Source organism: Cnephaeus nilssonii (assembly GCF_951640355.1).
Source record: "Cnephaeus nilssonii genome assembly, chromosome: 15".
Classification (NCBI taxonomy): Eukaryota; Metazoa; Chordata; class Mammalia; order Chiroptera; family Vespertilionidae; genus Cnephaeus; species Cnephaeus nilssonii.
In genome coordinates, this window is record NC_137086.1 from 7,625,727 (window position 1) to 7,769,905 (window position 144,179).

The 144,179-nt window shown below is 44.3% G+C and overlaps 1 protein-coding gene across 1 annotated transcript; it reads right to left on the reverse strand.

The window, feature by feature from the left end:
* Window positions 1-4,763: 4,763 nt before the first annotated feature.
* LDAH (lipid droplet associated hydrolase) lies at window positions 4,764-86,258 on the reverse strand. Its single transcript, XM_079792492.1, has 7 exons — window positions 86,191-86,258; window positions 78,601-78,756; window positions 68,783-68,926; window positions 63,186-63,355; window positions 26,329-26,563; window positions 16,658-16,740; window positions 4,764-6,617 (listed from the first exon to the last, which is right to left on the reverse strand). Exons 2-7 carry the CDS (start codon window positions 78,752-78,754, stop codon window positions 6,414-6,416), a joined length of 990 nt encoding a protein of 329 aa, XP_079648618.1. The 5' UTR covers window positions 78,755-78,756; window positions 86,191-86,258; the 3' UTR covers window positions 4,764-6,413.
* Between the last annotated feature and the right edge of the window lie 57,921 nt (window positions 86,259-144,179).

Here is a 144,179-nt window from a genome sequence, read left to right on the forward strand (position 1 = left end):
CTCAGTGGTTGAGCGTCAACCTATGAACCAGGAGGTCAAGGTTAAATTCCCGGTCAGGGCACATGCCCTGGTTGTGGGCTTGAATCCCAGTGTGGGGCGTGCAGGAGGCAGCAGATCATTGATTCCCTCTCATCATTGATGTTTCTCTCTCTCTCGCCCTCTTCCTTCCTCTCTGAAATCAGTAAAAATATATTTTTAAAAAAGTGTAGTCCGTGTCATGCTTTGCTTGTAACAATCCTCGCCCAGCTCTTCGTGTTCTCATTTTCCAGTCTCTACTTGACCCAGCTGCCATTCTGTGGTTAGAGGGTTACTCTTTCATCAGTCACAGGGAGGAAGGAAAGTTGGGTGGGGGGCACTGACAACATTACCCTCCTTCCCAAACACGGAGAGAGCACGTCTGAGAGGCCCTGCGATGCCCAATGTGGAGGTCGGCTTCTCGCCCCCTCCCCTTTGCCTGATGCCTGGTCCCTGTGCAGGAGGTGGAGGCAGCGATGAGCACCGCTGAGGACAGGGTTGCCGGCCCGGGTCATGGATGCGCCTGCTCCTGTGTCCGGGGACGCTCCACACTCTCTGCTCAGGAGGCACAGTGATGGGGAGAAACCCGTCCATGGCGACGTGTCCCCAGCGCGGAGCCACCGGGAGCCCGTGGGCGACTGCCGAGCCCTAATGACATGCAGGCGCGGCCGGCAGCGGTGGCCGCAGGAGAGGCCCAGCTGTTCGGGGCCGGCGGAGCGGGGAGGTTTGCAGAGGCGGGATCCCAGTCCCCCCATGAGGGAGGGAGCCCTGCAGGTGCACCCGCACCCCTGGCTGCGACGGACGCCCAGTCACAGGGTCGCATTCCCCTTCCCGGGAAGAGGAATTTTCCCAGGGACTTACCCGGCCAGGAAGGCTGTCCGGGCGTGGGGAGGTCACGCAGGCCCCTCGGCCACAATGTCTGAGGAATGCACCAGAAAATGAAAACACGGGCTGTCCCAGAGCGGCCTCCTGGATTGCGGCTGTAATTCACACTCGGGGGGCTGCATGGGGTTAGTGCTCAACAAACAAGAACCACATATTGGGTCGCTGCTAATCCCCGAACGCCACAGGTTTTCTAATCTTCCATGGGAGAATGGGAGCAACAGTTGCAGCCGGAGGGGACAAGAATGGGCCATGAGGTATAGCGGCCTTACTTTCCTGTCGTCCTCCCTCCCCCCCCCCCCCCCCCCCCCGCCGTCTCCCCGTGTCCTCGAATCTGTGACTATACCCTCGTGTGCTCCATCTGCAGGCACACCTTCTCCGAACGCACTGCCGAGGCGTTTCCCTCACCCTGAAAACGGGTCTGTTACACCTTTCCTTCTAAAACTACTCACATCCCACCACCTGCTCTTCGCTTCCCTGCCAACCCTGCTCTCTCCTGCCCCTCCCGACTCCCTTCCTAGCCCTCCACGCCTGCCAGGCTGCCCACGGTTGCCTCCAGGAGGCAGCATGAGGCCGTGGAAAGAAGGCCGGGAAGGCTGGCTCTGGAGGCCTGCATTGAATCCCAGCTGTCAATCTTGAGCAAGTCACTTACCTTCGCACCTTTGTGGTCACCTGTGACGTGAGTATAACCATAACCTCGAAGGGCTGCGAGGCCTAAAGGGGACACCCTGAAAGTGGGGGGCCTCGCGCTTCCTTCCCCAAACCCAGCCAAGTTCACCCTGTCCCGGCACCGGAAGCAGCCTCCTCCCAACCCTCCGGGGGCTGGCTCTTAGAACCCTGGCAGGCAACCCACAGCCTCCTGTGCCCTCACCTGCCCTGCTCTGGACGCCTCGCATCTGTGGAAGAGGACATACTCATGTCGGCCCCCCTCACCGGGACCCAGGAGACCCCTCACCAATCTGTGGGGCACAGGCAGGAATCTGTGCCCTGGGAAGTGGACAGCTCGTGTCCTTGGACGCCTGCAGGAGGGCTTCGGCCTTAAGGCCTCAGAGACGGGTTTGTTCACAGAGCACACTTGGTTTCACGCAGTTCCAGCCACAGGTCGCTCCCGAAACCCCACCCCCACAGGAAGGAGGAGCCAAGTACAAGGGAAGGCCAGGAGCAAAGGTGGTGTCTGCTGTTACTTAAGAAATGCTTGGCTTCCGGCACCTCTTCTAAATGGACTGTAAGCCCCCTGAGGTGATGCTGGAGCATCCTGGGCTGTGCGCGCTGGAGTCCTGCATGGCCGGGGGCCAGAAAGCTGAGCCAGGTGAGCAAGCATCGCCCCTCACCCCGCACGATGAACCAGAGAGGCTAAGACTGCAAGAATCCAGTTTCAGGCTGCGTGACACCGCAGAAACCGAGCTATCGCGGGGTCCTCCCCTGCACCAGAGAGAAGAGAGAGGGAAAGAAAAACAAGTTCGCCATCACTTCCCTTTAGGGACCGTTTCATAGAGTGTCGACCCTAAGCCAGACGGGGTGCTCAATGCCACATGCACAACCTCCTCTGCCCACATTTAAAACGAACAAAACCCTCCCCAAATCCAGAATCCTAAAACCGAAGCAAGCACTTTCACAGACGAAGAGACGGGTGGGGGCGGAGGTGGGGGGGACTGGGGGAGCGGTTCAGGGAGGCTAAGCCGATGTCACATCGCAGACCTATTAAAGGGCAGAAGCAGGGTTTGAAGGCCGGTCTCCATTTACTGCTTAGATAAGAAATTCACTTTCTGGAACAGAATGAGACAGACACAAAAGGAGAGAGCCTGCTTTTATTTAAATAATTTCTTTTACAAATTTCAAAATCACCTGGAATGTACACAAAGGTTGCTAGTAAAATGCAGGGAACGCTTTCCCTCTGAGCCATGAGCGAGCTGCCCAGCGCATCTCAGCGCATACGGGGCCTTCTCCCGCTTTTCCACGTCCCTTCCTTGCACGTCCCCTCCTCCCAGCTCGCCTTTAGACCCCATTCGAGTTGTGCAAATCGTCCCAACAATGGTTCTGTAATAAAAACATCGGATCCAGAATCAGGTGTTGCTGTATATTGTCATGTCTCCTTAGTGTCCTTTAATCTGGAATTACATTTTTTCTTTTTAATCCTCACCCCCAAGGGAAGGAAGAGCCAAATCCAAGAGAAGGCCAGGAGCAAAGATATTTTTTTCCATTGCTTTTCAGAGAGGGTGGGAGGGAGGGAGGGGGAAGGGGGGAGTGAGAGACAGAAACATCGATGTGAGAAGGACACATCCACGGGTTGCCTCCCACAACCGCCTTGACCAGGGGGCGGGAAGCGAACCCACAACCCAGGTATGTGCCCTTGACCGGGAATTGAACCGGTGACCCTTCAATGCGCAGGCCGACCCTCTAACCACTGAGCAACACCAGCCAGGGCTGGAAATAAATTTAATTTTGATACAATGTAGGATAAAGAAGAATCAAGCCTTTGGAGGTCACTGGCTGTCCAGGGGTTGAGTGGGGGAGCAGCTGGCGAGGGCCCTGGCCACCTTGGGCATCAGACCACGAGAGCCACAGGGGCTGGCTGCCTCTGGAGAGCCTCTCCCACGGCCCAGAGCAGACCGAGAACCAAGGGCACTAGGTAACCTGAAGGAAGTTCAATCTTTGACAAGGACCACCCATGTGGCTGACTGGGACATATACACAGAAATGCTTCTGGAAAAATAGACTTTATCCATCACATCAATATTAGTCTTTTATTTTTACTATCATGACAGTTAATACTTATTATTATTATTATTACCACCAATCTTTATCTAGGTACTCTTGGTCAGGCATTGTGCTAAGGGCTTTAATGTTGTCATCTTTAATTCTTCCAACAACCTGAGGCATGCATGATTACTAACCCCATCTTACAAATGAGGACAGTGAGGCCCGGAGAAACCAGATGAAGTTGCCTGAAAATCACACGGAAGGTCAGGCCTCAGAGTTCTCTACCTTATCACCTCCCACATATGCATGCAGACATGTAGCCTTTTGTTTAATTCCTAATGAGATAAAATGAACTTCCATCTCCTGACATCCGATCCTTCCTTCTCGAAGGCAAACACTGAGAAGAGAGGCTTTTCAGTTTCACAGGGAGACTCTGACCAGAGTCTGCCTCGGAGAACTGTGCAGCTGGTACCCCTCCTCCCCCGGCACACGGCCACCAGGCCAGGCAAGCTCATGAGCGCTGGTAAAGCATTTATGTCAAAAATTTATTTGGTGCTTAGACGATAAACAGGAAATAAGAGCCAGTAATACCTTACTTTGTCATTTCACTTTTAACCAGTTTTTAAGTTCTGAAGAACAAAATGAGACACAATTTCATCCATGTGGGCTTTGGAACGTGGAGGCATGTGGTATAGTGACCCTGAAAGAGAAGCTGGGATGTTAGTCTTCGTTTCAGTGGGTACGATTCTCCCGGGACTTGCTTAAGTGCTCAAGTTAGTACCACTGGGCGTCTCCTGTCGGCCAGGCAGGTTGGAGCAACAAGTCCCAGCTGCTAACACCAGAATCTAGAACAAGCACGTCAAACTCAAAGGCTAACACGGGCCAAATAAACGAGGCATGCGGCCCACGGGCCGCGAGTTTGACATGCTTGGTCTGAAGCCTCCCCACGCAGATGCCCTGAGGAGTTAGTGTGCAGCCTGAGCTGGTGGCCTGTGTGTGCCCAGCTCCTCTCTGGACCAAGAGCACTCCCTGCCTGGAACTTGGGCCTTCCCGTCTGAAAAGTCACTTGCTCTGATGCAGAGGCCCTGCCTGCTAGTAGCTTGTCCAACACTCACCACGGGGTTGGCAGCAGATCAGGGCTGACTCCGCCATCAGGGGGCTTCCGGTTCTGAGAGGAAGGCCAATGCCGCATTGTCCGTAGCCCGGGGGATTCCTCCCGGAGAAAACCAAATGCTGCTGATGCAAGACTCGGTGCGATTTGTTGGCTCCTGAGGCCCCAGGATGAGTTGATTTGGGGAAGGCAGCAATGCTGTGAGCCAGCCTGGGCCAGAGAACAAGCTTCTTCTCTCCTGGACCTCCAGGTGTCCGGAGAAGGCAAATTTACATAATTGAATGGCTAATTTTGGTCCATTAGTAAAACAATTTCTTCCCAACTAATATGCTAATGCGGAAACGGAACCATCATTGATAGTTATGTTCTATTCAGCCATTTAAGGATGCCCTTGTGGAAATTACTTTCTAGGAGGTTGTCAGAAGAATGGTAATATAGCTAAGGCTCTATCCTCAATGCCTAGCACAGTACTCGGCTCACTGCTTTGTCCTCAGTGGAGTTCCAGTGGAAAAAATCACAGAAGGGGCAACTGTGTATGGTAGGTTCGGGCTGATGAGAGGCAGTCGGGCCTCCCCAACCTGGCTCTGGAGGAGAGGAGCCTGCAAGGAGCTCACCACCCGGCAGGCCCAGGCTCGGCACGGAGCTGGCTGGCTGTGGTGTGGCGGGAGGCATAGCCAGGATCCGTCCACAACTCTTAGCCGGTTAGCTGAGCAGAGGGGTGCCTGGCAAACTTTACTCCGGCTGATGCAGATGGACCAGGAATCCCACTCCTCAGGGAAGCTGCCCAGAGACGGACACAGGCAGTGCCTGCCCGATGTTGGCTCTGCGTGGGCCCGCGCCCCCGGTGGCCAGGCAAAGGGCTGCCGTGGCGGTCTGTGATGTAGGTCTGCGGGCTGTCCTGGTACCCAGCCTGATAGTGATGGTCTCAGCAAGGTTAGTTCGGGCTGCTCTTCGGCTTCTGTCCTGAGGGAGACTCGGGTCCCCTGGCAAGATGCACTGTTGACCACGGCCTGCCGCTGGAACGTGAGTGTCCTTCTCGTGAGCGTACACACTTCACTCCTGACGACACACCGGACGCTCCCTGACCTCTCGCATTTCCTAACCTCCCCTAGCAGAGCCTTCTCTACAATGTAAGTCAATTAGAATCACTGCAGTTAGCCTTCCTCTGGTCTGCAAGGGCCCTGCCTACCAAGACAAGCTGCATGGCGCGCTTGGGCAAACATCAGAGGCCTGTTTAGGGCAGTGGTCGGCAAACTCATTAGTCAACAGAGCCGAATATCAACAGTACAACGATTGAAATTGCTTTTGAGAGACAATTTTTTAAAACTTAAACTTCTTCTAATGCCACTTCTTCAAAATAGACTCGCCCAGGCCTTGGTATTTTGTGGAAGATCCACACTCAAGGGGTCAAAGAGCCACATGTGGCTCGCGAGCCGCAGTTTGCCGACCACGGGTTTAGGGCACTGTGTTCCCGAGCCTCGGAAAATGTGTGACTGAACCTATGGCCTATTTCGGCACCAGTGTTTACTGCAGCCAGGAGCGTGGGACGTTGGGAGCGGGTAGTTTTTAAGCCAAGAGGGTCTCACGTTTTTCTCTCTTCCATAATCAAACACTGAAATCAAGCATTTACCTACGGAGTCTACTAGTTACTACTGAGAGTCAGTGCACCACGGCCCCGATGCACCAGCTGTCAGTCCTCGCTTCCTTATGTGGCGATGTCCACCTTGGACAGGTCATCCTTCAGCCAGCCCGCGACCATGTCAGCCATTTCCTGGTACGAACGGAGGATGAAAGCGTGAGCTATTTTCTTCTCACAGAGCCGAATATCTCCTTCTGGGAAATCTTTCTTTATGTCTTCATAGTACTCTGTTGGACACCAAGCATCTATAGTTCCATAGTAAAACGTAAGCTAAAAGACAAGACAAAAACACGGGTTAGAAAACACTTTCCCCTCCCAGCACAGATACGACACCAGCAACTGGCAAGCGACCTGCTTTACCAGCCCCCATGCCTGGCCCTGGGAGCCGGTCCCAAGGCTCCCTCCGGAGCAGCTCTCTCAAGGCTGTGGGCCTTCACGGTTTGTGGGAGTGAATTAAAAGGCCTCGGATGGGAAGAAACCCATGTAGGGAGAGCCTTGTGTGACAGACCACCCACGATTCACGGAAAGGACTCGCCGGCAAAGCAGTGAAGGTGGAGGCTGGGCTGGTCACTGGAGAGATGGCAGAGAGAACGGGAAGAGTTACTGAGACGAAATCACCGCCGAGTGACTAGTGACCATTCATCACACACTTAATAGTTTCCATACAGCCACGTGGTAGGCACGTGGGACATGTTTGCTGGATGCACGCAAAGATGAATCAGACAGACTCGGGCTTCTCCGTGAGGCAGGTGAAATGTGACCGGAAGCCCGAGCGTGTCTGCGACATTTCCACAAACAGGCTCGTACGGAAGGAGTGTATGCTGACTGGGGGGGAGGTGTTACAATCATACTTTGGTGACAGCGAGCAGGCTGGATGGAGACAGAACCTCCTGTGAGGCATAACTAAGATTGATCTACATCTGCCCACGACACACACACACACACACACACACACACACACACACACACACATATACATTTGTACACACATATATAAATATGTATATTTATGCACACATACACTTATAGTAAATACATACATATGTGTCTAGCTTTAGGCTGTTCTTCACTAAAAACTATGTTCTAGTTCTTCTGCATTTCTAAAACAAAAAGGCAACAAAAGTGAAATCTTATTCAGAATGGCACATAGTGGACACTTTTAGCAAAAAAAGAACTAAGTTTTAAGGACCCTATGCATCTGTTATCACTGAAAAACAAACAAACAAACAAACAAACAAAAAACCAGTATGCCTGGCTCCAGCCCTTAAGTGGCCAGTCACACCCACTTGTAGTTTCCATAATACATCAAATTCACTCGCTCCCTCCCTCACTCAAACCCTTATTCATTAATCTGTTCAGCAAACACTTAATGAGCATCTGCGCTGTATTAGGAACCTGGAAAACAGATAATAAGACGCAGTTGCTGGTGGGGGAAGCTTAGAGGCACCATGTACACAAGACAACGTCAGAGCCCGGATGAGGGATGCTGGCAGGAAGCAGTGGCCAGGAAAAGGTTCCCCAGAGAGCTGATGCCCGAGTTGAATCTTCAAGTTGGGGGAGCACGCAAGCAAAGCAAAGAGTCTGAAGGAGCATGGCGTGCTTGGGAATGGGAAGCTATTACATATGGCTGGAATGTAGGATGGTGGAGATAAGACCAGCAAGGGAGAGAGAGAGAGAGAGACCGGGTCATGAACTTCTGTTTTATGCTAAGGAATTTATTGGGGTGACATTGGTTAATAAAATTATATAGGTTTCAGGGGTACAATTCTATAATACACCATCTGTATATTGTATTACGTGTTTACCATCCCAAGTCAAGTCTCCTTCCATCACCATTTATCCCCACTTACCCTCTCCTACCTCCCTCCACTTCCTGTCCCTCTGGTAATCACCATATTCTTGTCTGCCTATGAGGTCCCCCCCCCCTTAATCCCTTCACCTTTTTCACCCAGCCCCCGACACCCACTCCCCTCTGACAGTGGTCAGTCTGTTCTCTGTATCTATTTCTATTGTTTGTTAGTTTATTTTGTTCATTAGAGTCCACAGATGAGTAAAATCACATGGTACTTGTCTTTTTCTGATGGCCTAACTACTCCTTGAAACATCTCCAATGAGAGGTCTAGTTGGGTGAGCCTCAGCATTGGGGAGATGCCACCCCTTCCCCGTGTGTGAAGGTGTCAGCCAGGTGAGCACGAGGAATACATGGATTACTGTGTGGGATACCTTCCGGGATCAAGAGACCAGTCATGTCCAAGTAGTTATGGGGTGCACATGGCCTCCGGCAGGCACAAGGAACCTCAGTACAGAGTTGATGCCAAGTTGATGGAGGAGTCTAGATTCCCATGTGTGCATCTGATTTTCTCTCTCGATCCTCCTTGACCAGTAACCATGGAGAGTGTATTTGGTTAAATCTCTAAGTCCGGTGGGGTAATGTCTTTCTGTTTTTCAAATTCTTCTTCGGGCCACAGTCACGGAAGGGCTCTCTATGAAAATCTTGGCTTCCAAATAGCAACTCATATCTAATGTCTTTACATACACTGGCTCAAGATACTTCCCGTTCCCTATAGATTATTAGTCACAGATCTGAACAGTGGACTCTGCATCTGTAATCCTAAACAGGAAACTAAAAAAGTATGGGGTGTATGGAGGTAGTAGGGGAAGGGAGGACAGGTGAAGGAGAAAGAGAACTGGACACCAAGGCACGGTGGTTAAAAGCGTCCACTATTAGGATGTCAACGTGTAAAAACGCGTCACAACAGATAATAATGAACTGATGGAAACTGAGAGGAACGTGCCAGGCCCTGTGCTCAGCTCTGCACTCACTGAGTCCTTACAATAATATCTGGGGAAGGTATTTTACGTAAAAGGAAACCGAGGCTTAGAGAGACTAACGTGCTTACACTGAAACCATCAGTGAGTTGTAAAGCTGGGCTACCTAAATCCAGAGACAGCACTCCTAATCAGCACCGTTCACTACTGCTTACAATCAACAATGAGCTGATCAATGTCATTAAAACACAAAACCTGCAGACCACGAGGTCTGACACCAGATGTGAAAACTGACAAGCGACGGTGGCACACACACGACTGCCTTTACTTAACGCCTCTGCAGGTCTGTGTAGTTCTGGGCGCTGCATGCCACGGGGCGAAGACCGCTGTGAAATACTGGAAATGTTAACCAAGAATCTCAGGCTATCAGCAGAATATCTACATTCAAAGGCTGATAAGAAAAGAAGTGATTTCCCATAGGTTATTTCTCCCTGGCACTTGCTTTGATATGCATGGGAATTGATAAAAAGCACACATTATTGAGATGGAAATTACCCTGTGCTCCCAAATTGCTGTCATATTAAGCAATCCATTTTTCTATTAAACACAGTTTAATTTTCTCAGTCCTAGATTGTGATTCCCAGGAGGTGGTTTGCTTTCCTCGTGTGCTTTCGGCAAGAGGTGGGATTAGGGCTACTCTGGTCTCCGTGCTCACCACGTGATTTTCCTTCCACTCCCCAGGATGCCCCTGTGGAGACATGTCCCTGCTAAACGGCCCTGCAAACTGCTGCAGCCGCCGCCACACAAAACCCACATTTGCCGCTCCTCATGTGCTATTTTTTTTTTCTTTTCACTTTTTGCTCCTGAAACTGACAGTCACCGACTACTCTAGACTTATCTCCATCTAGTGGTGGCTAAGTGGTTGACATTCAGAAGTCAGACAGTCTTGCCCTGCGAAGCTCCGGGTTTAGGTAAAACATAGGCGTGTACAAACCGGCCCTTAAACACAGCAGGCAGAGAGGGGTCTGAACAAAGCGCAGGGGCCCAAAGCAGGGGAACCTACATTCTGCCCTGAGAGAGTCAGCAAAGCGTTACTATACAATTTGAGTTGCTGGTTTTTATGCATCAACAATAGAGAATTTATTGCAGGAACAACAGAAATATTAGAAACCATCTTGTGACCCAAGTTTATAAATTTGATTTTGCTAATAGCTAACAACAAAAATGACTTTTAATGATATACCAACATCTTAAAATTTTAAATGTGAAAAAGCCATACACACAACTCTCTATTAGTGATATATATATTATTCAGCCATAAAAGGAGAAGGACATGCTGCCATTTGCAGCAACATGGATGGAACTTGAGGGCATTATACAAGTGAAATAAGTCGGTCAGAAGACAAATACTCTGTGCTCTCACATATATGTGGAATCTAAAAACCAGTGAACTCATCGTAACAGAGAACAGATTTGTGGTTGCCAGAGGCAGGGGGTGGGAGTGGGGGGACTGGATGAAGGGCATCAAAAGGTACACACTTCCACTTTTAAGTCATAGTTAACAGTATGCATTACATATCTGCAAGTTGTGAAGAGAGTAGGCCTTAAAAGTTTTCATCACAAGAAAAAACATGTGCAATTATGTGAGGTGATGGATGTTAACTAGACTTCTTGTAGCGATCATTTCAGAGTATACACATACACCAAATCATCGTGTTGTACACCTTAAACTAATACAATGCTACATGTCAATTATCTCAATAAAACTAGTAAAAAACCTCTTATCTGAATTACTGCTCTCTATTCAACAGTCCAGTAGGACCGTTGGCACTATAGGAGTTGCGGGTCTAATAAAAGAAAGTTTTCCATTGTCTTAGACTTCCATTTATTTACTTTTTCTAGGCAGTCCTGGGTCTCTTGCCTACATAGTCACTATCCTCAAAACCCTTCAATACAGAATGAAAATATCTGGGCAGGGATGTGTGGGGGCAGGAAAAGTGAGCCCGATAATCTTTTTAAAGTACTCAGGGGCACATCCGGGCTATCATGAGTAATAATCTCTTAATGAATGCTTAGTACATGCCACATACTCTTGCACCATATTTATATGAGTGATGGCATATTTTTGGAATAGCTGTATGAGAACAGATACATTAAACCATTTCACTGGTGAAAAAAGGAGGCACAGTAACTTTCCCAAGGTCATCTAAATAGCAAGAGGCAGAGATGGAGCCTAAAGCTCAGGCTGTGGCTCTCAGGACTCTGTTCCCCAGTATACAGCACCCCCCTGCCCCCCACCCCCATCATGCTCCACTAGAGAACTCCTGGGCAGTAACATAAGTGCCACGACGAAGCGCTCAAGGTCAAAGTGACTCAGATATTTCCAGGATGATTCTGACATTTGGAACAGGCTTCGCATTAAACAGGCAGAACTAACACAATCGGTTTCAGAGCGAGGCCTGGCGGCAAGGCAGTCCTGGTGAGCTGGTCCTGGGCGCGCTCCTTACGCTCCGCTGAGCAGGACCTGCGCATGTCTGAAGGATTTGCATGCTCAGATCTGCAAACACTGCAGAGGTTTGTTCCCAAGAAAACATGCACCTCTGGGCTCAGGTGGGCTGAGCAGGGTTGGGAGAGAGCCACGGCAGAGGCATTCCTGTTCCTGGGGATGCTCTGCTCTGCCCCTTTCCCACACCATGCTATCGCCCTGGCCTGGCCCTCTGGGGGCCAGGGCAGCGCCACTCTGCAGGCAACCCCGCCGGCGCTGCCCACCTTCATCAGGAAGCTGTGTCCTGTGACCTGGCTGGGAGCAGCTCCAGGGCCCTGTGGACCGACAGCGATGCTCAGGTTCAGCCTGGCGGTAGCGCACACAGCTGTTTCCATAGGCCTAGGCCAAACGTGGTCACGCAGTGTAGAATTTCCCTCCTAAGTGAGTTTTAAATGAAAACTTCAAGTTTCTAAATCAAACACAAACTCACTTCCCTCGGAATGAGACACATCCCTTACAGCTCAGAACAATGACAGAGCCCGGAACGCTGACCTCCCACTTGCCTCAGACACGCCAGGTGCCTCATAAAGCGGAGCATACCCCAGGGGCTCCCAGAGGAATCGGGACCGGGTGGCGAAAATGTACAGGTGACTCTCTTACTCTGGTTTATTCCATCCTGGTTCTCATTCCCGGCCCTCCCCCACCACTTCCGTCTTATTCGAGAGCTCTTCTCCCTCCTCCCACCCTTCAAGCTCTGTTCCCCCAGGTCAGGCTGGAGACTATTCTCTGCCTGTACTTCCGACTTCCTTAGGTCACCATGGCCCATGCTCAGGCTCCCGATACATCCTCATCACCCCAAGTCAGACCCAGCCCAGGCCACTCTTCCAAGCTACCCACATGCCCAGCTACCTGCCAGAATGTCCACGTGGATATCCCACGGGTGTCTCCAACAGAAGTGCCCAAATGACCACTTTATCAACCATCTCCCACAACTTGCTTCTCCTCCCATATTCCCTATCTTGTCACCAGATCTAATACAGAGAAATAACCATAGACTCCTCCGTCGCCATTCTCATATCCCATTAATACTAAGTGCCTTTGATTCTACAGGTCTTTACGTCCATGCCGGTCAAAGGCTGGAAGTAGTAGCGGTGTGTGTGTGTGTGTGTGTGTGTGTGTGTGTGTGCGCGCGCGCACCCGCGCGCCTGCACATGCAATGTAAACTTGAATGGAAAAAAGATTACATCTTTATTTTTGCTAACCTCTAACTATAATTTAGTATTTCCTTCAATTATGAATACAGCAACAAACCACAGTAGTATTAGTAATACCTATATTTTGTCACCTATAATATTATGAAAAATTTCAAATGACAATAAACTCATTGTAGATAACAGAAAATAACTTATGCTCATCAGTACAAATTTACAATAGTAATTTTGACTGCTACTGTATCTCGTTATTTAATGTGTTAATAAAGATGTACATGTGATATATATCACAAATTTGTTTTAAGCTATTTTGATAACTACAAGGTAATTTTTTTTGTAATCTCACACATTTATTTTATGCACTCAAGCATATTATTCAGAGAAGGGGACCATATACAAGAGCCAGAGAGACCCATGGCACAGTAAAGGCTTGGAAGCTAAGCTCTCGGGGCTTCCCCGTCCACCCGCTAGGGTAGATGTATTGACTGCTCACCAGGCATCACCCACTGTGCCAGGCCCTAGGGATACTGAGATGAGTAAACACCGCTCCTTCCCTCAAGGTGGGCGAGAGGGGAAGGCAGGCCACATAAATACTGTGTGATGGATGCAACAACAGAACGTGAAAGAGGGAGCCATGGGAACCAAGGGAGGGACATCTAACCAGAACCAGAGCCTGGGAAGGCCTCTTGGCGATGACAATGGAGCCAAGTCTTAAAGGACAGGTAGGGTTTAGTCAGGTGAAGAAGGAACACACCCACCATGCCACAGGCCACAAGTAACTCTTCTGGAAACAACTGTGGGTCTGCAATACTTGCTCCAGGAAAGGGAAGTAACTTAATGTAATCTTGAAGCACTACAAGTAGGAGGTTTGATACTGTATACCAAGTCTCAAGACCCAGACAGGAAGGAAGGAAAGAGTGAAGGAAGGTAGGGAGGAAGGGAGGGAGAGAGAGGGAGGAAGGGAGGGAGGGAAGGAGGGAGGGAGGGAGGAAGGAAGACAACCAGCCCAGTAGAGTTAAAAGGCCAATTTTTCTCAAGACGACAGAAAGTTCTCTTCATGTGGACAAGGAAAGCCCAGAGGCGGGAATCTGAACTCAGAACCAAAGCCTACTGATGGTCTGATAGCTTTGTGGTGGGGCTGCAGGGACTCAAAAGCCATCCGCACGATGCAATAGAGAGACTATTTTTAGGCGAACTTTCCTGGCACTTCCTGACTGAATGGCACAAAGATGTGTTTCAGAATTATTTCAAACACAGAATAACTGAGATATAGTGAATGATTTCTGCAACAGAATGTATGGCTCAGAACCTCCCCACTGGGCAGTCCTAGGTAGGTGTGAGGTTTCCGAACGGCCACGTTTGGGCTGCGGTGGGACAGGGCACCCTGACGGGAACACCTAGACTAGGGATCTGTCCAGTCCTGGGAAGTGGTTCTCAGTGTGACTCACGGTCAAGGTGGTTGGGAAGGCGGAGTCAATGCCCACTATCTTCCTAGAACTACACGCCCTTTTGCGTTTCCTTGTTTTCTCAAGCAGATGGGGACATGAGCCCACTCCACTTCGCCCAGGATTCAATTACAGCATGCTTCCTCTCTTTTTCATCACAGAAACAAAAAGTTCCCGTTTCTGTGCCTTGTTTCACTTAGGAATTGGAACTTCGCTGTTACAAAGGCTAATCAATGAGTTGTGAGGTAGTTTTGCCCCATTAAACAAACCAATGCCCTGCTTTCCCAAATTCCACCAGTACATTTAACGCTATCTTACAACCAAAATAAAGCCAGTCCCGTAGCTGGGAAAGTTTATTTCGTGACCGACTGTTAATATTGACCTTGAAACGCCTGCCATCTAGCATTCTATCCCCATGTTTCTCCCATGCAAGTTTCAGTAAACTCACAGCCCTGACACGCAGTTACCACGAGCAGACCTCTATCTGGGAGTGATTACGCCGGCATATGGATTTAACTTAGGGCAGGAATAAGTTAGCACCTTCCTCTGACCTCTTTCTGAGCACAGCATACAAAGGGAATCCAGGAATGATGAGTATTTTACAGCAGCTGGCTCCCACAGGTGGCAGGATGGGCTTGGACACACGAGGGTCGAGTCAGTCAGCAAGTGTGAGATTTGGAAGCGAGCATCTGCCAGTCTTATTATTAACTGGGAGGTGAGTTGTTTTTATGAACTTCCAGCCTTGAGAACTTAAATGCATTTCTGAAACAAATTCATTTATAATGTAACGGAAAAACAAAATGCTGTTTTTCTTGTATTTTCCCATCCTTCAACGGCTGAAAACAAGTTGAAAGCCTGGAGACAGGTCCTTCTGAGGCCCCAACCTCCCCGGTCAGCTTGTGGGGGTTTCCTTGTGGATCCAAAATTTCAATCTCTACGCAACTGCTATTCGAGAAATATGATGACCACCATGGCCAAAGACAAACACAAACTGGCATTTCAAAAAGTCCTCTCTGGGTGATGCTACTACAGATCAATATTGTGAAAAAAACCTTTTTTTAAATGTTTTTATTGATTTCAGAGAGAGGAAGGCAGAGAGAGAGAGACAGAAACAGCAATGATGAGAGAGAATCATTGATTGGCTGCCTCTTGCACACCCCACTGGGGATCAAGCTTGCAATGTGGGCATGTGCCCTGACCAGGAATTGAACCGTGACCTCCCAGTTCATAGGTCGACACTCAACCACTGAGCCACACTGGCTGGGAGTGAAACTATTTTTTAAAGAACATACACTTCTTGCTTTAAGATAACTGTATTGGGAAGTAATAGAAATGTGAATTAACACTGTAGGCCAGTTTAAGTCAAATGTCTCAAAGTTTATGAAGGGACTGTAAACCCAGTAGGTTTCCCTTGCGGACTGTAGGCTCCTGGGCCTGTAAGAGCCGGCCACTCGGCAGCTGTCCCAGCTCAGCACTAACCCCCAAGCTCCAAGTTAGCGAGCCCAACACAAAGATAAAGGCATACGTAGAACAAACATTTATAGTAGCTACATTAAGAAAAAGTATAAAGGAATGGATAAAATTATTTTTAGTAATATGTTTTACTTCACCCAAAAGATCGTAAGATACCATTTCAACATGTAATCAATATAAAAATATTGATGAAATATTTTACTTTTTTTTGGTACTAAGTTTCTGAAATCCAAGGTGAATTTTACACGCTCAGTGCATCTCAATTCAGACTAGTCACAATAACCACGCGTGGATGGACAGTGCAGCTCTGTCCTATTCAGGATGGACAGACAGACAAATGATGCCATGGGAGTACCAGAGCCACCTACAGGCTGGGGTGCTTAGAGCTCACAGATTCAGAGGCTGGTGCTTCCAAATGTCTGTGTAAGCTTCTATTATTTGCCACAGAAACTCACAAATGCTAAATGTTTCAATCTTTGCCTTTCTGCACCTGCTTGTATAGGAAACCGGTCTTGGTGTCAGCAGGACACTCGTACTCTAATGCACCGGAGAGTAAGAAAGACAGGCTCACTGAGTCACTGGGTTGTAGTAATGTTGGTTGTCTTCCAATGTCTTACTGACATTTTAACATAACTCATTTATTCTGTAAGTATTACTGAGAATCTTCTCAGTACAAGGCCCTAGAGAGGAGTATGGATTCTAAAAATAAACCCAACAAAAATAGGTGGCAAAATATATTTAATTATGCAATCAGCTTCACTTACTTTCTATGCAACATTCAAGGAGAGCATTAATTTTAACTAGATGTAGAACTCTATCTGAATCTAACCCTTGAGGCCTTACAGAGATCTGAACCAATTTCAGTCTCTCGTCTTCAGTAAGTATTCTGCCCAATGACGTACTTCCTTGCAGTACTAAAGTGATTACCTTAGATAAGTGTTCCTTTATGGTTTCGTTGTCTCTCTTCACCACCTCCATCATTTCCTGGCCCCCAAGGTAGGCAATATTAGCTACATTAAAAAAAAAAAAAAAGCCAAACACTTAGAACAGACTGTACAAAACAACTGTCAAATTAATTTCAGTAAGTTCCCATCCCCCCTCTTCTTTTGGCAAGTGCTCCCTGATGGGAGAAGGGAGGCCCAGACAGGCGTGTGAGGCAGGCAAGGTGCGTGTCTCTGGAAACAACAGCACGTCTCACAAAAGCACCTGTGCTCCCTCGCCTGGCTCGCTCATCAGCTGGCGTTAGCAGGAGATGGCCTAATGTCAGGCACCACAGCAGGTAACGTGCGTAACTGTACCCGATGGATGTTTTATGATGTCAGGGTTACAAGCACAATTTTTTACAGATAAATCATTAGAAGCACACATCTTTGCAGATTTTTGACAAAGGTAGCATTTCAGAAGATAGGTGGTCTGTGGTAGGCACAATTCTATGACACAAATATTCCTCGCCCTTCTGTAATCCCCTTTTGAGTGTGGGTAGAACCTGTGAATATGATGACATTACTCCCAGACCAAGTTACGTTTTATAGAGCAGATGACTTTAAGGAACATTATCCCGGTCGCCCTAACCTCATCACACGAGGCCTCCAACATCCGCGTTTCCTCTGGCTGGTGCGGGAGGGAAGCCAGGATTCACAGCACTGATCGGGTAAGTGCACCACAGCTGGTTTGAAGAAGCTCGTGTGGGAAGGGCCTGACAGTGACCTCTAGGAGCTGAGAGGGACCCCTGACTGACAGCCAGCAAAAAAAGGGGGACCTCAGTCATAAAGCCACGACCTGGGTTTTGCCCACAACCTGACTGAGCTCGGAAGTGGATTTTTGGATACGCAGGGGCTTCAGGGAGGCTTCCGAGAGCCAGGCGATGGTGATTGCTGAGCTGGGTGAGAGTTACATGGGAGGCTTGCTTTATGCTCCTTCGTGGAGGTAAGCATTTACGTTGTGAGCACTTTCCTGTAGTATCATTGTTGAATCAGAAAAAGTTAAAAAATTCAAATAACTTGTAAGAAATCACATTTTTAAGAGTAAAATTTCCATCAAGGAATGTATCTCACCCCACCTTTATTCCTACTCTATTTTTCCCCCCTGATAATTTCTCACCTAAGTAGACTTTTTAAAAAGAAAAGACAGTAAAATACCAGTTGGCCTTTCCAGTGATTGCCTCAAAGAAGTCATCTTTTTCATTCCTCAGAAATGCTCACAACACAACACAGTGATCAGAAACAATACCAAATAGAAGTGTAATTTCCTAAGGGGAAAACACATTTCTCTTGGCAAAGACTCTCAACAGCATTCCTGGAAACCAGCAGAATTCAGAGTCTCAAGCACCACAGTGAAGGAAATATCTAGAAGCAAGAGTAATGGAACCAAAAACACGAGAGACAGAGAATGATTTAGAAGAATCTTATTGCTTAATTTTGTTTCATTACAAATCTAAATACAGGTGCTAAAAAAACTCACCGAGGAGTCTAATATTCTTTTGTATTCCCTATATCATCTTCTGCAATATGTGTAATGTTCGAATATTACTGTAGGACTTAAACTCATGGTAGAGTGGCTCACAGTTTAAAATAGCTGAGTGAGGGCTGAAGTTGGAGATCAACAGGACACTCTTCTCACAGGTCAAATGCCATCACTGAGTTCTCCAATCACACATAATCCACAAAAGACGGCTGCCTTCCACTTAACCCAACTGCCCATCTTATGCCATTTTGTCTGTCTGAAAAAACCCCCACTCATCTTTACGTCCAATTTCATTTATCTTCTCCTCCCTTACTTAGCTCGGCAGGACTAACCTCTGCTTTCTTGGTACCACTCACGCCCTGTGTCTGTGTTCATGACAGCCCTTCCTGTCACACAGTGACATTCTCCACCCTTCTCGCCCTCCTCTGTGGGAAGTTAAGTTAAGGGCAAGGGCTCTTTCATCTGGTCTTCTCTCCAGTGCGCATCTAGGTGCTGGGTCCACGGCAGGTATCAGTAAAGGTTGTAAAATAGGAAGAGACTGAGGAGGAGGTAGCTGGGCTGGTTGCTGATTTTTTTTTTGGTGTGTTTTTCTTGTGTGTGTGTGTGTGTGTGGGGAGGGCAGAGGGGTCTGGAGGAAAAGCCCGCTTCCTTCTTTGAACTGATCACAATGGAGGCCAGAAATGGAGGCCGAAGCACCTGACTTTGGTAACCAAGCTGGCAGGGACGGGTGTAAAATGGGGACAAATCATCGCAGGCAAGAGGGAGAGCCTAGGAGCTGCTGGTAAGACTGACCAAACGTAAGCACATAACCCACTGGTCAGTGCAGCAGAGAAGAGGCAGAGGGTAGCAAATCCACATGAATGATAAAACAGGGGGTTTTGGGGAGAGGTATGAATACTTCCTGAAGCGGAACTTTGGGCAGGAAACCAAGTTTCCTGCTGTTTGGTGGTAGGTAGATTCCCTAGTGGAATGCCCCAATTTGTTTGGTTTGGCCATTATATCGGGGAGACAGGGCTATTGGTGCTGCCAAGGGAATTACTGGAGATGGGCAGTTTAACGGGTGAAGTCTGCAGGCAGGAAATGGGCCACATGAAGTCTAGAGGGGCAGAAGTCATCGTGTGAACCTGAGATGACAACATGGAAATAAAGGTCTATGTGCAAAAGACAAAAGAGTGAAAATCTAGAAAGAACCCACATCCCCGATGGCCCCATTCAGATGTTAGTTACCTCCAGACCCGTGGCTGGAAAACTGCGGCTCGTGAGCCACATGCGGCTCTTTGACCCCTTGAGTGTGGCTCTTCCACAAAATACCACAGCCTGGGTGAGTCTATTTTGAAGAAGTGGCATTAGAAGAAGTTTAAGTTTCAAAAATTTGGCTCTCAAAAGAAATTTCAATCGTTGTACTGTTGATATTTGGCTCTGTTGACTAATGGGTTTGCCGACCACTGCTCTAGACTATCTACCTCTAGATTTCCTGGTGCCTGAGAAAGATAGGTTCCTGTTTAGGCCACTGGAATATAGCTTTCTGTTATCCATAGCTAAACCCAATCCTAGCCGAGCATAGCAAGGAAAGAGGGGGCCTTTGACTTTACTGGGTAGTTCTGGTCATAGCACAGGGGCAGCTGCTGTCCTTAACCTCCTGTGAGATTCTGGCACTTGACTTGGGGAGAAGGGTGGTATCATGCCTTGTCTACAGTCGGACTTCCCTGCGAGGAGGCAGAGGGAGGATCTGACTGAAAACGAGCCTTTCCCGGGGCGGCCCCTCCCAGCACATGTGACTGGTCACGGGGCTGGCAGATGTTGCTGAGTGCAGGGGAGTTAGGGAGGTGCAAGCCCAGCAGGACCGTGTGGTAGCAGAGGGACTGAGGACAGACTGGGGAACGGGACGGCCCTGAGACACGCGTGTCCCTCACTCCAGCAGAGCTCCATCCAGACAGGTGCTCGGGCGGAGTGTGGCCCTCGGAGAGCACACCCCGGAGAGCTGGGCCGAAGGTTCAGCAGGACCAGAGGTGCCCAGAAACCCAGGGCAAGTCTTCTTCCGAGGGGAGCTCTTCGGTGTTCTTTATTTTTTTTCCAGATTGCTTTCCAAATGTGGCTTTTAGCAATGTGAGAACCAGACTTAAAAATGTAATCCTCCCATTCCAAATTTCTGCAGAACTTAGAGGAATGTTTGTTATCCACACAGTGTATTATATGTTTCTCCATAAGCCAAGAATTTGGCTATTATAACCATCCATTTAATCTGTAAACAGATAATCTTATCTATGTGACAATGAGTTTGCCAAAGTGAAACACACAACTCAAAGTGTATGATTTAAAAAAAAATAATATAATTTTTAAATATATAAAATTTTCTTTAGAAAAAAATTAGTAAAACCTCGTCATTTAATTCTAAAACAGGTGATATTCTAGTACCATCTCTAATCATCTTTTGCTCTTAATCCTAATACAGTCCACATACACACACAAAAATCTTTTCCTTCATTGCTGAATTGTAGGCTAAACTTCCATGAAGTATTAAAGTTGCAGCTGGCTTTCATAAATGGATTCTCCTAACCTACATACATCATGAGAAAAGAGGAAACATGGAGTCTATTATTTAATAATGTTTATTAAAAACATTATTCTGGCCCTAGCCTGTTTGGCTCAGTGGATAGAGCGTCGGCCTGGGGACTGAAGGGTCCTGGGTTCGATTCTGGTCAAGGGCACAAGCCTGAATTGCGGGCTCAATCCCCAGCAGGGGGCGTGCAGGAGGCAGCCAATCAATGATTCTCTTTCATCATTGGTGTTTCTCTCTCTCTCTCCCTCTTCCTTCCTCTCTCTGAAATCAATAAAAATATATTATAAAATAAAACACATTATTCTGGGATTGAGTTAGATGTATTCTGAGGACTTTGTGATTCTTTAGTGCAGCTTATGTGTCAGCTCACTGAATGGTTCAGTTCCTTCCATATCACTGTATGTGTTTTCAAAAGTTATTTCCATATTGACTAAGGAAAGGAAAGTTTCTTTTACAAGAATGTCTACAGGAGGATAATGTAACCTGCCAGGAATACCTCTGTCTCTGCACTGTTTTTCTAGTTAGGTAACTGAAAGGAATTAAAACACCAATTTGGCCTAACTAAGGAAAAGACCCTAGAATATTTTTTAAAGTTAATTATCTTGACCTGCGATACTGCTAAGCTAAAATGTATTTGCTTTTAGCTTTGATCAGAAAATCCAATTTAGCTGTCTTAGTGAAAAGTCTATTTCTCATGAAACAGAAGAACATCTATTCTAAGAAAAATATGTAGTAGCAAACATTCCAGCATGAAAATGAAAGAAAACCCCCATGTATTTTCTTTAAAAAGAACACTGAAAACAACCTAGTGACACAAGTGAACGGACTGGACACTGGTAAAGTTTCCAACACATGCTAACCGAATGCGGCTGCTCTGCTCTGAAGGCTGGGTGGGAAATGGGGCTTCAGGACTCAGCCCAGGGAAGAAGGTCGAGGCCCATAATCTTAGTTTGGAGGAAGGGACATGCCATCTTTGCCAACAGGCAACAGCATTTGAAAGACTTGAATATGTTGGTTCCTTGAATTTTTCAGACCTTACAACAACAATAACAACAACAACAACAACAAAATGTGTGCACAAACCGAAGGCTACAGAAAATCAGTTTCCATCTCGACAGGCAGGATTTATTATCCACTACTTGGACTGGCAAACTTCCTCCGTTTGTTTCCGTAAGATTTCTCCCGAAGCACAGACATTACATAATGTGCAAACACCGCAAGGCCTCAAAGTCAAGCTGGCATGTTGAAGGTCATTGTCTGGATGCAGGCCACAGAGAAACAGGTCTGCAGGGGGACGTCCAGAGGGCACAGTGAGAAGGGCCCCTGAGAAGGACCTTGGACCTGGTCTTCCTTTCTCTTGATAACCCCTCTCTTGGTGTAACCTGAAAACCAGGCCACCGACTCAAGTGGCCGATTACCTTCACCATTCATGGGATACAAGCTTGGGAAGAGTCCACGAATCACCTGCAAGGGCCAGTGTCGTATAAGTATTGTTTCCTCTCAGCAGGGACCTTCTTCTACTTGTAATAAGCAAGGTAACAGGAATCACTTAAGGGACGGCCAGGGCAAGCCTGGGCAAAGGTGGCTTCTGCTGTAGTTGTTTGCAAGAGGAGGCAAGGGTGACATGGGACTCAAAGGGGATGCTGGGAATAGCTGGCTAGGAGGATTGAGATGCTTGGTTAAGGAGCACCTGAGAGTCCCTACTAGGAGACTGAACCAAGAACCCTAAGAAGAAAGAAGACAGGTATTCTAGCCCCTTTATCTTTACCCAAGGTTATACAGACTGAGTGGTCAATGGGGGAAAATACTCAGAGACCACTGCAGTACTGGTTACCTGAACATCAGAAGGCCAGGTCTAGAATGAAGAGGAAAAAAAAAAAATCAGAGGAGGAAGGGTTGTCAAAAACAGGAGGGCTGTGCTTCACATGTTTGTTCACAGGTTGGTTGTTTGGAACAGAGATGAAGCAATGTGGCTGAGCGGTGGGTTTGGTTTACACTTACAGGGTCTACTTTGCATATAGTATACCTACTATGGACGTATGGGAAAGGGATCCCAGGGTTCTCCAAGCAACAATGCATAGAGCTGGAAGGCTCTAGCTGCCGAGTCACGGAGAGGAATGTGTCCTGTGTCCAAACTGTCTCGCTCCTTGATGCCTGCACATGGGGCTGCTGGAAGATGCAGCAGGCCAAGTCACTGCAGCTTACAAAGACTACTTCTCTCAAGCTGCACTTTCACAACACATTGTTAACCTGTTTTCACTAACCAGAAGAAATTCAGAGGATTTTCACATAAAAACAAAACAAAAAAACATCACCACACTGATGTTGGTCTTTCGTAAAAGTGAGGTGGCATAACGCGCACTTTTGGGAAGTCTGAGTCTACTATCTGATACAGGCCTCCCCTGCTCTCTGGAAGTAGAGCATTCCTTTCTCTCAAGGGCAGCTTATGAAGACCACTTCTTTACAAGGGTGTTTATAATTCTGGTATAAAAAAAAACTGGAAAACATCTTTAATAATTACCTGTTTTGATTAAAAACATGAAACACTTGATTATTTGTTATAGGTAACATACTACAATCAACCCTCTGTATCCATGGGCCACACATCTGCGAATTCAGTCTCAGGTAGAAAATATATTTTTAAAAAGCACAGAAAGTTCCAAAATGAAAAACTTGAATTTTCTATGTGCTGAACAGTATTCTAAATGCACTCAAATGAAGTGAGGTGTAGGCATACCCTGCAGTAATCTATATGCAGATATAGGTTATATGCAAATATTACACCATTTTATACAAGGGACTTGAGCATCTTGAATTTTGGTATCTACGGTGGGTCCTGGATCCAATCCCCCATGGATACTGCAGGACAACTGTATATAGGTCATTAAATACACATAGAGAAACAAGTAAAACTTTCTTATATCCTATGTCCTGATTTTGGTTTAGAAAATATTTCCAAGGAGACATAAGGGAAGTACAGGTTGTTGCCAATCTAATGCCTATAAAAAATCCTGATGTTTTGGGTGGAGTGTTCTATAAATGTCTATTAAATCCTGTTGGTGGATACTATTATTGAATTACCCTATATCCTTGTTAATTTTCTGCCTTGTTCTATTAATTGTTGAGAGAGGGGTGTTTCAGTATCCATATATGTTTGTAGATTTGTCTATTACTCCTTTCGGTTATGTCAGCTTTTGCTTCTTATATTTTGTAGTAATCTTATTTGGTGCATACACATTTAGGACTCCTATATCTTCTAGATAGATTGCCCCCTTTGTTACTATTATGTAATGTCCCTTTGTCTCTGATAATTTTCTTTGCTCTGAAGTCTGATACAGGTCTCCCCTGCTATAGGTCTCCCCTGCTATCCGAAAGTAGAACATTCCTATGAAACCTTTCCTAAGCCAAATGGCACAAAGTGAAGAGTATCTCCTGCTTTCAAAAGTTCCCGTTGTGCAAAAGTCCAACATTAGTGTGGTAATGTTTTTTGTTTTGTTTTTAAGTGAAAATCCTCTGAATTTCTTCTAGTTAGTGAAAACAGGTTAACAATGTAAGTATTTTGTGAAAGTGGTGCAATTTGAACTTTGGAAAGTGGGGGATACCTGTATTAACACAGTCATTCCTGGTTCCTTTTGACCAACATTTGCATGATATGTATCTTCCCATTCTTTTACTTTCAATCTACATAAATCATTTTATTTGAACTGAGTTTTCTGAAGACAGTATATAGTTATGTTTTTTTTTATTTCACTCTGCCCATCCTTGTCTTTTAACTGATGTATTTAGGCCATTTACATTTAATGTAATTATTGGTATGTTAGAGCTTGTGTCATTTTATTATTTTTTTCTATTTTTTTGTTTCTCTATGTTCTTTATTTTGTCTTTCTATGTATTACTGAATTTCTTTTTGTTTTGTATTGTTTATCCTCACTCAAAGATATTTTTTCCATTGATTTTTAGAGAGAGTGGAAGGGAGGATAGAGACAGCGAGAGAAACATCCATGTGAGAGAGACACTTCGGTTGGGTGCCTCATACATGCACCCCAGCTGGGCCGGGGATTGAGCCTGCAACTGAGGTATGTGCCCTTGACTAGAATCAAACCCGAGACCCTTCAGTCTATGGACGGATGCTCTAACACTGAGCAAAACCAGCTAGGGCTACTGAATGTGTTTTAAAATTCAATTTTTATTTACTTGTGGTGTTTTTGAGTATCTCTTTGTATAGATTTTAAAGTGGTTACTCTAGGTATTGCAATATATATGGTCTATTGGTATTGATGTCTCACCAGTTTAAGTGAAATGGAGAAATCTTACTTCCTTTTTTGTTCCTTTACCCTCCCCTACTTATAATTGTCTTAAATGCTTCTTCTGTATATATTTAGAACCATATGAGTGTTATAATCTTTGCTTCAACTGTTAAACATAATTTAGAAATCTTGAGAAGAAAAATATAATTTCTCACTTTTTTTCCTGCTGTTTTTTCCTTTCCTATTGTTTCAAGATTCCTTCTTTTATCACTTAATGTTTAGAGAACTTCTTACAGAGATTCTTTTATGCTACATCTTATAGTTACAGATTCCTTTGGTTTTCCTTCATCTGAAAATGTCTTAATTTCCTATTTTTCCCCTGAAGGGTATTTTCACTGAATATATAATTCTGTATTGATAGTTCTTTTCTTTTTGCACTTGAAATATGTGTCATTTCTTTTGGCCTCTAAAAATTCTGATGAGAAACCAGCTGTCATTCAGATTTTTCTCCATAATTAATGTATCATTTCTCTCTAGGTGCTTTCAAGACATTTTCTTTGTTTTAGCATTTAAAAGTTTGGTTATGATGTATTATGGTGTGGTTTTCTTAGGGTTATTCCATTTAGAATTCATCTAGCTTCTTGAATCTATAGGTTTATGTCTTTTGCCAAATTTGGGAAATTTCTATTTATACTGTTCTAACCTCGTGTCTACCAATTCTTTCTTCTGTCCCTTCTACTTTCCTGGTGAGCCTTTACATTTTTAATTTTTAAAATTAGTAATTTTTAAATCTTAGTTATTGTATTTTTCAGTTCTAAAATTTCCATTCAGGTTTTCTTTAAATCTCTTTCTTGACACTTTCTATTTTTTTCATTAGTTTCAAACATGTTCACTAATTGCTCATTGAAGCATTTTATAATGGCTGCATTAAAATCTTTGCCAAATAATTCTCTGCCATTTTGGTGTTGGCATCTATTGTCTTTTTTGATTCAAGTTGAAATTTTCTGGGTTTGATTCCCAGTCAGGGCATATACCTAGGTTGCTGGTTTGATCCCCAAGTATACTTTGTACAGAAAAATTCTTTCTCACCTTTCTGCAGCAAGAGTGGAGAAATAGCAGGATAAGGTTTTAAAATTAAAACTTGAAGAGTCTTTTCTATCTATCAAACAGAACTCCCCTCTCTATTCTCATTTTATTTCTAGTTTTAAACTTTTGGAAGAAAAAAATCCAACACAGAATTCCTTGGTTGATATTCATCCATTGTCTGAGATTATTTTCTTAATGCTTTCTGATTGAAGAATAAACCCATATATTTTAAATGTGCTTACCAAGGCAGAATGGCTCCAACACACTCAGGACCGAAAATTCACTTTGCATGTTCATCCTTTGAAGGGCCATTCTGATCAGCCAGGACTTGACTGTCTCCGGACATGGTTTAAGTAGTAAGTAGCTAGAAACATAGAGAGCATATCGAAGCCAGCACAAAAATGGAGTGGCAATCCTGCCGTTGGGTGACTCGGACATTCGCTCAATTGTTGGAAAGAGCAGAAAGGATCGAATTATCTACAAGAGAAAGCATATGTTGATGAAAAGTTTCTTAAGGGATAAATAACCTAATGATTTATTGTTTCTTCTATGTAGTATCGACAAATGACTGGGTTTTGGAATATGACTAAAGATGTGTTCAGACTAAGAATCACCACCCACTGCCATCTTAGCCCACAGCCAAGCTGGCTAGGATTATTAGGATGTCCCTTGAATTGGTGGGGTTAATTTTCAGGGTGAGGAGGAAATCAGATTCCTAGGTAACTTCTTGACTGTGATAGCAATTCAGAATCCCTTTGAAGGGTTGATGCAAGTAGACATATACTATTTTAGTAGTTATAACAACTTGATTCAATGATATCAGAAGAAAGTAGAGCCACATAAAAACTATCTAGTCAGCATTTCTTTTATTGATTATATTTGGGGATAGTCCACTTTTGAAAACCTCCTCTATTTCTTAATCTTACCAGCCAAAGAGAATCTTTAATAGGACCAAATATATTTCTAACAACGGATTCAACCTTAATAAAGTGCAGGCGAGGGACAAGTGAAGCTGGAAATCTCTATCTACATGGGAAAATGTTTAAGGACAAAAATATATTTTCAACTGAATTCCTTATAATATCAGGAAATATATTTTAAAAATATCCCAGAAGAAAAAAGAGCATCACTAAACATCTTAAATTTACCATCCTACCTAATAATAGACAAATATGCAAATTGACCGTACCTTCGCTATGCCCGCGATTGGCCAGGAGGCACGGGGGGGGGGCAGGACTCGGGGTGGCCGATTGGGCCGGCGGGACGCTGAGCTCGCGTCGCCAGCGGCAGCTCAAGCTCAGCGTCTGCGCCATGGCTGTGCTGCGGCACAGAAGGAGGCTCTGGGGCAGCGAGCTCACGTCCCACCGCGGACCATCAAAAGCGGGGGAGCTGGGTGCCTGTCCGCTCAGGCACCAGGCCTTTCAGAAGCCTTCGCCGCGCCGGAGGCTTCTAAAAGGCCTGGTGCACCAGCGGACAGATACCCAGCTCCCCTGAGATCGAAAGCAAAAGCGTGGGAGCTGGGTGCCTGTCCGCTCAGGCACCAGGCCTTTCAGAAGCCACCGCCACGCTGGAGGCTTCTGAAAGGCCTGGTGCACCAGCAGACAGGCACCCAGCTCCCCCGTGATCGAAAGCGAAAGCGTGTAGGGGACCCTACACGTGAATGATTCAATCATGCACTGGGCCTCTAGTTATTAATATTTAAAAATTAATATATAAAAACAATTTTTATGAGGAATCGGAAGTCAAAACAGTAAAGCACAATCCCCTATCAAAAATAAAGTAACAAAATGGAATAGAGCATCAATGTTAACAGATTGTAGAACAGAAAATGAGAATGAACACAATGGTTTTGCTTTTTAAAAAGAAACCCTTTTATATTGTATGGTATAACACATACTGAAAAGTATACAAAATTTAAATGTGACATTTAACAATAATTTATAAGATGAATGGTTATGTGGGTCAAGAAACAAAACCCAGCCACGATGGCATTTTGTAATCACAACTCCTTTTCTGCTCATACCTTAGATAACCTCTATCCTGACTTCCTGACTTTGCTTTATATGAATACTCATCATCCCTTAATATTGTAATCACTTCCTTGTTTTGCTTTTCATTATTACTTTTCATCCTGCCACAGAATGAACTGTTTTGTCCCAAATGTATATGTTGAAGCCCTAACTTCCAATGGGACTGTATCTAGAGATAGGTAATTAAGGTTAATGAGGTCATAGGGTGGGGCTGATAGGATTACTTATCCTTATAAGGAGAGACCCCAGGGAGCTGCTCTCTTCCTCACCACACACAAAGAGGAGGTCTGGTGGCCTGGTGAACACACACAGGGAGCAGGTGGCCATCTGCAACCCAGGAAGAAGACCCACCAGAAACCATGCTGGCATGTGGCTCTTGGACTTCCAGCCTCCAGAGAAAATAAATGTCAGCTGCTTAAGCCACAGTCTACGGTATTTTGTTATGGCAGTTCCAGCAGACGAATACATATATCCCTTAATACTATAGTTAAATTCTGTCTGTTAATGAACTTTATATAAATGCAATCATACACTAATACACTACATTTTTAAGGTTTTATTTCCTTGACTCAACATTGCCTATAAGATTCACCCATGTTGATATATGTAGCAATAGATTATCTTTGCTATATAGTTTTCCATTATATGAACATACCTCAACTTATTTAATTTACTGATAGATATTTGGGTTGTTTTCAATACAGAGGAACTATAAATATGCTGCCATGAACTATATATTTTTATACATGTCTCTTGGTGCATGTGTGCATGTATTTCTGTTGACTATATCAGCTCGAAGTAGAAAGAGTGGGTCATATGGTGTCCATATGTTCAGCTTTAGTAGATAATTCCAAATAGTTTTCCAAGGTAGTTGTACCAATTTACTCCCCTAACAACAGACATGAGAGTTTACATTATTTCCTATCTTCACCATATTTGGTACTGGCAAACTTTGTACTTTTGACTCACCTGGTGTATAGCGGTATTTCATTATGGTTTTGATTTGTGTTTCTGATGAATAATAAGGTTGGATAGCTTTTAAATGTTTACTGGACATTTTCTACATCATCTGAAGTACTTATTCAAGTCTCTTGCATATTTTTCTATTAGGCTTCCTGTCTTTTTTTTGTATTGATTTGTAGGAGCTGTTTTTTATTCTACATACCAGTCCATTTTCTTGTGTTAGTCCTTGGCTTGCCTGTTCAACTCGTATTATCCTTAAGTTTGATGCAGTTGAGTTTAACAGTTTTTTCTTTTCTAGTTATTGTTCTTTGTGCCTGGTTCAAGAAATTCTTCTCTAACCTCAAATCATGAAGATATATTTTCATTAAAAATGTTTTAGGAATTAGATAATACTACCTCTTATCTGTTCTACAGTGTGGGTTTAAGCCTTCATTGTGTTTAGCTTCAGTGTGAGTCTGTTCCTGTGATTTCAGGTATCAGTCACTTGCCATTTCCCTTACGTATTACATTCCTCCCTCTGGATGGGCTGAGTGCACTTTTCCCGTCAGAATCTTAGAGTAAAGGTGGGTTTTGGTGGACTTGGTCTCTTGTCGTTTTTCATAGTAACCTGTTTGAGGGCATTGCCCAAACATTAAACTTGATCAGGTAGCACCTGTAATTCTGCCTTCATGTCTCTCCTATTAATAGAGAAAAGGGATTTGAGGGTGAAAACTGTGGAGGACTCTTTTCTTTCTAGCCATATCCTCTTGTTTTCCCTTGGTCATATCTGTCAGCTAACTGCTCAGCCATTTCCTGTAGACTTTTCCTTTGCTCCCAACAATGACAGATCATTTTTGGTCACAACAACTCGACCTCTACTAGATTTCCTCCTCTGTTACGTAAGTAAGAATGTACTGTTCCCTGAACACCAACATGGCCTTGATGGAGAATAAAAGACATTCTTTGGGAGGAGGGAATCACAGCCTTTTCAGGTGATTTTTAAAATCCTGGATTGGCAACAACAGATTGCAAAATACTCGTAACACACTTTTCAAATGGATTCGGGGTTTCAGCCAGAATACAGGAGTTTCTCCCACCTTGGCATCTGCTCAAGCACCAAGTAGAGATGCTGCATGGACTGTGCTTAATAAAGGCCTTCTGAGGCATCCGCGGAAATTATAATGATATCAGTGTCCACTCCAGAATGTCAGGGATGATCCAGAATCCTCCCATCAGAGCCGGTTGCCGGAAGTGCAATGGGTTTATACCAGTGGTTCTCAACCTTTCTAATGCCGCGACCCTTTAAGACAGTTCCTCATGTTGTGTTGACCCCCAAGCATAAAATTATTTTCGTTGCTTCTTCATAACTGTAATTTTGCTACTGTTATGAATCGTAATGTAAATATCTGTGTTTTCCGATGGTCTTAGGCTCTACAGCAGCGGCTCTCAACCTGTGGGGCTTGTCACAAATCGCGACCCACAGGTCACTGCAGTGGGTGTCTGGAGCTCACACAGAAAGTGACTTTTCATCACACTGTCTGTTAGCAGTTCAGTCCAGGGAGCTGGCATCCCACTTGGACACCAAGCAGCATGCTTTACAAATCTGAGAGGTAGAAATGATGGCAAGTTTTCCAGCATCTGGAGTGCTGCCACAATTAAGCATGGATGCCACCCCTTCACCTTCAGAATTCTTCCACCATCTTTTGGGTAGTTCTAATAACACGAGTCCTTTTATTCCTGCAAATGATATTGGACTAAACAAAACTTAAGAGATTTCAACAGGGGTGGATTCATAAAAATCCATCTGTGGTGTTTAGAGAGGTAGCGTTTCCCATTACCCTGCCAGGCCTCCCAGCCGAGGGGCTGAGAGAAGCCACCTTCCCTACCCTGGGAAGAATTCTCCGTCAAGGCTGAGAGCAGGCTTCTTGATAGCAGCTGCAGCGGCAGCAAAGGAGATGATGAAGAAACAGACTTCTCAGCCTCGGCCAAGCACAGTCCCACCTGGCTCTATAAGCTATGGTAAAGAAGCCAGGTCGGTCAAGTTCAGTCACTGCAGGCTCCTTGGCAGCCAGTATTCTTCAATAATACCTCTAAAAGCTCTATGGCCTAGTCTTTCACATTGAGGTTTATAATCGACCTGACACGAGTTTTTGTGTGTGGTATGAAATATGGGTCTAATTTAATTCTTTTCCATATGGAAACCCAATTGGCCCAGCACTAAGTGCAAAGGCTGCCCTTGCCTGCTTTTCTGCAGTGACTCCTCTGTCGTAAATCCCGTGTATATGCAAACAGGTCCTTTTCAGGGCTCTCCAATCTGTTCTACCAGCCTGCTTGTCCAACTCAGCGCCGAGGGCACGATGCCTTATTTACTAAAGCTCATAATACACTTGGATATTGGGTAGAGTAGGCTAAACCCCATCTTGCTCTTCAAAAATGTCTTGGGTAGTTTTGGCTCTCTGCATGTCCATAAACATTTTGGAATTGGCTATTCAAGTTCCACAAACATCTTTTTGAGATTCTGATTGGAACTATACTAAATTTATAAATTAATTTGAGAAGAAGTAATATCTTTACAATATTGAGTTTCCCAACCCATGAACATGCGTAGTTCTCCTTTTATTATAAATCTTTAGTGACTCTAAAATGTTTTATACATTTTACAGGTAGCTGTCATGTACAACTTTTGTCACATAAGTAGGTATTTATTATTTTTATGCTTTTGTAAATAGGATATTTTAAAAACATCATTTTCTGAGGGCTGTTGCTTATATAACATAGAAGATATTTGCTTGTTGATTCTGTGTCCAGCAAGTTATTAAAGTCCCTTACTAGTTCTAATAACTTGTCTGTAGATGTTTTTGGATTTTCTAAATACAAACTCATACCATCCACAAACAAACAGTGCTGTTTCTTCATTTCAAATAGCTATCTCTTTTATTTATTTTTCTTACTTTATTGAGTTAGCCAAAATCTTAATACTCAGTAGAAATAATTCTGGCTCCGACCCAAAAAATATCTTCAATATAATCACCATAAAGCATGATGTTTGCTGAAGGTTTTCTATAGATACACTTTGTCAGATTGAAAAAATTTCATCCATTTGTAGTTTGCTAACTGTGTTTGAAAATCATAAATGGTTGCTGAATTTACCAAATATCTTTTCTGTACCCATTGAGATGATTGTGTGATTTTTCTCCTTTTATTTATTAATCTGGTAAACAACTGATTTTCTAATGTGGTTGGGATTGCGGATAAAAGTGAGTTAGCAAGCTTCAAATGAGACATTCTAAACCACGGGGCTCTTATATTCTTTGGGCTTTTTAATTTTGAAAGTACAAAGGTAATTTTGCTTATTTTCAGGTTCCTCAACTAAGTCCTATAAATGATACCTGGAAAATCAGGTGTCACTGAATAATGCAATTTCCCCTAACTGGAATTTAATCAACTCTCAATCTCATTTTCTTCTCCAGGTCGCTTTGAACCATATTAGTAAATAACCAACCAACTACTCTCAGGGATCTGGTTAAAAATGAATTCCAAGGAATAATATGAGGTCAGTATATTTAATCCTAATCCTTTTAAATAATCTGCATTTATAACAGCACTGCAGATTATAAGAGAAATTATTCAGACTAGGACTCTCAGGTGCTACAAATTCTTCATTGGGAAAATAAAACTAAATTATTGTACTCTGTTTATGAAAGCAGACAAAGATGCTAAAACACAGTACAAATATTTTAAATGGGAGAGTTAGAAATAAATGTTTTTGTGACACCCCCCGCCCCCCACCTCTGAACAATCAACTAAGGAAAAAAGATCTGTTTCCCCAAAAGCCTGGTAATTTAGTCTTTTATGATAACTCATTGCTCAATTTAGTTTCAAGTTTATTCACTTCAAAATAAGGATTCCTTGTGTTTATTGCAACATCTTCAAAGATTTAGAGAACATAAATGGTTAATACAGTTACTGTCACACTAATAAATGCACCATACGGATTCCATACTAGTTATGTAACCCACATACATAAGGAACTTCAGACTGATCCAATCAGCTGGCAGAAAGAGGAAGCAATCCATTACTTCAGATAAATGATCCATTACTGTGACCCATGTTAAACAAAACTGCATGCAAGGGGAACTCTAAAAATACATGAGCAACTACAGGGTTGCATTTGGTTGATCCATATCAATAACAAATTGAAAATTAAAGTGTACTCTGAAATCATGGGAATGCACCGAAGCAATGAGGAAGTTCTAATATGTGCTCTGAATGCATCATTGCCTCTCAAAAACATAAGAAGACCAAATACTGTTCATCACAACTAATATTTAGTTGGTGAGACTAGGTTTTCCTCTTTTGTCTTTGGAGAACAACAGTTATTACCTGTTGGGTGAAACTTATACTTTTCCTAGATATCATAATAATAATTTCAATGAAATTTATAGTCCACATTTGATAGGATAAGTCATAGTAATAAAAACTTCTTTTATTCATATAGCAATCTATTGGCCAAAAAATCACCGAGGTCAAGGAAGTATACCCAATTTTATAAAACAGCTGTGCAGAGAAGGTTTCCAAATCTGTGTACATGACAAAACATTTTCTTATGTTACTGTCTCATTAAAGAAAGAACTTCTAGGCTGGCCAACTCATTCTACTCTAAGGAAACATTTTCTTATATTTCACATTCTCATCTGAAATCTACCAGAGTCAACTTTTGATAATGAAGCACAGCCATGCTCTCTTGAATAGTACAGGAAAGTAAATACACACAACGGGACTTTCTATAGAGTGTGCTTTCTTGGGGACTTGAGATAGTACTTTGATGTTAATTTTTTCCTGAATTTATTATTATTAATCAATTTTCAGAAAGGAAGCTAGGAAATGACTTAAAGGTAAATAGTGTGATGTTCACAGGTGGTTTCTGTGTATTCTGTTCATTAAATAGAGGCATTAAAAAAAACACAAAGAGTAAAATCTAAAAAACCCTCAATAAACCTTACTATTCAGATAATTTACACATATGCATCCATTTTTTTCCCCCTGGGGTAAAGCAATGATGCCCATGTTATGAAGCCATGATAAATGCTACTTCCACATCTTCAAAAGAACAGCATTACTGCTACTTTCCCTATCTGCTGATTAGCTGAGTCCACCTGCTGCAGTAATGGCTAGGTGCTTCCCCACTGCACAAGTTGGAAACAAGCAAACAAGGCACACAGTTTTTCCTTTTATATGATTCCTTTTATACATTAGAGAACATCCTATCTAATAAAAGAGAAACATGCAAATTGACCATACCTCTGCTACGCCTACAAGCCACGCCCACCAGCCAATCAGGAGCGAGTATGCAAATTAACCCAACAAATATGGCGGTGGCCACAGAGCTGGAACCAGCAGAGGCTTGGGTTGCCCCTGGCGATGGAGGAAGCCAAGCTTCCCGCCCACCCTGGCCTGCCCTGGCCTCCGCTCAAGGCTACAAAGTTTCAATTATAGAAGATAAATAAATCCCAGATACCAGGGCCTCTGCTTGGGTCGCTGGGGGGCGTGGCCGGCCTGCAAACCACCACAGGCCCCTCGCCCAGGCTGCCCCACGTCCCTAGGGAGCCCCCACCCTGATCCGGGACACCCTTCAGGGCAAACCAGCTGGCCCCCACCCCTGTACCAGGCCTCTATCCTATATAATAAAAGAGTAATATGAAAATTGACCGTCACTCCAACACACAAGATGGCTGCTCCCATGTGGTCAAAGATGGCTGCCCCATGTGGACACAAGATGGCTGCCACAAAATGGCCAGCAGGGGAGGGCAGTTGGGAGGGACCAGGCCTGCAGGGGAGGGCAGTTAGGGGTGACCCGGCCTGCAGGGGAGGGCAGTTAGGGGTGACCAGGCCTTCAGGGGAGGGCAGTTAAGGGTGACCAGGCCTGCAGGGGAGGGCAGTTAGGGGCAATCAAGCTGGCAGGGGAGCAGTTAGGCATCAATCAGGCTGGCAGGGGAGTGGTTAGAGGGTGATCAGGCTGGCAGGCAGAAGTGGTTAGGGGCAATCAGGAAGGCAGGCAGGTGAGCAGTTGGGAGCCAGCAGTCCTGGATTGTGAGATGGCAGTCGGACATCCCTTGAGGGGTCCCATATTGTAGAGGGTGCAGACTGGGCTGAGGGACACCCCCTCCCCCCATGCACGAATTTTGTGCACCGGGCCTCTAGTGCAATATAAATCAGAGAGCCCTCAAAGATTTAGTGGCTAGTAGTCAAAGCATAGACCTAGAAGTAATTTCAGTTTAGTTGATCTCTTCTCCCCATAAGGCCATGTTTTCCTCTTGTTAGGGTAAGACTATTCATCTTATTTAATCACCTGTATAAACTGCAAATACAGTTCTATTTGAATGGTCAAGAGCTTGCTTTCTGAGATCATATATTCTGTCTTAACAATTTCATCCATCAACAAGACAGGAAATGCCCCACCGTAGGGAATTGCTTAGAATAACAACAGTAGTGATAGCTCACTATCTACTACACTAATACACTTTATATATATTATCGCTTTCAACACACACAACCATACCAAGTAACTGTCTTCATTCCATAGATGAGAAAACCAAGGTTTAGCTACAAAGTAACTAAGATGAGGTATTTTAGAGCCCATGCCATTAACCATTACGAACACTACATACTTGCATACAAAAGAATTTCTGACTAATACTTATCATTTGGTGACATAATTCCCAAGGGCTAAGCCAATCAGTACCATTATTGTTAGAGACAGGCCAATACTTACAAGTGTTTCGAAACATTCAGCTTCAGAAACAATTAACTCCATACCATACGAAGTAAAGCATGAGATGCGTTAACTATTGATAACTGTTAAAAAATTATGCCATTTAGGACTGCCTGACCTGGCGCCTGCCCAGCTCCAAGGACAGCACAGTTGGTGCTGGCCAGGGACACTTGACTCGGTGCCCACCCAGCCCCAAGGACAGCACTGATGGTGTCGGCCAGGGACACTTGGCCCAGCACCCACTCTGACCCAAGGACAGCACAGATGGTGCTGGCCAGGGACCCCTGCTTGGTGCCCTGTGGAGCCCCCAAGACCAGGCTGATGGGGCAAACCAGAAGAAACTAGGGCACACCCATGTCCTGGATGCCGGGGCCCTTCAGTGAATTGTATGCCAGAGGGCTCTGCGGCCTCACAGGGCATTGCACACCAGAGGATCTGTGCACCTGTCCCCAGCTGACCCTGAGCACCTGCAGCAGACAACTGAGGGACCAGAACCGTGGAGGAAGGGAATACAACTAAGAGCAAGACATTAAGGACATAAGACTCAAGGAAGTCCCAGCCTCTGGGCTAAGGAATCCTGGACAATTGGACAACTAGGTGCTTCAATTTCTCAGACCTCAAGCAGGTCACCCAGGTACTGAAATTGTCAACAACACACGTTACATGAAACAAATACAAAGAGACAGCCAAAATGGGGAGACAAAGAAACAATCCCTAGAGGAAAGAAAAGGAGGAATTGCCAGAAAGGGTAATAAATGAAATAGAGGCAAACAATATGTCAGAGAAAGAATTCAGAGTAATGGTAATATGGATGCTAAACCATTTGAATGAGAATTTTACCAACATCTGTAATCAAGAGGAAATGAAGAATGACATAGATGCAATAAAAAATACAATGGAAAGTTTTATCAGTAGACTAGAAGAAGTGGAGGACTGAATCAGCAAGTTAGAAGACAGGGTAGCAAAACACCCAATCCGAATAGCAAATGGAAAAAAATATTAAAAAGCAGGAGGAGAGTTTAACCCTTTGCACTAGCTTGCTTTTTTCTCGATTCCTTTATTTTAATGCTAACCGTGTCGAGTCACACTCGACAGCCGAGTGCAAAAGGTTAAGGGAACTTAGGGACAACATGAAATGAAGCAACATCCACATAATAGGGGTGCCAGAAGGAGTTGAAGCTGAGAAAGGAATAGAAAACCTATTTGAAGAAATAATGACAGATTTAGGTGCTCCATAAATAAATACCCTTTCCAAATTAAAAAAAAAAAAAAAAAGAATGACAGAAAACTTCCCTGATTTGGGAGGAAAAAAATGTTTCACAAGCACAGAGAGTCCCAAACAAGAGGAACCCAAAAAGACCCACACCAAGACATGTCGTAATTACAATGGCAAACGTTAACGACAAAGAAAGAATCTTAAGAACTGCAAGAGAGACAGAAACTTACCTATACAGGATCTCCCATTAGGCTATCAAATGATTTCTCAACAGAAACAAATCAGGCCAGGAGGGAATGGAATGAAATATACAAAGTAATGAAAGGCAAGGGACTGAACCCAAGAATACTCTACCCAGTAAGGCTATCATTCAAAATTAAAGGGGAAATCAAAAGCTTAACAGACAAAAAAAAAAAAAAAAGGCTAAGGGAGTTTATTACCACCAAGCCAATAATGCAAGAAATGTTAAAGGGACTGCTGTAAAAAGAAGAAATAGAAAGGGAAGAAGGAACACAGGAATAAAGAATAAATATGACAACACACAAGTACCTATCAATAACAACTTTAACCATAAGTGGATTAAATGCTCCAATCAAAAGACATAAGGTAACTGAATGGATAAGAAAACATGACCCATATATATGCTATCTACAAGAGACCCACTTCAGAACAAAGAACTCACACAGACTGAAAGTGAGGGGATGAAAAAAATTTTTCAGGCATATAGAAATGAAAAAAAAAAAAAAAAAAGCTGGGGTAGCAATACTTATATCTGACAAAACTGACCTCAAAGTGAAGGCCATAACAAGAGACAAGGAAGGCCACTTCCTAATACTAAAGGGATTGATACAAGAGGATATAACTCTGGTAAACATATATGTATCCAATGCAGGAGCACCAAATACATAAGAAAACTTCTGGAAGATATCAAGGGAGAGATAGACAGTAATACAATAATAGTAGGGGACTTTAACCTTTTGCACTCAGATGTCAAGTGTGACTCGACATGGTTAGCATTAGAATAAAGGAATCGAGAAAAAAGCAAGCGAGTGCAAAGGATTAATACCCCATTGACATCACTAGATAAATCTTCTAGACAAAAAAACCAACAAAGAAACTGCAATCCTAAATAACACACTAGATCGGATGGAACTAATTGACATCTTCGGAACATTTCACCCCAAAGCCACGAAATATACATTCTTCTCAAACGCACATTGAATATTTTCAAAGAGAGATCACATATTGGGACACAGGCTAAGTCTCTACAAATTCAAGAAGACTGAAATCATATCAGATCACAATGGCATAAAATTAGAAATCAATTACAATAAAAACAATCAAACACTTGGAGGCTAAATAGCATGCTATTAAACAATGACTGGGTTACAATAGAGATAAAAAAAGAAATAAAAAAATCCTGGAAACAAATGACAATGAAAACACAACAATCCAAAACCTAAGGAACACAGTGAAAGCAATCCTGAGAGGGAAGTTCATAGCATTACAGGCATACCTCAAAAAACAAGAAAAAGTGGTAATAAGTTATCTAAACCTACAACTTAAAGAATTAGAAAGAGAGCAACAAGAAAAGCCCAGAGTAAGTAGAAGGAAGGAAACAATAAAGATCAGAGCAGAAATAAATGACATAAAGAATAAATAAATAAATACAAAAAATCAATAGAACCAAGAGCTAGTTCTTTGAAAGGATAAACAAGATCGATGAACCTCTAGCCAGGCTCACCAAGAAGCAAAGAGAAAGGACCTAAATAAACAAAATTAGAAATGAAAGAGGTGAAGTAACAATGGACCCCACAGAAATACAAATGATTGTAAAATACTACGAACAATTCTATTCCAACAAACTGGACAACCCAGATGAAATGGACATATTCCTAGAAAAATTCAACCTTCTAAAACTCAATCAGGAAGAATAGAAAAACCTGAATAGGCTGATAACAACTGATGAAATCTAAGCAGTAATTAAAAAAACTTCCAGTAAACAAAAACCCTGGTCCAGACAGCTTCACAGGGGAGTTTTACCAAACATTCAAAGATGAACTAAAACCTACCCTCCTCAGATTATTCAAAAAAAATTCCAGAGGAAGGAACACTTCCAAGCTCTTTCTTTGAAGCCAACATTACCCAAATCCCAAAACCAGATAAAGACATTACAAAGAAAGAGAATTACAGCCAATATTCCTGATGAACATAGATGCCAAAATCCTCAACAAAATATTAGCAAATCGTATCCAGCAATACATTAAAAAGATCATACACCATGACCAACTGGGATTTATTCTGGGGATGCAAAGGTGGTATACTATACACAAATCAATATACGTGATACATCACATAAATTGAAAGACAAAAATCACATCATCATATCTATTGATGCAGAAAAAGCACACAACAACATACAACACCCATTTTTGATAAAAACTCTTAGCAAAGTGGGAATAGAGGGATCATACCTCAAAATAATAAATGCCTTACATGAGAAATCTACAGCCAACATCATACTCAATGGGCAAATACTAAAATCATTCCCCCTAAGAACAGGAACAAGACAGGGATGCCCACTTTCACCACTCCTGTTCGACACAGTATTAGAAGTGCTAGCCATAGCAATCAGACAAGAAAACAGGAAGGCATCCAAACTGTAAAAGAAGTAAAACTGTCATTATCTGCAGATGACATGATATTGTACATAGGAAACCCTAAAGACATCATCAAAAAGACTACTAGATTTAATAAAGGAATTCAGCAACGTGGCAGGATACAAAATTTATACCCAGAAATCTATGGCATTTTTATAAACCAATAATGAACTCACAGAAAGAGAAACTAAAAAAATAATCCCATTTACTATTGCAACAACAAAAAATTAAGATACCTAGTTCTTGGAAAACTAGAAAACTACAGGACATTGAAAAAAGAGATAGAGGAAGATATAAAGAAGTAGAACATACCATGTTCATGGATTGGTAGAATCAACACCATTAAAATGTCCATACTACCCAAAGCAATCTATAGATTCAATGCAATCCCCATTAAAACACCAATGGCATATTTCACAGACCTAGAACAAACTCCAAAAATTTATATGGAATAAAAAAGACTCCGAATAGCTGCCGCTATTCGGCAAAAGAAGAACAAAGTTGGAGGGATCAAAATACCAGATATCAAGTTATATTACAAAGCCACTGTTCTCAAACAGCCTGGTACTGGCACAAGAACAGACATATAGACCAATGGAACAGAACAGAGAACCCAGAATTCGATCCAAGCCATTATGCTCAATTAATATTTGGCAAAGGAGGCAAAAGTATACAATGGTGTCAAGACAGTCTCTTCAATAAATGGTGTTGGGAAAACTGGACAGATACATGCAAAAAAAATGAAACTAGACCACCTACTTACACCATATACAAAAATAAAATCAAAATGGATAAAAGACTTAAATGTAAGATGGATAACTATAAAAATCTTAGAAGAATCCATAGGCAGCAAAATATCAGACATATCCCGGAGTAATATGTTTACTAATACATCTCCTAGGACAGTGGAAACTAAGAAGAAAATAAACAAATGGGACTGCATCAAAATAAAAAGCTTCTGAACAGCAAAAGAAACCATCAACAAAACAACAAGAGAGCCCACTGCATGGGAGAACATATCTGCCAATGTTTCATCGATAAGGGTTTAATCTCCACAATTTATAGGGTACTCATACAACTTAACAAAAGGAAGATAAATAATTCAATCAAAAAGTGGGCAAAGGACCTAAATAGACACTTCTCAAAAGCCAACATAAAGAAAGCCAAGAGGCATATGAAAACGTGTTCAAAGTCACTAGTCATCCTAGAGATGCAAATCAAAACAACAATGAGGTACCACCTCACACTTGTCAGAATGGCTGTCATCAACAAATCAACAAACAACAAGTGCTGGCAAGGATGTGGAGAAAAGGGAACCCTCATACATTGCTGGTGGGAATGCAGACTGGTACAGCCTCTGTGGAAAACAGTATGGATTTTTCTCAAAAAATTAAAACTGGAACTCCCATTTGACCCAGTAATCCCACTTCTAGGAATATATCCCAAGAAATCAGAAACACCAATCAGAAAGGATATATGCACCCCTATGTTCATAGCCCTATGTTCATAGCAGCGCAATTTACAATAGCTAAGATTTGGAAACAGCCTAAGTGCCCATCAATGGATGACTGGATTAAAAGACTGTGGTACATCTACACAATGGAATACTATGCTGCCGTAAAAAAGAAAGACCTCTTACCATTTGCAATAGCATGGATGGACCTCGAGAGCATTATGCTAAGCGAAATAAGCCAGTCAGAGAAAGATAAGTATCACATGATCTCACTCATTTGTGGAATATAATAAACAACATAATCGGATGAACAAAAATAGAACCAGAGTCATAGAAGCATCAGATTGTCAAACCTCAGAGGGAAGGCAGGGGAGGATGAGTGTGTGTGTGGGGGGGAGGGATGAGTAAGAGATCAACCAAAGAACTTGTATGCATATAAGCATAATCAATGAACACAGACAGTGGGGGCGGGGGGCTGGGTTGGGGAGCAGGGGTGGGCCGGGAGAGGACAATGGGGGATAAGGGGGACATATGTAATACTTTCAACAATAAGATTTTTTTTAAAAAAAGTACAAATGAGCAGGTACGAAATAGTCCTAGGGATGTAAAGTACAGCATAGGAAATATAGATAACATTATAATAACTATGTATGGGTGCTAGATGGTAATAGATTTATTGGGACGATCACTCTGTAACTTATATAAATGTCCAATCACTGCGCTGTGCACCTGAAACGATACTGTACTTCAACTCTAATTAAAAAAATGAAATTAAATTAAAAAATTATGCCATTTCAATAAGCTTTGCTTAAGATAAATGGCATTCTTGAAATTGACCATTTTTTACCACTTTCCATTCATGCGAATTACTCTCAGACCTCCTGGGGCAGAGATTTTTCTATACTTTAATTACCTTAATATAAAAAAACAAGCCATTTCATGCATTTAATCTACATGTCAGGGTTGCTAATTACATAGAATGCTTGCATATTTATAGAGATATTTATATAACTTATAATTGCACTTAATGGAAACATAGTTTCAAAATTTCCCTACAGACTATTCTTCTCAAGCTTTTGCCATTGCATTTACTTTTAATGCAAAATGCTCTTCTGCTCAGCCTACAATTTCCTGAAATGCACTCTGAGTCTTTCGGAATCTCTAAGAACTCAAACAGAAAGAAGGGTGCCCACAGGCCCGCTGCCGATCACTCTTCACAGCTGCTCTGTGGTCCCACGAGCTACGACAGAGCACCTGTCATTCCGAACTGAACGGTGTTCCCCAGACAGCCTCAGAATTCAGTGATTGGAGACAACACCAAACCCACCCTCATGCCCACAGCTACAAAACTCCCACATGATACTAGCGTCTTGGGCAATATCAGCTTTTTCTTGGTTTCCAAAGGCAAAGCTACACAGAATCTGAAAGGACGACTTTGCTACTAAAAAACTGCTCTTTGGCAATTCCCTAAACTTGGAGCTGGAGTACTCTATGTGTTCCGGAAGCAAAACACTGCATTGTTTGACAACGGGTCACTGATTTATCCATTAAAAAATGCTCCATGGTATCTGAAAATGCTGTATGAGGGAAATGGCAATCAGGTACTCCGTTTCCAGTTCAAATATTAGTGAGCAACTACAAAGTCCATTCACCTCAAAAGGGGTAAAGGACTCTGATATATTCAACTTACGCTCAAATGGTTCAGAGAGAAACACACACACACACACACACACACACACACACACACACACACACCAAATGGTTCTGAGAGAAATACACACACACACACACACACACACACACACACTTTTGTCCCTTGGTATCCGTAGGGAATTGGTTCCAGGAACCTCCAAATGAAAAAATTCATTAGATGCTTAAATCGCTTACATAAAATAGGGTTGTTGCATATAACCTATGTACGTGCTCCCATATACTTTAAATTATCTCTAGATTACTTATACCTAATGCAATGTAAATGCCATGTAAATAGTTGCTATACTGTATTATTTCGGGATCAACTCTCTGGAATACTTTTATTCTAAATATTTTTGATCTGCTATTGGTTGAATCCACAGATGCGGAACCCGCAGATGAGGACCAACTGCATATACACTTGCTCTCCCTTCCCCTGTCGTGTGTGTGTGTGTGTGTGTGTGTGTGTGTGTGTGTGTGTGTATGAGGGGGAGAGAGAGAGAGACAGATGGAGACAGATGGGGTGGGAGAGAGGCAGAGCAAATGAGGTTAAATATTAACAGTAGTAAACCTGGGTTCAGTGTAGATGGTGTTCTATGTACTATTCTTATTCTTGTAACTCTTCTGTGAGTTTGAAGTTATTTCCAAATAAAATGTCAAAAAATAAAGGACAGTCCACCACTGCCCTCTATCCCCCAGCCACGGCACTTCCAACCCCCTTTATCTGGCTTCCCCTCTTTTTATCAAGGGAGAGTCACCTTTGGGCATACTGATTCATGCATATCTGTATGTTTGTTACCATCTCCCCTTAGCAGGCCGAACTCCGGGAGGACTGAGCTTCCTTTGTGCTCTAAGTCTGGAGCAGGTGCAGTGGTAGTGCACGGCGCATGGCAGCATGAATGGGTTTGGTGAGGGGCACTCAGTCCCGCAGGATGACTGCCCCGTCCAGTACCTCCAAGCGAGTCCTCCTCCCCATGCCAGCTCAGGCCTAGAGGGTTCTGTATAAAACTGAAGGAGAGAGCTTCCTGACCTGGGTACACCGGGCAGAGACAGGGGGCAGAAAAGGCCACCATGAAGAGGGATTAAGTGGAAGTCCAAACACTAAGTGCTGACGCTCGCACCTAAAAACCCAGCCTCTTCAGCCTCTTGTGCTGTTTCGCTTCAAGGATGCTGCCCTCAGGCAGGAGATCTGATTTTTTTTTTGTCTTTTGAGAAACTGAATGGCTCCCGAGAAAAACATACAGGTGACAACATTGGGGAGCAGCCCCCAACATGTCAGGACACCTGTCCAACACCCTGCAGTGATGCTGACTAGCTGACCAGACTCACTTCCACACAAAACCTGCCAGGATTTTCAGTGCTTCTTTCTTAAATATAAGCAGAGAACGAAGGAATGTCAGGATTTCAGGAAAGCTTCAATGACAGTAGTCAGATTAACACAAACAAAACACGAACAAAGGGATTCAGATGAATAGAGACAACGCAGGAGTACAGCAAAACTCCCAAAATTTGTCGTCCTCAGAGAGTGTGAGTGAGCCATGAAATAGTAGAAAGGATAACACAAAACGGGAACAAAAAATAAGAAATTATCTCAGAAAATATTTGCATGAAGGCTGAAATCCAAAGTTCAATGAGATGAATTCCAAGATATAATTGGGAAAATAACCCATATTTTTCATGTATACAACCAAAAATTAAAAAAAAACACACCAAAAAAACAGAGATGGACAATGGAAACTAAAATAAATCAAGAGAAACATTTCTGGAGAAAACAAAGAGAAAAAAAATACTAGAGAAGTTTTCAGTATGTTAGCATAACCAGTTTCCAGATGAGAAAGGATAAACAATCCAAAAAATATCATCGTAAAACATAATAATGGGGATGAAGATTCTAAAACTGTCCAGAGGAAAAACAGGTCCCAAAAAGAATACAAAACTCGAACTGGCACACTTCTCAGTGGCAAAGCCTGAAGAGCTTGAAGCGAGGCAACAGCAGCTGGTAACAGTGGAGGCGGGGGTGGGGGTGGCAGAGCAGCTACTGCAGAGCAATCTTCCTGCCAAGAACATTAGGAAAGCTGGAAAAAGTATTTATTTAAAGTGCCTTTGAAAGCATCAAAGGCAGAGGTGATCCGAAAGGCCAAAATTCTAGAGAACAATGAAACTCAGAGAGGTGTGCTGAAATAGCTCTTCTTCGTTATTTACCCATCTGCGAGCAGCAGCTAAAAGAGCAAGAAGCTGAACGGGGGTTTCTAGAAGTTTCCTTTGGCTCAAGTGTCAAAACGTGGGTGTTGGGTGCCCACTGAAGAGAAAGCGCCCTGGGCTCTCAGTGGGACCTAGCAGGGGGCCACCCCCTAGACACAGTGATGAACAGGAAGCAGTCCCCATCCTCACGGAGGGAGCTCTGGTTTCGGCCAGTCCCGAAGGCATTCAAGTCACCGGCCCTTACTAAACTGCTGGTCAACAGCAAAAGCAAATCCTCCCTGGAGGGAAACAGGAGCCTCCTATTGTCTTTACAACTTTTCATATAGAACGATGGGTATTCAATTAAAAACAACAACAACCCTCACCAAGCCGTGATGGGTCATTTTCTGTGTCCATCTGACAGGCCATGAGTGGCCAGATATGTGGTCAAACACCATTCTGAGTGTGTCTGTGAGGGTGTTTTGGATGAGACTAACATCCGAGCTGAGAGGCCAAGCAGAGCAGATTGCCCTCCCAGTGCTGGTGGGCCGCATCCAATCAGTGGAAGGCCCGAATGCACAGAAAGGCACCATGAGAGAGAACGCCCTCTGCAGCTGCCCCTGACCCGGAACACTGCCTTTTCTTCTGCCTTTGGACCCAAAGGGAAACATCAGCTCTTCCTGGATCTCGGGCTTGGCTGCCTTCGGACTGAGCGTACACCACCAGCTCTCCTGGGTCCCCAGGTTACTGACTACAGATCTTGGCACTTGTCAGCTGCCGTAATGGTGTGAGCCACTTCCTTCTGGTTAATTTCTTTCTGTAGATATACACGCATCCCATTGGTTCAGTTTCTCTGGAGAACCCCAACTAGTACAAAACTTACTGGGGGACAAAGCAACAAGACCAAAAACAAGGAAGAAAAAAGCAGGAAAGAAATGCAACTACACGAGACTTAGATAATAGAATGATGATCAGAAACAATCTTTATTTTTATTCCAAATATATCATCTCTTAGTTTTTATATTTTAAGAATAAAAAGTAATTATACTTTAAAAATTATTGACAGTACAAAGGAGAATAAAGTCAGAAAGAAATTTTAAAATAACTGTGATTAATATAATCAAGTTAAGTGACAAGATGTAGAATTTCAGGAACTGGTAACTATAAAAACAACAAAATGGAAATTCTATAAGCAAAAAAATGAATAACTGAAATTGAGAATGCCATAGATGGGTTTAAAAGCAGTTCATACAGAGTTAAAGTGAGGATAAGAAAATGTCTAGATTGAAGCAGGGAGAGAAAAAAGTTACTGTAAGTTATACCTCAATTTAAAAAAGAAAGCCTCGAAAATCTAATAGGGAAGATCAAATAAATATGCAATGCCTACCATACAAGGTAGAATATATAAGAATTATGAGAAAAAGGGTTACAAAGAAAGGATGGTAGAAATAATGGGAAGAATTGGGAAAGAGTTCTTGTAGGAGTTGATTTCATTTGAGATGACTGATTTTAACAGATGGACAGAGGCACCAGTTAGGTGGTAGGTAGAAAAAAGCAGAAATAAAGTGGACAACAAGAAATAATAATAGTTAGGAGGCAGCACGAGGCATGCTTAGGGCAGGGACAGGGACTGTGACAGAAGGAGACACGGTGAGGCCACCTCCCTCAGAGGACCTTGAGAAGAATTCCCCTGGCACCCAGATAATTGGGATCTGTCCCTAAGTTTTTATGAAATAATCATTCATACGACATTACTGAAGCCCTCAGAGCCTGTCTCCTCTGCCCCAGGGCACCAGGAGCTCCCAGCATGTTTCTGAGGGTGGTAGGTTACGGAAGAGGAAAGGCTGGGTCTCTAACACTCGGTTTGGCTTACTGCAGAGGCTCCCATAACTACACTGGTGAGGAGACAAATTAAAATTGTTGAGATGGAGCTTCTGAACTTGTTGACAGGCTTCATTGATGTGTACTCCCTCTGGATCTGTAGGGCTGACACTGGAAAATGATTTACTGTCTGGTTTCCTAGGGACAAGTTGCCAGAAATGATGCTGGTTTCAGTCTCTATCCATTCATCAATATACCTCTCAGAGACCTGATAATCTGGCATTTCCCCAACCAAACACAATCAGTCTGACCTGGCCTGGAATGCAAGGTCTCAAAGCAACCGTGTTTTATTCTTGGGAAGCATCTTTCACTTGGTGCCTGCTAGGCTTTTTCCACTTCGGGGAATTTTTGTGTGGCCTACGATGCATATTGTTCACAGATTTTCCACCCGAGCAAGAAGGGAGGGTAAAACAGCCTCATGCACACTGGGTAACCATATTAGAGAGCCCTTTCCTTCTTTAAAGATCACATTCATAGTTTTCATCTCTACAAGCTGATAGATCTAAAAAGAATCTTCTCGCTGAGATAAACAATAGCCACCAAAATAATTTCTCAGAATTTTGCTCATCTGTTTCCACTCTCTTCCACGTTTATCTCTTTTCTGTTATGCTCTGTCCACTGACACTCTATGAATTTGCTCTTCTGTGAACACCCACTTAATTAGCATAACAAGATCTAAATGTAGCAAGGTGCCAGCTATGTCTTCCAGACCTGTATCCATCCAACTGCAAGGGTATTCAAAAAGACAACACCTGCCCTAGCTGGTTTGGCTCAGTGGATAGAGTGTCAGCCTATGGACTGAAGGGTCCCAGGTTCGATTCCGGTCAAGGGCACATGCCCGGGTTGTGAGCTCAATCCCTGGGAGGGGGCGTGCAGGAGGCAGCCAATCAATGATTCTCTCTCATCACTGATGTTTCTATCTCTCTCTCCCTCTCCCTTCTGCTCTGAAATATATATTTATAAAAGACAACACCTCTGCCTTAGCATGGGCCATCTACTCATATCCCAGAGCCTTTAAAGTCTTTACCTCTATGAACCTCATGGTCTGATGAAATGTGAACATGCCTGTATTTAAAAATACGTTTTTATTTATTCTAGTGAGAGAGGAGAGGTAGAGAAAGATCGATGAGAAAGAGAAACGTCGATTGGCTGCCTCCCACAAGCCCACCAGCAGAGATGAGCCTGCAACCTGGGCATGGGTCCCAAATGGGAAACAAACCAACAAATCTCAGTGCATGGGACAAAGCTCAACCAACTGAGCCATACCAGCCAGGGCTGTGTTCTTTGAATAAGGTCTGCTTCTGTCTAGTGGTAGGATGAATGATGATGCCAATCCCAACCTCCGATTTTATCACGTTCAAGTAACAATCATGAGGCAGGTCATCAAAAGGCATGCCTGTTCTACAAATTGAGTACAACAGGAAGATTAGGTAAGATAGGGGAAGAGGCTAGGATGGCTGCTACTGGCAAAAATGCTGCTTCTGACTTAGTGCCACTCCTGGTCTTTACAGTGGGTTTTACTGCAGGGATACCATGAAGTTCACCTGACCAATTAATTTCCCTTGTATTTGTTATCTACCATGGTGTAACAGATGATCAAAACTTTCTCCTGAACCAGCTTTCTGCTATGAAGTCATACATCAAATTGTTTTTATTAAACAAAGAAAATGCATAATCATTAAATAACTATAATAGTGAAGAAATATCTATAATAACAAAAGCGTAATGTGCTAATTAGACTGGATAGCCAAACTACCTTCCGGATGAAGCCGCAGCAGGGGGCGCTGAGGCAGAGGCGGTTAGGGGTGATCAGGCAGGCAGGAGAGCAGTTAGGGGCATCAGGCAGGCAGGCAGAATGGTTAGGGGCAATTAGGCAGGCAGGCAGAATGGTTAGGGGCAATCAGGCAGACAGGCAGGCAGAGGAGTTAGGGGTGATCAGTCAGACAGGCAGTGGTTAGGAGCCAGCGGGGGCCTCTAGTATATATATATATAATAGAGAATTAAAGGAAATTTAAAAATTAAATTAAAAAAATCACCCCAAAATTCACCACCCAAACACAGCTACTATATTCATTTTGGTAATTTTACTTTCAAACTTTTTCATGTATGCTTTCTTTTGATGTATATTCTCTATGTAGCTTCACATCTCTGTTAATATTCTATAATTAACTTTTATGTATTACAAGGCCTTTTGAAAATATCCTATGTAATAAGAGCTAATATGCTAATTAGCAGCAGAATGACCTTCCGGACGAAGCTGGGGTTGCGAGGGCCGGCCGGGGCTGCAAGGGCTGAGCCCCTTGCATGAATTTCGTGCATCAGGCCTCTAGTAATGTTAATAATTCACATTCCATACTCTACTTAACCTTCCCTTTAGAGTCAGACTTTAGGATGCATTCAATTTTTTTGTTACAACAAATAATATTTTTGTACCTGAGTGTTTTCTATCATTGAGATTTTCTTAATATAGATCCCAAAGAAAATAATTAGTAGGTTCAAGGGGTATGAACACATTTTATAGGAGTTATTTTTTTCTGATAGCACATGATCCTAACTAATTAAAAGAGTAATATGCAAATTGACCATCACTCCAACACACAAGATGGCCACCCCCATGTGGTCAAAGATGGATGCCCCCATGTGGACACAAGATGGCCTGTAGGGGAGGGCAGTTGGAGGTCATTGGGCCTGCAGGGGAGTGCAGGGGAGGGCATTTAGGCGCAAATGGGCCGGCAGGGGGAGCAGTTAGGCATCAATCAGGCTGGCAGGGGAGTGGTTAGCGGGTGATCAGGCTGGCAGGCAGAAGCGGTTAGGGGCAATCAGGAAGGCAGGCAGGCGAGCAGTTGGGAGCCAGCACTCCTGGATTGTGAGAGGGATGTCCGACTGCCTGTTTAGGCTCGATTGGGCCTAAACGGGCAGTCAGGCATCCCTCAAAGGGTCCCAGATTGGAGAGGGTGCAAGCTGGACTGAGGGACACACACACCCCATGCACTAATTTCGTGCACTGGGCCTCTAGTCATTGTATAAAGTAGAACCAATGTAGAGGTCTACCTCCAATACACCCTTACCTCTAACTCCAGAGATCACTGTTATATGCCCCCTGGTGTTTACCTGTTCAGACTTTCTACAGAAGTATACACACACAACACTGAACTTTTCTTTTAAATATTGCAATAGTAGCAGCTCATTTTGATAACTATTGAGGGACACTCTATTACATATTAGTAAGTACTACTATCCTATCTAATAAAAGAGAAACATGCAAATTGACCATACCTCTGCTATGCCAAGCCACACCCACCAGCCAATCAGAAGCAAGTATGCAAATTAACCTAACAAATATGGTGGCGGCCACAGAGCTGGAGAGAGCAGGAGGCTTGGGTTGCTCTGGCGATGGAGGAAGCCAAGCTTTCCGCCCGCCCTGGCCTACCTTGGCCTCCGCTCAAGGTTACAGAGTTTTAATTATAGAAGATAAATAAATCCCAGATACCAGGGCCTCCCCTTGGGTCGCCAGGGGGCGTGGCCGGCCTGCAAACCACCACAGGCCCCTCGCCCAGGCCGCCCCATGCCCCAAGGGAACCCCCACCCTGATCCGGGACACCCTTTAGGGCAAACCAGCCGGCCCCCACCCGTGCACCAGGCCTCTATACTATCTAATAAAAGAGTAATATGCAAATTGACCATCACTCAAACACACAAGATGGCTGCCCCCATGTGGTCAAAGATGGCTTCCCCCATGTGGACACAAGATGGCCGCCACAAGATGGCCAGCAGGGGAGGGCAGTTGGGAGGGACCAGGCCTGCAAGGGAGGGCAGTTGTGGGTGGTCAGGCCAGCAGGGGAGGGCAGTTGGGGGCGATCAAGCCTGCAGGGGAGGGCAGTTAGGGGTGACCAGGCCGGCAGAGGAGGGAAGTTGGGGGCGACCGGGCCTGCAGGGAAGGGAAGTTGGGGGGGACCCAGGCCTGTAGGGGAGAGCAGTTGGGGGGGAGCAGGCCTGCAGGGGAGGGCAGTTGGGGGGGACCAGGCCTGCAGGGGAGGGCAGTTAGGGGTGACCATGCCTGCAGGGGAGGGCAGTTAGGGGTGACCAGGCCTTCAGGGGAGGGCAGTTAGGGGTGACCAAGCCAGCAGGGGAGGGCAGTTAGGGGCAATCAGGCTGGCAGGGGAGCAGTTAGGCATCAATCAGGCTGGCAGGGGAGTGGTTAGCAGGTGATCAGGCTGGCAGGCAGAAGCGGTTAGGGGCAATCAGGAAGGCAGGTGAGCAGTTGGGAGCCAGCAGTCCTGGATTGTGAGAGGGATGTCCGACTGCCCATTTAGGCCCTTTCCTATTGGGATCGGGCCTAAATGGGCAGTCGGACATCCCTTGAGGGGTCCCAGATTGGAGAGGGTGCAGGCTGGGCTGAGTGACATCTAGTATTTAATAAGCAGACTACCATATGCTAATTTATTAAGTACTATGTCACACACGGTGCTACCTACGGAGTATTTGATAGATTTTTTATTAGCTAGTTCTTCAGTGAGTTATCTGTTCATGTTCTTTGTACCTTTATCAAAGAAGCTGTTATAATAAGTTAATGTTTGAGCCTAGTGGCTAGGAACATGGACTTTGGAGTCAAACACACAGGGGTTCAAATCCTAGCAGATGCTTACTTAGCTGTTTAACCTTGAGCAAGTTACTTTTGTCCTTTTTAAGTCAGTTTCCTAATGGACACTATGGGAATAGTAATAGCCCTCCCAGTGTTGTTAAAAGGATTAAGTAAGATCCATAAATTATAACCATAGTAATATAATAATAACCATAGTAAAACAGCTAATAATTCAATCTTTAATTACTTTAAATATCTACAAGAGAATTCAGTATCTTAAATAAATTTTTACATCTTGATAAATAATAGTGCAAAACCAGCAAGTTATCCTTTTTGTTCTTATCTTTATTATCTTCTCTGATCTAAGCACGGACACTCAGGGATAGGTTTTAAAATGACCCATATAAAATTACAAACTCTTACACCGGATTTTTCTATAACAAATACCTTATTTTAAACAATTTCACATTCTGCTTTAAGAAGCTAGTTATTGAGTTATAAAGGCAATCTGTGGTACAGTTAGTATGTTAAGTACTCTCCATACTACCCTAATCTTCAAAGGCATATTTATTTTTACTTACTTTCCCACTTTCCTGAAATTTACAAATATATTAACTTCTATAACTGGAAAGAAAAACCTTTAATTTAAAGAAAGATCTTGAAAACAAACTGTAAAAAGACATTTTAGGGACAAAAAAAATCTGATCTGGGCTGTATCGGCTGATATCAAAGCACTGCCATTAACTTTATCAGGTGTGATAATGACATGACAGTTATACTAGTATAAGAAAAGGTCCTTTTAAAAGATGCACACTGAATTATTTAGGGTGAAATATTATGAGGGCTATATTTACTTATTTATTTATTGGTTAATCCTCACTGGAGGATATATTTCCATTGATCTTTTTAAAAAAATTTCTTTATTGATTAAGGTATTACATATGTGTCCTTATCCCCCATTGATCTTTTAGAGAGAGTGGAAGAGAAACATTGATGTGAGAGAAACATGAACCCCAACCAGGGCCCAGACCAGGGAGGAGCCTGCAACCAAGGTACGTGCCCTTAACCAGAACCGAACCCGGGACCCTTTGGTCAGCAGGCCGATGCTCTATCTACAGAGCCAAACCAGCTAGGCCTATGAGGGCTATAATTTACCAGAAACTATTTAAGAAAAAAAATGAGGTAAAAGTAATAAAATATTAGTAGCTATATTAATCTGGATAATGGGTAGCTGAAGATTCATTACACACTTATTTTTATTTTTGGGCTTAAAATTTTTCATAATAAAAGTTTTAAATGATCCATTAAAAAAGGAGTCTCTTTCCTTTCCATCTAGAGTAGCTTAGATAGCTATATTTATGCTTCAATAAGGTGGGCTACAACTGAATATACCTTTAAACTCCTTACACACCTCTCCTTGGCCATGCCTGAGTTCCCCATCCTTACAACACACTAGGGCACCAGTGATTAACTAAAGTCTATCCCGAGAAGAATATTCTGAAAATCTGTTACACTGCCACATATACAGCTACCTCAGGGCCCGAAGACAATAACATAGACATAAGAGCTTGCTGGAATGCAGGAGGCCACTGCAAAACACAAGATTGAGAACTTGTACACAAAAGCTCAGGGTTTAAACCAACTTCTGCTGACACACCTCTGTTACCTTTGCTGTTTAAATCTTGGAACTTAAGACTTCAAAGAAATGAAACTGAAACCTATGGTCCCATCCAGGTTGGACCTTGGTAAATCAAAGAAATGAGAAAATACATCTTGGTAGTGCTGTTTTCCCTGAACAAGCGGATGTCAGCTCCTTTGCTCTAGGGGTCGCTGTGCTTGGAGAGAAGGTCATAGGTGGAAAGAGCCAGAATACATGAACTATGGAAAAACCCTCCTTTAGAGGACTTGATTGGCATCCTCCTCCTTCCAAGGGATGATCAAAGCCAGAACTGACATGTTCTGGAAGGATCAGGACAGATTTAACTGTCCACTGATCTCAATACATCCCATGTTCCAAGCCTTTGGAGAGCCCAGCCTTGGTGGTCCTCAAACTTGAGCATCCATCGGAATCCCTGGCAGCACTAGTCAAAGACACCGATTGGTGTTCTCAGCCCTAAAGTTTTCGATGCAGTAGGTCGGGGTGGGGCCCAATAACCTGCATTTCTACCAAGTTCCCGAGTGATGCTGACGCCACCTTGAGAACTTCTGGCTTAGCCAGCTGCACGAGTGCCTGTTGTCACCCATTCCAGCCTATTCACCACTACCCACAGCTGCTCCTGGGCCAGGGAGAGGTGGTGAGAGTGTTCAGGCAGTAAATGCAAGGTTTCTCTGGCTAGCAGCCCCTTCACTTCATTCGCCCTACCTGTCCCTTTAAACACATCTCACGAACTCCCAGTGTCCTGGACCTGTGAGAGGATGAGGGGAATTTTCCACATCTGACAGTATCACGGATACACAAATACTCAAGTGATTCAATATTTAAATCTGAAGAGTGTTCAGAAATTCTCAGATGAAATGCATTAGATAAAGCACTAAGTATTAACATGCATGAAGAATGTTCTATTATAAACCCCTGTTTTCACTTTCTTGCAGCCTTCCAAAAAATTAGCCCTTTGTGGTGAAATTTTCCATGCTTGGTTTCAGCCCAAAGGTGATTTTTTTCTCAAACTTTGAGAAAAATATATTAAATCGTTCTCTGAGTTATGAAAAGATGAAAAAAGCCCACACAATTTTTCCACTTTGAAAGCAATTTCAGGATTTTAAAAAACACGCAGATAACTAAAAATGGCTGAAGTTGAAAAGTTGAAACTTTCCATGTGTCTAGTTTTCAGCAAGGCAGTCTCCTGGGTGGTTCAGAAAAGATAATGTGTGTGCACACTCATAAACATAACTATATCTTGAAATAAATCCATAAGTGATTGAACAGCATTTTATCATACTCAATACAAACTTTCCTCAGCGTAGGGGATTTATTGTTTTCTGAAACTGAGAGCCTTTCACAAACCAGAGTGCATAGTTAGTTGTTGATTACCCGATACCTGTGGTTTCCACACGCCAGGGGTCAATAATGTGCCAGGTGGACACAACTGTGGAACTACTATGCACTGTTTCGCAGAATACACCAGTTCCCTTCACACTCCCCTTCTGCCCCAGCTCAATTCTAGGATTCTGAGCACTGTCTTCTGAGTTCAATCTCTGCCCTTGGCCCATGCCTCAATACCAACTCCCTTTATCTTCTCTGCTCCAGATCGCTCTCACATGTTCATATTTCTCCCTGAAAGCATCCCCTACTTCCCACTGAATTCCTCCCCCACCCCCACTCCTTGTATTTGAAGAACTCAAATATTAAAGAACAACAATAGAAATCTTATGTTTAGGTCAAATAGATTTTGGTGGTTTGTCAGGGTAACTTATTGTAGCCATCTGTAATCATAACCCTCCTAACTAATACTCCACTTACAAGCAGATAATGGAGGGTTAGGAAACAGAATGCAGAGTCTTAGTTCTGCCATTTACACATAACTCCATGGAGCTTGTCTCCTCATCTGTGAAGTGGGAAAATCAGGTTATTAAATGACCTTGTTACATGGGAACATGTTTTGTAAGTTTCAAATGAATGTTGGTTATAATTGTTAGTAATGGCATCGCATCAAATTTAAAAACTGTTTTAGGTTTCTAGATTCAAATGAAGAACCAAGTATAAGGTGAAAAAACACTTTTGCAAGGATGCAGTCAAAGATTAAGAAAAATTCAATTTTCCTAGTTTTCAAGTGTGCTTAAAAGACAAACAGAAGGAAATCCGCTCCAACAAATGTTCCAACATCTCTCTCTGCATTGGCTCCTTGCCTCGGCATATGTTAAATTATCTCCCACTTAAGGACAAACATATTCTCTTGACCGGCTTCTTCCCTGTCATTTTGTCTTCTCTTCATTGCTGGCCAATTCCTGGATAACTGCCTATTTATCACCTGCGACTTGCTCTCATTAGTTCACTAAAAATGCTCTCTGTGAAGTCATCATCAGTGACCTTCCAATGACTAATACCTGAAGCCTCAAGTTCCCTTTCTCTTTAACCTTCGTTACACTCAACTGCGAAACCTTGTTTCGGTAACCTATTGCTACGTAACATGCCATCCCCCAACTTACGGTTTAAAACCACTGATGATTATTCTTCCTGACTTTGTGGGGTCCACAGTTCAAACAGGGCTCAGCTGGACTTCTGCCCCCCATGGCTCACTCCCTGGGCTGCACTAGTAGCAGATGGACAGGCTGGAAGGCCCAAGGTTTCGCTCATGAGAGCGCCTCCTGATCCGCTGGACGTCTTACGTGGCAGCTGGCTTCCAAGAGGGAGGACACAGAAGCTCCCCAGACCCTCCAGGCGTGGAAGTACCAGAACATCACTTCCACTGTATCCCATTAGTGAAGCCTAGTCACATGGCCGGCCCAAGTTCAAAGGGGAAGGATAAGAGACTTCCCCTCTGGAGAGAGGAATGGCAAAGAATCTGTGGCCATCTTTAATCTACCACATATCCACAACTCTCTTGACATGTTCTTTCTCTTCTCTTAGCTTTTGTGGTATATTCTAATCTATCCTTTTTTTTCCCCCCTTTTTTTACACTGACCCGCAGAAAGATATACATTCTACATTTGTAATCTAGGACATCAACACACACTCCTAAGAAGTGAAACAAAAGTTTTGCAATACCTATCTTCATTATAATCCAACACACTCTAACGTTTGCTATTCTTAGTTACTCTGTTTTATTATATGTGTATATTCAAATGCTGTTTTGTTTGCAAACATATGCTTCTCTCCTCTGAAGAGGAGAAGACTCTGCAGCCTCATTGGGGCAGACTTGGTCATGTAACTTGCTCCATCCAATGCAGTGTGAGGAGTGACACAGTCACTTCCAAGCCTAAGTTTTAAAACACAGTGTGTGGGTCACTATTTCCTTTTTTATCCTCTGCCATGAGACTGGAATATTCCAGAGAAGTTGCTCCATCAGTGTGGATTCTGGAATAAGAGCGCATGGAGAGAGGGGGCAGCCTACCCTCAAAAGGCTTGTATCATGAGCAATAAATGAATCTTTGTTGTTAAAAGCTACTGAGTCACTACAGTGTAGTCCTCCCTGTCTTGATTGACCGCTGGTTGCAACCCTCTGAGGTGATTTCAGGACCCACCAATGGACTGCAGCCAATCGTCTGGAAAATTATGATACCTTTTGCCTTTTCCTCTTCTTCAGACTCCTTGCCACCAAACAGTCATTCCCCTACTAGGCATCTATGACCTGTTTCTTTTGTCTCTTAACAACTTCCCTTGGCAAATCGCACATGCTGTCTTATTTCTCATCTGGACTAGAAAACTCGCCTATCACTTGGTTGTTCACTTTTTATTCTACACTCTCTTCCCATTTCATTCTTCTTTGCAGTAGCGATTACTTTCCCGGATGCAGGACTATCATCATCACTGGTCCTTCAGTGGCTCCTCGCTGTCCAGAAAGTAGAGTCCAAAGCCTGTAGCCTAACCGCTCTGGTCCCTGCACTTCTATGGGCCTAGGGTGTCACCCCCCCCCCCCCCCCCCCCGCCGCACCCGTTGTGTACACTATGCTGCATCCCCATCAGACCACTCACTGCTCTCTTCATGTGCCCAGTGATAAAAACCATTTCTCCCTTTTCATACTGTTTCCACTTCTTACAATGCATAGCAACTCCCTATCACCAAAATATCAAATTCTCTCCTTCTACTCTGACCCGTCCTTCTCCAGCTCAAGCACCAGCTCTTTCATCACACGTTGTCTGATATTCCCAGTTGGCAGCCACCTCTCTCTTTAAAACACTCACAGCCTATGGTACTTCCTCATTTACCTCCCATTTCTTTCCTTTAAAAAAAATTATATATATATATATATATATATATATATATATATATATATATATATGTTTTTATTGATATTTAGAGAGAGGAAAGGAGAGGGATAGAGAGAAACATTGATGAGAAACATTGATTGGCTGCCTCCTGCACACCCCCTACTGGGGATCCAGCCCACAACCCGGGCATGTGCCCTGACGGGGAATGGAACCAGTGACCTCTTGGTTCATGGGTTGACGCTCAACCACTGAGCCACACTAGCCGGGCTGCCTTCCATTTCTTATCACTTAATATAGGGACAGGACTCTGACAACAGTATTTTGACAAGTGAATTACTTCTTACTGTCCCCCTCCCTCCAGAACACAGCTTAGTGAAGCTATCTGGATGTTCTCAGGAGCATCTCTAACTTTGTAGACGTGAAGGTCCATCGGAACAGTGAAGCGCACATTCTCAATAATCTCATTATTTGCAGAATATCTGAACTTACAATTTTTCCCTTATGTAGATGATATGTACTCTTGAATCAGCACCTACGTAATCTAACATGCTATTCTAACCCTTTCAGTACAGTTTTCCAAGCTTCTCAGCTGTGCTTGCTGTGTACTTTGAGTCTCTATACTTGTGAGTATCTAAGAACAAGAATGGGGGTTCCCCAAAGAAACAAAAGACAAAGAAGTTCTGAACAATAACAAATCCATGTACTTAATTTTGTCAATTTTACACATTTATCTTCATTTAAGACCTGTTCATTCTTACTTGAGACAAAATTCTGTTATCTATTTCCTTTACCCACAGCAAATTAGTAGCAACAAATTCTAAGTAGGAAACAGAAGTGGCACTTAATAATACTAAGGGAGGAGACAGAAAAACTGTAAAATAAACAGACACGAGAAATATATATTTTTAAAAAGCACTTTCAGAGAAAAAATTTTAGGACATAGGCAAAATCCCTGCAGTTGTATTTTACTGTGTAGTATAATCACACTATCAAAATGATGTCCTTGAATCACGAATTCCTCCATAATTAATATGCATTGTTGAAGAAGGCAGATCAGTAAATAATATATTTTAGAGGAATTTTTATCTAATTTGACAAAACAGTACAGTGGTTAAAGGAGTGAGTTTAAGTAATATGGAAATTTCATTTAGAGAGCAGATATTTTTGTCAACTGGACAAAGGAAGCTCTATGTTATTGTGCTTCCTTCCCCTCAAAGGAAGGCCAAATAATATTAAAAAATTAAGTTTTGAAGGATCTGATACCTCTGGAAGGAGAGGAAGTAGGATCATTAAATATTATATACATTCTTAAGAGGAAAATAAAAGTGAAATTACTGAAGTTCACTTCACGACTCAGTGCAGAGCCCAGCTCAGAATCAAGGGCTTTCAACTCCCAACCTTGAACTTTATACAAACAATTTATTGGCAAAATCAGATGGTCCATTTTAAACATATGAAGGATTGATGTTGAGAGACAGAAGAGTCTAGATACAGGGATAGGACTCCTACTTCTTTGTTTCCAATTGCTAGAGCAATCTTCATGGGGTCTCTCATTCCTGGAGCTGAAATGTGATGAGTCACATGAGCATACTCTGGGAATAGCTGTAGGCTCTGCTAGTATCCCAAGGTTGAAAGAGCTATCAAACGACTTCCTAGACTCTCCGTATACCCACAGCTAATATAATATGCCCCACCCTGGAGTCAGACAGAGCCACGGCTGAGTCCTGGCAAGGCACTTTCCCATCTATAAAATGAAAGATGGGACTAGACTGTCTCTAAAGCCCATCTCCGTGCTAAGATCCTATGAGTCTAAAATCGTGTTTATTATTGTAAGTCACGACTGCTACTATTTAACAGCCCTCTAATTACCTAGTTTCTCATGCTCTTTTAAAATTCTTTATTCTGGACTTTACTGTCAAAGCATATGAAGAATTTCTATAATTCTATGTACCAAATTTGCTTAAAGAAAAAAATATTTTAATTCCAGATTTTAAAAAAGAGCTATTTTTTTTTAGTATTTTAAAATATAGGTCAGACTATGTTAAAAATGTGCAATAAATCTCTAATAATGATTTTAAGACCAAAGTTTCCTATAATTAGTTACAAAAATATGGTAAAGAAGTGAACCAAAATAAAACCAAGTAAACCAGCTACTAAACTACACATATGTCCTTAAAATCTTATGGGAGTCAAATATTCCAGTAAAAATAACAGAAGAGATGGAAACACAAGTTTCTTATTATCACACTTCATATGTTATAAAACATAACAGTTAACTTATTTTTGGCAAAATGATTAGGGATTGCAACACTCTGGCTTACACAAACTTATTTGATTGTCAAATGCATCTTAAATGGAGCGTGTCATGCTAACTTCAGGCATGCAGGCACTGTGCCGTCTTAGAGTAGCCTAGAGACACTGACATTTCAACACTTCAGCAGGGATCATACCACCAAAATTAACTGGGCCAGGTGTCTAAAGAGGGGTGGGGGGACTTCAACAATGTAGCTAATTGAAACCAGATAAAGCTTTTGAATAACAACAAAAAAATCATACAGATGGTCACCCTCCACCCCGGGTGACCTTTATGGACAATTTATTGCACGAGTTATTTTCTAAAATGCACCCTTCTTAAGAAAACACAGTTTCACATGCCTCTCTGAAAACTCTATAATCACAGCGTGAGTTATGTGTCCACAAACAGACTTGAAGGTTAAGCTCATGTTTTCTCTTCCTTTTCCCTTTTCCCTACTATTCCTACAAGGGCAGGAGCACCTGAAGGTGGAACAAGAGTCAGAAAGTCCTAAAGCTGAAGAAGCCCTAGGAAGCTACACTGACCTTAAGGTGCCTTGTACTTCTTTCCCGACAGACACTGTGAATGAGAGTCAAAAAGGGAGGTGGACTCAGAACAAATGGGTAGAACAACTCTTCTCACAGATGCATGAGAGAAATGATGCACTACATGCAGAACGGGTGTGGAGCAAACAGACAAAAACCTCAAGAACAGATCTGTGATTAAGTTAATAAACGGAAGGACACAGAAGTGAATATTTTCTTCCTGGTGTCTATACAATAGTGTACTACTCATCAAGGTTCTCCAGAGAAGTGGAAGCAATAGGAGATACGTGGAGATGTATTATATTATATGGAGATTTAGTGGAGGAACTGGCTCATGCAATTAGCCAATCTGCCATCTGCGAGCTGAGAAGCACGAAAGCCAGGGGTGTAATCAGGCTTCAGAACTGGGGGTGCCACTGGTGTGAGCCCTGGAGTCTGAAGGCTTGAGAACCCATAGACCCAATGACCTAAGGCAGGAGAAGGTGGATGTCCCAGCTCAGGAAGTGAGAGAGAAGGAATTCACCCTTCCTCAGAGTTTTTGCTCTCTTTTGGCCCTCAAAGGATTGCATGATGCTCGGTCTTCTGTTCTCAGTCTACTGCTGCAAACAGTAACCTCTCCTGGAAACATCCCACAAACTCAGAAGTATGTTTTACCAGCTGTCAGGGTGTCCTTACCCCAGTCAGTTAACACATAAAATTAGCCATCACAAACAGTAATGCTATTATTATTCCAAATGTGCAAGTACTCTTTTAAACATGTTTTTAAAGCTTTAAAAACACCCAGAACAACTAATAACGAAAATTATATTTCATATCAGTTTGCTACATTTTATTTGACAGGACCAAGTCACTTCCTAGACTGGGAAATAAGTTATGTGTGTGTTTCTACATGCTTGGTTGTACACCACACTAGTGAAATCCTAACTGTAGGAGTGGTGGGACACGGCCCCCGGGGATCCTTTCCTTCTCATGTTCATGCTCTAGTGTAATCCGCTCCTCTTCGGTGAGGGCTGGACCTAGTGGTTTGCTTCTAACAAACAGAATACCATACAAGTAATGGGACTACCATTTCTGTAATTAGGTTACAGTTGTGACTTCCATCTTGCCAGCAGACGCCTTCTCTGGCTCTTCTCCCACACTTGCTCTTCCCACGGGTTAAGGAACTGACGGTGGCATCCAGCCAGCCATCAGGGATGAACCAAGACCCTCAGTGTAACAACCTTCGAGGAACAGAGTCCTGCCAACAACCAGGCAAATGAGCTTGTAAGCAGCTCCCTCTCAACTCGATTTTTCAGATGAGACCTTTTGATTAAAGTCTTATGAAAGGCCCTCGAGCAGAGGTCCCAGCTAAATCATGGCCAGGTCCTGGACGCACAGAAACTGTGAGAAAATAAACGTGTATTGTTTTACATGGTTAAGTGTTGGAGCAGTTTGTTACACAGCAGTAGATAACTAACACAGCAGTTAACCCAATGACGGAGGTAATAATCCACGGTCATTTCCATAATAACAGTCACTAATACCTACAGCAAACTTTTAACTGGTAGGTACCCTTTCTAATTCGTTATATCATTCCTCAGAAAATCCTTTAAAGAACACATTACCCCCATTTGACAGATGAAGATCAGAGGTACAGAGAGACTCAATAAATTGTCCAAAGTCACACTGACAAAAGCAAGAATTTGTGGATATATCTGAACTTCGGTGTGGTGCCAGGGCTCACAGCAATTGTGCGAACAGAACCACTCAGTGGCAGGGCTTGTAAAGATGGTAACCTCCTGACACAGAGGAGAGTCAGGAGGCACAGAAGAGAACAGAAGCCATGCAAAAGGAAGGAACCACTTCCTACCTGGCCTCCTGATGACCAGGTTCAATGGCACTCATGCTCCCACACACCCTGCAGTTATTTAGCGGTTATCACACCCATGGCTTAGTCTGTCTCCTCCTTCAGACTTCAGACTTTCTTACCTCAAAGACTGCCTCATTCTTTGGGAAGTTCTCAAACCACAGCACGAGGCTTGATATATGGCTAATATTTAAAACTAGAGGCCCGATGCATGAAATTCGTGCAAGATTAGGCCTTCTTTCCCCCAGATGCTGGCACCAGCTTCCCTCTGGCACCCAGGACCCGGGTGTCCCTCCGGCACTTGGGACCCGGGCTTCCCTCTGGCCGCCGGCAGGTACCTGGGACCCAGGCTTCCCTCGCAGCCCCTGCTTCGTCTGGAAGGATGTCAGGTCTAATTAGCATATTATGCTTTTATTATTATAGAAGATGTTTGTTGAATGAAGAAATAATTTATGTTGTGAATTGCATCCATTCAATGGGTTATTTCAATGGTATGAAGCTTTGTTTTGAAGTCTCTGGTAGTTCGCCCTTTCCTGAGCACTTTCAATAGGTCGCTGTGTCTCCAGTGTCTCTGGCACATAGTGGCACCTAATAAGTATTTCTGAATGAATGAATGAATGAATGGATGAATGAATCAATGAGTGTCTCAAAAAGCCTGCCAAGCTATAGAACTGATAAGAATTCATACTTAAGCCTAAATAAAGACAGCTGTTTTCCTATCAATGATGATGATAAATTTTCTTCCTTTTATAAAGACGCATGAACATTTGCAAAATACTCTCCCAAATAAAGGTAGATTCTTGTCTAAGTCTTACCTAGTGACCGCTCTTAGATATTCTTTCATAAAAGACAACAAGTTACACGCAACTCAAGAACTCCAGATAACCCTAAATTAAAAGGCATTCGGTTGGAAAATCCCTACCTCCTTCAGCATTATTTTTTCAAACATGGAAATTGCATGAACATACACTTCCACAGGCCCACAGTAATACGGGAAAAAGGATAAAGGCAGCTGCCAAGTATCCTCTATCTGTTCCATTTGTCAATTAAACAAGAGACACAGGGACAAAGGAAAGCTGAGGGGATCTGTGCAAGTGCACAACCGGGCGCCTACAGCCGCCTCCTGGGCACACTTACCGGGAGCTCAGGCGCGTGCTTCAAAATCTGAAGGGCCATATAGCTGCCTATTGAATGGCCGATGACCACCAGCTTGGTTTCCTTTGGCACATGAGTTCTCAGGAAAGCTACCTTATGTTCTACTTGACCACGGAGTCCATAGATGTCCTTAATTTCTTGAGCATTTGGATCTAAAACCAAAAATATAAGCATGTTTTTTATTCAATAAGTAATAAATTCACTGGGAAAATATTTTTAAAATAACAGTAACAGTAATAGTAATAGTAATTACCAATTAGGTAAAGCCTACAATGTGCTGGCTAGCACGTTAGGCACTACTTAGATTACCTCAACAAAAACCCTGGATAGGAAGTATCAGTATGTTCATTTTACAGCTCACAAACATCAGGTGATAGAATGACAGACACATACTTATTGAGTAAGAGGGGGAGACTCAAACCCAGGTCTCTCTCTCCTCACAGCCCACGAATTTTCAAATATTCCAAGACTTTTCAAATATTCCATGACTATTCCATAAATATTCAAATACCCCTAAACTATTATTAGTTTAGGCCCATGGATCTCAGAACCCTCTGCAGGATTTGTTATAACATTGACTGCTGGGCCCCACCACAGAGTCCCTGGTCCAACAGGTCTGGGCCGGCGCCTGGGGATCTGCATTTATGACTTTCCAGGAGATGTTGACGTTGCTGGTCCTAGGGCCACATGCTGAGAACCACTGGTTAGGCTAATTTATATTCTCAATAAACAACGAAGAAACCCCATGACATGCTTCATTTTTTTTTATTTTTTTTTTTAATAATCTGCTTGGCTGAAGAACTCAGACTGTGGAAATGCTGTAAGCTGTTTCTTTTAACCAGCACAGTCCTGACCTGAAATAGCCTCTCGTCCTCTCACAAATGAACCGTCCTCTAGATTCTTCAAGACTAATTAAAACTTTATCTAGCTAATCTTCAAGAAAAAGAACTGAGCCTTCCTTTGCGTTTGACCAGTACTCCACTCTGACTATAATCCTTTCCACAACTGTACGGGTGCCTGTTTATTTCCTCTCTTCGGCTGTGAGCTCCTTGAAGGCAAGGTCCATCTCTTCACCTCTGCGTCCTCTGTGACTAGCACAGGGTGAGTATTATTTATTTGATTAACAAAAATATGTAATTAGGGCAGTGTTAACTATCTAAAGAATAGTGTATAACAGAATCTTAGACTGTTATACAATTGTTTGTACTTCTCTATAGTTTAAAAGACTTTCTCGAAATGAAAGTTTTAAAGTGAGAATGCTCTGACATGCCGCTCCTCGCTATCCTACATTAATTTTATAGAGAAACCACCATTCACTTCTTCATTACTCCCAACGGAATACAAAAGCGCCTGAGGACTTTATCTAGGTCCGTGCTAACCACGGGAGGCAGAGGGTGAGCACTGTCTCCAGTTCCTTGCGCTTACTTAAGTCACGGGTGCAAAGGTCTCCCTTTCACAACGGTGCCTGGAGTTTTCTAAGCTGACGAGAAAGCACACTCTCGCCGTTTAGGCCTCGACTGCCCCCGGCTCCCAAAGTATTCTGTAACCTCCTTGTACCTAAACATTGGTGGGATTCTGTTAGCCTTCAAGGCATGCCGCACAGAGAGGGGATGGTAGGCAGGCGCTATACTCAAAACCGCCACCTTACTCAAAAAACTTGGTAAACTCCAAACATGTCTTATAGAATAGTTTTTCATTATTATTCTCCAAACAGATGGTGAGAGACAGGGTAATCAAATTATGCTTTCCACTTGACTAAAACCAATGATCTGGAATTTCAACGGGGGAAATGATGGGGGTGGGGGTGGGAAGAGAGAGAATAATAGTGAGAGATGGATTGATTCAGCAAGGAGAACATAATATTATAGACTTAGCAAATAGTAAGAGCAAAAGGCATAAAAGTGCTAGGTGTAATTTTGGATTCAGCTATGATGTCCATGGCTGCCTGTGGTTACAGGGAGAGGCAGAACAAATAAGGTTGGAGAGGAAGGCAGAGACTGGATCAAGGAGGACACTGAACATCACCAAGGAGTGTGGACCCCACAGTGTGAGCAGTGAGAAGATATCTAAGGATTGTGACTGGAGGGGCAGTGATCTGGCCAGTGTCACATGACCTTACAGGCACTGCTCCTCCCTAGTCCTCCTGTGCTTCCTCCTCCTGTCTTCCCTGAGGCTGGAACAATTTGCTTGTTAACTCCTCCCTCCTACTTAGAGACCTCCTTGTTTATTGCTAGTGACTGTGAGCCCCTGAGACTTGATTGTCTGATTGTCTCTGCCTCGGGCTCATCTAGTCATTCCACTTTTAGCTCCAAGTCCTTCTGCTAATCACAGTCCTGGCAAGAGAGAAAGCTCTACTGGGTTTTCTCTTTCTCTTTCAGGTTTGAGGGCAGGAACTGGAGTGGTTTAGTGTTTCTTTGGATAAGCACGACCCGGGTTCATCATTAGTTGAAAGACTGTGTAACTTTTTTAGATAATGTTTTATCAGCTGAAACTAAACCACTATGATTTCCAGCTTTTATGTTATACTTTTTGAACAAATGACTTCAAATAGTTGATAATGAATCTGCCATCAAGGAAGCTGACTCTACAGTAAATCAAAGCCAGAAAGAGCTTATACTTCTAATTCCTCAAATTTTCTTTTCACACTCTTTTTCTGAGTCACCCCCTTCTGACATTGGTGAACATCTGTTCTCCCAATTATACTCAATTTATGAGCGTGATAATGTGGTGCAGCGAGAATATTATTTCCAACTGTTCATAATTCTAACATGTGCTAATATGAAGCAAAACATACTTTTAACACTTGATGTGTGGTTATAGCTTATGTCCTTTCTCTCAATGATTACATATATTTCACACCATAGTTTGCACGTCAGAAAACCTGTACTTTAGAATAATAATCTTGGATGATGAATAATATATCTGTCCTGACTATCCAAAGCAATGTACTCTAGCATGCATTCGCAAGCATAACCTCCAACATGTAAAACAGATGAAAGGGTGGATGGGGGGACTCGGGAGGCCGGGAGCTCCACCCGCCCGTCCCAGAACTTTTGGGCTACTCAGAGCACGATGGACAGGCACTAACCCGAAAGGCGGCATTTCCACTCCTTCGGAGACCTCTGCGGCTCCACGCATAATAACCTAGTAGGTTGTCCATAAACCCTTGAAGTGATGAGTTACCCTTTCACCCCCTCTAGAAACCACAGCTTCCTTGGCCCTGTGGTGGCCCTTTGGGCTAATGCCTCTAGATGGCACTGTTCTCATTAGGTAGCAAAGGACCCAAGCTTTAATTACGAAGTCATTACCTCAATAGTACACTAGCAGTTATAAATAACAAGACATCAATTCAAATCACGAATTAAAGGCATTTCCCAGAAATTCAGGCACGTACCAGGTGGCTTCTCCTGGTTTTCCGCACCAGCGTTTACTGGTGAAGGTCTATGGCAGTGGCTCTGAAAACATGGTCCCAGGACCAGCAGCATGCACATCTCCTGGGAACTTGTTAGAAATGCAAATTCTCAGGTCCTACCCCCCACACCAACTGAAAGGACCCTCAGGGCGTAGCGCTCTGTAATCTGTTTTAATAAACCACCTTCTGGGATTTTGTCCCATGCCCAAGTCTGAGAGCCCCGGATCTAGGGTTGCCCTTCAAGAATCCATTTTCAGCTTTCCAAGTTGCTATTCGTGTTCTGCTAGAATGTTTGCTTTATTGAACCTAAAACTGTCCGTGGGCATATATGAAAAAGTAACTTAAGACAATAAAAATGTATCTTTTACAATATTTCATAGCAGAGCAAGTATTTGCTGTACATTTTATTCACTTTCAGTCACACTTCAATATGATGGGTTGTTGAAATAGATGTTTTTCATCAAGGCAATAACTGAAACATTCAGTTTCATGTCACCACTGAACTTAGAATCACTCACTGCTAGGTAATCAATGTCTACCTATTTTTCAAAGTACACCCTAGTCCCGTGGTCGGCAAACTGCGGCTCGGGAGCCACATGCGGCTCTTTGGCCCCTTGAGTGTGGCTCTTCCACAAAATACCACGGCCTGGGTGAGTCTATTTTGAAGAAGTGGCTTTAGAAGAAGTTTAAGTTTAAAAAACTGGGCTCTCAAAAGAAATTTCAATCGTCATACTGTTGATATTTGGCTCTGTTGACTAATGAGTTTGCCGATCACTGCCCTAGTCTTTCAGCAAAGTGTAAACATCTCTTAAGTAGGCTATATTCCTAGAGGGATACATACATACACGGGCACATACATGTAAACAGAGAGAACAAGACACTATGAAAGAGGCACATAGAAGAGTGTTTATGCAAGCATTTGCCATGAGTTCCTTGTTTCATCTACACTCCATTTATCCTGTCACAGCAGGAAAAGGGTCACAGACTAGAGGGTGTGACCTGCGACCGTGGAAGGTGTAATCTAGAAATCAGCTCAGAGCACTAAGCCTGACAACTCGGCCTCATTAGTACCCAGCACCCGCTGGGGTGTATCAGGGTGACCCACCAGCAGCACTCGCTGAACTGAAGACTGAAGTGCTGGCTTCCTGCTGAGGTCCTGCTACTCACTAGCAGCCCACTTAGTTCTGCTGGGTCTTCCCGTCCTTGAAAAATAAGGGTTCAAGGTGGGATTTGATGGAGACACTTTTAGGTCTAAGATTCCAGAATTCTTTTTTATTTCTTGAAAACTATTTTTTTTCAACAGTGGAAACTTTCCAACATACACAAAAGTACAAAGAGTAGTATAATAAACCCCCATGTACCCAGTGTCCACTTACTACAACTATTTTTTTCTCTTTTTCCAGCTTTCCTGAAGGATGATTGAAAAATACCAATCATACATATTTAGGTTATACATGGGATTACTTTTAAAGGTGCACAGTGTGATGACTTAATAAACATATACATTGTGAAATGATTACCACAATCCAGTTGATTGATATATCCATCACATCACATAGAGCAGGTGAGAGCCTGGCATTGAGGCTTTGATTAAGGAGGCCTCCATTTCCAAAGACACTCATCTTGAATAAACATACAGCCAGCTGTACGTCCCAGCGACTAGCAAAGAGCAGACAAAGAACTAGGCCACCCCACCCATGAGGTCCCTACTCCACCAAGTCTCTTGAAACCCATGCGCGGTCTCTCCTTTATTTACGCCCTAAGTCCCCAGGCGGTAAGCAGGCCTGTTTATCACTCATTCTCTCTAAGTGCCAGTAAGAGCTTCTTTAGAGTAAGGACCAGTGCTGAGGAGCAGGGTGTATGGCTTACAATAATTTTTCTCCACCATTCCTCTTAGTACCACTCTGGAAATGCAGTGCATGCTCAGCCAATATACGGCTGATTACTAGTTGGTAAATGGAGGAGTCCTAGACAAATTGTTTAATCTGCCCAGATTTTTACAGAAAATTACCTGTAGAACAATGAAAATGACTCTAAAAATCCCAAAATTACCAAAATGCGGCATCCTGGGCCCAATGCCGCAGGCAGAGGTCTCCACTGGTGTAACTCTTAACCTTAGCGGGCTCTCCCTCACTGTAAAGGAAAGCACATGTTGATAAACACGTACCGTCCGAAGCTGCATGAATCTTCTTGTCTTTGGGGGCCACAACATGCCCAGCGTGACTGATAATCCAAACTGGGAAGCGTCTGTTTACTGAAGAGTATAAAGCCTTTGCAAATGGCACATAGAAGGCAGAAAATCCTGGGTTACCTGAGAAAAGAAGCACAGGCCTTAGATTAACCAAAGCGGTAACACTCACTTAAGATGACGTGCAGAATGGAAAAGGATTTTTTTCCCTCCAACAAATCCGGTAACATTTACACATACATGTCAGTTTTAATATCCTTTATACTTCAAGTCTGGGAATGATCACTTAGACAATATCTGCCCCTGCTTTGTTCTCCAACTGTTTCACATCAATTCTTCCTCCCCATGCCTCAACTTAATAAATGAAACCACCAATCACAACCCAAATACTCAAGTCCTAACACCAGGAGTCATTCTTGGTTTCTCCTTGTTTTTCACATCCAGTTCACCAGTAAGTCCTGTCAACTTGGCTTCCAAAATACATTTCAACTTTGTCCACTTCTCTCTGTTCTTATTTATTAGCACTTTCAGTTGGGTTTCCTGGACAGCCTTCTCAATGGGTCTTCTATCTCGTCCCCTTGAAGTCCACTCTTCAGAGCACCCAGAGAGTTATCGTCAACCCTCAGGTCAAACCATAGCAGTTCCCTACTTAACCACCTTTCCGTGGCTTCCCATTGCCATCCGCGTGGTCTAAATCATTAACGCTGCCCGTGAGCCCCTTCAAGATTTGCCTTTGCACAGTTGCCAAGCTGCATGAAAACAAGTTAGTGTTAAGAATCATTCACAAAGAGAACTTTAAGGAGGCTACTAAGTGTTCCCTTGTCATTTATCACAAGTATTTATATTGTAAACAGATGTATAGTTTGATCTTTTGGGGAAAAGGCCATCAAGTAATACAAGTGGATTTTTCTTGTGTACGTACAGAGGTATTTTTGACGTGGGTTTGCTACAGAGAAAGAACAAATAAATGGTCTTTTAAAAAGAGTCAATCCGACACATCTTTAGGGAGAAAAGACAGTAAAATGGGGTTTTCACCTTGGGATCATCATCCTTACGTCCTGATAGGTACTAGTCCATTTCCATCAATATCTATTTCTCTAATCAATTTATCTTTCTCCTGGTAGGTTTTCTCCTCTTGGCACTCACATGACATGGTTTTGCTGCACTGATTTCTTCATTGTCTGTATCTTTTAGTTTCCTAGATAGGTAATGCAGCAAAGCGGATTAGGGCACAGACTCCTGGGCTGGAATCCTGGCTTTGCCACTTACTAAGTGTCTGACCTTTGGCAAGTTATTAAACCTCCCTGGGCCTTGGTTTCCTTGTCCATAAAATGAGGATAATAATCATACTATCTCATGTGAGAACTAAGTGAATTAATGTAGGTAAAGCACTTACACACTGCTCAATACGTAAGTGCTGGACAAATGTTAGCTATTCATACTTTTCATCACAGTCTAGCCATGATGGCAATGGATGATGGCCTTATCATCCACACTGCTCTTTTGTTTCTGTCACAGTCTAGTTGCAAATTGTTTTTTGTTATGGTGTTGGTACCATCTTTGCTAAATAGGTGAAAACCTCCTCAGGTGCAATAATATGCTCTTTGCTCAGTTGACTGGCCACCGTGTAGCTAGAGAGAAAGAAGGGAGGAGGGTGTATCAGGAAGGGGGCTCTTCCAGTATGGTGGATGTGAACAACACTGTTTCATTATTATTTTTCAATATATTTTTATTTATTTCAGAGAGGCAGGGAGAGGGAGAGAGAGACAGAAACATCAATGATGTCCCCTGCACGCCCCCTACTGGGGATCGAACCCGCAGCCCAGGCACATGACCTTGACTAGAATCAAACCCAGTACCCTTCAGTCCATAGGCTGATGCTCTGTCCCCTGAGCCAAATCAGCTAGGGCCATGTTTTATATTTAAATCTTCAGTGAGTGTGGGATATTTTTTTAGTATAAAGTACAAAGTAGCAATCCAACTTCTTTCCAAGTGATTAGCCAAGTGTCCCAAGTCCATTTATTATATAATCCATTCTTTCTGCATTGATTTGAAATGTCTTCTGATCCAATTCTGAATTCTTACACTAGCTTGCTAATTCTGATTCCAAATAAATTCCACTTATTTTTTTCCTTTTCTCCTCTGCCAGCACCAGACTGTCTCAATTACTGCATTGTGTTTTGAAGGTACAGCAAATCCCTTCTCTTTATTTTTTTTCCTAAATTTTCTAGGCTGGTCTCCTAACCTTTGGAATTATTTTCATGAGTTTCAATTTTAAAATAGCTCTTTGGAATTCAGATTGAAATTTCATCTCATTTATACATGAATTTAGAAATATTTGATATATTTTTACATTACTGATTACAACCTCAGAATGTGTTATGTTTCATATTCAAATGTCTTATGTTTCTCAGCAAAGTTCTATAGTTTCCTTCATATGGCCAGAAAATATTTAACATTTGTAAATGCTATAACTTATTACACGACAGGCAGTACTTAAGTGCTTTACATATATTAACTCATTGTCCTCACATGAGGTACTACTATTATTTCCATTTTACGGATAAAGAAACTGAAGTACAGAGAGGTTAAGTAACTTTCCCAAGTCACACAGATGATATGTGATCAATAAATATTTGATACTGAAAGAACATGCAAAAGAAAATATTAATACTGAATTTAAAAAAGAATATAAATTACCTGGCGTAGGATCTTTTATATACCCTGTTTTACTTAATCTTACAGTAGCTCTATAAAGTAGTTGACATTATCATTAGGAATAATAAATGGACAGCCACTTGCACAATACCCGATACATAGTAGTTGCTAAATAAATGGTAGCTACTATTACTATAATTATTATACTTTAAAAAACTTTTATTGAATAAATTAGACATGTAACATTCTGTAAGTTTAAGCTGTTGGCATGTTAAAACTGGTCTACCATTAAGGAGAATTCAAAGATAACAACTACATAATTTAGATGCAATAGTTACCATGACAGGACGGACATATAAAACCATGAGCACCAAATAATGGAGTTGCTATAAAACAATATTTTTTTAGTTGCCAATGATTTATTGACTACTTAATATGTGGAAGTCACTGTGTTAGGCACAAGATAGAGAAGGGCCCCTTTGTAATTTACATTTTCGTAGGAGAATATATACACATAACTAAATAAGTAAATAAGATAAGAGTGTGATAACTCACTCCTATGAAAGAAATAGGATTGCCTGGCTGGTGTGGCTGAGTGGTTGAGCATCGACTTATGAACCAGGAGGTCATGATACATTCCCAGTCAGGGCACATGTCCAGGTTGCGGGCTCCATCCCCAGTGGGTAGCTGATCAGTGATTCTCTCTCATCATTGTGTTTATATCTCTCTTTTTCTCTCCCTTCCTCTTTGAAATCAATAAAAAAAAAATATTTAAGAAAAAAAAAAAGGATGATGTGATAGAGAAGGAAAGAGATTAGGGAGGCCTGAGAAAAATGTCTGAGAAGGTGGCATTTAGCTAAGACCCGAAAGATGAAAATCAATCCTGTAAGGATTTGAGAGAAAAGCCTACTAGGATTGGAGAAGAACAGGTGCAAAGGCCCTGAACAAATAAAGAGCTTGGCTCTTAAAGAAACAGAGAGTCCACAATGCCGGTAACATGACGTTCCAACTTATAACAGAGGTGGACAATGTAAGGCAAACTGTTTAAATGCCATTGCATACTTCATCACTTAAACATTATGGCTTATGTTACACTTTATGAACCATGAACTAAACTTCCTGGCTAGGAAACCACAAAGCAAATTAAAAGGGTCTTGTTTATACAACCAAAATCATCAGATATATGTCTGTATATATATAAAACTCCAGGTGTAGGGATGTTTGAAAACATTCCAATACAGTAATACAAGTAAGACATTTTATCAAAGGATATCAAAATGTGTTATAAACACATGCGTGAACACACACAGTCAAATGCTAGCCAGCTCTGAGCAATGTCTAGCAGAGCTGTGGTGACCCTCGCAGTAACCTCGTAACTACTCAACATGGCATGTACACTTAATGTCTTCCAGTTAGTCCTGCAGGGGACTAGCTTCCATGTACCCAGTCAATGTGGCGTAGCATCTCTATGGAAGGTTGTCACATGGACAGAATTCTGGGCTTGTCCTTAGAAGCCTTCTGCTCCATCTCTAATCAGTGCACTCACGACACAAGACATGTCACATGGTTCTATTATCCCCCCCTGAGAATTTTAATGATCCAATACATCCTACAGTGGGTTCTCACACTGCCTTCCTTTGCTCATTTTATGTCTTAAAGTCCAGGATAGCACTACTTAACAGAAATTCTGCAACAAAGGTTCACTGGGAAAGATGAAACTAAATGAAAAGTTATTCAATGTGGATTCACTCCTCATTAACGTTGCTAATTTAAAAGTGATGAATTAATTTTGCTAGCTGCAAAAGCAAAGTAATTTAAAATGAAATGTTATGCCAGTCTATTCAGAAATGGATTAAACATGATGTCTATAATGGTTTAACAAACCTTGAAATACTGTCATCCGAAATTTCCCCAAAGTATAAAGAGACTAGCCTCCCAAACCCTCCCAAAGCAATTCTGAATGCCACAAACTCCTGAGCAGTACCAGCCTATAGCTCCCATGAACACCAAGGAAACGGGCCAAGGGCAGCAATGAGAATAGAAGGGCAAGCATAAAAGAACACTAGGACACTAACTGTGACCTGATAATGGCAAAGCACTATAAAATAATGAGACTGCACACACACGTTTCCGCTTCCCTTTCTCCAGATCCTAACCCTGGCTCCTCCCTGAGGGACTCTCTTCCTTCACTGTTCTCTAACACCTCCTACACCTCACTGAGAGCAAAGACTTTTGCAACACAGTATTCCTAGAACCCAGTACAAATGAGTGAGCGATGAATACCTCTGAGTGGGAAGTAGAGTGAGCTGTCTGTTCCACTTACCAGTTCACCTTATAACAACCTCGCCTCCTCCAAGACGGGAGCCGTCTACTTCCATCTATCAACTCTTCAGTCATTCTCACACATTCCCTGCAAGACTTGACCCTTAACCGGCAGTTTCACTTGCCAGTCCGTGACCGAGATGATTTCAAAATCTGGGTGGACTGGCCGAGCCAACACCTTTGTCCCAGAATTGAAATAATTCTGAAAGGCATCTCAGTCCCCTGCTAGGCTGGTTAAACACAGCTTGCCCCACCCTGAGTTTCTGGTTCAGAAAATCTGGGACGGGGGCCAAGAACCTGCATTGCTAACAAGTTTGCAGATGATGCCGCTGGTCTTGACACCAAGTTTAAGAAGCACAGGCCTAGAACTTTTCATTACCCAGAAGTGGTTAATATCCAAAGCATGCTACTTCACCAGCTGTTCAGCTTCACCTTCTTCCCTTATAGACCTCACTCCCAATACACATGCTACTTGGTCACAACGCTGCTCAAATTTTTTCTACTTGTTTTTGGTTGATAATTCCTTTCATCCTGCATATCTGCTATTTCCAACGCTGACCACTTTCCTCAAAGCCCCAGCCCACCCTATGCCATCCTTATTATGAACAGATCACCTCAAATCTTATTTATTTTAGAGAGAGAGGAAGTGAGAGGGAGAGAGAGAGAGAGAAGCCTCAACTTGTTGTTCTACATATTTATGCATTCATTGCTTGATTCTTGTATGTGCTCTGACGGGGATTGAACCCACAGCTTTGGCATATTGAGACAATGCTCTAACCCAGTGGTCGGCAAACCGCAGCTCGCGAGCCACATGCGGCTCTTTGGCCCCTTGAGTGTGGCTCTTCCACAAAATACCACGTGCGGGCGCGCACGTACAGTGCGATTGGGTTAGAGCAGTGGTCGGCAAACTCATTTGTCAACAGAGCCAAATATCACCAGTACAACGATTGAAATTTCTTCTGAGAGCCGAAAACCGACTTCTGCGCATGGGCCACGAAGTTTCAATCGCACTGTACGTGCGCGCCCGCACGTGGTATTTTGTGGAAGAGCCACACTCAAGGGGCCAAAGAGCCGCATGTGACTCACGAGCCGCGGTTTGCCGACCACTGCTCTAACCAACTGTGCTGCCCGGCCAGGGTCTCAACTCTTAATTAACAGAAAAAACAGAGGTCAGGGAGCAGGAACTACTTTGAAGACTCCCTTCCCCCTGCTCCATGGCAGTAACCAACTTCACCTTCTTTATTCTAGCCTCAGGAGGAGACCCCTCCCCCAGTCCAGGAGAATGTTCCTGCTTATTCTCTCAATCCTATATTGGGCTGTGTCCTCCAAATCTCTGCTCCATCAAATAGCACTTGTCAAGCCTCTAATTTCAAACTCTCCCTCACTACTGGCAGAGCATATGCATTTTTAATGTCAGTAGATACCAGCAGACTGCTCTCCTAAAGGACTGTTACATCGTGGCAGGTGACTGGGTGCATGTTTCAGGAGAGGTTAACCTGAGGAGAGAGTTGGGGTCAGGACCCTTGCCCAGCTGAGAACAGAAGCGCCCGACTGCGAAGACGTTAGATTACGTGCTACTAAACACTGAGACTCTCAACCTCCTTTGCTCTTGGCACGAGCATCAGCAGACAGGCTTCCCCCGCTTCTCACACAGGATGCTGGGAGATTTCTTCCTGGGAATATGGAGCAATCCGAGAAACGGCTGCAGATACTGAAAGCTGGACACTCTCCAATGAAATGCTGGGTCCCTACTCATCACCCCAAGCTGAGGATGACCTCGGGCGACCGATCATTCTGTTCTGCCCAGAACTATTGTGGTTTTAATAGCAAAAGTCCCATGCCCTGGAAAACCCCTCACACCAGGATGGCAGGTAAACCCTAGGCACACCTGCTGATAAGCCCCGCCCCTAAACACAGAGCTTCTAATCATTCTTTGTCTTCCTTTTAGAGATGAAAGGGCAGTCAAGGATTACCAAAACATTTGTAGGGAAACAAATACTAATGCAAATACACAGAAAGAGCAACACAGAAAAAACTAACAAATGCAAGAAGCCAAAGACAATGAGAATGTACCCACAACACAGGAGACTATAAAAAAGAAGAGAGCAGAACTCTTAAAATTGAAGTATATGAGTTTCTTGTTTAAAGGAGTCCACTAACACCCAAATGTAATGTATGGAAAAACAATCATACCAAGGTCTTGAACTGAAAAGTTTCAGAATCTTAGAACAAAGATCTGAAAAAATGTTTGGTGGGGACTTCAGATACAAAAGATCAAAAACCAGAATGATATCAAGGCAGCTCTGAATTCTGGGAAACAATAAAAATGCCCTCCGAATTTTAAGGAAACATTATCTCCAACCTAGGTGTCTAAGTTATTTTCTGACATGCTAGATCTTTTAAAAGATGACTACTTCCCACACATCTCTTCTCAGACAACTACTAGAAGATGTGCTCCACCAGAAATAACCAAGACAGAAAATATGGGGTCAGGAAACAGGGAATTAAACCCAGAGAGAAGAGAAAGGAATCCTCAGGTGGTTTGTGCAGCAGTCAGTGGCCTGGAGAGCAATCAGTCCAGATTGGGGCCAAAGAACAAAGTCCTAGGAGGGCGATCACCCAGAAAAAACACACCAAAAACTGATTGATAACTCAAATGGATTGAGGAGATTTTTTTCACTTGAAGAGAATAATTTTAGGATAAATTAAGAGATTAAAACATAAAAAACTAAGCAAATGAAAAAGACAATCATTAACTCAGAGAAAACAAAAAGGTACAAGAATCTACACTAATAAAAGAGTAAGATGCAAATTGACCGTACCTTCGCACCACCCACCAATCAGGAGTATGCAAATTAACCCAACAAAGATGGTGGGTTAATTTGCATACGCAGGCACCCAAGCGGCGGGGGCGGGACGCTTGCGTCATCGCCATGGTGAAGACATAGGCGTTCCACACCGCCCAGCCGCTCTGGGCCTCTGGGCAGTGTGGGAAGGCGGAAAGGCGGAAAGGCAGCTCTGAGCTGGAACAGAAAGGCGGCTCCGGCCGGACTGAAGGCGGTGTTGGCAGCCAGGGGAAGGAAGGCCCATTCTTGCACGAATTTTCGTGCATTGGGCCTCTAGTATAATCATAATACCCTATAGACTTAACTATCAAATATACTATGATTGATACAATATAATAAGCTATAACATATTTACAGTTTCATTTTCAATCTTTAAGGATGAGACAGACATATCTATATATATAAAAGGCTAATATACTAAGTGTCCCTTTGACCACCTAACTGGTCACTATGATGCACACTGACCACCAGGGGGCAGAAGCTCAACGCAGGAGCTGCCGTGACATGCACTGGCTATTTACAAAGAAACGGCACCACAGACCTGGCACCCACAAAGCAACCTCAGCTTCCCTCAAGTGGGACACAGGCCCCACCACCACCCCAGAGCGACACCCCACCAAATCGCAACCAACGCTGCCAAGACCCCCTGGCGCAAAATGCAGCCCACAGCCCAGCCCAGCCCGGGAATGGTGGCTGCAGGTGCCGGGTAATGACGTCACATAACAATGCCCGGCTTCCTCTCCTTAACGACTAGCCTGCTTGGAGTTTCTTCAGCCCAGGAACATGACTTGCTTAATGGCCAGGTGCAAACATTTCACACTTTAACCAAATGTCTGTGAAGCATTTTCACATGCCTCATCTCATTTGATCTTCACAGAAGTCCTGGAGTAGGTAGATAGGAGACTCAGTAGAATCCTATTTTCTTTTCATTAGCCGGAAAATGGAGATTTAGAAAGTTTAGAAACTTGACCCGACTGAAAAGAAGTAAGAAGTGTTGGAACTTGAAAATGACTTCAGGTTTTCTCACTGTGCAGAATATAGTCAAACACTGCTACAGTTAAATATTTCACCCTTTGTTCTCCCTGCGTGATCTACAATAATAATCTGCTTCGTGTTGATATTTATTGCTGTGTTGCTGACAATTACCTGAAAAAGAAGTTGGGGTGCTTCACTGGGCTGGAAAACGTTTAGCTAAATCAGAAAGCAGGTCTAATTAAGCAAGTTTATCTACATATATAAAGCTCTCGCTGGCGCCCATCGCACACATGTGTTTCCATCTGTCATTGTTGATCGTGAATTTGGTTAACACTTATATTATAGAGAAAGGGCGAATAGCAATAGTAAAATATTCTAATTAATTTTCTTTCAATGTGCACGAATTCGTGCACTGGGCCTCTAGTGTGTGTATATGTGTGTGTGTGTATGTGTACATATATATATATATATATATGTATACATATATATGTATATGTTTATTTATTTTTCAATTCACTTACAATTCAAAAAGTGCCTTGAATACCTACAATCAAGTATCCACCCCTTACATTCTATTGACAGTGATCCCGTAAAAGTCACAAATGACACAGTTGCCAAATCCCAGAAGAAGTAAACATTCTATACTAAACTCATAATCATCTTGAAAAGAGACAAAAAAGTTAGTTAGAAAACTTTGAAACAATATTTGACAAAGTTCTAATTATTCTAAAAATTGTAAAATGTGAAAACATTCCAAAATTAGGTATATGTATACTTACAATTGTGATAACTATATAATAAACAACTTAAGTTATATAAAAAATGCGTATAAGGAAAAAAAAGCTCAGCCACCCAACTACTAAGGGTGGTTGTTATCAATGATTTGAGTGATTTTATTTCCTTCCATAAGCCTTTCCATATGTACCAAATTCTCTTTGAGATCAGAAGTAGTTATAAGTATCTATATAGTCTCCTTATTCAGATTTTCAAACTTACCAGGAATAATGAAAATGAGCAGCTTGGGCCTGTTGGCACTTTGATCATTAAAGAGGTCAGTCCAGGGCCCACATTTTAGAACCTGGGTATCAACTCCACAACATAAAGTGAATTCCTCATGCACAGGAACTTCTTCCTTGATTTCTGAGTTCATTTCTAAACAAGGGAAGAAAAACAATAGCAAGAGTCACTAAAATGTAAAACCTGAAGCCAAAGACAATATTCAAGAATAAAAATGGCAAATTTCAACATACCTAGAAGGAATGCCACAAGGACATATGGGAGGTAGATGACTATTCAGCTACTATGGATTATAGGATTGCATAAATATATGAATGAAGCAAACACCACAAGACTAGAAAGAAGCAGGGAGACAAGTCCTTGATGAAATAATACTACAGAGGAGTGTGGGTCAAAATCAGATTAGCCTTTTGTACAACTGGGGGCAGCCATCTTATGTGTTGGAGTGATGGTCAATTTGCACATTACTCTTTTATTAGATAGGATAATGTGGTGCTTGAAAAATGCAAATATGCTTACAGAATTCGGGGTGAGAGGATTAATAGAGGATTGGGATCAGGCCTAAACAGGCAGTCGGACATCCCTCAAGGGGTCCCAGATTGGAGAGGGTACAGGCTGGGCTGAGGAACACACACACCCATGCACGAATTTTCTGCACCGGGCCTCTAGTTAAATTCTAAAATGGGTAGGTGGAAAACAACAGGATGAGACAACACCATGAACTATTTCCTGAATCCTCCAGGTATGCGGAAAAGTGCAGTCCCAGTGATTTACATCACTCCTCCACCTCTGCTCTGCCTTCCCCGTGTCCATCAATGGGACCACGTCTCAGGCGTTCAGTGGTCTTTCTATCCTCCTCCTCAGCTATCCTCCTCCCATTCCAAGTTCTCCAGAGTCCAGATTCCCAGCCCCTTGGGGCTTTTTCTCCTCTGACCACTTTTCACCGACCTTGCACTCTAGTTGGTCCTCATGCTTTTCGCTCCTATAACTTTGCTAATCTTTGGCTGCTCAGCTACTTCCGGAATGCTTCCCCTCCTTGCGCCAGTTATCGATGTATTACCTCGGCTCCAAATTCACTCTTCATGGCCTTCTCTGGAAATATGGATCTGGGCCTTTTAGATCTTTCTCCTCTGCCAGCGGACATCACGTTAAGCTTTGTCAGAAGAGACGGGACAGAGGAAGGGCTTTCCTTTTCTGGTGTCAACGCATCTCCCAGCAGGTTTACGGAGCGCTTGCTTCCCCCTTTCCCCTTCTGCTTCTCAGGCTGTGAAGTCTCGCTAGCACAGTGGTTTCCAGTTGGAGACTACTGTGCCCCCACAAGACATACGGCCATATCTGGAAGTAGTTTTCATTGTCATAACTAGGGGAGGGTGTACTACTGGCATCCAGTGGGGAGAGGCCAGGGGTGCTGCTAAACACCCTGCAATGCACAGGACAGCCCGCGTCCCCCCACAAAGAATTATCTAGCCCCAAAGGTCAACAGTACCAAGGTTAAGAAAACCTGCTCTAGTGGCGCCCACAGGGTACAGCTTTCTCCAGCATTCTCTCTCTCCCCAGCTCTCTCCTCAGGCAGCAGCAAAGTAGCACAAGTCCAAGGAGTAGGCTTGTGCCCCAGACCAGGTGGCTGCTCCCCATACCTTCTCCTCAGCCCACAGTCACTTGCTGGAGGCACTGCCCAGCTGGCTTTCTAAGAACCACCTGACCTTTGTCCCCACAGCAGCCTGGACCCGGCCCAGCAGCGCTCTAGGTGGCTGCAGAGGAGTGCCCCGTGTGGCAGTTTCCACAGCAGAGCCCCCAAGTTCTCTGTACCCGCCTCCTGCCTCCACTCACCTGCGCCCAAAGTTTACGACTGTGGTCCTTCCATCGCAGACAGATTATTGGTCATAATTTATCCATCTGCTTTCTAACATTCCTAAAATCTCACTTTCCTAGTCTGATGTTATGTTGCCTCTTCCATTTCTTCATTTATGCCTTTATTACTTTTACTGTCATTTTAGTGGACTTAGGAATCCACTGATGTTTCAACCCCCAAGTGTAACCAAAAGCTCAAAACTGGTTTTCTCAAATAAAGCTACTTAGAAAATAAAAAAATTCTCACTTAGAAAGTGGGGACTCCTTTTAATTCTAAATACGTATAGCGACTGACTAAATAAAAGTATCAATTCACCTTTTCTTATGGATTGATTTTTTTCTTCACTAATAAATGTCACTGTAGCCCAAACTCTAAAACTATCACAAAACACAATATAATTATGAAGGTCCTATGAAATTTATAAAGTTATAACCACTATATATTTAGCTGCTATACACAGTATTGAATTAGAAAATTGACAGAAAAGGCACTGACCAAACTTAATACTTGCACCTGGAGAGAATCCACATTCAACTCACAAACGCTTAACTTCAAGCCCAAGACATCTCAGGAGTTTGATTAGCCACAAGATTAATGAGAAATCAAGTAGATATGAAATTTAAACATAGTCTATAAAAATTAGAAAACAAACTAAAAGCAACTTACACTCTAAAACACCTTGATTAAATACATAACTGAGAAACATGGAGTTAATGTATTTATTTATTAAGTATCTTATTTTACTTCACTCTTATGCTTCTGAATGCCACACAGCCAAATAAAAAAGCAAATGAAAAGAGAGTACGAGAATTCAGATTATTCCTTACCCGAGAATCCCAGGTAATTCAGTCCTGCAAACGAGTGTCAGATGAACAAAGGACAGGGCTGTAACTGCATGCTAATAAAGGCTGATGGCCCCACCTGCAGCCAGTTGTGATAAGCAGCAAGACTCAGGCTGGATAAAAACCAAGTGTGGATACAATTTCTCCAACTTACGCAAGCCTTAGATACCTAGATATTGGTTTCGTATGCTTATATTAATGGGTTTCTAATGTTATTTAGTAAAATAATTTTTTTTCAGTTATATCTTATACAAACCTAGGCAACGTATAAAACTGAAAAAACAGACTTTGATCAGTATACATTTTAGAGATTCAAGTTTATAATATTTATTATAAAGCTAGCCAATGAGAACAATGAAGCTGTACAGATGAACAAAAACATTTGAAAGTGAAGTTATTTCGCTTCAGCATGCAGTATTGTCTGCACTTTATTTTGGCTACTCAGCTTTACCCATTCACGTAAGAACTACAAATGAGAAAAGCTTTTTAAAACTTGTGTTTCAATGTCCAGATAGTTTTCAATTAAACTACATTACACTTGAAAGAGAGGTAGTGGGCTATTTATAATATATATAAGGCAAATAAAAAGTTCCTGAAACTTCTTCTAATGATAAAAACTTTACATGTAGTATTTTGAAGTGTAAGTGTGGCTGTGTTATTGATCCATTCTTAGAGCAGAGCAGACACCTGGCATGTGTCTGAGCCTTGACTGGAAATTAATTTGTGCTATTCCTGGGCACTAATATTAAACCTGCTTGTAAAATATTTAGTGACTGGACAAGTGAAGATTAAAATTTTAAAGGCCCAGGGAAGAGACACAAAATTTGTAATTGCTATCAAAACACAATAAAAGAAGTACAAATATATACAAAAAAAAAATGGCAGTGGAAGCTTTATTTCAAGTTCCATTTTTAAAAAATTTAACCTGTAGCAAACATGAAGACGCTGGTGATCTCTACATATGGAATGTTTGTTACATAACAGAGGTGAATCTGGGAGTTGTTTTAATTAGAGGGGTTTGTGCTGTTTAAAATGTGCATACGTTAAAATTAAGTTTAATCTTGCTTTAACAAGGAAAGTCTAGCCCAGTGATCGGCAAACTGTGGCTCTGTTGACTAATGAGTTTGCCGACCACTGGTCTAGCCTGTTTTGAAAGCACCTTCCATTGAGAACAATCTGAAAAGCCAGAGAATATATGGGGGGGGGGGGGGGGGAGGAGTGAATCTGTTTAACAAAAACAGTAACCACTAAAAGAATTGTACCAGAATGTGTAATAACAAGTTGATAAAGGGGGAAATAGGAAACATAATATAAAAATGAGAAGAAATCAGAAAATACTGACAGGCATAACAAATAAAGAACAAATATCAGCAATAAGTTAAATGTAAATAGACTATGCTAATTGTATAAAAAGGTGAAGATGGTTAGGTTAAAAATAAAACAAGTAACTATATGCTTATAAAGTAACTTATAAAAGATACACATTAAGAATAAGAACAGCCCTAGCTAGTTTGGCTGAGTGGATGGAGCGTTGGTTTGTGGCCAAAGGGTCCAGGGTTCAATTCCGGTCAAGGGCATGTACCTTGGTTGCAGGCTCTTCCCCAGCTTGGGGCTCATGCAGGAGGCAACCAATCAATGTATTTCTCTCACACTGATATTTCTCTCTGTCTTTCCCTCTCTTTTCCACTCTCTCTAAAAAATCAATGGAAAAAATATCCTCAGGTGAGGTTAAAAAAAAAAAAAAAGAATAAGGACACACAAGGAAATAAAGGGAAAGGACAAAGAATAATATACCATACCAATACTAATCAAAGGAAAGATGGTGTAGCTATACTGAAATCAGACTTAAAACATAATCTTTAAAGAAGTATACGAGAGATAAACAGAGACACTTCACAATGACAGAAAGCCAATCCATCAGACCATAACAATTATAGATGAACATGCACCTAATACCTTAGCCTCCAAAGGCACAAATTAAAAACTGAAAGAAGTAAAAGGAGAAATAAATGAAACCATAATGTATAGTGGAAGATTTAACACACCTCTTAGTTCCTGACAGGATAAGAAAAAAATATCAGCAAAAATATAGAAGATTTGAATAACGAAATCAAAATCATCTTGCTTCAAAAATCAACCCTACCCACCCTACAGCCTGACTTCCCAGTTTCCATACGGAGTAACGTTATTCCTCCAGTCACCTAACTTAAAAGCTTCTTCAACAGCTCCTGCTGTATTCTGGAGGAATACCCATAGACAAGAAAAAAAGAAGCCAGCAAAAGAACGAAAAGGAACAATTAGAAATGAGCATGAACTAAGATATATAAAGTCATGTAACCCAGAGGGGATGTTTTAAGAAAGGGAGGGGCTGGTAATGAAAAATTTAAAAAAATATAAATCTCTAAAAAGAGCAAGAGAACTGAGGCAATAGTAAGAACTCACATTTTTAAGAGTACTTTCTATCATATAGGCACTGTGCTAAACACATAAATATTGTATCATTTAACCCTGACAACAGTCCTATGAGATGGGTCCTATTAACTCTATCCCAACAAAACATGTGAGGAAAAACTTGATTGAAAGACACTGCCTACGGCACACACTGGTAAATTAGAATGTGGCAGAACCAGAATTTGACCCCAGGTGTCTGAATGAGCTCATGTTCTTTGAGGGAGGTTAGGTGAATTATACAAGGGGACCTCCTTGTAGATTTTTTTTTTTTTTGCATTTTCCTGTGCATCATAATAATTTCAAACGTTTTTAAAATCCCAACAACACATTTATTTATTGCAATTTGCATAAGTAGAATGAAAGAGAAAAAGTGGGAATTTGACCACATAGGCCTACATGCCTCAAAACATACAGCTGAAGTCAACACATAACACAGATGCATAAACAGAACCTCTCTCCCATCTTTCTCCAGAATCATGTCAGAGGAAGTGATCATTTGCTATATCCCGACATGATGATAATCTCACTGCCTGCAACAAAACCACCTTCTTTTTCTGTAGTTTTTTCATTTGTGAGGTACATTCTCATCCTTCTCATCTTCATCATCCTCACACAGCAGGAGCCTCTCCAAACAGGCAGTACAACCAATGGAGTAAGAAATTGAAAGTTAAAAATTATATATTATTTGTCTGTGGTCATAGGGCTTTAAAACGGCCCAATCAATTCAACCATCTTCTGACTCCTACTCCAGGAATTCGCAGTCACATACTCCTCTGAAATTCATGCAATACTGCAGAATCTGAGAAATCGCGTAATATTGTAGAGTGGGGATGGGTATGATGTGTTTCACATCAAGATTCTATGAAACAGTCTCTTGTTCCTGCTTAATACGTGGTTGTGAGACTAGTAATTTCACAACTTTTACATTTTGTCTAACTTTGCCAGTTCAATGACAACAGACTAACCTCCAGTAAAATTCTTCTCCAACTTGTGCAGCCGGGTCAGAAGAACAAGCTTCTATGATGAATATAAAATTCATTACCCCTGCTGAGGAAATATCACAACTAAAGCACATAGTACACTCACAATGAATTTGCTGAATTATCTTTACCTGAAAAAAGGGAAAACATTTTTTCCCCCATAACTCCTTTGCTTCTTCTAAGCCTGTGGATCAAGGAATAACGTGTCCCAATCTGCATCCTGTCTTTTTTTTTTTTTTAAGATTTTAAAATTGATTTTTTTTTTAGAGAGAGAGAGGGGGGGAGAGAGAGAGAGAGAGAGAGAGAGAGAGAGAGAGAGAGAGAGAGTCATTGATGTGAGAACAAAACATGGATTGGCTGCCTAGGTGGGGGGATCGACCCACAGCCCAGCATGTGCCCTGACTGGGAATCAAACCATCAACCTTTCAGTGCACAGGAGGGGGTCCTGATCAACCAACTGAGCCACATCGGCCAGGGCTGCATCCTGTCTTTCGCAGAAAAATAAAAACCCAGAGTGCGAGTTTACAGTTAAGGTGTTCAGGATAAGTGAAAAGCAGTGTGAGGGCTAAACGCCTGGTGCAGAAAACATCAACAGAGCTGTGAAGTGTGTGTGTGTGTGGGGGGGGGGGGGGGGGGGGGGGCTCATTCTTTGAATGCTTACTAAACCACTGTTGTAAATACTAGATGAATCATCTGTTGATAAAACCTTATCCAGTGGGTACGAATGTGCCCCCCATTCACAGATGAGTAAAACCGAGGCACAGACTACCCCAGTAGAACCCCAAGATGCACCATGAGGCGTCTAGGCACCAGAAAGCCCCAATGTGTTCCCAAAACGCTGCGCTCTGAATTCCAGGGAGCAAGCTCCGTTTTTGAATTTGGCGCCCCAGAGAGAGTTATTAAAGCAACGACGGCTGCACCGCGCACCGGTGGGGAGGGAGTGTCAGGTTCAGAGACCGGCCCGGTGGTCCATCTCCAAAGGGACCTGGTGAGACACACGTAGGAGCGATGAGCGGGAGGAGACGGGTCCTCCCCGGAACCCTGAGTTCACACCAGCCGCTCGAGGACTCCGCTGATGGGCCAGTGCGGAGGGGGAGCCCCGCGGAGCAAGAGGGCGGGCTCAGGGCTCGCCGGAGGCTTCATCGGGGAAAGAACTCAGCTCTCCGACACGTCTCCCCGGGCCCCTGCTCCCCAGAGAGGCCGCAAGGAGACCCCCCACAGGCATGTAAGCGCTGGGTCAGGGCGGAAGGCGGACGGCAGTGGCCGCGCTCCGAGGAGCGGCGGCTGGGCCAGCAGCCAGAGGGGGTGCGGGCCCACGTGGCTCCGGACCCCGGGCGGTCGCAGCGCTGGCGGCGGGGCCTCTGCGAGGAGCCCGAGACGGAAGGGCACGCCCGGCCGGCCTTCCCCGGGCCAAGGCACCCCAGCGCGGCAGGCCCAACCTCACCTGTGCGCCTGCGAGGCCGCGGGCTCCGCCGTGACGGTCCGGGAAGGCGTCACAGGCGGAAGTCCGGGGCCCTCTGACGTCACAGCCCCGCGGCGCACGCAGCTCCCGGGGGCGGGGCCTTCAGGTCGCGCGCGCGCGCCGGGCTGGGTGGGAGGTCGGGGTTGTATGGTCCTGCTCCCGGGAGCCGGCCGGCAGGGTGCTGCTGTGTTGGAAATTACTCTTCCCTTTCTTTTCTTTCTTTCTTCTTCTTCATTTTATTTCATTTTAATATATTTATTGATTTTTTACAGAGAGGAAGGGAGAGGGATAGAGAGTTAGAAACATCGATGAGGGAGAAATATTGATCAGCTGCCTCCTGCACACTCCTACATGGGATGTGCCCACAACCAAGGTACATGCCCTTGACCAGAATCGAACCTGGGACCCTTCTGAGCCAAACCGGTTAGGGCTCTTCTTTTTTTAATGGTTTTTCTTTTTCTTTTCTTTTTTTTTTTTCAAGATTACTCTTCCCTTTCATTTGAATAGCACCCCCCTCTTCTTTCAGTCTTCCATAATCTACTCCTTCTGGCTTCCCTTCCCGTGTCCCCCATTTCTCCCTTGGTGTTTCCTCCATTGTTCTTTCCCTCCTGTCCTGGTGGCCTCTCTTTCCTTCCCCACATGCACAGGGAAGCTGATTCTCAGTTGACTTGATTAGCGTGACTGTAGCCAGCCTATGATCCCCAGACTCCACGAAGACAAAGGTCTCACTCGTCTTGTGAACTGTTGCATCCTCAGCATCTGGCACACAGCAAGTGATCGGTATATATCGGTCAGAAAGTGCAGTAGTGAATATGACGTAGTTTTATAGGGGGGGAGGGGTAGACCAGCCAATCATCAAAGACTCTCACCTGCAGGTAGAAGGAAGCCTTGTTCCCCTTGCATTCAGCATCCCAGTGATACGAACCACCATCCAACCAGTTGTTGGAGGTAGACTGGTCCTTTTCTTCATCACCTCTCTCCCTGTTCAGTTTTACTTTCTAAATACAGTACACAACACCATGGGTTTAGAAAAAGCCACTCACAATGTTAAGAGCTTTTCATGAATCAACTCAGTTTTAGTCCTCACAGCAACCCCTGGAGGTCAGAATTAATATGTGATCACAGAGTCTGGAAACATAGACAAATACACAAAATAAATGAGTGATTACATTATATGAGATGTTTGCGGTGTTGTCTCTCCTTACTAATGCACAGTTCAGTGTGTGCAAAAATCCCAGTGAACGTGTTCACAAATGCAGCATCTCTTCCAATCCTTGCATATGCATCTGTGATGCGTCGTCTCAAGTGACTTATGCCCCTGATTCCATTACATAAGCTTCTGCTAGAAAATTTAACCAAGGGGGTTCAATGTTAGGGATTCCAGCCTAGCTGGGAGGATCTAGCTTATAGTCTTTCTCAGTTGCAGCCAAGTTGGTTGGTCAGGGCTGTAGACATCACAAAGTTCCACCGAGACTGAAGAATCTACTGCTAAGCTTAATCATGTAATTGTTGCCCAGACATTGTTTCTCACTGGCTGTTGGCTAGAGGCTGACCCATTTCAGGGGCATCTGGGGACTCATGGTAAAAGCACTCCGTGGCTGACTCTGCATTTCATTGATCTAGGAATGTCCACAGAAAGATGCAATGTGGGTTTTCTGATTATTTAACTTCATGGCTGGGTGGCAAAGAATAATGTAAGGAAAGAAAGCTTCAAAATATAAGTTGAGCCTGGCCATCATGGCTCAGTGGTTGAGCATTAACCTATGAACCAGAAGGTCATGGTTTGATTCCCAGTCAGGGCACATGCCCGGATTGTAGGCTTGATCCCTAGTATGGGGCATGCAAGAGGCAGCTGATCAATGATTCTCTGTCATCATTGATGGTTCTATCTCTCTCTACCTCTCCTTTCCTCTCTGAAATAAATAAAAATATATTTTACACACACACACACACACACACACACACACACACACACACTAGAGGCCTGGTGCATGAAATTCGTGCACTGGGGGGGGGGGCGGTCCCTCAGCCTGGCCTGCACCCTCTCGTAGTCCGAGAGCCCTTGGGGGAGTTGGACATCATTAGTGCTACCGCGGAGGTGGGGGAAGCTCCCGCCGCCACTGCTGCGCTCACCAGCTGTGAGCCCAGTTCAGGGCTTCTGGCTGAGTGGCACTCCCCCTGTGGGAGCACACTGACCCTGCATTGAGCGTCTGCCCCCTGGTGGTCAGTGTGTGTCATAGTGACTGGTAGTTCTGCTGTTTGGTCAATTTGCATATTAGCCTTTATTATATAGGCTATGTTGAAACTTATGTAGAATAGGCTAATTATGGAACTCTAAGGAATGTAAATGACCAGAGGAGAACGTTTTGTCAAATAATAGTAACAGGTAATCTTTATCAAACACTTACTGTGTGCCAAGTTTTGTGCTGAATGTTTTACATAGGCCCAGAAGGGGAAGAGAAGCTGGAGGACAGAATTCAGGATGATAGTCTCAGGTACATGGTCCCCCTTTTGCCCAGTCCACAGAGACTCATGTCTGAGTCCTAGGGAAAAAAGGATTTTAGCAGGAAGCAGAGAGAAATCACTTTTCCCATTCAATCTGAGTGATTTGGGGATGCCCAGGCAGTGCTCCTTTAGGAACCACTGTGACAGAGTATAGGACCAAGGAAATCCGCTTCTTGTTGACCAGAGAAACCTCATGCAGAGTGCCATAGATGTGACATGATTTCAGGGGACCGTCCACCCCATGCAGCACACATAGGGAGGAAGTTGCAGGGGAGGTAGTATCAGAGCCTCTCCCATTTCACGGGCAGCACCACTGTAGAGGAAGAGGGGGGAAAGGTTGCATTTCTGATATGGCCTGCATAACTCTGCAGGGACTCTTGAAAACAGTTCCTAGAAACAGCCACAATTGTTGGGGACCATTTAATGGAGGTAAGAGAGTAGTTGGGGTCACTTTGCAGGAGAGATGGAAAGGACCACAATAGCAATAAGAGTGAGACAGAGAAATGGGTAATGCTTAGATCTTTATGATAGGAAAGAATATTTCTGGTGGATGTGTATGAGAGTGTTAGAAGGATCTGCACTTATTAATAAAATGTGTTCCTATCTTCCTTACTATTCCATTATACAGGAAGTTCAAATTATTGTTTTAGACACCCTTTGAACTAGGATATATAGATTGAAGATTATGTAAAAAGGAACAAGAGGGAAAAAAGAAAAAGAACAAAGAAATAAGAAAAAATAAAACTTTTTTAAAAAAGACTTTCAAGGTCATTCACCATATATTATGTAATTGCAATTCCAAATGTTTTGTTTTAATCTATCAATATGATCCATTAGGCCCCCTCAATAAAACCACACCATAAAAGAAGCTTTTAGTGGCAGGGCAGGGTACAGATAAGAAAAATATGGGAGATGTCAATCAACTATCTCTATAAATTAAAGACATGCAATGGGAGCAAGAAATAAATCCTTGTTGCTGTAAACTGTTGAGATTTTTGGTTGTTTGTTATTGCACATGAGCTAGCAAAATCAATGCTGCATGTATTGAATAAATATATATGTATATATCCTATTTTCCTATTTATATGCTATATTATATATGCATATTATAAAAATATATTATATACACATATTATGTAAAATATATTACATATGCATGCTATATCTAAAATAACCTATATAATAAAAGGGTAATATGCAAATCGACCAAAGGATGGAATGACCGGTCACTATGATGCACACTGACCACCAGAGGACAGACACTCAATGCAGGCCCTTCCCCCTGGTGGTCATTATGCTCCCACAGGGGGAGCGCCACTCAGCCATAAGCTGGGCTGACAGGATGTCCCACTCAGCCATAAGCTGGGCTGACAGGATGTCCCACTTAAGCCATCAGTCGGACATCCCCCGCGGGCTCTCAGACTGCTAAAGGGTGCAGGCTGGGCTGAGGGACACCCCCTCCCAAGTGCACGAATGTTGTGCACCAGGCCTCTAGTATAATATATCATGTATACCTAAATATGATAAAGTTACATCTTTTGAACTCAAGGTATAATGTATGCTAATTAAATTATTACAAAATTTATAATTGTGCATTTGCTTTGCTTTATGAGCCATTTGTGGTGATAACCAAGATTTGTTTGATGCCAACTCTTTGGTCCAAAACATTTCTCCATTACAACTTTATTTCTTTGAGAAAACCCCAGTGTTCTATACTCATCAGCTTTGGGACATGGTTCTAGAAATTTATTTGGATGTTTGCAGTTTTTTAATTCTGGAATTTTGTTATTTCTTAAGCCAGTGGAAATGACTTGTAATTAATGACATAATATGTCTTTATAAATGTTGTCTCTTACAGAAGAAAAAATATAGTTTCCTGTAACCACCAGACATACAAACTGTATGAGATATGAAGATAGTTTTTAAAAATATTTTAAATAGGGAAAAGAAAATATTGTAATTTTTTCTTTAAAGCATCATCAAGAAGTCAGGAGGTATTCAGACTCCAAAACATGCATCTTATTTTACACCATAGATTAAGATTTGTGCCTTGGATTTAGCAAGTGCTCATATATTTTGCAATTATTTTAATATTATGTCTTATGGAACACTATTTATTGATAGATAGAAGCAAAAACGTAAGATGCCAACAGTAGCCAAAAATAGTATTTTTTTTCCATTTAACACCCTCTGCCTCCCATTGTCATTATTTTACGTGGCAAAGCTGGCATAAGCGAAAGTTTGGTTAATTGTCTAATTTTGTTCTTATAAACCCCTCTATATGTTAGAACAAATCTGAGTTTTAGTATGCTAATCTCTGAGTAATCAAATATGCCTAGGAAAAAAATAATCTGCAGGGAAACTCCATCTACGGACCATATGATTTGCATTATTAGTATTTTCCATGTAATAATTCTACACATTGTTATCATTAGCAACACTATTTCAATCACGAATATCACCAAGTTCAGAAGAAATCATTTCTGAATTGACTCTATTAGACCATGATCAAGAGGAAAAAATACAAGACCGAGTTTTCCTTTAGTGTTGTATCTGACATTTTTAAATAGACTCATTTTCTGTGGTTTCATGTAACCTATTACATTTGTCACTGGATGGCAAGGAGGCCTGTCTCTCATTAGCACTTCCGCTAGTACTTGAGAAAAATATCCTGGAAGAAAAAAAGATTCAATTTTCCTCCCCAGATTTGGAAGCATTTGATTTTTTTTTTTCTTTTTGGAGAATTTCAGTGAATATCATCTCTAATTTTAGTTGAATACCCCGCACCATATGATGTTACAAGATATAACTAACATACTATCCGCCTAGAAATATGTTTCTCTTTGATCCTAAAAATGGCTTTTGATTAAAAAATTGGCTCTCCATTATGTTAAGAGTGAGATAGCATATAAGTGGTGCTGGAGGAGACTGATCTATAAAAGACAGAACAAAAGAATAGGTCAGAATTAAATCTGTTACTTTTTTTAATCCGTCTCTTAATATTTTCCCTCTTTTATGTGTATCTGAGCCCCAAATATCCACAAATTTGGAATGTGTTTATACTGGGTTAGGGGTGTGTGTGTGTGTGTGTGTGTGTGTGTGTGTGTGTGTGTTTTGTCTTTGCAGGGAGTTTTGGAAAGTGTTTTTATCCCAGTTATCTGCCTTTCCTTCCTACTTCTCCCATCACCAGAGATGCTCTTGGCATCTGTTGGTGGTTCTCTATTGGGATGAGCCAGTTAGGATGAGACAGTATTTCCCTGCACCACTCACTGATGAACATTTCCTAGAGTAAGTGCTTTCAGGTGTGAAAATCAGATGTGTCACTCCAATGCTTAAGATTGTTCATTGGCTCCCTCTTAAAACCCACACTCCTCTATCCAGCATACAAGGTCTTCATAATTGTGCCCTAATCTCCCATTTTGCCCTTGGACTCCCTCTCCAGGACTCTGAACTACCTAGAGATCCTCTACAAGCTATATCCTGATCCCTCTGTTTTTACACATCCCATTTGTGGGGTCTGGGAGGCTAATTGATTCCTTTTGTTTTGTTTCTTTAAATCAAATGTTAAAACTTTTCAGTGAAGCCTTTCTTGCCTGCCTCAGAGATTGACACTGTGAGGCTGCCTTCACAGCTGTGGACTATGTACCTCTGAACTTCTTTTACCTGAGAAATCAGGGGTTATTTATTGTGTCTAACCTGCCCTTATTTGAGATATTCTTACATGCAGCAACCCTAATCTTGACTAATATACCTGCAATAAAGCAATGAACAAAATGCATGATATTAGTATCTCTCTCTATCTCTATCTCTATCTCTATCTCTATCTCTATCTCTATCTCTATCTCTAGCTCTAGCTCTAGCTCTAGCTCTAGCTCTATCTCTAGCTCTAGCTCTAGTTCTAGCTCTAGCTCTATCCATATCTATCTCTCCCACTGTTTTAATTCCCAGTAGGACACATTACTTGTGTCCTAATCCTGTAAAATAAAAGCCTAATATGCAAATTGTACCCTCAGGCTCAATTGCTCACTATGACGTGCACTGACCTCCAGGGGGCGGCGTGGAACATGGCGGGCCTAGGCGACACGGCACTGGCAGCGGGCGGCAGTGGAGGTGCTGCCGGCCCTGATGGGCCCCGATGAGAGCAGGACCGTGGCGGGATGGTGGAGCAGGTGAGCGGGTGGCGTCAGGCCAAGGTGGGGTGCCAGGTGGAGCTGCGGGGCTGCGGGCATGAGCTGCGGCCCGATCTCCACAGGCCATCTCGAGGGACCCCACCCGTGCATGAATTCGTGCACTGGGCCTTTAGTCTAATATAAGTATCATACTGAGTCCTGCCAGGGCATGACTCTTGAATTGATGGCGGGGGTGCGGGTAAGAGTGTGCTCTTCCCAAAAGGTTATTTTGGTGTCTCTCATAATAGATACGAGGCAAACATAGGACAGAACAACTGTAAGAGGGAGGCCTGTCTCACCTTCAATGAGCCTGAACCGAGGAGGCTATGTTCCATAAGGACACTTCCAGGTAAGGCATGTTCAAGGTTCCCTTTGTACCCCTGGATGCATACAGGCAGGAGCTAAACTGAGTGGGGCATAGTAGATCACAAAGTGAGAATGAGCAGTCATAGCGTATACGTCCATTTATTCCTCTCTCTGTGTATTTTAAGTGTTTATCTGCACCCAAGCATTATTCAGGAGAGCGGAGGCAAGAACCTGTGTCTACCTTGGGCCTGTGGGTATGCAGAGGCCTTCTGAAGTCAGCGTGATGGTAACTACAAGAATCAACCATGGACCACAGAGTAAGGGAGAACTCAGGAGGAAAGAGTGAGTGAAGGGGCCAGCCACCCCTTGCCCCAAGATTGCCTGCTTCCAAGGCAGGATTCTCCAATAGGGAATATTGAATTTTCTACCATTGTGAACATGTGTAATGTTAGTTTTAGAAAGGTACACGGAGGGCATTTAGTCCAACCCTTTCAGTTTACAGACGGAGAACTGAGATCCACAGAGGTTGCGTGAACTCACCTATGTCAGTGGCAGAGCCAAATTCAATGTTCTTTCCACCATGCAAGATCAATACCAGGTGATGGAACAAATCCATTTTCAACGAAATAAAATACGTTTTAAAAAATCATGTGTTTGTGCATTTTTGTGGAGTATAAACCCTCAGTTTTTAAAATCAAATTTTCAAGGGCATCATGAGCAATGGCATGAATAGTAAAATGTTGGGAGGATGGCAGTTTTCATGACAACTTCACCTGTTTTTCCAAGTTCCTATGAATGAGATTCCACTAAGTAAGTATCTCTCACCCACTAACTCTAACTACCCACTGGTTTTCTCCTGAAGGAAAGTAGCTTTTATTCTCACTGAAAACATCTCCTTTTTGACATGTCACCTTACTTGTACTTAAGGCTTTGATGAAAAATACATTTAATACATACAGTGAGTGTTCAATTCAGAAGCATATGATTTTTTTTGTATCTGATCCCACCTGTCTAGAGATGAAAGTGTGTTTTTATCACCAGTGATTGCATTGAAGGGACCAGTACTTTTCAGGCAGTTCAGATATACAGTATATTTGTTCTTCATAGCGTGTACTCAGTTCAAAGTGACAATTTGAACTTGGTAACTCTCTCATTCACTATTTCTTTGAAGAGATAAGCAAGATTGACAAACCTTAATGCAGACTCATCAAGAAAAAAAAAAGAGAGGCCCCAAATAAATAAAATCAGAAATAAAAGAGGAGAAGTAACAACTGACTCCACAGAAATACAAAGGATTGTAAGAAAATATTACAAACAATTATATGCCAACCAATTGGACAATCTAGACAAAATGGATAAATTCCTAGAAACATATAATCTTCCAAAACTGAACCAGGAAGAATCAGAAAATCTGAATAGATAAATTACAACTAATGAAATTGAAGTAGTAATTAAAAAAAAATTCCCAGCAAACAAAAGTCCTAGACTGGATAGCTTCATAGGTGAAAAATATTCCAAGAAGAACTGACACCTATTCTTCTCAAACTTTTCCAAAAAATTCAAAAGGAGAGAAGACTCCCAAGATCATGTTACAAGGCCAGGATTATCCTAATTCCAAAACCAGATAAAGACACTACAAAGAGAGAAAATTATAGGCCAATATCCCTGATTAACACAGCTGCTAAAATCCTCAACAAAATATTAGCAAACTGGATCCAGTACTACATGAAAAAGATCATACATCGTGATCAAGTGGGATTTATTCTGGGAATGCAAGGTTGGTACAATATATGCAAATCAATAAACATGATACACCGCATAAACAAAATGAAGGATAAAAAAACACATGATCATATCAATAGATGCGAAAAAAGCTTTTGATAAAATCCAGCACCAATTTATGGTAAAAACTCTCAGCAAAGAGGGAGTAAAGGGAAGATACTCAATGAAATAAAAGCCACATATAACAAACTCACAGCCATACTCAATGGGCATAGAATGTTTTCCTTGAAACAGGGATGTCCACTTTCACCACTTTTATTTAACACTAGTAGCCCTGTGCACGAATCTGTGTGCCAGTAGCTCTTTGCCGCCCTTCTGTAGCTCTCTGCCTGATGCCCCGCCCTCCTGTAGCTCCCCCTCCCCCCTCCTTTCCCATAACTTGCTGCCCTGTCCCCTCCTGTAGCTTTTCACTGCCCACTTGTAGTTTGCTGCCCCACCCTCTTGCAGATCCATGATCTGGTCATTACGCCCCAAGGCGTAATGGATAATTAGCATATTCCTCTCTTATTATATAAGAGGATAGTACTGGAAATTCTAGCCACAGAAATCAGACAAGAAGAAGAAATAAAAGGCATCCAAATGGGAAAGGAAGAAGTAAAACTGTCACTATTTGCATATGGCATGATTCTGGAAATAGCCCAAGTGCCCATCAGTAGATGAATGGATAAAAAAAACCTGTGGTACATTTACACAATGGAATACTACTCAGCCATAAAAAAGAAGGAAACCTTACCTTTTTCTAACAGCATAGATGGACCTGGAAAGTATTGTGCTAAGTGAAAAAGGCCAGTCAGAGAAAGACAAATGCCATATTATTTCACTTAATATGTGGAATCTAATGAACAAAATAAACAAACAAAATAGAAGCAGTCTCATAGATACAGAAAACAGATGGACAGATGTCAGAGGGGAGGGGATTGGAGGACTAGGTGGACAAGATGAAGGGATTAAACAGGAAAGAAACACACAAACTCAGACACAGACAATGGTATGGTGATTACAGGAGGAAAAGGGATGGGGAAGGTAGAAGAAGGTAAAGGGGGATAAATGGTGACAGAAAGAAACTACTTTAGATGGTGAACACACAATATAATATACAGGTGATGTGTTATAGAATTGTACACTTAAAACCTATATTATTTTAGTAACCAATGTCACCCCAATAAATTCTATAAATAATAAAAAATAGAAATATTTGTTTGATAGAGAAGTGAAATCCAAATGATTTTATTAGTAAGTTAGAGGTAATTAAATTGTCCCTATCAATGTACAATGTATTCACTAGATCATTAACTTTTAGAAGGTATCTATACTGCTTGTGCTTTGATATATAATTAACAAGACATAGTAGCCTATATTCACCTTATATTTATTGTATATATGGCTGTTTTATAGCCAAAAAAGTGCCAGATTTCACAGAGTAGCATTTCAATTTATTAGCAATATTATAGAAGAAAACAAAACTCAGATTTTCAGAAAATCCCTCTTTCTAGTCTCAATATATATTCCTGGACCCCATCTAGTGCAATAGTTGTTCCTGGCACTTAGAGATTTTGAATCATCTCCACAGATGTTGCTCTGAGCAGTTCTACACACAAGTGCAAAAGATTTTACACAGGCTCCATCCAAGAAAAGCTTAATTTCCTACCAGCTTATTTTGAGTCTCCTCCCCTCCAAACTTCATTGTATGTTCTCTTATGTTCTGGATTAGCTAAAAGGTTTTAGATGAGCTGTTGGTTAAGAGAGAAAGCTGCTAGGATTTCTAGCAGACTAGACATAATCTCCTTTGCCAAAGACTCATTTTGAAAACCATCGTAATTTTTAATGATGAAGTGTGGAACTCTGAAAAGCTTTGCTTTAAAAAAAAAAAGAAGGAAAAAATTTCCCACAACATCCTCCAAAAATTCACAACCGATAAAGTATGCTTCTCCTTAATTTACTCCTCACTGACTTCCTAGTTCCCAGAGGCTGCATGGTCTCTGCAGCTGGCATTCTGCAGTGTTTGCTACATGGGCATAGGTGGACTGAAATAGTAATCCAATGGTAATTGACAGGACACTGATGGTCTGATCCTATAGAGCTTCAATCAATGTTCATATGGAATAACAGCCAGGAAGGTCTTTTGTCCCAGATGAGAAAGCTGTCTTCGTAGTTGGCTCTAAGTCCTGCAGGAAGCACATGTAGCAGTGAGATTATTATGAAGTTAATTCTAAGAATGTGAACTATTTGAGAGCCAAAGCTATGGATAATATCAAAGGAAACTAAGTACATGGAAACGATATGATGTTTGAGGTGAAATATCTATGGAAAATTTGAAGCATCCTTTCCTTGCTCTGGCTCATGGTGGGTTTTCGATTGCTTTCACAGACATGGTTCCTGTCTGAGGCTCACAGCAGTCTCGTGGGGCAAGTGGCTCAGAATGTGTGCCCTTTGAGGGGAGAGGAAGGATTAACTGACCTCTACGGTTTCCAACATTATTGGCAGGGTCCAGACTGAAAGACAGACCTCTGGACTCTTCACCTGGTGCTCTTTCGTGTGACAACATCAGAAGATAAAACTTAACACACAGGAAGAAAGAAAAAGGGGAATGAGTTTAATTTCATAGGTTGTTACAAATGACAGTTTTATATTAAAAATATTTTCAAATATATTTTCAAATGTAATACATTTATTGAACATTGGAAAAGACTTCCTGGGGAGAAAATGTCTTGATTTTTATAAAAAACTAGAGGCCTGGTGCATGAAATTCATGCACGCAGGGGCCAGGGGGTTGGGGGGAGGCCCTCAGCCCAACCTGCACCCTCTTGCAATCTGGGACCTTTCGGGGATGTCCAACTGTCGGTTTAGGCCCGATTCCACAGACATCCCTCTCGCAATCTGGGACCACTGGCTCCTAACTGCTTGCCTGCCTGCCCAATCACCCCTAACTGCTCTGCCTGCCTGCCTGATCACCCCTAACCACTCACCTGCCTGTCTGAATTCACCCCTAAAACTCAAGATTTTTATTTTTAATATTTATATTTCTTCTTTATTTTTTATTTTAAAATTTAAGCTTCTTGAGAACATGAGGCATTTAACATTATTCCATACTAGAGGCCTGATACACAAAATTCGTGCAAGAGTAGGCATTCCTTCCCCCGGCTGCTGGCACTGGCTTGCCTCTGGCACCCAGGACCCGGGCTTCCCTCCAGCCACCGGCAGGCCACCCGGGCCTCTCGGGCCTCCCTCGCAGCCCTGCTTCATCTGGAAGGTCATCCGGCAGGACATCCAGTCTAATTAGCATATTATGCTTTTATTATTATAGATTCCTTACAGAGAGCTAAGCATGGTAAACACAGCAAATACTTCATACTTATGGGCTTTTATACAAACACTTTCCAACCAGGAATGTTTTAATAGGCAGTCTCCAAAACTTTGAACTGTAAAACCTAAAAGTAGAGTGCTCTGATTTCAGGCATCAGGTGCTATTAGCAGGATTTCTATCCCAATTAAACTCTAATTCTGAGCTCTCAACAGTCTGGACAAACTGCCCTTCACTACCTCCAAAGTTTCTTATTCGTCACCATCCCATTTTCCTCCACTTCAAACCAAGGTAACAAATGAAGCCTTTAATTCTGATCTTCCTCACCGCAAGGGAACAGCAAACCTCAATCGAAATAATTTCCCGCCAGAGGTCACGTCCAAATACTGCGAGACTGAGGACTATAGGGCTGACTGTACATGGGCAACAACAGGCCCACGTTCTAGCAGTAGGCGCCCGGGCGTCCTCCACAATCCCACAATCCTCTGGCCGCATACTTCCGGTTTTTCTAGCTCCTCCTTAAGTGGTGTTTCCTTCAGTGACGTTGCAACGTCCAAGGCCTGTAGTTGGAGAGGATTTTTCTGTCCTTGACATTGATGGCTGTTTACTATTTGGAATCAGTGACATTTCGGGAGGCCGGCCGCTGCCATGAACATGTCGGTCCCAAGCGCCCTCATGAAACAACCGCCCATTCAGTCCACGGCTGGCGCCATCCTGGTTCTGGTTCGCAATGAGAAAGGTACTGCGCTGAGCCGGTTTCCAATCGGATCCTCCTCTTCCTTCCCCAGCACACTCCAAACCTACCCTGGGTCGACCACCCCAACCCCACAGACCCTTAAGACCTTCCCCCCTATTTCTTTGACTTTCCCCCATCAAACTTGTACCCTATCGAGTTGCCTAGGGGCGCCCCTAACCACTCCCTGGGGGCAGGGCCAGCCTGGGCAAGGGGCCCTCGTGTTCTGGTCTCTGGTCATTCCCGTCGTTTCGGTGTTATGGTCTCTGGCTTTTTATATATGTAGATAGATAATCAGATGTAAGGTGAAAATGAGCTTTGTGGGCTAACAAAGCCCTAGGGCAGTGGTCGGCAAACTCATTCGTCAACAGAGCCAAATACCAACAGTACAACGATTGAAATTCCTTTTGAGAGCCGAAAACCGACTTCTGCGCATGGGCCACGAAGATTCAATTGCACTGTATGTGCGCACCCGCACGTGGTATTTTGTGGAAGAGCCACACTCAAGGGGCCAAAGAGCCACATGTGGCTCACGAGCTGCGGTTTGCCGACCACTGCCTTAGGGGGAGGAAATTGTAACATTGACTGTACTGGTTAGGTGAGTCTATTTTCATCTCTTACTAGAGAGACTCTTAGCATATAGTATTCCCATACGCAGTAGAAGCTCCCGCCCTTTCAGACTTGGCTGGGAGTTTGCCTAGTCACTAGGCCCTAGAGGCTTGGTGGCCGTGCTCTGGGTCACCAATGTGGGTTTACCAGGAAGCCTGAGAAGCCTCCTTCTGGGGCTTTAGTTGTAGGCAGACCAGGGAGAGGAGATGCTGAAAATAAGGCAAGGCTTTGATAGGACTCAGGAGGCATGCACTTGGCTCTCATCATTGTTTGAAAATCTCCTGATGCAGATCCGAACCTAATACCATTGTCCACTGTGGCACAGAAATCCCTTTCCAAGGTCCGGATTGAGTCTGCATTTTTATCCTTGGAGATAAAACGAACAGGTAGAAGAAGTTTCCCAGGGCAGCAAATGGGAAACATTCTTATGTGGCCGTGCTTCTGTCTGTTTCCAGACATGCTAGGGCTTGTGCCTCTTGAACTGTAGAATAAAATCCCCATTCTTATTTCGTGGCTCTTAAGAAATGACTCTAGAAACTCAGCCTCTGGTTCATCTGGTTACATGTGGTCAAAATGCTTAAAGAACATGTGTGAAAGGCAGTTAAATACAACAGCAATTAAATCAGCACTTTAAGAAATGGTTTTGGATAGTTAAATCTCTTGAATCTTGATGAAGTGATTAAACCATATTCCAAGATACAATTCAGGGACTGTATGAGACCATACGAGTCTTTTGCCAATCCCATTTGAATTTCATAGCATGGTGGCCTGTGTTAACAGAGTTGTTAAAATGCAAGTTACTAAGAGCAAAGCCTGGGAGAGGAGCTATGCCAAGTTGAGGCACTTTTCCTTTGGGTCCCTCAGAGTTAAGAGAGCTTTGCATTTCCCCTGTATCTGGGGCTGGAGCATGAGCCAGGGCCCGTGTTGACACATAAAGCAAACTCTTTTAGAACACAGAAGGGGCTTTAGGAAGTTAAGTGTAAATGTAATAATGATGGAAAGGAATCTCATTTATGACAAATCAACACTTGTGAGTACAAATTAGACCAAATCACTGAGCTACTTTCTTGAACAGCATTATTTTTATTCGCTCTGAAGTAGGGTTGGAAGAGTACATCTCCTCTCCCAAGCTCCAGGTTTGTAAGTCCAATGCCAATTAGTCATCTCTACCTGCATGTCTCCAAAACACCTCAAATACATGTCCATGATCTTCCTGCAAATGCCCAGTTTTCTTTTCCTGATCCTGGCCAATGTCATCCATCACCAGCCATTACACTCCAAATCCTGGAACCATCGACTTCAATGAGTATTTGTTGACTGCCTCCCTTGGACCTTGCCCTGGGAGAATATTTTGATATGCATTGTCTAATCTTTGACTTTTTCTTCTTCTTCACACCAGCCCTTTACTCCTGCTTTGCCATATCCAACCTGACTTCAATTTGATCACCTTGATTGCCACACAGTATTTCTTTCCTCCTCCTCCTCATCCTCTCAGCAGATGGTATCCCAATTATTAAGTTTTTAAAACCTCTCCATCCATAATAAAGTCCACGCCCAACTTGCCATCCCAAATCCTACAGGATCTGGCTCTGACCCAATGACTTCGCTTTCCCTACTTCTATGCCTCACTCCAAAAACTCAATCTCCACCAAAACTAACTGGGCCTTGCTCTACCATGGTGTCCCGCTCAAGATGTTCCATTTCCTTGGGGGGAGCCTTCCTCTTGTTCTAAACTTACTGAATCCTACCCAGCCTCGAAGGTCCACCTCCTATCTTTCCAGTCTTCAGTATCTCCTTAGATTGTAATCATCTGCCTCTCCTATACTTGCAGCATGCTTGCTTTGTATTGTGATGGTCACAGCCAGCTCAGAAAAACTCAGTGTGATGTGCCAGAGGGGGTAGGCTCTATGTAGAGTCTGTCTGGTTCCACTACTAATTTAAAATAGGGGCAATACATCATTGATGATAATCCCTATGATCTTGGATTAGCATGCCCTGGATCTGTGGGTGGAGACTATCCCAAACCAACGCATCTCCAGGAGCTTTGCTGCTTGATTTAGCTAAAGAGGAAAAAGTTATTTGGAACACATAAATGTCTTGTGAAAACAAAACAAAGCAAAACCTTGGGCTAAGTACAGTAAGATCACCGAGGGAGCTCAAAGGGAAAGGTCACGGAGCAGCTAACTAGGTTGAGGAGGTTTAGCTGGAGAGGGTAATAAAAGGAGATGACTACAGCAGTGATAACATCAAGGCAGGTCCCGAAACCATTGGCACATTATTTGTTGGGCTGCATTAGGTAATCGTCCTACTTTGCCACAACTGGCATGAAATAAAATAACATGGCCAAGATTTCTATGCAAAAACATGGAGGCAATCGTGGTCACAGGTGGTGGTAGAACTTTATCTGAACTCAGATGATGTTTCATCCAGGGTAAAGTTCAGCAGGGTGAAAATACAAAGAAAGTAGAGCAAAACTGGGACCCAAACAACATCAATGTTTTTCTAGTAAAGCAATGCTGTATGTTAAGTAATACTGACATTTGAAGTCATTTATACGATGAGAGATAAAAGTATTCACTAAACTAGTGGTGCCACTGAAATAGGCCAATGTTTCTCCCCTGAAGATGTTGTTGTTTATTTAATGAGGACACCTCTGTGAAGGTGTTCCTACTCCCACGGCCACCCTGCCCAGGGAGTCCCTCCCTCCTCTGAACCGCAAGCATCAGTTACAGCATTTCTCAGACCGTATTTACTATTTACGTTTTAAGTGTTTTTTGTTTGTTTCCCCTCTAGATGGAGGGCTCCTTAGAGATTCTCAGGCCATTCCTTAAGTGTTTTTGCACTTTTGCCTGACAATGAAATTCTCAGTTTTGTTTTGTCTTTTCATAGTTACTGTTCCTTAGTAAGAATGAGAGGAGAAAATGTAGAGTCAGATATGGGAAAGCTTGTCGGTACTTCCATGAAGAGGGGAGTCTGTGGCTTCCCCCTGTGCATCTGGGTGACTTACCCATTCAGGTGATTGCTCCCTCCCCCAGGCCCAGGTAATCTACTTTCTGCCTCTATGAATTTGCCTCTTCTTGGTATTTCATTTAAGCATAGGCATACAGTACTTTTTCTTTTGTGTCTGGCTAATTTCACTTAGCATAATGTTTTCAAGGTCCACATTGTAGCATGTGTCAGAACTCCATTCCTTTTTATGGCTGAACAATATTTTGTTCTGTGTGTATACCACATTTTTTTAAATCTCTTTGTCCATCTATCGATAGACACTTGGGCTCTTTTCACCTATTGAGAATAATGCTACCCTGAACATTAGCATTAAATATATTTGAGTCCCTATTTTCAGTTCTGTGGGGGCATATACATATGAGTGGAATTGTTGGATCAAATATTCTAGGTTTAATTTTCTGATGTAATAACCAACTGTTTTCCAGAGGGCCTCTACACTATTTTATATTCCCACCATCAATGCACAAGGGTTTCTATTTCTCTACATCCTCACCAATCCCTGCTATTTTCTTTTTTATTATTTTTTAATTATAGCAATCTCCTTGTGATTTTGATTTGCATTTCTCTAATGACTAGTGACATTGAGCATCTTTGGCCATTTGTATACAGGCAATTTGTATATTTTCTTTTGAAGACATATCTATTCGAGTCCTATGCCCGTTCTTAATTTGGGTTTGTCTTTTTGTTGTTGAGTTGTAGGAGCTTTTTATATATCCTAGACATTAAGCTCTTATCAGCTATATGATTTGCAAATATTTTCTTCCATTCTGTGGGTTGTCTTTTTACTCTATTGACAGTGTTCTTTGATGCACAAAAGTTTTGTCCAGTTTATCTATTTTTTCTCTTTTGTTGCCTGGGTGAGTGTTGGTTTAGATTTTTGGAGAGATTATTTGTTGATGTTAGGTAAGCAGGATGGGCTTTGCTGAACATTTAGAACTTTGATCATGACTAGACCAGACTAGAAATAAACTTGTTTATGGACCCACAGCACAGACGTTCACTCTGAACGTCTGGCAGAAGTCTGGAGAGTCCAGATGTCACCATTGTCTCATCAAGGGATGCTCTTTGGGACCATTATTCTTTCAATGAGTCCCAAATGGCCTCAGTTTATCTAAGTGGCTGACTCAATTAGGGGGGGGAAATTATCTGCAGCTTGTTTTAAATCTCAATTTTAGGGGACTTGTCCTCAATATCGTAATGCCTATTATAAGAGGCATAGCATCACCAGTTTTACAGTTGATTTTTCTTCCTAGAGATAACCTTGGGTTCCCCGCCCACGTCCCCTCCCCCCCCCCCCCCCCCCGTTTCTGAAGGGGACAATAAGCTTGGGCAGTAATGTGCATGTATATGTTCATGTGTGTATGTGTGTGTGTGCATTCATATAAAAGCATTGGGCTCTGGGGATGCAGGTGAATTCCCCAAGTACCCGAGAAACACAGAAAGCCATCTTTGCCTTTTCTGGACTTCACATATAATTTCTTGCCGTGTTTAGGAAGCAAAATCACAAAGTGCACCCAAGAACCCATGGCAAAATTTTGGGGGCAAAATCTCCTTAGTAGGGTCCATGACAGATACCCTTTCTTTCATAGTTTGTGGAAACTGCCGGCATAGTGACTTAATCAGTACAACAGTTTAAAGACAAACTTGACACGAGCCATATGATTTCACTACATTCATCTTCCCATGCAAGCGATATCAACGTGGAAGAAGTGTTCTGAAAGAGCAGAATTGGAAAATATTTAAATAAGCCATTAGTCCTGCCAACTCAACACCAGGGCATCTTGACCGCACATTTGGAACTACAAGAAACAAGTCATAAACCTCTGAACTCTGGGAATGATTACGTCTGGCACGAGAAGAGGCAGGGTGGGGCCCGTCAAGGCAGCCACAGCTGATTCTGGGGTGCTTTTCCAGCCTCGCTGGGAGGGGGATAAGTGGGGCCAAGGAGCCTGGACAGCCATTTATCAACTGAAGGAGAAGGGCAAGGGCCACAAAAAAGGGTAAGAAGAAAACGAGAAAGAATGGGTCCAGAACCAAAATGCTGCCAAGGGCAGCTCTGGGCAGATGAAGGAGAATAAAAGAGGAATAAGGCTGCTCCCCACTCCCCTGCAGAGCCACCCCGCTAGAAATAAACGTGGCTGTGAATAGTGGGAGTGGGAGAATCCGGAAATTTTATAAATTGGTACTTCTCCAACTTGAATGTGTTTCAGAATAACCTGAGGATCTTGTTAGGATGCAGATTCTGATGAAGGTGGCCTGTGGTGGAATTCTAACAAATTCCCCTTTGAGTAGCAAGGCTCTATCAGTTAAAGATCAGGTAGAAAAAGAATGAAGAGGGAAATGAAGGAGGGATGGAGGGCTGTAACCCCAATACTATTCCTGTGGCTCTGCCATGGAACCGCTCGCAGAGAATGTCCTTTGGATTCTTTTGCAATAGTATCTCCTTAGTGGGGTCCATGTCGGAATTGTCTCCTGTGAGAATTGTAGCCATTTACTTCTCTTGAATCTGGGTGACAAAAAGTGACACAGAGTGTTGGAGTGATCCATTCTCCCCATTTAGTGGAGGGAGACACTGACTTTAGGGTAGCAAACCCCTCACAACAGAGACATCAGTGTTCCATGGAAAGGGCTGGGACAGAATAAGCTACATGAAATCTAAATGTCTAAGTGAGCAGAAACTCAGCCCCACCCCAAACCACCTTCATCAGCATTTGCATCCTAAGACATTTCTCGAAATACCTATTACATTTTCGGGGGGTGAATCTGATAAGAGTTAGAGGAATGCATATCCCTCCAAAGAAGCACATGTGTGCTGCTCAGGAGAGCCAGCACGGGCTTGCCTGCCCCACCGCCCCCCAGAGAAGAGAGTGCAGCATCTATCTGCCGTTTCTTCCCTCCCTCTCCCTCTTCCCACCCCAACGCTGCAGGAGCTATAAGATGGCAGCTGTGAGAGTTCCTGAAAGCCAAACTCTACCCTCTTTCCATGTCTCTCTTTGATCATATACACTTCTAAAACATGCTTTACACATTTCTTTTACTGTGGATTTGCATGTTCATAACTTTTGCCAATTTAAAAAATTGTGTTTCTATTTTCTTATTGATTTGTAAGAGCTCTTTATATATCAATACAATTAGGCCTTCCTTGTATGTGTGTGGTTAAAGTTTTGGACATATGGCCTTCAAAGATGCAGATTCTACTTCTGCTCTTTGGGCATCAGTTCTGTGGGTCACTGGAGTCCCACAAATATTAATGCTGCATAACAAGCACCCAAAACTAAGTGGTGTGTTGAGAACAAGTAGAGGTTAAATGGGTATCACCAACAGGTGGCTAAAGATCTCATGAATATTTAGTGCCTCATGGAAATTTGATGTATCATTTGTTTCATGAATATTGCGTGCCTACTTGGTTCTTCCATCCATTCCAATCTGTTTAAGCATCTGTATGTTCTACGTTTTTGCCTAACGTTTCTCACATGATACCTATTTCTAAACTAGCTTTATCTTCCTTATTTATTTGTTTCTCTCTTTTTTTTATTGTAGAGTTGAATTTTTTTAAAAATTGCAACCATTCATGACCTTCCCCAAGGCAGCTTGCAAAAGATTTGGGATGTGATACAAGAGGCATATTATACAACTAAAAGCCGTCTTTCTTTCTTGAACTGAACTTTGTCTCTCAATCTTGACTTGCTCTCTTGTGTTGGGCACCAGATAGCCTGGCTAGGGAGATCAGCAGCATTCCTCCAGTCGAGGCCCGGTAAAGCCCAGATGTTAATTGCCAGGAGAATTTGTATGTTCTGACAGCAAGACGGGGGCTCCTTGGAGGCCATCCTGAGGCCATTCTGGCGCAGCCTCAGTGGAAAGTATGATTGTTCAGAAATTAGCACGGTTGTGAATGGCACCAGATACTCACTGGCACCAGGTGGTGGAAGGGTGCATGGTGGCACCCCTACTCAGTTATGTGTTAATTCTGTATAAAGAGAAAACTGTGATTGAGATAAAGATTGGAAACATAAACAAATCCCATCTCCTAACATTTGTGACATCCCGTATAATTAATGGGCACAAGTGAAAACTTAAATTGCCCTCATAAAATGAAAGTAGTTATTGGAATAAACGTTATTCCTCCCACTTAATAGGAATCATTAGGCTTTTATTTTACATGGAAAGGGGGGGATCAAAGGCATTAAAGACCCATTATTTAATGACAAAGCAATGTTTTATTGGGTTTTCATGAATTAAAATAGATCACAGTCTTTTCAAAGTTCAGAAACAAAAGTGAATAAATTTAGGAAGAGGATGTAGCATGGAAGGGAAGAAAATGAAAATACCAGAAGTTCTATACTTAAAATAATAGTTCTTTGCCGCTCCTCCCACTCTTGTGCTTGATAGAAACACAGAGATGAATCGTTTTCATTAGCTAAGCATATTCTAATGTTCTATTGGCTAAATGGAAATCTTATTATAGTCCCTGGTGGAATAATTTAAGCTAGTATTCTTTATGTGGCTGTGCATATAAAACCTAACTTCAGACCTTTAAGCAAGATCCAAATCAAACAAAATTAGTTAATTTCATCTTTCAGTAAGACATTGTTCAACTAACACACAGGTGTACTCTTTGGAAAGAAGCCAGACAGAAAAATACTTGAAACAGACTACAGAGAAATTACTAGAATTTACTAAAGACCATAGGCTACAGTTTTAATTACTTAAAGAGCAATTTATTCAAATAGCCAGGAGGGTTTAATCTCAGCTGAAAATGTTTGGGTAGGTTCCATGTTAGTTTCACCTTATTCTAGAATCTAAATCTTGTATTTTTTTTCCTTCCCAAAGTACCATATTGCTTTTTGGGTGATGCCAATAAATACAAAGTTCTTATTAGTTGAAATATGGGCAAACAAGAAATACTCACTCACTGTCTAGATACTCTTGATCTACATGTCTAAAGTACTTAGGATAAATGATACCCATGCCTCTTTGTTCTGCAAAGAGAGCCGAAAATCTCCAAAGATTAGATTTTCTTGCAGAGCTTCCAATAATAATACTTGATTACACAAGCAATTGATGTAGTAATAATTTCAGATAATAATAATGCTTAGCACTTAAACATTTGTCATCTTCAAAGTGTTTTAAACAGTTTAACCCTCTTAAAACCCCAGTGAAATAAGGAAGTCAGCAAGCAGTCCATTATTCTTACTGCTCCATAGTCTTGAACTCAAACCACCAAAGTGTTTGCTTCCTCCTGTATCACTTGGATCCAGCCCGGTGGATGAATTGTGAAAAACATTTGTTTCACCGTTTCATTTTATCTCACACAATCCAGGAAGTTGGCAGAGCGCTGCTCTGTTCGTGTTCTCATATTTATTTTTTTACATGATAAACATTAGTTTAATTATCTTAATGTCACAAAAATATCTGGTGGGTACCTTCGGTAACACACCTGAGACACAGCTGCAAGGCCTCTGCCCTCTAATTCTAATTCTAATTCTAATTCTAATTCTAATTCTAATTCTAATTCTAATTCTAATTCTAGGAAACTGTATTTGCGCATCCTCAGTTGTTATGGTAAGTCCCTCTGCCTGAAAGACAGTTGAGCAATAAGAGAAACTTTGAAGCCCTACCCAGTTAGGCTCAGTGGATAGAGTGTCTGCCTGCAGTCTGAAGGGTCCTGGGTTTGATTCTGACAGAGGAAGGGCACATGCCCAGGATGCAGGCTTGATCCCCCAGTTGGGGGGCAGGCAGGAGGCAGCAAATCAATGATTTCTCTCTCATCCCTTCTTCTCTGAAATCACTAAATATATATATATATATATATTTTTTTTTAAAAAAGAGGAACTTTGAAAGCATTTGTTTATTTATTTTTTAATATTTTTTATTGATTTTTTTTTTTTTAGAGAGAGGGATAGAGAGATAGAAATGGATAAAGAGAGAAACATCACCGATTGACTACCTCCTGCACGCCCCCCACAGAGATCGAGCCTGCAACCCAGGCATGTGCCCTGACCAGGAATCAAACCAATGGCCTTTTGATTCCTGGGTCAGTGCTCAATGGTTGAGCTACAAGGCTGGGCTGAAATCATTTAAACCTCATCTACATGGAAGAGTTTGGAGTTTTAAACAAAATTATTCAGTTTTAAGAGGAAAGAACTTAAAGATTTTTGGTAAAATTGAGTTATTACTTGACTTTTACATCAATTTGAGAAAAGACTAATAGAATGCAATCATTGCTCCTAAAACCTGCTCCTCTTGATGCTGAGTTTAAAACTCTTCTTGAGGCTTGGTTTAGAGAATTCCAAGGGATAGTTACTATATTAGCCACGATAAAATAGAATTTACGGTGATAGCAAATGAATTGCAGGACCCCAGTGGCTTAACACAACAAAGTATTAACTGTTCCTTGTGAGTCAACAAAGAAGTGGGATGGAAGGGGGGCCCTGCTCTTGGGATCCAGCTAATGGGTGCTCCACCATCATGTAGCCACACCCGTTTGGAACACCCCTCATCCATCAATGCAAAGGAAGAGAGGAACAGAGAAATCACAACTGCTGTTCTATGACTAGGTCTGAAAGGGACAAGTATCATTTCTAACCAGAATCCATTGACCAGAAGTAAGCTAGAAGGAGAGTAAATGGGCCACATGGTGAGCATTATTGCCTCTGCCATAGTTACTATGAAATCTTTGTTATATTTTATACATACTTCACATTTTATGAGATGTGCAATCTGTAATATATATACACACACACACACACACACACACACATATATATATATATATATATATATATATATATAAATTTATAGACATAAAGCACATTGCATGTATTTTATTTATATTTAAATGTAAAGTAAAAATGTATATTTCCCTTCTGATTTCCATGACCATTTTAAAGGAGTAATCCCATCAGGAAAACCATTTGCCCCAATACAAATACAAAGAACATTAAAGAGCTGACTCTAATGTTTGGGCTATGGAACACTTACCTTCATCACTGTAAGTCTATTGGGTGGAGAGCTTATCCCATGCTCTTTGCATCTTCAACCAAAACCCACACTGCACACTCTCCTACTGAGACAATTCTGACAATGGGGTTTAATGATATTGATGCTGAAGCACAGAGGGTAAATGCTATGTCCCAACCAGTCACCACATTTAATTGAGAGACAAGCCAGGATTCACTAATATTTTGCCTGCAGCATGGTATCCACAAGCTCAGGGTCCCGTATCAAGAAAGTATGTGCTAAAAAAATAACCTTATTTAACGGTGGTGGGGGCGGGGACAATGGGATCTGTTTTCAGGCCATTGTAAGGTTGGTCAGACCACTGAGGGAGCATGGCTGAACATCAGTAGATGCTAACTGGAGCTTAGTGCTGCTGGTTGAGCCCAGACCATGGTGATGGCTCTCTCTGCCTAGCATTTCGGTTCCCTTTGCCCCTCTCTTGGGTTAGCCCAGATGCCTGCTGTCTGAAGAACTGGTGTGACGATAAGCCAGACCCAGCCTACTCTTCAAAACTCTTCCCTATCCCCTCCCTCAGGGAAGACCCCTTAACCTCCCTCTCACTCTTGTTTCTTGGGTTTTTCTGTCCCTCAGAGTCTTGCCCAAGGTCTGGGATTTGAGCCGTGTTCAGACACTGGGGAGCAGAGGTTAGGAGCCCATGGCTGCAGGTCTGAGGAGCTTTAATTAGAGGCTTCTCCAGACCACCCGCCTGCCAGCCTCTCCAAGCCCCTGCCGTCTGCATCCCAGAGGGGCCCTCGCCGCTGTGGGTGGCAAACCACAGCAGGACGCCTGAAGGTAGTCAAGTGGGCCTGAGGAGGCCATCAGACCTCAGCTGGTTTTAATCCTGTAAGACTGAAACTTAACATGCGAAGCAGGCAAGATAAAAAAGTGCTGTGGGGTGGCATCAGTGTTCCATGTGGAACTCCAAGTCCCAACATTGGGTCAAATTCAATGACGTTAATAATGAGGCTGATAACAGTGATGCTAGCAATCATAACCACTGCATGATGGTAACAGAGAAAGAGCAGAAGCCAAAGGGAGAATCCTGATCCTCGTCTGGGGCTGCCTGCTGCATGCGTGTTGTCCTTGATGACTGAACAGGAAGCCCGAGTAATGGCATCCAGGGACGGCGGGGCCTCCTGGCCCAGCAGCTCAGCTGGAGGCGCTGCCCATGCATCTCCACAGTCACCCTCAGGTCCATGTCTGGTTGCCCAAAGCTGAGCCTGAGAGTCCAGCCAACATTCCGCTGCCTCCTCCCCAGCAGAGTTGGCCTGAGGTTCCTGGAGACACTGGCCTAGAGAGCCCGGGAGCATTTGTCTGGGTTTCCTTCCGAGGAGACTTTGGCAACTGGAGACAGGATGACCAATTCACAACGAGAGCCAGTGACCCAGAGCAGACAGATGACGCACCCGAAAAGCATGTTCTCATTCCCTTGTGTTACTTGGTAAGCTCGGTACCAAAAAGACAGACCTTCCTCAGAGCTCCGCACGCCTTCTCCTGCCCCACAGCGCAGTCCGCAGCTTGGCCACCACGCCACAGGCTGCCTCTGTACCCCCCTCACTCCTCAGGGCTGTCGTCTCCCCTCCACACCCTCCTCTCACCCACTCTGGTTTCAGAGGACAAGCTGGGTCCTCTTTCTTTCCAAGGCCAGTCACTCTCCTTTGCCCTTGGCTCCCCATTTCCCCCATTTTTCCTCTTTTCGAACCATCCAGTTTTCTGCTGTGTATGTTTAGCAGCTCTGCCCCCTTGGCCTATGGACATGCTCCAGTCATTCTTGTCGCAAAACAGAAATTCATGATATCATCTCTCTCCCATCTCCATCCTCTCTTCTTTCCTTGCCTCCCTCTTACATTCTAGCTGCCCCATTTTTTTTATGTTTTATTCTTTTTTGTTGTTGTTATAGAATATATGTAACATAAACTTTACAATTTTAAGTGTACAGTTAAGGGTGGTAAATAAATTCCCATTGTACAGCCATCACCACCATCGGTCCCTCTCTGAATCGCTGTAAGTTGGCTGTTACCTGCACCACTGAACCGCACCTGCTCTGGCTGAGCTCATCAGCAGCCTCCTGGTTGCTGGATCCAGTGGAAGGCCATTTACATCTTGTCTAACTGACCTCTTTGAGGCCTGTGCCGCTGTTTGAGGCATTGCTTCCTTTTGGAATGACTGATGCCTGGCATTGTGGCCTCTCATGCTGTCTCTCGTCCTCACCACCCACCTGGACACACTCACTATCCATCACAGGTCCTCTTCCTCTGCCTTAGATTCTGCAGCTCCTTGGGAATGCACCTCCAGCTCCCTGTGCTTCATTCCACATGTCAATTATGTCTTAGTTCTTTGGCCGGGTCCCTTCAGTGCAGGACTCCCCTGTACCAAGGCTGAATGTCAACGCCCAAGGTCTTTCTCAGCAGGGAGTTGGTCCAGAAAATATTCTGGAACATCTCCCACCTCAAATGAACTTCTCTAGTGTCCATAACCCAGTAGCAACAGGTACCTGAGGGGTGTCTGGTTGGTAGAAGAACTGGACACGTTGGGAGAGTTGGTGTCTGATGGCACAGACAAGTTAATTTTGTAGTTCTTATGAAGCAAAGAAGAAATCCCCAACTCACTGCAGGCAAAACAGATGGCCTGCAGATGTGGGAATATATACTGACCTCCCATCTTTGCACCATCCTCAGGACTCTCCCTGATTCCTCTAAGCAGAGCTGGGTTCTGCAGCTGCCAGCCTCGTAACCCGCTACTTTAGAAGACAGGAGGAGAGAGTCCCTGTGTTCAGGGAGCACAGTGTGAAAATGAAGGCTTTCCACACCCCCGAGGGGAAAGAAAAGAGGACGGAGGATAGGCGTGGGCAAGAGCACGAGCTGGTGAAAGGCCCACAGGGGCCCACTTGCTTCTTGTCTAAATTTAACAGTAACTGGCATTAACCCCGCCATACAATGACCAGGAACACACAGGCCCTGCCACACAGGGGGGCTCGGAGGTCTCTATAGAATGAGATGGACCTATGGACCTGGGAGAGTTTTCCCTGGGAGTTGGCTGACTCAGGGCCTGGTGACTGCAGAACCAGCAATAGCCACCCAATGTCAGAATACGGTGGCTATACTTAGCCAGCCCTGGCGGTAACTGTTGGCATCTAAGGGAAGGATTTATTTTTGAGGGTTTAGTATAGTTATAATTGTAACCTGTTGTATGGTCAGTTCCCACAGGGACTAGGAAAGACAAAACCCTTGGGAATGATTGGTGATCCTGTGTAGGGAGCACCCCTCCTTTCTCTCTCTGGACAATTCCTGCTGATCTTTCAAGACTCGACTTACGTGTTCCCCCACTGTGGGAGGTCTTCCCATCCCTGACCATGAGTTTCACAGGCCCTCTTCTGTGTTTCCTGGGTATGCCCTTCTGCAGTATAATTTTTTTTACATGTGTCATAATCATCTACTAATATCTCTGTCTCATCCATTGGACTGCGTACTCCCTGAGGGCAGGGCGCCTGTTTCTGATGCCTATCAGAAAACTCTGGATAAATAAATGACTGATGAATGAATGAAGATTTGCAGTGACTGGTTCTCAAGAGTAAGACTGGGAAATCGTTCCCTAACAATGGACACACATTGTTGGGTGTGTGGGAAGCCCCAGATGGTTAAGGAGCATCTAGAGCTTACCAAGCAAGAGAGTCACTGGGTTGTGTAACCAGGGCCTCTGCGAAGGAGCAGGGGTTATTTCACCAAATGCTCTCTGTGAAATAGCAGGGAGCATAAATTACTGGCTAGGTAAGGACCTGTTTCCAGTGTATGACCCAGACTTACATAGCACTAAGCTGGACAGGCAGACATGTGTTTGTTTTGTTCTGTGTTGTTCTGAATAATTTTATTACTTTTTTTTCCCCCCAAGTGACTGATCGACTTAAGGAGATAATCTCTGATAAAGGCATCTCTATAACCTAATGAATTCACTAAAAACATTTAAAACCAATTGCAGGTCTTTGTCAACAACTATGGCCAGTTCACTTATCCTGGGTCAGACCATTGCTTAGTCTGAGATAGAGCCCAGGATTGCCAATGTAATACCCCCTCGATCATACCAAAGGGTCAGAACGTAGGTCCATGGATGGGACAAACATTAGGCCTTTCTGTTGCTATCAAATCAGTTGTTTTTATACTTATAAAAAGCCCCCTTTCCAAGCCTATAATGACAGGAAAGTTAGATTTTCTACATAAAAGAAGGAGGCCCCAGCAAAGGGGAGAAGGCATTCAAGTTCTGTGCATGTTGGGGCAGAAGGAGGGAAAGATTGATGGGGGAAATGGCCAGGTCCTCACTGAAGTGAAACCCTATCATCCTGGCTCTGAGACCCAAAGGCTTGTCTGGAGCAGGGGAAGAAAACAGAGCCCAGCACTCAAGCCTGGTGGGCTACTTAGCACCCCAAGTTGGAAGATCCAGGGCTGGAACATTCTCACTGCTTTTGCATTATTTCATTAGGCTGTTGACAAATAAACACATGGAAACAATCCACAGCCGGGCACTGATTGGCTTTTCCTTCAGAGGCATGGCTGGCCCTGGTCTTCTGTGAAAGATTACCTTAATCCCTCATTGACATCTGACCCAGCCTCACATTTTCCAAAGTCTCTTAGTCATGCTTTTGAGAGGAATTTGACTGCTGTTCCCTCTACATGACTTTGCACACAGTGTTCACTTCTCCCTTTTCCTCTGTCCTTAAGGCAGGCTGACAGCTGAGCTGACTTCCACAATCATTGTCCTTAACATAGAAGCCACCCCCTCCGTGGTGGCTCATGCAGTAGCCTCACCATCCAGGAGCCATATTTTCCAGAAGCACACTTAGCTCTCCTTTATTGATTATGTGTGCAAAACTAGAATCTTCTCCGTCAGAATGTAAACACTTAGGGTATCACTATTATGTCCCATCCTCCCTAACATTTTCCTGGCTACACAATGGGTCTCAGTCTACACCTTTTCACTCTTTGATTGAGGGTCTAGCAGCCTCAATCCTATATAATAAAAGGCTAATATGCAAATTGACCGAACAGCGGAACAAACGGTTATTATGACGTGTACTGACCACCAGGGGGCAGATGCTCAATGCAGGAGTTGCCCCCTGCTGGTCAGTGTACTCCCACAGAGGGAGCGCTGCTCAGTCAGAAGCCGGGCTCATGGCTGGCGAGCACAGTGGCGGTGGTGGGTGCATCTCCTGCTTCTGCAGCAGTGAAGGACCCCTCGGGGGGATGTCCAACTGCTGGCTTAGGCCTGCTTCCCCCAAGGGGTCCCGGACTGTGAGAAGGCACAGGCCGGGATGAGAGACTCCCCCCCAGTGCACGAATGTCATGCACTGGGCCTCTAGTAGTATATAATACACTAATTTCTCTTACATGCATTTGGAATGATATTAGTTATGTCCCATCCTTAGGAGACTAGGAAAATGGTCATTAATTTTCTGAGTTCTGTGGTTCAGAGGAGCAAGGCTGGTTGAGAAAAGCAGGCAGAAGTTGGGGTAACCAGTGGCAGAATGAGTGCTGAACCATCGAACCTTATTCTGTCCTCAAGGATGGTAATTGAACTCCTTCCTTTTACAAGGCAGAGGAAGGTTCACTAAGAAGCTAGTGAAGCGTAGGCATCATGGATCCTCACTTGCACAGGGAATCCTTCAAAGGCACTTATATTTCTAATTTTAAAATATTTATCTTAAATGGACCTTTCTCTTCCCTCCAATGGAAAAGGCTTCAGTCCTCACAAGACCGGTTTCTCCCCTGATGCCTGTGCTGAGCTATGAGGGGTGGAGGTGTGAGAAATGTTGATGTAGGTTCTGCCTCTCCTAGGAAAGAGATGGGACATGAACATCAAAGATGAATAATTACTAGAGTAACTCCCAGACGTTTTGATGGTGCCTTTCCTACCCAGGGTAAGTTTAAGACCAGCTGTTTCTGTTCCAGCCACAGTTTGACTTCTTAGAATTGAACATCCTCAGCTGGTACAGCCATTGCCTGGAGTGTACACAGGATAACTGGAGGGAAAAACTTCAATCACCTTGGCCTAGCCAGTAAAAACTATTGATCTTGGAAAGCCATTGTATTAATCAATGTAACTTTCAATAACTTTTCTAACAAAGGATCCTACAGACTCAGCTGCTTAACTCAATATAGCTCCATTTCTTGCTCACGTAGTCTGATGTGGATTGGATTGCTCTCTCGCATGTACTCTTCCACACAGTGACTCAGGGATCCTGGCTCCTTTATATCATGATGCTGCTATTTTAAATACATTGACTGAGAGAACCCTGGTGAAGGCACACCAGCCCTTTACTGTCTTAATCCAGAAGTGGCCCACTTCACTTCTGCTCGTATCCATTGGACAAACTCAATCATAGGCCTCCACTAACTATGGAGAAGGCTGGGAAATGTCATCTCTTATGCTCTGGAGGAGAAAAATAAGATCGTATCTGGTAAACCTGGAAATGATTGTTTCTCATTGCCTTGAGAATGGTGATGGGTGGCTCTTCTCACGGTCTGCAGAGGAGTGAGCTGGAGGTGAGGAAAGAATTGTTGGCTGCACAGGACTGGTTCTGGAGAGACACTGCTAAACTGGGGAGCCCTTTGTTGATCTGAGATGAGATTGGTGGGCTGTGGCTCAGATAACCTCTCCCCTGGAATGAAACCATCTCTCTGACATATGAATCCCAGAGAGCTTCAAACCCTAGTCCTCACAAATGTGCCTCCCAGGGCATTTCCTTGGCCCTGTCTGGAATCTGGGGCCATGTCACCTTTCAGAACTGATGTTGGAAAGTTCCTCAGGTTGAACTGTTCGCTCCCATAGTGTGATCAGCAGCCTCGAATCAGGTTAACTTAGCAACCTGCACAGCAGTTTTCCACCAGATCATCGTGAGCGGGGGCAGGAGGTGTTTCTTGGGCATTTGTCATTCCGTATGTGTTTGCACAGGCTTTCCTTTGAGAGAGCATGCCTCCTCAACCTGACAGTCTGTTTATGCACAGGCTTCCTGATACACTGTGCACTAGTTAAAACGTCCAGTGTGGAAAGTATTATGACAGCTATGCAACCACCATAGATTAGAAGCAGCTATTGCTTCAGATAGGATCTGAGTTACCAGGAAGTTGGGCATGGGCTGGATTAACAATTTTATTATTTTTTTCTGCTCTTGTTTATCATTTTTTACCCTTGGGAGGTGAATTCTAAAGTTCTGTGATCCTCATGGCGTGTCCCATGGCATTGACATCGGGGATCAGATACATGGCCATGTAAGAACTATTTATGGCAGCAAGCAAGCTTTTGAGCATTGAACTTTTAAAATGTTTCATTCTCAAGTTTTGGCTTGTTACTCAAGAGGTGGAGATCCCTTTGACAAAAACAACAAAGCAAAGCTAGCTAAGCATTCAGACAGCCCATGTCTGGGGACCTTGACTTTGTGTGTTTTGAGTCCCTTAACTATCCATGATTGTTGAGTATGGAACCTCGGCCTCCCGCAGGTTCCCTTGTAATCTTATCTTACAATACAACATGGTTTTGTAATGAAAGGTAGCCAGGTTCCCACGAACCCATACAGTTTGTGTGAAGCATGAAAGTGCTTGGCCAAGGGGGTTTGTCAGGTTGGAATTCAGCCCTCCCTGCTCTCTGGTACTGGGCTCTGTCAGCCCAGAGGATGAGACACCTCTTTGTAATTCAGAAATGGGCACCCTTTAGCCCAGAAGCACCGCACAGTATGTCTTCCATACCCCTCACCATGCCTGGTGTTTCCCTTGCCCTCAGCTTCCAATTGACATTTGGATTTCTTTAGTGACACCCAAGGAGACAAAACCAGAGGTGGAGGAATTTCTCCCCAAATACAAATTCTCTCAAGTTTCTGAAATCCTTTACTTACTTACAGCTTCTTCAGTGATATTGCTGCCCACAAAATTCAGCACACATGAAGGATTCTCTTGCACATCCATACCCTATAGAAGTGTGATGTACAACATGACAACATTTTGTGACATTCACTTCTGTTTTACCTCCCCATAGGGTTAAATATGATCTCCTTCCCTCTCCACTCAGCCAGTTTGAACAACCAGACTGTTTTGTGCTCAGTCCCTCAGGAAAGAAATGGGAAATCTAGGCAACAGAGAAGAATCAAAAATTGTCTTGATGTGCATTTCCAGAAGCTGACACTTTTGGGAGAGTGGGGAGGACTCCGTGTGTAGACAAGATGGGAGGACACCCTGAGTGAGAGCAGAGATTCCCACTCCTGGTCTTTAGAGAGGATCTGCCTGGTGAAGGAGGGTTGGTAGACAGCTCTGTGGTCTGCCTGTTGGTGATTTTGTCTGGGAGGATTCCCCTGCCCCAACATGGCACCAAATAAGCCCCAAGTCCTCAAGGGTGGCACAGGAAAGCTGAGAGAAGAGTCATATCTAAAGGGTCTTATGCCTGGAATGAGGATGCTCTGAGGCCCTGTGGTGCCTGAAAACGGTTCACCAGATGGGGTGATGGCACATTAGCACGAGCACGATGCTTCTTCCCACCCAGTCCCGTGGCATGGTGTAAGCTTCCCAGAATACAGACACAATCCTGAGGAAAACTCTGGGGAATGACACTCAAAATAAAGTTATAGAAAAACAGGTGAATTGCACACCTCAACACTGAGCAGGGATTCAAATGTAGGAGCTGTAGACATTCAATCCTCTTCCTACCTTTCCCTCCCTACCACCCCTGTACCCCATCTCTATCCTCCTTTCTGTATTTCTATCATGCACCCACACTCTGTGAAGGAAACCAAGGAATGCTGTGGGCTGCTGGGGTGGTGGGTGGGAGTGAGGGGCCATGGGGCTGAGCCCAGATGTTATTGAACATAAAACTAGTTTGAGGAAAAGCATCTGGGAGTGTCAGCTCAGCTTGGGTCTTCTCACATCCTGTAGCCTGTGGCCAGAGCGAGATGCAGGCTCAGGTTTTTGCATGGAGCAAGTTCTCTGGCCCTGCTGTCTCAGGTATCCACCCATGGAGATGTTTTCTGGCTTTTCATCCTACCCTTCTCTGTTGGTTCTTTTTTCTCAGTCCGTAAACTCCACAGACATAAAACAAGAACCATAAAGCCCTCCTCTCACATGTTGACTTCTAATTAGCTTTCAATTTCCTTTCTCCCTTCTCATGCCACTGTTTCCAAGGATTGCTAATGCCCTCCATTTCTGCACTTCCCCACATTTCTTAACGTACAGCACTCCTGCTTCTACGCATCTATGAGCACCACTGTTGCTAAAGTCACCGTTAATTTTCTAATTCCCCAACCAGACTTTTCTGCTGCATTTGACAGTGTTCATTATTCCCTCATTCCCTCATTCATTAAGGCTCTTTTTCATTCATGACACCTTCTTAGAACTTCCTCATGAGCCCAATGTCCTCAGTTCTTTGGTTTCCTAGAGTTCTCTCTCAGGCTGCCTTCTCTTCAGACAATAAATACATATTCCAAACCACCTCATCCCATAGTTTTGGCTGCCACCTACACCGATAGCATTTTAAAAAAAGTCTTCAGCCCATACTTCTCTGAGCTTTTGACGTCAATTGCCTACTGGACGTTTCTATTTAGATGCTCTGTGGGCATCTTATTGTCAACACAAGCATACCTTCATGATCTTATCTGCAAAACCAGCCTCTCAACAATCGGTGAAGATGCTATTCCTTTCTTGCTGAACCCCGGAAGTCATCCTCATTCCCCCTTTTCCCTCATTGATCAAGTCAGCTGGCCACCAAGTCTCGTCTCTTACTCTTCCACATTGCTGCAGGCCAGTCCAGGTCTCATCACCTCTTCTCTGGCTGCTGCAGTCACCTCTTTCCTGGCCTCCCTGGGGGCAGCCTTTCCACAGCAAATCCATCTTCGCTGTTGCAACCAAGATGTTTGTTTTAAAGTGAGGCCTTTGTTTTTATTATCGTATTTCGCTTTTAAAAATTGTGGTAAAATACACATCATATAAAGTTTACTATCTGAAGCATTTTTAGATGTACGGTTCGGTGGCATTAATTACAGTCACATCGTTGTGCAACCATCCCCACTATCCATTTCTCCAACATTCAAATGAGAATCCACCATGTAATAGAGGCTCAATATGTGTTTGAGGAATAAATGACAGAGGCGACCAAATACCTCTCGAGGAGCAGTTCTCAAACATGGTGGTCTCGAGTCCCTTGCAACTTCAAAATCATTGAGGACCTGAAGCTTTTAGTTATCTATTAATAGCTACCATATTATAAAGAAAACTGAAAAGTAGAAAGTTATGAATACACTGAAAATACCAACCATATTTACATGTTAATAAAAATGTAAAAATTTTTACATAAATGCAACTCCTTTCAGAATAAGGCTGATGGAAGAATGCAGTTTTCATATCTGCTTCTACATTCAGACCGTTGAGTCACAGTGTTCTGGTTGAAGTAAATTAAGGAAATCCAGGCATATAGTTGGGAAAGGAAGGAATATTTTAATGGTCTTTTAGATAATTGTGGATACTCTTCTGTGATTCTACACCAAAACTCAACCAGCGGTGGTTTCTTAAAGGCTACCAACACCATGGAATCTGAAATCACATGAATGAACTTCTTGTACTCTGTTATACTCTTCTATTGGTCTGTCTTGCCCTTTGAACAGAAATTTTACCCATGCACAATTTTGTAACAAACTATTACATTGGTCATTTTGAAATCATTGGTTGGCTGAGTTAAGCCAATCTTCCACATGTTGACTGAGACATTTCACTACACGCTATCAAAAATCATATTCATTAAATAATCACTCATCTTCTTAGAAAGGTATTTAGGTATTGGAAACCTTTCAAGTTCATAATGGCAGATGCAAGATTTCCAAAAGTCTGATTTTAATTTAGAAGCTTGAATTTTATCATTGGGGACAAAAACTGTGAGTTTTCCTTGAAATGACAGCCTCATTTCATTCATTTTCTTAAAAAAAAAATACACACACACACACACACACACACACACACACACACTGACTTCAGAGAGGAAGGGAGAGTAGAAACATCAATGATGAGAGAGAATCATTGATCGGCTGCTTCCTGCATGCTCCCCAACTGAAGATCGAGCCCATAACCCGGGCTTGTGCCCTGAATCAAACTGTGACCTCCTGGTTCATAGTTAGACGCTCAACCACTGAGCCACGCTGGTGGGGCTCATTACATTTTATTAGGCTCCCTGTGGACTCCGGAAGGTAACTCTAACATCTTTCTTGGGGAAGGTGTCTGAGTGACAGAGAAAACACATTTTTAGCCGTGCTGTGGCCCGCAGCTGACCGCCTCCTCGCCCTGCTCTGGTCACACACGGAGCAGCCTGCCTCACTACCCACTTGGGTTAGCTCAGCCATTAAACTCTGTTTGAAGTTTTATTTCCCTCTGTGCTTGCTATCTCAATGGGCAATCGCTCCCAGGACATTTTGTAACAAATAGCATTTTCTGCTGAGAACACAGGGCTGCAGCCGGGTCCCATTTGAGAGCCTAGCCCATCCCTTCCCCCAACATCTGAACCTCATTCTTGACCGCTCCTTGTTTTTTTTCTCTTTAACAATGTTACTTATTCCTGAGGGCCTCACGTGTACAGAACTGAGGTGGACATACGCCTCAGTTCATGTCACACTACCACCAAGCCTTCCTTGTCTTTTGTTTTGTTTATCCCGTCTATCCCATCCTCTCCCCCTGCAGGATCCCACTGGTATGGTAAGGCTGAAATGCCATGTGTTGCCCTGACACCCCAGAGGCCTAGCTGTGGGTTCCCCCACACAGCGGGAAAGGCTGCACCCCACCTGGTCCTCACCCGGTGGGTTTCACCTCCCTGACAGCCTATGGAATTATTCAGACAAGCCCATCACATCCTCCTGGGGGACACAGGCGCCCCACCCCTCACTCCCTACCCCAGCCCCTCTGGCTCACTGCACTCCTGAGCGCAGCCCTGGGTGGCCCTGCGTGGCGTGTGGTGCCTCCCCCAGGCTGAGTCCGTGTGACTAATCACTGCCATCGGTCTCTGCGCAGTGTCGGGGAGCCCTCCTTCACCAGAGGGCTGGACAGCAGGCGACGGGAACAGCACTCAGTGCATTCAGTGCCTTGACTTCCAAACCAGCTTCTGTCATTTTACCTGGACAAACGCATGGCCATCCAAAGTGCACGGTGTGCTTGGCCTTCGCATGAGGTGTGCGGCTATACAGCTCAGTTTCTTACTGTAGCTCTTGCTCTCAGGGCCCCGCCACATCCCTCTGTCCCTCAGGGATACTGCGCCTTTTGTGGCGTTTGGAGGGCTTCCTCTGTTCTCAGAGTGGGTGGGGCAGGCTGGGAGTGCAGGGTGATCACCCACCTTCGGCCATCGCCCCTTCCTCCCTCCCAAGAGCAGCCCTCAATCAGCAGTCCTGGGAGCACCCAGCTTTCTTACCACTCAGGGTGTGCTGGGCAGTTCCCCTGAAGGCGGAGCTGTCCCTGCTCAGCAGTTTGCCCCTCTGGGGTTTTCCTCCAGAGGCCTGCGTCCTGTGAGCTACCACTGGCCACTGGGCAGGGGGAATGGCCTTCGCAGCTCCTGGGAACCCGCTGCTTTGCTAATGGATTTGCTGCCAGGCTCCTGGGATCTGGCTTTAGGACAGCTGAGCACAGGGAAAGCCTGCACTCACTCTTGGGTGTCCAGTCCTTATGGTCTCTGGGGGGCAAGAGGGAGACAAGGCGTGGGCCAGGCAACACCACGGCCAAGAGGAGCTCAGCTGGGAAACTGAGGCCAACTGCCTTTTGCGCATCTAACACTGTCCTGTTTGCTTTCATGTTTTCCCAGACTCGGGCCCTAACCAAGAGCCTACAGGTGGCCCCGGAGGGAGGCAAAGGGGACAGTACAGTGCCCAGCCTGAGCCCAAAGAGCCCGGAGGGGAAGAACTGGTGCCCAGGGGCCCCACAGAAGCCCGTGTTTTCATTACTAAGCAACTTTAGGAGGAGTGTGTTTGGGGAAAGAAGGGTGGGGGGGTAATAAGTCTGCAGTAATGGCTGCCATGTGGAGGGAAGGCAGTGTTACCCAGCTCCGAACTAGAAAACATGGTTTATATTTTCAACAGTTGGAGAGAGAAATGAAAACGGAATATTTGCTGCACCTGTGAAAACATATTTGATCACGATGGCAAGTCCAGCATTCTTAGTGTGGGATTCATATTTCATAACTCGTGTTCAAACAAGAAAAATGATTATAATGTTAAGTATTTCCTGAGTTTATTTTGATGGATGACAGAATAAGTACTGTATCTTTCACTCATTAAAATACAGATTGGTGTAATTTAATAAATGAACTTAATACACAGATGTTCCAGGCTGTTGTAGCAGGGTGTATATTAATCAACTTCTTTATATATGATCCTCTTTTATATTTTTTAAAGAAACTTGCAGGAGCCAAGAATTTATTAGATTTGCATGCTCTGGGACGGGGATCCAATGTCAGGTACACGCAGGAGTGTATTAAGATGAAACGGAGCCAGAGTCTGCAGAAGGGCCAGGCCCCCCAAAGGTCATCCCCAGGCTCCCGGCGGGCGCCCCGGGTTGTCTCGCAGCCTGTCCCGCACCAGGTCTGCTGAGTTTGCTTGCTGCCGCCACTGTCCCACGGCCACTCAGAGGTGCCTCTGAAGATCCAGGTGGGAGGTGGTGGCCTTGGGGACTTTGGTAGCCCAGACTGGACAGCAGCTCTGCCTGCAGAGGAGGCCTGCAGCTCACAGGGGTCCCCAGGACACTTCTCAGGGTCTCCGGCCGCCCCCAACGGCCTCCCAGGCCAGCGTCGCCCACCCTCCCTGTCCTCGCCGTCTCTCAGCAGCAGATCTGGGTGGTGCTTTGTTCTCTGTGTGCTGGTTTCATGGGAGGGAAGCCTATCTCGCTAAGGAGACCAAACTGATGACCGGAGCTGCGCCTACTCCGGCTCCCACACTGCGCTTGGTGAACCCAAAGGGTCTGTGCCGGATCCATGTGTCAGAGCCAGGCCCTGCCTCCCGGCTGATGAGGCTTGGGTGGGAGAACCCAGAACCCCAGGTCGGCCACTGTAGAGGGTGCAGGTTGGGACAGGGAGGCAGCATGAGGATGCGTTAGTGCTCTGGCGAAGGACAGAGAAAGGATGAGAGAGGCGACTTCGTTGCAGTCACCCTCTTCTCTTCTTGCACATCCTGCTGGAGAGTGACCTCAGGGTCAGGGAGGTGGTCCCTGACAGAGGGGGGGTTGGGGGAGGTGCCTCAGGCCGGCAGCTAATGTTTGCAGCCTGCTCTGTCCACACAGAGCACTTAGCTGCCTCTCAGACCCCCTTGGACACTCTCGGTGGTTCTGGAACTATAGTTAGATTGTTTGATGCACCCCACTGGACAGGGACCCCTGCAAGGCCAGGGGCCACAGCTCACCCAATTTATGTAGGCCCCCCTCCCTCATCAGAGTTTAGCCCAGGCCTCCCCTCCCCTTCCCCCGTCGCCCAGGTAGGTCGCGCAGGTTGGTTTGTCAGGCGCATGCACGTGAGATGAGCCTGCCCCCCAGAACTTGGGCACTGGTGTCCCCCAGCTCCCCCCAAGGATGGGTGCTCCCTGGCAGCTGCAGCCCGAGCCAGCCCGTTCCCCCAGCAGCCCCTCCGCACCCCTCGGGGGCTCATCAATCACGCGGCAGGTCCTGCGGGTGGGTAGTGGCGCTGCTGTCACATGCCTGTTTGCAATAAGCCCCGGCCATAATCATTAATCATTCATTGAGGCTGTGGTTAGCGGCCCTCCGTCAAGCGGATGGTTTCAGGTTTTCCAGGCTAAGTGCCTCTCCAGCATCCTCCTCAGCCCTTTCATGTGCGGCCATTTGATGTTCCCTGCACGCCGGGCTGGCCACCAAGCCCAGGCTCTGTTGGTCTGCAGGCTTCCCTCAGGGCCCATGGGAGAGTCCTGGGCCCCAGCTTCACGGCTGCACAGGACATGGAGCTGGGAGGACGAGTGTGTCCCGGGCACTTGCGGAACGCCCAGTTTCCTGCCTGGCCACGGGGATGTGTGGAAAGGGGAAGGTACTCACTCGGTCCTCTGCAAGCGAGACTGGGTTTATTTGGGTTAGGAGGACTGCAACAGGGTTTCTCAGGAGAATAGCTGCTCGGAACTGGGCGGTGGGGTGGGGAGAGATGTAGGAATCATGGGAGCAGCAGCCACAGCGGGGGAGCTCTGTGTGCAGTGCTGCTGTGTGGTCCTACTGTGTGTCTGAGCTGGCCCTGAACGAGACTGAAGCCATCGGATGATGACCTAAAACAGCGGCAACAATGAAAATCTTTTTGGCCGGAAGAAATGTGAGAAACACTAACTTTACATCGAGTCTGAAGTTGACTGTTTTCTTACTTGCAAAGATGCACAGCACAGAGGACTGGATGGAACTGCGGAAAGTGGGACTAGCGCTCACCTGGGTTCAACCGAGCCTTCCCAAGCGCCTCCCAGGTGCCAGGACCTCTGCCACAGGGGGAGGAAGTGCCCTGGAAATGCACAGACCGAGGTGCCCTGGACACACACTCTCACCCAGGGCCCCGCCCCTCTGCTCAGCTCCCTGGGTAGGGGTCCTGTGTCCCGAGCCGCCAAAGGCAGGGACTGGGGGACAGGGGTTGTCAGCCCTGTTGAAATGTGAAATCGACATTTCATTTCAGTCTGATGTTACGGAGGCTGATACCCCAGCCCCCATGTCAGTGTTCCCCCCAGAAAATGTTTCTTGCCAAGAAATATATTTACTGCGTGTTCATCCATTGAGGCCCTGCTCTGAATAAGGAAAATGCTGGGTGTTCAGCGTCAAGAGAGACTGCACCTGGGTGAGGGGCTCAGGATGGCTGCATATGGCAGGTGGGACTTGGCAGGGCCTGGAAGGACAGGGACGACTCTCCCAGGCAGAAGTGGGGCGGGAGGAGCTGCCAGGTGGATGGCTCAGGGGCATAAGGCACAGAGGACCCCCTGAATCACTGGCGACCAGGGTCCTGTGCCAGATAGAGGATGGGAGACGAGGCTGGGGGCGTAGGTGGGTGGGAAGCCTGGTATGCCAGGCTGAGCCTCTAGCCCTGGGGAGCCGTGTTCTGCTCCCAGATCGCCACCCTGCCGGCTTCATCCCTGTGTCACTCACACCTCTCATTCCTGCCACACAAGATATTCTCTGCCACCGGAACAGCCTCTCTCCTAAGGCATTTCTCTCCTTTCTTGTCTCGCACCATCTCCTCCACTCGGGAAACTTTTCCTCTCTCTGCCTCCTGGAGAACTTTTCTTCATCCTTCAAGATCCAGCTCAAGTGCCACCTCTTCTGTGCAGCCTTCTCTGATTGCCACGATCTGCACGAATTACTCCTCCCTCTGGAATCCCACAACGAGGAGCTGGTGTTGCTGCTGTTCTCCACTCACTGAAAGCAAGTTTGGGGGTGGGGGCTGGTGAAGAGATCTGTTTCTGCCATGCACTGCCTGGGTAACCACCTCTCTATCCTCATCTGGAAGAGGAAAAAATATTGCAAAGAGTTTTCGAGTAGCAAATAAATGGAAGAAATCAAATGACACCTGTCAAGCCTGCTACAGAGCCTGGCCTGGAGTAGCTGCTCAATCCAGGCTCCGCATTCTGTCGCTATCACCGTCAGTCAGTCAGCTACAGTACGTCTCCACAACCAGGCTGTGAGACCCACGGGGAGAGCCCCTGTGCCCAGTACCCCCGGTGCCTCGTGCAGTAACTGGCAACCTGCCTCAGCTGCATTCCTTCACCTTGGAGAAGGAGCAAAGCCGTTCAGGGCGATTTGTAGATGTGGAAATCAGGTTTGTTTGTTTGTTTTCCTTATGACTGTTCTGATTAAGCCAGAAACTTCCGGAAGTCATACAATTCTCCTATCCCCAGAGAAGGATTTGAATCAAGTATCCTCTTGCTGCAAGGAGAATTAGAGATAATTAGGCCAGTGGTTTTCAAAATTTGTAAAGGACTGGAACCATTTTTTCCCCCAAATGAAATTTTATAGGGAAGCTTAAGCTACACAAGCAGAGAAAGCATTATTTATTCATATATTAATATTTATTATTGATTAATGATAAATTAATTAAATCACATTTGCAACTGTATTTACTTTGTCATTTATAAAACTATAAAAGCTCAATAAGATTGTTCTAATTTGCACAAAAATGAGAAATTAGGCCTGCCCTAACTGGTTTGGCTCAGTGGATAGAGCGTCGGCCTGCGGACTGAAGGGTCCCAGGTTCGATTCCAGTCAAGGGCATATACCTTGGTTGTGGGCACATCCCTAGTAGGGGATGTGCAGGAGGCAGCTGATCGATGTTTCTCCCTCATCAATGTTTCTAACTCTCTATCCCTCTCCCTTCCTCTCTGTAAATAATAAAATACATTTTTTTTTTTAAAAAAGAGAGAAATTAGGCCTTGTGGTGATCCTTCTTTCAGAATCCAATTCATTTCCACATTTCATTTTGTATTCACAGTCTGGAAAAAAACCTTAATTCACAGCGATGAGTAGGTCCAAATGATTACTGTTTGGTAATAGTTTGCAATTTCAATGCCCTTCAGCTAGTTAGGGGGCAGGAGGAGCTCACCAGAAATGGTCACATACATTATCGTCAGTCTGCACAGTGACAAATGGCTGTCCCATCTTTCACACTTTTACCATGGCTAAGTAAGTTTTTTTAATATAAAGTTTTAAAATAAAACATTTCTCAGAACTGCAAAGTAACTTCTTGGGTCCTTAGAGCCCAGAGTGTATAATATGAAATAGCAGGTGAGTAAACTGAGGCCTGGGCAGTGACAAGGACACGTCAAGGCCATACAGAGACTCGCTGGTGAGCTGGGGTGAGAACCAAGGCTCCTGCCCCTCAGTGCAGGGCTCTTTCAACTCCATTCTCCATCCCTCTTTCCTCATTTGTATCAGCAAAAGAGGGTTTGTGTTGCTATTTGTTTTTAATAAGTTAGAAACTCCACCTCGAGAGCTTGATTTTGATTCGAGGTCTCCTTAGATCCCGGTTGTGAGCACAAAGCAGGCTGCTTCCTGGAGTCACTGGAGGGGAGCAGACTCAGAAATCGGCCGTGTCTGCTCCCCTCTCATAGAGGATTCTGCCCTGGTGATGGCTCATCGGAGTGGATTCGGCCAAGGGGCCTACATAGTAATGTTGACTTCATGTTTGTTCATCTGTCAGAAAAGTAGAAAGCAAAGCTGGTAATTTGTGTTAACTAAGCTCTTTCATTATCAGAGCTCCAGGGAAAGGGTGGGGCACAGCACATTTTCTCCCACAGCTGTCCCGGATCCCAAGGATGATTGGTGTCGTTAAGGAGAAATTCTAATAATGCGGAGCGTATGGAAAAGTTTAAGGCAAAGATGATGGGTCATTTTCCAAGTGTTCGGGTTGCATATCGAGAGCTGTACAGGTTCTTTTCCCAACTCCGGTTTTTCCTGGCTGGGCCCGCCTCCCAGTGTGCCTCCGGGAGCTGCGGTCGTGGCCTCTGTGAAGTCCCAGCTCATGGGCAACACCTCCCCAGTGAGGAAGAGAGTCATGGAGGGACCCCACATTTCCCGCTCTTCACCCAAGAAGGCAAGAAAAAGCCTTGCTCTGGAATGTGTTGGATGTTTACTCACAGCTGCTACAGTCTCTTCTTCCGCCTCTCACTCCTGACCTCGGTTTCTGATTGGCAGGTGCTCAGCACCCAATTCCCGGCAGCATTTTAAGGGTGACCCTTCTGTCCTAAGGCAGCCCTTTCTGGGACTGTTTGCAGAGAGAACAGGCTAATGGCCCCCCTTGGACCTCTCCATTCCCAGGCATGCTTTCTTCTGTTCATCCAAGAAGGCTTGAAACCCTCACCAGGAGACAGCCTCTCTAGCTGTCGCTGGAATTGAGGTGGGAGATGCTGAGGCCTCAGATGAGGGAGCTAAAGGTCTGATTGCCATGATGGGGCAAGTGGCTGGCATTGCCTCTTCCTTGACAGCAGATATTTTGATGGAGTCTAGAAATCATGAGGGCCCCAAGAGGCCCGAACTGTGGAACAGGATCACTGAGAAGAGAGGAGAGGAGAGAACAGGGAAGCTTGAGGTCCTCAGATGGACTAGGCCTCCTGACCTATTTTGCTCCAGGAAAAAGCAGGAGGGGAAAGAGCCTGATGCTGTGGAGCATTGTGAGGTGAGGCTATTTTCTGCACCTCGGGACAAGGGGTTCAGACCATCCTTACCTAACAAGGGTGACGTTGATTCTTCAACTTTCAGCAGATATCCTCTCTTTGTGAAAAGGCTTAGCTGAGCTTTTCTAGCAAATTTCAGACAGGATTTGAGTCACACAGAAAGTGATTTACCCCCACACCTGTAAGAACACATCTGTGATGCAAAGCAAAATTCTAATTGGTCCTCAAGAGTAAATGCAGAAGAACAGAGATTTTGTTCCTTGTTAGAGATTAAGGCATTTCTTCCATATAAATAATCTTTGTTGATCTGAATGATGTTGCATTTATCGCTTAGATGCAGGGACCTGTAGTGGAAGAGGGTGAGAGGAATGTCAACTTATTGGTCTTCAACATAGTCACCCCATTGACCTTGAGTTTCAGCAGGTCCAGCATGGCTGAAGACACAACTTGGGCTGATGTACTATAACCAAACTTAAAGGAAAATGTCACCCTTTGAGACCAATACGTGCATCATTGTGAGGGCTGCTGATCATGGGTGTGGGTGACAACACCCCTTCCCCACGATTTTCTTGGCTAATTAGGAGCATCTCAGTATGGCCACGACTCCCAAGCATTTGGAGACAAGGGAAAGCTGAACACCTCTCCCTTTATCAGATGCAAATCATCTTTCTGAGGAGGTTGTACATGAAGAGTTAAAGGCAAGCCTGACAAAATAAACCGGGGTCAAGATGTTTGCCAGTGAGTCTTTAAAAAGAAAAAGAATTGCTCTTTCTCATGGAGCTTTGGTTGACCTTTATGTGTGAGGGGGTGGAAGTGTCCCCAGGAAATCTCACAAAACCCACAGGAAGCTGTTGACAGGCTCCCAGGGAACTGGGTGTTTGTTTATATTCTGCAGGCAGAGAGTAACAGATGGGCTTTGACAAACCTCAGGCAGAGGGGCACAGTCTTCCAAAGGCAGGTCTCTCACCTTGTGTTTTCTCACTGGTATAATTACAAGCCCACACTGCAGTGTTTCTGGGCACCACGGTGGGGTTTGATGGCCATTTTAAAGAAATTATAAAGGGCAGCCAACGGGAGTCAGGAGCCCTGTGTGTTTAGGCAAGTCACATAACCGTTCATCCTTGCTTTTCTTCTTTGTAAATAACCAAAAAGCCCCATCTACACCACTGTTGTGAAAACTGGATGGGCCACTGGAGCTGTGAACCACTTTGTAAGTAAATCGGAGTCTGCGATGACACAGCTGCAGGAACTCAGTGGGGCCATAACAGAGAGGGCAGGCTGGGCAGGGCTGTGATATCACAGGGCTCGATCTCAGGAAGCCTAGGTGAGCAGGGAGCCATTGCATTGACTCCAGAGAGTAAAGGCATTGTCTGTGACTCCAGACATATGCTATCTTCATGGGAGGTCCACTCCTCCTTTGCATTCCAGCCTTAGAGGTCTTCTGGTCCAATAGGAACAAAGAGCAGCTACGAGATAGACCCACTGTGCTAATCTCCCCAGGGCTCCCTGAGTATGTGACCAGAGGCAACACCTCCTTTCTGAAATGTGTAGGGTCCAGCACATTGAACCAGAGGTCAGAGGAACCCTCCCATCCCTGAAGTCCTTGCTGCCCAATTCTTCCTATGGCGCATGCTAGGACATCCAGTGAGAACTGCAGGGGTGGGCTCCATCAGGCAAAGCACAATTGGCAGTAGTCCAGAAAAACTTTTGAAGGTGGCTTGTCTTTTCATTGACAATTAACCTGAAATGAAATCATGAAAGTTGCTGAATTCTGTGCAGTCTGGGGTGCACTTGTCTCCAGTGTTCAGCTGGCTTGGCCATGACTCAGGATCATAACCTCTGTGGGTCACCAGAGCAGAGGCTGCAGAGCCCCTGAAATCCAAGTCTGGGCTGACATCGGGCCATTCGTATTTTTGAGATCCTTGAAATTTCTGGGCTGGGTATTTGGCTAATGGAGGTGGTCAGCATCAACCCTCTCCTCTCCATGCCACCACCATCAGAGAAATCTAGGACTCTGGTCCAGTTAATTCCCCAACAGAGGTCAGAGTTGGAGCTCTCCAAGGTGCTGATGGCCAGGCCAACTCCCCCAAAGGGCGTATATTACACTGCAAATGTGCCATGGAGACCACCTAAGTCAGCTGGGGGATCTTTCTTTGCCTCCATTCTTATGACACAGAGGACTTTATGATACCCTTGAATGGAAGAAGATGGAGCTTAGGTTCTCCACTTTGGGGTGGGAAGATTGACCAAAAGCTCTGAGCAGACCTGAGAATGTCAGAGTGATGCACCTTTAAGATACTTGGAGGAGCCTGGCTTAGGAAATATTTTGAAAGTAGCTATCCTTGAGCCAAATTTGACCACACCAGTCTATTCTCATAACCTCTGAGAGGTATAAAAATGCTTCTTTTAGCAAGAGTCTAACATGAGGGACAACTTGGGACATCCCCTTGGTAGACTGTTGGTGTGACCACTGAAATCAGTTGGGGGCTGTTTGAGTAGTTAGGCCAGAGAAGTCCTGAATTATAGAAATAATTTTATCACTGGGAGAGTCCTAAGAGGCAACATCAGCAGGACTTGGTGATTATTGGATGTGGCAGGGGGAGGAGAGGAATGATCCAAGTTAATGGCTTGGGAAAACTGAGTAGATGGTAATGCCCTTTGCCAGGAGAAGTATCGGGGTTTTTTTTGGGGAGGGGATGATTAGTTTATTCACGTTGAGTGTGAGGTGCTAGTGGTACTTCCAGATAGATTGTCCAGGAGTTGGGTACATAGTTCTGGAGCTCATCGAGAGGTCAAGGCCCGCAATAGAGATATGGGAATCATCCAGGAAGAGGATATGGTTTAAGAGATGAGATTAAGTCAATCAGGGAAAATGTGCAGAGTGGGAGGAGAGGAGGAATGAGAACAGAACCTTGGTGGAGCTACATCTTCTGGGTGTGCTGAGGCAGAGGTGCTGCTAAGTGAGTCTGCCACAGAGCTCGCGTCTTCTGCTCACAGACCGCTTCATCACCAACCCGACATCATTCCCAGTACCTCCTTTCCACTCTCCTCTGACATATATACCATCATGTGCCCAATAAAGATGTTTTGGTCAACAATAGATTGCATACATGACGATGGCCCCATAAGATTATAATGGAGCTGAATTTCCTGTAAGAAATGGAAGGATCCATGGTTCAGGAGGAATTCTTTTTTCTCTGAGGGAGCAGTATCTGCAGGGATTGGCCACAGATTCCCTCTCACTTACAGCACCTCAGTTTTGAGTGCACAGGTGACATCCCAATCAGTCAGCCTCTGACCTGTTTCACACAGAGGAACCTGTCCCCCCAGTGCTACACACTCAGAGGGCTGCTCCAGCCTCCCAGATGTAGCGGGATGGTCTTCAAAGAAATTGCTGTAAATTCTTTGTGGAGGACCCAAGACCCTGTACAAGGACACAGGTCGAGAGACGCTACCTTCACAAGTATTAAGTGCCTCTGCCACTGTAGTAAAAGGTTTCGGAGGCAGTGTGGGGTCAGCCTGTCCTTGTACATTGGAAATGTTTTCAGATTGTAATGAGGTAAAGCAGTGATACATTTTATTGTATTTTTTTTAAATCAGTTCAATGTGGGAGAGAGCCCTTTGTGCTAGAGAGGATCAGTGGAACCAAAAACAAAGAGGGCTTGTGGGACAGTGTTTATGAAGTCTACATGAGTGTGCAGTAATGCTCTAGTCTTTCACATCAATCACCGCCTCGCTGAGTAAATTCCAGTCCTGCAATATCCATTCTTGGTAAGTACCCTATACAGGTGTACCATCTTTTATCTTTTATACCATATTTTTACCATGTCTTTTCTATGTTTAGATATGCTTAGAAACATAAATACCACTGTTACTATTGTGTACAGTATTCAGTATAGTAGCATGCTGATAGACTGGTAGCTAAGGAGCAGTAGGCTATATCATATAACCCAGGTGTGTAGTAGGCTAAACCACCTTGATTTGTATAAGTGCACCCTAAGATGTTCATACAATGATGAAACCACCAAATAATGCATTTCTTAAAATGTGTTCCCCTCGATAAGTGATGCATGACTATATATATATAGAGAGATATGTAGATATAGATACAGATATAGATATATATAGATATATAGGGGATACAGATAGATTTATTTTAATGAATTCGCTCATGTGATTATGGAGGCGGACAAACCCAGAATCTGCAGGGTTGGCCAAGAGGTTGGAGACCCAGGAGAGAGTTGATGTGAAAGTCTCGTGTCTGAAGGCGGTCTGGAAGCAGCATTCCTTCTTTCTTGGGGACGCTAATCTTTTTTTCCTCTTAAGACCCTCCACTGATCGAATGAAGCCCACCTATATTACGGAGGGTAATCTGACTTATTCAAAGCCTACTCATTCAAATGCGAATGCAACCTAAAAAAAACACACACAAAACCTTCACAGCAACATCTAGACTAGTGTTTCACTGAATATCTGGGTACTGTCGCCTACTCAAGTTGATGCATAAAATTAATCATTACAAGGTGAGATACCCAATGGGAACCTAATACCCAAGTCCAGATGAGGTTCAATAAATAACAAATAAAGAATAACCTATTCCTTCCAGGCTGCTCTACTGGCCCAGAGGCCTCTCCTTCTCACCCTGATCACCACGCGCATGCACTCAGCGTATGGAGGGGCAGGGCTGTTGGTGCCCTGGTCAGGGGTTTGTCCATATCACCATCTCATCACATTTGCTCGGTCCAAGATGATCTTTCTGGTTTCTCCCGTCTCATTCTCACGTCAGGCCCCCTTTCCTCTGACACCCCATTTTGGACACCCCTCTTCTTTGCCCTCTACCTGGAGATTCTCCTTCACATTGGATTCTGGTGTTTGACACATTGCACTTTCCAGCAGCAGGTAACGGAAGCCTCGGCTCCCACTCTGCCCCATCCTGTCTCACAGGTATAGGAAGATTATAAGACAAAAAAAACATTCTCATTTCCATTTCAAAGTTGGAAAATGTGAGATGGAGAGGAATTGAATTACTTGCCCCCAAAACATCTTTCAGAGAAAATCTAGGGCTGCCAACAATGGGGTTTTCTGCCTACTCACACCATTCCCCATCTGTGTCGAAATCCTTGGTGCATTTTTCAAGCTTAGTGTCCAAGACATCTCCAGCCTAATAAGAATAAGGTGCCCTGGGCTGGTTCCCAGCCAGGGCGGGAGTGAGCAGATACGCATTCCTTTGAAGCCGGTTTCAGATTCTGGAATGCGTTCCTGGAAACCACACAATCTCAGGAGAGATTCATCACCTCCTGGCGCTGCCTGAGGACTAGGTCAGGACAGGGGCCCTGGACCCCTGAATGAGACAGTGTCTGCCCAGCTTAGCAGCTTCCTGTGTGGTGACTGCAGGATTTACTCAGTCGGCCTGGGCCAGATCTGGCTGAGGTTCAGAGTGAACCCCCTCCTTGTCTCTCCCCCCATCCTCCTCTCTCCTCACCCCCATACATACTCCCCTACAAAGCATGAGGGTGAGGTTTTAAGTATCGGGGCAGGAGGTCCAGGAACAGAGGCACAGTAGAGAAACTCCTCTCACGGCGTGGAACTGGAGACATTCTCTCGTCCAGCACCGGGGAGAATTGGCTGCCCCCCTTGCATAATGACACTGAGGTGTCTTAGGAAGGCAGCTCTGTCAGGGGCCTTGAGAACATGCCTTGATTATGCTGTTCCCTTCCTGGTGCCCTCAGGCAAGTCACCAAGTCAGAGAAAGGTGATGCCAGATGTGCCCTCGGGGATCACCTTGCTGTTCCTCTCTCTGTACAGATGCGGAGGCTCGAAGAAGTCACAGTCATGGTTAAGGTCCCAGACTGAGGTGGCAGAACCAGAACTAGAAATAAAGCGTCCCGAACGATATATTTTCCGTTATTGCCTCCGTCCCTGCTTGATTTCGCTGGTCCTCAGATTTTCTCACCTGTCAAATGGGGGCCGGTAACATCTGCCTCTCGGGGCCATTGTGAAGCTCAAATGCAATCATGGATAGAAAAAGGTCTAAAAAGGTGAAAGTGTTATGTCCTCTGGGGACTCTTGGATCCCAGGAGTGGCACCTACTTATGTGTCCTCATCTGGGTATGTTTGCCAACCCATGTCTGACAGAGCCCAGCAAGGATGGAGGGATGAATGCCAGGGCGAGGGGGCCGTGAGGATGCCCTGCTGGAGCTCATGGGCGTGTCATAGTTGGTGTTAAAATACTGAGACACTTGGTGCCCCATTCTCCCTGTGTGCCCTCTTCCTCTGTGGCCTCTCCCCCCAGTAATTGCTGGACCTCTTCACAGTCCACCAGTTAAAGGGTAGACTGCTGGCAGAGCAGGAGGTCTCTGAGGGCCCCGATCCAGCCCTACTACCAGTCGCCATCCATTCCGATTGGTCAGTGCTCGTTCCGTGTCATGTATTTTGGTTACCTACTGATATGCAGCAAACCACTCTGAGACTTAGTGGCTTCAGACAGTAATTTCTTATTATTGGTCAATGTTCTGTGGGTGGACCGGCTTGGAGGGATGGGTCCCCCTCGGGGTCTCTCCTGTGACTGCAGCCAGATGGTGGTCAGGACTGACATCATCTGAAGGCTCAGCTGGGCAGGGCATCAAACATGGTTCATTTCTGTGGCTGGCAGTGGGCTCTGGATGCCAGCTGGGAGCTCAGTGGGGCTGTCACCCAAGGGGAGCACCTGCATTTGGCCTCTCCGAGTGGCTTGGGCTTCACACAGCACGGTGGCTGATTTCCAGAGGGAGCATCCCAGAGCCAGCGTGTCCAAGGCAGGACGCAGAACGGATCTCATGGCGTCTCTGCCACAGTCAACTTGTCAAAGCCGTCCAGGGTCCTCCTGGATCCAAGGGGGCGGGAGCGTGCCTAGATCACCGTGCAGAAAAGCATGCAGGTAGGAGAGAGAGATTGTTCCATTTATCTTTGGAAGATATAATCTGTCCGTATCACTGTGGGAACAGCTCACCAGGCTGGCCTTCAGTCTTTCTGGTGTCCCCCTGCCCTTCCTTTTACAACCCTTTCTCCCCCACCCCCAACAAGACAGGCCCCTGTCAGCTGCGTGGGAGAAGCCACTCCCCACTCCTGAGCTCCCTCTCCTCTTTTCAAGTCTCCATCAGAGAAAAGAGCTGACAGTTCTTCACACTCTCGCACTAAAGCCCTCCACAGATACTTCTGACCATATTAGCATCAACTATGATAGCGTGCTCCATTTTCTGACCACACCAGAGGGTACTATTGACCTCAGGAGTGTGAAAACAACCAGTGTGAAATCTCACTCCCCTCTCCCCCACCCCACCCATGTGTGCTGCTGAGCAGGGGCTGTGCCGTGGCAGGAAGCATCGCTGTCAGAGGTCTTCCGGAACACTTTGGCCCCAACAGACACACAGTGGTGAGTCATGAATGAGCCATCTGAAAGGGCTTGGCCTCCCCTGACCAAGTCCAAGCCTATGTCCTTGACATCAAACCCTGACTGCTGCATGCGGGTCCCTGTCTACCTGAGCTGGGTCTGGATAATCCCTCCTGCTGCTCAGAAAGGCTATACGTGGAATCACCCTCAACCATCATTATTCTCTAGAGCAAGGGTGGGGAACGTCCAGCCCGTGGGCCATATAGGGCCCTGGACATTACTTGGTCTGGCCCTGCCAAGGCATTAGGGGTGAGTTAATTAAATGTTTGATCAAATATAGCAGGCTAATTTTTAAACTGACAATTTTGTATGGCCTGCGAATGATGCTATAAATATCCAAATGGCCCTTGGCAGAAAAAAGGTTCCCTACCCCTGCTCTAGAGTTTGCCTGTTTTCCTTCCCCCACTCTGAACTGTGGGTCTGTCTGCAATCCGAGTCTCTGCCATGTGCTTCTGCCTAGCACTTCCCTCTGTCGAAACTTGGCCAAGCTGTCTCCGGGAGAAGAATTCGTATGACCTTCCATTCCACTGAGGAAAAAACAAGTGGCTCTTGGTCCTGCTCCCATCCAACCAAACCCCGATGTGCTTTTTAGCGGAGGAAAAATCTGTTATTCATAAAGAAAAACAAAGGATGATAAATTATGGGACCTTGTAAAATACATGAGCATGAAGCCACACTTTCTTCTGGATAATTGAATTTAGAGTGACACCGGCCAGGCTCTGCCGCTTGTGCAGGAATGCCAGCCTCCCGGGTTGTTTCTCATTCTTTCACTGCGATCCCCCCAAGGCCCGGCCAAGTCCGAGGGCCCCCGCTGTCTCCAGGCCAGCACGTGTTGTCATCTTGTCCACAATTTCATGACTTGCTCTGAATTAGGAGCTTCATTAAAATGATATGTCTCTCCCCACGTTGTAAGTGACAAGTGACCTTCTAGCAAAATGTGGCCTCATTAGACGACAGGAAAGAATTAAATATCAGGATGCAGGGTGGTAACATTTTTGATATTTATGAAGGTCAAGTGAAAGGTGAGTAATATAACAAGAGTATTCCACTTAAAGTCAGACCAGTGTTCCCGGAAATCATTGCCACGGCTGCTCTTGGGCGCTATAGGAAATGGGTTTTCTGTCGACTTTGCTTGGATTGCAAGGTTGTGGGCTGTCCACGGTTTGCATGGAACCACTTGCCGTATTTTAATTATAATTGCAAGACTGGTTTGGGGAAAATGTCCAGAAATAACTTGTTTCTGCCAACCATCATCATCTTCCGTTCCGACCAATTCCCTGGTTAACTGGTGTTTTGCCAAAAAGAGGTCTCAGGAGATAGGCAGCTTTGCTCATCCGAGAATCCCTGCGATCTGCCTCTCCTGGACTTCTTGTCTCTGCAGACCTCGTGTTTATCTCTTCAGGTAATAGAAGAAATTTGGTTCTCAAAGCCATGCTCAGAGCAGTCCTTACTCGAGGGAGTGAGGAAGGGTGAGGAAGGGGCTTTGGGTCTCAAGGAGCTTGGCACTCTGATTGACGTGACCCCAAGATCTGAAGGCTGTTGGAGCAGGAGGTGTTGGTGGGATGAAGGATGCTGAGACTCACTGGGGGTTGTCCATTCGAGGTCCAAGAAGTTTGTGCTCTCAGGTCCCCAGCATCCTGGGGATTCCGGGGGTAGGGTCTCCATGCAGGACCGTGCAGGTTTGACTCAAGGATACCCAGTCAAAGGGATGAGCAGTGGGTGAGTTCTAGCTTGTGTTCCGCTTGCCAGGCTTTTGATGCTGGGCTGCATCCATCAGGAGGATGGACCATCCGTGAGTCAAGACAGGTCCCCTGCCCGATTTTATAAGTAAGAATAGTTTGGAGCACGGCCACACCCATTTGTTGATGTGTCATCTGTGGCAGCTTGGGTGTGACAATGGCGGAGCTGAATAGTTGTGACAGAGACCTTACGGCTCACAGAGTCTAAAGTATTTACTATCTGGTCCTTGACAAAGAAAGTTTGCAGAGCTCTGCTCTAGAGGTGAGGCACCTTTTTCTAATTTGCAGAGTCTCTGTCTGCCTGCCAAGCCAGAGTTGCATCTGAGAGATAGGGGCTGTCTTTTTCTAATTTGCACAAAGGTGCCTTCTGGGCTAGCAAGGCCCCAAGGAGGAGATCCCAGTCATGTCTACGAGGGTGGGAGCTCAGGGGAGCCAGGGCTCAGGCGCACGGCCTCACCCTGGCCCAGCGCAGGCTGCCTGTAGGCCCCAGAGCCAGGCCAGGCAAGAGCCACAAACTTGTTGCTCAGAAAGGCTGTTAGGGAAGGGAGGGGCTGGTCGTAGCAGCTCCCAGAGGTAAAACAAATGCTTTCCTTGTTGTTTTTCCAAATAACCGTGAAAGAGAAGGTTTGTTTTTAGATCTTTGTCGCTGGCCGCTCCATAAAGAAATGCAAACTGTCTCATGGGTTATCAAGCACTTGTTTACACAGCGGGGCTGATTGACACGGTTTATTTTTCTGTGGTTTTTCTTCTAAACTAAAGTGAAACATGAACTAGAGAATTCATGGAGTTGCCTTCTCCCTTTGCAGCCCAGAACTTGCAAAGGAGGTAACTGTTTCACTTGTGAGCATATCATCTGCCCCATGTAGCCCCAGTGGCATTCACACGAAAGGTCTGGTCAGCTACACCTGAAAACCTGCAGGGTCCCTCGTCCTCCCCAGGGACTCACTGGACAAAGGAGGGCCAATGGTTGGTAGACTAGAAGGCTGGAAGGGAACTCAGAGTCATCTGGTCTTTTGACACCCCTGGCCTCCCTTCATTGAGCACGTGGGAATCAGCCTCAGTGAGGTGCACCTGAGGCCTCATGGGACCAGATGCTACCTTTTCTGATCAACCTTCAGGGGTTAGGATTCAGGGTCCAGGCAGGAGCCCCTCATGTCAGGAAAGAGTACCCATGGTGGTCCAGATCTCGGGGTGCTGGGCCCTGGTGGGAATATTAGTGTCAACAATTTCTGCATGCCCAAAACATGATCATTTTTTAAGCTATTCTCACTCATGATCTCATTGCTCCTCCCCACTATCCTATGAGGCTGACACTATTTTCCCACATCCAAGTTGTTAGGTATAGTTTAGACATCATCTCAAAAGCATCTGGATCGATGGGATGGAATGATGCATCTAATAGCCTGCACAGGTTAAAGGAACAACACAGATGCTTGTTGCTTCTCTTGATAATAGCAGACAAATTAAAAACCCACCTCTGGCCTAGTTAACTGTGCAACAACTTATTTTGTAAAAGTTGACTTCACAAAATCCGAACAGGAATGGCCCGGATAAAGAAAAGGTCATGAGGACAGACCTGGGGGGAATTTGACCAGAGATGAGGAGGTGCCTGATGGTAATGCCACAGTAGGCTGCATTGCATGGGACACAGAGCCTGAGGCTGCTAGATGCCTTCATTGCCCACCCCCCTGTGGAGATAGTGGGAACCCTTGAATTTGGCCTGGATGTGTTGTACATGACATATGAAATGCCAGGATTTGTTTTGGAGCCTGCTTTTCTCAGGACTGCGTGCCATGTTATCCTCAGCCCTCCATACATGCTCACACATCCCCATACGTATATATGTGGTATTTCTCAGTATATTAGGATACTCAGTATGGGCTCTGGAATATTTCGTGGGACGGTGGTTGGATCTGTTTCACTCAACATCTTTCTCACAGGTAAGACACATCAACTAGCCTCACTCAGCAAGTCAATTACTTCCCCTGAAGCAAGTGGGGAAGTACAGCGCTCTTAGGACTCACATAACTGATTATGTGTGTGTGTATGTATGTATGCATGTGTGTGCAAGCATGCATGAATGTGCATGTGTGCACATGTGTTGGTGTGCATGTATGTGACCTCCTCATGAGAATTTTGCTGCCTTCACTGAGGGGACGTGCGTGCAACGAGCTGCAAAAGACATTTCAACCGAAATGAGGTGGAATTTAAAACCTGGGAGAGAGTGGGAATGTGGGGACACTTTCTGAACCCATCTCTTGTTGTCTGAGTGGCAGGGGAGGAAGTGGATGCTCTATCCAGGTCTAAAAGAGAACAAGCAAAGTCCTTACACTCAGGGTGTCTCTGGAATCAGCGTCCTGAGCAAAGCAAACACTGTCCTGGGCAGCTCAGGCCTATACTCCTGGGCAGAGCAATTCTGGAAGGAGGGCTTGTCTTTGGGAGGCTGGTGGTTGATCAGTGCCTGAGCGATTCTTCCCTGTCTGCCTCGCCCGCTTCCTGGGGGTTGGGTGAACGAACTGACTTTGGTGGAGGCCACTTTAGTCAGGGCCCCAAAGCACAGAGCCGCAGTTTCTGGAGTCCAAGAGAGAGGATTACAGTTTTGGTGCTTTTTGTAAGCTAAGACCCCAGTTCTTGGATTGTATCAGCTGAAAGAACTTTCCAACAATCAAGGGCAGTTGCCTCCATTCCCAGGGAAAGACAGAGAGGGTGGGCGGATACTCCTCAGTGAAGTTGCTAAAGAGTGTTCCTATAAGGCATGAGACCTAAGAAGCCAACTGCAGAATGAGAACATGCAATCTGGTGGTCCTTCATAAAATCCCCCTTCCTCCCCCCGCAACCCCCACAAAAAAAAACCACGATGAAAGACATGGCCTTTAAAAACTAATGACACTGCTCATTTTTAGTGCAAAAATAATAAAGCAGGAGGATGGAGGAAAGAATGGTACAAATTTAGAAATTTACAAGACAGTTGATTATCATGTATCTTGTAAAAGAAGTGGTTGTTCATCCAAGATTAGAGTGATTCCGGCGACCTGGGCCGACCCTTGGTTCTCTTCTTCAGCTCAAAGGAGAGTCGCTCCTGATCAGTCAAGGTCAAGCCAGTCCTGCTGTGGTGATGGGGAGGGTCTACAGAAAGGTCCCTCTGGGAGGTGAGGCTGCTGCCTTAGGTTCTGTGTACCTACCTCCCACACACAGCCCATTCCCAGTGCACATGAGGGCAGCCAGGCAAAAGGAGGTGTCCCCCTCCCCCCAAGTGCTTCATTGCAGAGCAGACCTCAAAGGCCTGCCTGGTGTCCTCCATCACCCCTCCCCTCCCCCACCATGTGTGTCCTCCCTCTGAGATAATGCTGGTTGCTGGGGTGCAGTCCCACCCTTTCGCTGCTGCACAAAGGGCACGCTCAGGCAACCCAACAATAAAAGCAACTCGAAGGAAGGCCAGCTGTACTTCTAAATAAACATCCCCAGCACATTAATCTGCTGAAGGTTTTAATGAGGGGAAACATAAAATTTCAAATAAAGGGCTAATGGGAAATATGTCCGAAATGTTGGAACTGGGGATGCTCTACAGTAGGGAACTGCCCAGATCGACCCATAAAACCACATGTAACTAGCAACCGATTGGGTTTTAAGGCCCGGCCCTCTCACTCCCACACCTGAGCTGTATATTTTATCCGAAGGGCTGTTTCGTGTCCCAGAATCAGCCCTGTTTGCAGGCGAGCTGTCACAGTTTTATGGCCTCGACTTTAAAGAGCAGGACATTTCTTTCCTGGAGAAGAAGGCTAATAAGAGGGAAAAGGCAGGGATTATGGGCTCTCCCACAAATCCAGGCTCGCAGATGCGCCTCTTTTCTGCAATCAAAGTGGATGTTTTCTTTGGACCCAGCTAGGAGGGCCCCTCCGCACATCCCGGGAACAGGAGACATGTGCCAGGCCAGAGGACAGAATGGGAGCCAGGGGTGAGGAGAGCAGGTGTTCAGCTCTTTGGGGTACCTGCTCCTCTCCCCCTGTAGGACAGGGAATTTAAAAAACGACAAGGTGATTTTCTTTCCTTTCCTTTTTTTTTTTTAGTGAAAAATGGGCAATGGCATATGGTTAGCACTGCTCCCTGCCCTGCCCTTCGCCGCCGTCCATGATCTGCTTTCTTCCCGCTCATGGGGCTATGTGGAGCTCTATCTTGCATATTTTCCTCCTTGCTTTGTGCCAGGCCCCTCTGGCTGCAGGGGGGACCCTCTTCCCCCACTCCCCAATTCCCCGCCTCCCTCCCATAAGAACCTTTGGAGCAGTGGAAAGAGCTTGGATGGGGGAATTAGAATGGGTTCATATCTCACTCTGCTACGTAGCAGCTTTGTTGGACCTCAGGCAAGTCACTGAGTTTTCACGTTCTCATTGGGAAAGAAAGGGAACCCCCACCATCACAGGTACATTGTGGCCATTACCTGTTTGGGTGGAGCCTGAAGGCCAAGGGTCACAGTTAACTGCTGATCGTGAACAGATACCCTTCCCGCTCTGAACCTCAGTTTGCTCATCTATAAAACGGGGCTAATAAGCCCTCACAGGGTTGCAGGAGGATTAATTGGGATATGCACAGAAGTGCTTGGCAGAATCCCTGCCCCACAGTAAGTCCGAGGTGAGAGTTGTTTAAGCAGAGACCAGGCTGCTTGGCACTCAAACACCAGGAGGCTAAAGGTCCAAGGAAGCCAAATCAGGCTCTGCATGTCCCACACCCCTTGCTCACGATGGAGCCCTTGTTTAATCCCAGTTTCAGCCCGCTCCTGGCCCTTGGCTGTTTCTTCCCCTCGGGCCGGCTCACCGGCTTTGGGCCCATCAAATGAGCTTGGTTTGCCAAGTGGGGGGATGCTCAACACTGTCTAGGGCAGTGGTCGGCAAACTGCGGCTCACGAGCCATATGCGGCTCTTTGGCCCCTTGAGTGTGGCTCTTCCACAAAATACCACGGCCTGGGCGAGTCTATTTTGAAGAAGTGGCGTTAGAAGAAGTTTAAGTTTAAAAAATTTGGCTCTCAAAAGGAATTTCAATCGTTGTACTGTTGATATTTGGCTCTGTGGACTAATGAGTTTGCCGATCACTGGTCTAGGGATTTGGCTTGGATGTCCCTTGAGCCGTTTCTGCCCCTGATGCCGTAGACAGGACCTCCTGTGCGAGCTCTAGTCCCTGCATCCCAAACACCAGCTCTGGGCTGCCCCACCTCCCTCAGGTGAGTCAACTTCAAGAAGAAATGATTAGTATGGGGCAAGGTGGGTAGACTGGGGGGGGGGGGGACCACTTTGTAAAGTATGTGATTGTCTAACTATGCTGTACATATGAAACTAATGCAGTATAATATTGAATGTAAGCTGTAATTGAAAAAAAAAAAGTTTAAAGGTGGGTGGGGAATGAGATCATGCTAGATCTTTGCCTCCTACTCTGGGGGACCACACTGTACTCACCCCAGTTTGACAGCTAAACAGAACAAAACAGACACAAACGCACTTGCTAGCTGCAGTGGGAAGAACGGCAGCACTGCAGGTCGTGCCCGTGGTGGGAAGTGTGTGCCTCTCCCAGGGCGTGGTCTTGGTGGGTCACCCCTCCTCTAGGCTGGAGTCAACTCAGCTCACCCGCCAGCCCACTCGGGGCCTGTCTCCAGTGACTGCCTGTGGCTCTTTAGTTTCTAAAAATATATTTTCTTTTTCGTGTGTGTTTCCATCTCCCAGTGAGACTGAATGTGTGGAAGGTGGATACCATGGCCTTAACCTACTTGATCCCTCTTATTGCCCCTCACAGGGCAGAACCTTAAGAGAGAGTGAGGTAAGGCAGCCCAGGCCACATGGAGAGACCACGCGGGAGGTGTTCTCCTGTGCTCCCAGCTCCTTCCAGGGCTAGACATGCGAGGGAGCGGCCTCGGGACCGCTCCTGCCCACGCCATTGCCTGGCTACCACCACATGAGGCTGCTGGATGAGAAACACCCAGTGGAGCCCAGTCAACCCCTACAATCATGGGAAATAATCATAATAATAACTGATCAGAGTTTAATACCGTTAGGTTGGGGTGACTTGTTGAGCAGCACTGGACACCTGGATCACTGCTCAGTTAAACATCTCTCCTGGCTGTTTGTGTGGTCATGAGAGCCATCAGCCATGTCCCTTGGAGAGGCTTAACGTGCTACCACCAGCTAGTGCTGGGTGGTGGGTCCCGGTTGCAGCAGCATCCTGCCCGATCTGCATGCCGGGCCTTAGGACGGCCAGGGACCTTGGGCTCCGGGATTCCCC

What these genes read in the sequence shown, in the direction of transcription:
- LDAH (XM_079792492.1), bottom strand. Translation starts at nt 78,754, where the DNA reads ATGAACTCAGAAATCAAGGAAGAAGTTCCTGTGCATGAGGAATTCACT. An exon ending in GATTCATGCAGCTTCGGACG is followed by an intron (nt 63,356 to 68,782) that starts GTACGTGTTTAT and finishes TTTTGGTTTTAG; the next exon opens with ATCCAAATGCTCAAGAAATT. An exon ending in TAAAGGAACACTTATCTAAG is followed by an intron (nt 6,618 to 16,657) that starts GTAATCACTTTA and finishes CTTGTCTTTTAG; the next exon opens with CTTACGTTTTACTATGGAAC.